General features: G+C 46.0%; 4 protein-coding genes across 4 annotated transcripts; 3 read left to right on the top strand and 1 right to left on the bottom strand.

Moving 5' to 3' along the window:
• The first annotated feature begins 38,583 nt into the window (after positions 1-38,583).
• Positions 38,584-46,343, top strand: CFAP126 (cilia and flagella associated protein 126). The gene is made up of 5 exons (XM_083477635.1): positions 38,584-38,680; positions 40,365-40,427; positions 41,505-41,585; positions 43,338-43,514; positions 45,213-46,343. Exons 1-5 carry the CDS (start codon positions 38,654-38,656, stop codon positions 45,852-45,854), a joined length of 990 nt encoding a protein of 329 aa, XP_083333761.1. The 5' UTR covers positions 38,584-38,653; the 3' UTR covers positions 45,855-46,343.
• A 5,070-nt stretch (positions 46,344-51,413) lies between these two features.
• On the bottom strand, positions 51,414-66,992 carry SDHC (succinate dehydrogenase complex subunit C). Its single transcript, XM_083477684.1, has 6 exons — positions 66,916-66,992; positions 62,164-62,220; positions 61,314-61,415; positions 59,051-59,112; positions 56,794-56,957; positions 51,414-52,963 (listed from the first exon to the last, which is right to left on the bottom strand). The coding sequence occupies exons 1-6, from the start codon at positions 66,933-66,935 to the stop codon at positions 52,859-52,861; spliced, it is 510 nt and encodes a 169-aa protein (XP_083333810.1). The 5' UTR covers positions 66,936-66,992; the 3' UTR covers positions 51,414-52,858.
• Positions 66,993-72,133: 5,141 nt separating this feature from the next.
• Positions 72,134-91,000, top strand: MPZ (myelin protein zero). Its single transcript, XM_083477667.1, has 6 exons — positions 72,134-72,469; positions 83,494-83,660; positions 85,181-85,394; positions 86,349-86,484; positions 87,734-87,791; positions 88,400-91,000. Exons 1-6 carry the CDS (start codon positions 72,400-72,402, stop codon positions 88,472-88,474), a joined length of 720 nt encoding a protein of 239 aa, XP_083333793.1. The 5' UTR covers positions 72,134-72,399; the 3' UTR covers positions 88,475-91,000.
• A 4,181-nt stretch (positions 91,001-95,181) lies between these two features.
• On the top strand, positions 95,182-96,940 carry LOC310694534 (mediator of RNA polymerase II transcription subunit 22-like). The gene has a single exon (XM_083477679.1). It carries the CDS (start codon positions 96,018-96,020, stop codon positions 96,567-96,569), a length of 552 nt encoding a protein of 183 aa, XP_083333805.1. The 5' UTR covers positions 95,182-96,017; the 3' UTR covers positions 96,570-96,940.
• Positions 96,941-143,544: the final 46,604 nt, after the last annotated feature.

The raw sequence follows: 143,544 nt of genomic DNA, 5'->3' as shown, positions 1-143,544 counted from the left end.
GACCTGTTTCATAGAATAATATAGAACTTGTTTTAGAAAATTGTACGTGTGTGTTTTATGGTGAAAGAAACCCTTTAAAAACAACAGCAGCTGTTTTTCATGTTTTCATTCAGCCGTTAAGCTTTTAGCAATAAATTAATCAATTAAAGTTTTATTATATTCATTTTATTTATTTTATTTTATTATTCATTTTATCTTATCTTATGTTACTTAAGTAAGTACCACCAGCAAATCATTTTCATGTAATTTTACTTCAATAAAGTATATAATTTTTTGCTGTTAGGCCACGGGGTCCTGGTGATTTTCCTACCTTTGCTTGTTTAATTGCGTCTGAAACCTGTAGAGCTTATCTTCTTGGCTTCCTTGGGCTGTTTTTCTGTTCTCAAAGGGAATGCTGAAGCCTGCCATTAGGATTTCCTAATGCGTGTAGGTTTAGGGTTAGGTTTAGAGTGAGATACAAGTTTAACTTTACAGTTAGGAATACAGTCAGGACTAGGGCTAAGTTTAGGGTTTGGGTGAGAGTGAGAGTGGGGTTTTCTATCCAGTGCGGTCTCCGTTGAAAAAATCCGTCAGTTTCCACACAATTGAAGAAATCCTGCAGTTTTCATTTTTTAAAGGCAGTTGTTCTAACGAGTCCGGTCGTGATTGACTCACCGGAAACCCAGCTTCCGTTTTGAGTTTTCAACTTTTCCCATGTTGCTGTTCTTGTAAACGGTCCGCGTGTAATAGCCCCAAGAGGCCACGGGGTGTCACTGTTCTTTTTACTTTGGGAAGAACATTCACCAGCACTTTATTGCCAGCCGCTCCTAAGAAACCCCTTTATGTGTGCAGTTCGGCCAGAATTTTAACCCAATACAAAGCCCTTTTGTTTCTCATTTTCACCACTATGTTCATTTCCACGCACACTTTCCTCTCAAATGCACAAACACTGGCTGCTTCCAGAAACTGCATGGCGCATTTTGGACCAGGGAGAATTTTTTAGAGCGGCTGTGTTTTGAATTGTTTTGGAAGGTGCGCATTTGGTAAACACAATTGAAAGGGGACCTGAACTGGATTCTTCCTGTCTCCTTGGGGGCGAGTCCTTGGCCGTGCGGGGGCTCCTGCGAGACGAAGGGGAAGAGCGCCAGGTTCCTGCAGTGCTGAAAGGAGAGAGAAAACATCACATTTTAGTGAAGCGGGTCTGTGGTTGGGAGGGACGCTTTTTTGGACTTCCCAACACCATGGTCTCTCAACCTCACCTGGTGGCAGGTTTCAGGTGCTTCCATCTGTCTTGTGGTGCCAGCAATATTTCCCCCCAGAGGAAAAAGCAGCGCCATTCCTGGAGACCCTGCAAGCCCCGGCCGATGTGGGGGGTGGAAAGGTCATGAGTTGGGCAGACTATCTGCCCACACCTCAAGCTCCGTAGTGGGGGAGGAGAGCTGGGCTGGGGGGAGGATGAACACCTGGCAATTCATGCACCTCTTTGGTTGCAGATAGTACACGGGTCTATTTGTCTAAAAAGCCTGGGACACAATTTCCTCCACCCTGTAGCACCTATGGCAGCTCATTTAGCCTGAAGCTGAGGCTCCAATACTTTGACCACCTCATGAGAAGAGAAGACCCCCTGGAATAGACCCTGTTGGTGGGAATGGGGACGACAGAGGACGAGATGGTTGGACAGTGTTCTCCAAGCTACCAGCATGAGTTTGACCAAACTGCGGGAGGCAGTGGAAGACAGGAGGGCCTGGCGTGCTCTGGTCCAGGGGGTCACGAAGAGGCGGACACGACTAAACGACTAAACAACAACAACAACAACAACAATGTATTTAGCATTAACTCTGGCAGTGTCTGCTTGATTCTGACCCAACTCAGCCTGATGTACACATTTTGCTCCAGGAGGCTTAGTTTGCTCACAATTGAGTCTCCACTTCCAGAGTTAATGCGAAATACATTCCTTCTGGTAAAAGAGCCACTGTAGCTGCTCGAGGGCTGTGAAAATGGGCGTCCCAGGCTTCTTAGACTCGCCTGTGCATGTACTATCTGAAACCAAAGGGGTGCATTGGTTGCCAGCCGTGAAATCCCCTGGCATTATATTCCACACTCTTTGAGTTTTCAACATTCCCCATGTCGCTGTTCTTGTAAATGGTCCACGTGGAATAACCCCAAGAGGCCACCGGTGTCATTGTAGCGCTGCTTCAGAATACACTCCTTGTTATTCTTGCATTTACATGAAAACCAATAGAATTATTTGGACAAGAAATGCTGTTTAGAAGAGGAGGTGCTGGTCTTAATTTCTGTGGCTTCCTGTGCCAATTCCCCTGCCTCCCCCCAAAAAAGTAAACTAAAATGACCTGTTTCATAGAATAATGTATAACTTGTTTTTGAAAATTGTGTGTGTTTTATTGGTGAAAGAAACCCTTTAAAAACAACAGCAGCTATTTCTCATGTTTTCTTTAAGCTTTTAGCAATAGATTAATCAACAAAAGTTTTATTATATTCATTTTATTTATTTTATTATTCGTTTTATTTAACATTGCGGGTCAAAATGACGGAGGCACAATCTAGTGTTACTGTCTGCGTCTCGAATAAATCCTTCGGTTTTCACTGTAAACGTGGCTTTTCTATCGAGTACGGTCTCTGTTGAAAAAATCCTTCAGTTTTCAATTTTTAAAGGCTGTTGTTGTAACGAGTACATCGTCGTTGACTCACCGGAAACCCAGCTTCTGTTTTGAGTTTTCAACTTTTCTCATGTCGCGGTTCTTGTAAATGGTCCTTGTTCTTGTAAATGGTCCGCGTGGAATAACCCCAAGTGGCCACTGGGTGTCACTGTAGCGCTGCTTAAGAAAACAATCCTTGTTCTGGCATTTATGTACATGAAAACCAGTAAACCTAAGAAATGCTGTTTAGAAGCGGAGGCGCTGGTCTAAATTTCTGTGGCTTCGTGTGTCATGGCTAAAAGTTGGCCGCTCTTTCTTTAATGCTTAAAAAGCCGCCTGAACCGCGTAGTATATATAATGTTAGTTTGGTGTTGGGTTGGTTGGTTGGTTGGTTAGTGAGAGCTGGTAGTGTGGATGTGTGTACAGTTGGTCAGTGGCTTTTGCAGAAAGGCTTTGAAGAAGAAAAGCAGAAAGGACTCTGCAAGGACACTTTTCTCGCGGACTCTTTTATGCCGACAAGGGTCCGAGGACCAGGCTGAGGCGACAAAGGGAGGTCAGAACCTTTGCTGTTGTTGTTTTACAAACCCTGACATCGTGTGCCAATTCCTCTGCCTCCCTCCAAAAAATAAACTAAAATGACCTGTTTCATAGAATAATGTATAACTTGTTTTAGAAGATTGTAAGTGTGTGTTTTAAGGGTGAAACAAGCCCTTTAAGAACAACAGCTGCTGCTTTTCATGTTTTCCTTCAGCCTTTAAGCTTTTAGCAATAGATTAATCAACTAACGTTTTATTATATTCATTTTATTTATTTTATTTTATTATTCATTTTATTTTATTTTACTTAAGTAAGTACCACGGGCACATCTTTTTCATGAAATTTTATTTCAATAAAGTACATGCTATAGATTTCAGATCTGTCTTCCAAAGCCTTTCCCAGTCTATCATTTGTAAGGGGTCTTGCCAGGTGGTTGTGGGAGGGAGAGATTTTTGTGTGTGCCCCCACTTTCACCTGAGTTTCAGACCGGGCCCCGGCAGGCTGATATTGTGTCCACATCTTTTGCCCATTTTATCATAACAGATTTGGCCTGTTCCTCTTTGGTGTCCCATTCCAGGAGCAGATGATACATTTTTGACAATGATTTAGTATTATCTTCTCCTATCACACTTTGAAATCTTGATGCTTCATGACTAAATCCTTTCTTTTTGTCACTTTTAAAAGTTTCATTTAGCTGAAAATATTGAAACCAGTCTGTAACCTTTTCTCTAACTTCTTCAAACTCCTTCAATTTTTATAATATTCTGCTGTTAGGCCACGGGGTCCTGGTGGTTTTCCTATCTTTGTTTGTTTAATTGCGTCCCAAACCTGCAGAGCTTATCTTCTTGGCTTCCTTGGGCCGTTTTTCTGTTCTCTTTTTTATTATATTTTTTTATTAATTTTCCAATAAACATAAATACACAATAAAACATCAAATTCTCATCACCTGTCCTATTTTCATTTAGACTTCCATCAACCTGTCTGATAATTTCCCGTTTTCCTGTTCTCAAAGGGAATGCTGAAGTCTGCCATTAGGATTTCCTTGCCGTAGAATGAGTGTAGGTTTAGGGCTAGGTTTCGGTATAGAGTTAGATTAGTGTGGATTAGGGACTGGATAAAACTGGAAAAGGAAGAAGCATTCGATTTGGACAGTCACTATACCAGATTTGGATGGCATGCATACTTATGGTACGGGGAAGGGGAAGTGCACAAAGGATTTTACAATCATATACGCAGGAGATCACTAGTGAGAGTGGGGAGAGATAGAAGGATCTAATAGAAGAAAAAACACCCTGGTGGTTAACTCCAACTGAAGCTTCGTTACTCAAACCGCTTGGCAAAAAGGGGAATTGGTCTAGATACAGAGATTTGCTGAAGGACGGAAGAATGAGGAAATCCCAACGAAAGACCAGTGGCAAGAAAAATGGATGAGCTATGCAGAGTTGTCTAAATTGACATACAAACTTCATGATAAGGACAACTGTTACTTCAAGGAAGAATGGAAACTTTTTACAAACTAAAAAAAACAGCACAAAATGAATTGGACTCCTTGACAGGTTTTGAATAAACCTCCACAAATTTATTAGTAGAGGATATGACAGATAAGCCAATGATATGTTAAATTTTTAACATGCAGAGAATAACATGTGCAGAGAAATCAGAGAGAGGCGCTGAGGGAAGTCCGGGGGGGGGGGGGAGGGATTGAAGGGGGTGGGAAAAAATGGGAGAGAAATAATGTATGTGATTAAATGGATTGATAATTTGGTATGTTGAAATTGTTTAATAAAACTATTTTTTTGAAAAAAGGTTTAGGTTTAGAGTTAGATTCAAGTTTAACTTTAAAGTTAGGATTGCAGTTAGGGCTAGGGCTAAATTTAGGGAGAGGGTGAGGGTGAGGATTAGGATGGGGGTTGGTGTTGGGGTGAGAGGGTGGGGTGGGGTGAGAGGGTGGGGTGGGGGTTGGGGTGCTGGCATCTGGGGGGGGGGGAGAGACCTTGCCTCCCCTTGTTCCTAGCAGCCAGGCACCCTCCGACTTCCCCTTGCAAGGTTCTGCTGGCCTCCCAGTATGTGCTGTATCAGATATTATTATAATAAGAGAGAAGATCAGAGCAACACAAAACAATAACATTGCGGGGAAAAGAGGATGGTTCAGAGACAAGCACAAGAGCTGCTGATATAGTGTTACTGTCTGTGTCTCGAATAAATCCCTCGGTTCTCACTGTAAACGCGGCTTTTCTGTCGAATACGGTCTCCGTTGAAAAAATCCGTCCGTTTCCACCTCGTTGAAGAAATCCTTCAGTTTTCAATTTTTAAAGGCTGTTGTTGTAACGAGTACATCGTCGTTGACTCACCGGAAACCCAGCTTCTGTTATGAGTTTTCAACTTTTCTCATGTCGCTGTTTCTTGTTCTTGTAAATGGTCCGCGTGGAATAACCCCAAGTGGCCACTGGGTGTCACTCTAGCGCTGCTTCAGAAAACAATCCTTTTGCTGGCATTTACATGAAAACCAATAGAATTATTTGGACAAAAGAAATGCTTTTTCGAAGAGGAGGTGCTGGTCCTAATTCCTGTGCCTTCCTGTGCTAATTCCTCTGCCTCCCTCCAAAAAATAAACTAAAATGACCTGTTTCATAGAATAATATAGAACTTGTTTTAGAAGATTGTAAGTGTGTGTTTTAAGGGTGAAACAAGCCCTTTAAAAACAACAGCAGCTGTTTTTCATGTTTTCATTCAGCCGTTAAGCTTTTAGCAATAAATTAATCAACTAAAGTTTTATTATATTCATTTTATTTATTTTATTTTATTATTCATTTTATCTTATCTTATGTTACTTAAGTAAGTACCACCAGCAAATCATTTTCATGTATTTTTACTTCAATAAAGTATATGATTTTTGCTGTTAGGCCACGGGGCCCTGGTGATTTTCCTACCTTTGCTTGTTTAATTGCGTCTGAAACCTGCAGAGCTTATCTTCCTGGCTTCCGTGGGCTGTTTTTCCGTTCTCCAAGGGAATGCCGAAGTCTGCCATTAGGATTTCCTAATGCGTGTAGGTTTAGGGTTAGGTTTAGAGTGAGATACAAGTTTAACTTTACAGTTAGGAATACAGTCAGGACTAGGGCTAAGTTTAGGGTTTGGGTGAGAGTGAGAGTGGGGTTTTCTATCCAGTGCGGTCTCCGTTGAAAAAATCCGTCAGTTTCCACACAATTGAAGAAATCCTGCAGTTTTCATTTTTTAAAGGCAGTTGTTCTAACGAGTCTGGTCGTGATTGACTCACCGGAAACCCAGCTTCCGTTTTGAGTTTTCAACTTTTCCCATGTTGCTGTTCTTGTAAACGGTCCGCGTGGAATAGCCCCAAGAGGCCACGGGGTGTCACTGTTCTTTTTACTATAGGAAGAAAATTCACCAGCACTTTATTGCCAGCCGCTCCTAAGAAACCCCTTTATGTATACAGTTCGGCCAGAATTTGATCCCAATACAAAGCCCTTTTGTTTCTCATTTTCACCACTATGTTCATTTCCACGCACACTTTCCTCTCAAATGCACAAACACTGGCTGCTTGGAGAAACTGCATGGCGCATTTCGGACCAGGGAGAATTTGTTAGAGCGGCTGTGTTTTGAATTGTTTTGGAAGGTGCGCATTTGAGACACACAATTGAAAGGGGACCTGAACTGGATTCTTCCTGTCTCCTTGGGGGCGAGTCCTTGGCCGTGCGGGGGCTCCTGCGAGACGAAGGGGAAGAGCGCCAGGTTCCTGCAGTGCTGAAAGGAGAGAGAAAACATCACATTTTAGTGAAGCGGGTCTGTGGTTGGGAGGGACGCTTTTTTGGACTTCCCAACACCATGGCCTCTAAAGCTCACCTGGTGTCAAGTTTCAGGTGCTTCCATCTGTCTTGTGGTGCCAGCAATATTTCCCCCCAGAGGAAAAAGCAGCACCATTCCTGGAGACCCTGCAACCCCAGGCCGATGTGGGGGGTGGAAAGGTCATGAGTTGGGCAGACTATCTGCCCACACCTCAAGCTCTGTAGTGGGGGAGGGGAGCTGGGCTGGGGGGGATGAACACCTGGCAATTCATGCACCTCTTTGGTTGCAGATAGTACACGGGTATATTTGTCTAAAAAGTCTGGGACACAATTTCCTCCACCCTGTAGCACCTATGGCAGCTCATTTTCCAGAAGTCATGTATTTAGCATTAACTCTGGCAGTGTCTGCTTGATTCTGACCCAACTCAGCCTGATGTACACATTTTGCTCTAGGAGGCTTAGTTTGCTCACAATTGAGAGTCCACTTCCAGAGTTAATGTGAAATACATTCTGTTAAGTTTTAGGTGAACATATCACACGACACAGCGATTCTTGAAACAGATCTTGTTTATTCAGAGGCCAGAACAGCACTGAACTGAAGGGTTCAGTCAGTCTGCTTATATAAAGCTCCAGTCAGTGGCGTAGCGTGGGTTGTCAGCACCCGGGGCAAGGCAAGTAATTTGCGCCCCCTAACCCGTGGATTTGCGCCCCTTAACCCTAACCCCCAGATGTTGCGCCCGGTGTGGCCGGCCCCCCCTGCACCCCCCACGCTACGCCACTGGCTCCAGTACACATAATTGTAACAACTTTCTAAAACTATCCAATCACTGAATGTCACTTTCGATCCCTTATTTGCATAACTATCTACAGTATTCCCCTGCTGGCCCAGGGTGAGAACTTCAGTACATAACAACCCTCCCCACCGAGATAAGGGGTTAGTTACAATCATAATGGTTTCCTTATATACAGCACTACACATAATGGTTCAATTAGGCACAAAAGCATATTGGTTACATTTCACATACTTCCATTAGACCAACAGTATTAAATGTCCAGCAACATAGTCCTTTAAATAAGTTGGGCGCTTGGAAACTGCCAGACTGCCGGGGAGTGGTATCCAGGTCCGGCGGACTGCCCGATTCTTGCTGAGGCTGTGGCGCGACCCTAGGTGGCGTTGAAACCAAGTCCCCTGGATCCGCTGCTGTGGGTGGAACATCCGCAAGTGGAGTTGGCGGAATGTCAGGCACGGCAGTGGTCTGATTCTATGGGAAGTCCGGCAGACCCTCTGAAGCGGCTTGGTTCAGCTCCATGCCTGCAGTTTGTGAGAGAGGTGTAGGTGGAGCCTCGCCATCTGTAACGTCTGTTCCGGAGCCATGAGCGCAGTTGGGGGCACTGCAGTAGTGTCCAAGTCCCCAACCCTGCGCCTAAGCTGGTCTATGTGCCGGCGCCACAAACATCCGTCTTCGAGTGCCAGCTGGTATGAGAGAGGTCCAGTGACTCCCACTACTGTGGCGGGCACCCAAGGAATGTCCCCTACAAAGTTCCGGGCAAAGACCTGGTTTCCTGGAACAAATGACCATGGTGCGTTGGCACAGCCTGGGGGTTCGGCCACGGCAAAGTCCGGGTGCAGCCGGTCGAGCGGAGACCTGAGGCGGCGGCCCATAAGCAGTTCGGCAGGACTCTGCCCTGTGGCCGCATGAGGGGTGATGTGTTGCACGAACAAGTATTCAGCTACCCGCTCGTGCCAGTCTCCCTGGTCCAGGCGCGCCAGTGCCTCTTTTGCCGAGCGCACCATTCTCTCCGCTTGCCCATTGCTGGATGGATGAAATGGTGCCATTAGGGCATGGCGGATGCCCAGTCCCAAAAGGTATTGCTCAAAAGTGCCTGACGTGAACTGTGGTCCGTTGTCGGAGACAAGGACATCAGGATACCCATGCGTCGCACAGAGGCCTCGCAGCACCCGGATGACGGCCTCGGTAGTGGTAGAGGGCATCAGGGCCACCTCCAGCCATTTGGAATAGGCGTCCACCACTACCATTAAGCTCTGGCCGCGAAAGGGGCCGGCCAGATTGATGTGCACCCTCGACTAGGGTGTCTTGGGTGTCTCCCAGGTGTGTCCCTTAGCTGCCGGTGGCACAGGCCTCGATTCTTGGCACGCTTGACAGGCGGAAACCCAGGCAGTAATGGCATCGTCCATGTTAGGCCACCAGACGTAACACCGAGCCAACGCCTTCATTTTGACGATTCCCGGGTGGCCAACGTGCAGAGCTTCAAGGATGGGGGTTTCCCACTTGGTGTGGTCAACCGGTTCCAAAACTCCTTGGGCGATCAGCTTGTCCAGTTGTTCGTCCACCTTAGCCTTGAGAGCAAAGGGAACCCGGCGTGGCTTTAGCTTGATGGGGGAAACTTGTGGATCAAGGCTAAAGGAGATGGGTGTACCTGTATATTGCCCCAAAGTGCCGTCAAAAACCTTGGCAAAGTCTTTGACCAGACCCTCAGTCTCTGCGTTAGAGATGCAGTTGATGCCGGTGACTTCCAGGCCGAGGGCATCAAACCAGTCTAGCCCTAAGAGGCTTGGCCGCTGACCTTCTACCACCACCAGTCGGAGCAGGCCCGAAAAATCCTTGAAGGCGATCCAGAACCGGCCAACGCCTACCACGGGAATGTTGTTTCCCTGGTAGTGTCTCAGGTGTATGCGGTGAGAGTCAAGTTGCCTTTAAGACACTCTGGGTACCAGTCTTTTGATGGTGCTCCAAGACACGATGGACAGGGCAGACCCGGTGTCGATCTCCATGTCACATGGAGCTCCTTCAATGAGCACCATGACATTCAGCTTGCGTCGTGTAGGTGAGTCGGTTTGGCCAATCGTGGTTCCAGATGGGCAGCGGCAGTTGGTAAGAGCAGTTGGCGGACTGGAGTGAAGACTTGGACTTGCGAGTCGGTGAAGGGGGGGGTGCCGGACGGAGCCGATCGGCAGACCTTAGCGATGTGGCCCCTTCTGGAACACTTCCTACAGATGGCGTCTCTGAATCGACACTTGGCACAGGAATAGTTGCCTCCGCAGCCGGCACATTCCGCTTGGCCCTTGGACTTCTTTTGGAACTTCCTGCGCTCCCGCTTTGTCTGGTGCACATCATCATCTTCACTGGAGGATGCCTCATCACTGCTGGCCTCTTCATGATGCACTGGAACTGGCTTCCTAGCAAGACGCGGGCTGCTGGCCTTGCGGATCTCCTGGGCGGAGCGTTCAGCAGCTTCCGAGGCCACGGCCTCCTCAATGGCTTTCTGCAGCGTGAGGTCTGGCTTGGTGAGGAGACGCCCTTGCAGATGGATGTCCCAGACCCCGCAGACGATTCAATCCATCAGGGCATCGTCTAAGTCTCGGAACTCGCAGTGCATTGCAGCCTGTCACAGGGCAGCTGTGTAGTTGTTCATTGACTCCCCCTCTGCCTGGTTCCGGTGGTTGAACGCATGGCGGGCAGCAATCTTGGATGGCTTTGGCGTGTAGTGGTTGCAGAGCTTCTCTTGAATCGTGTCTCACGGTGCTGCCTGGACTGCTTCAGGTGCAAGCAATGCTCGGGCCGCCTCAAACACCTCAGGCCCAGAGAGGAACAGGCTCTGCTTCCGCTCCTGTGATACTTCCGTCAGCTCGTTGGCTTGGAGGTAGCAGTCGAACCAAGCGAGGTAGGAGTCCCATGATTCAGAGGCTGGCGCAAATGGCGGTAGAGGCACAAGTGAAGCCATGTTTCCAATGCTGGCGTGGAGGGCGATGGATGGAACACAGTGCTCTAGCGAGAACAGTCAGCTCTGAATTTGTTCTGTTCAGTGATTTCGCTCATTGATTCAGCTCAGTTCAGAGGGTGGCCGCATCTGGCTGTTGTTCTAACTAGTCTGGTCGTGGTTGACTCTCCAGAAACCCGGTCTCTGTTCAATAAATCCTTCAGTTTTCACCAACTAAGTTTGTTAGTGGTATGAGCTTTCTTGTGCATGCACACTTCTTCAGATACATTGAAACAGAAGCCACCGGACCCTTCTATATATAGTGAGAGGATGGAGCCAGGTATTACTCAGAACGTGGCTTTTCTATCGAGTACGGTCTCCGTTGAAGAAATTCTTCAGTTTTCACTTTAACTATGTGGTTTTTGTAATATTTACGGTCTCCGTTGAAGAAATCCTTCAGTTTTCAATTTTTAAAGGCGGTTGTTCTAACAAGTCTGATCGTGGTTGACTCACCAGAAACCCAGTCTCCGTTGAAGAAATCCTTCAGTGTTCACTTTAAATATGAGGTTTTTGTAATATTTACGGTCTCCGTTGAAGAAATCCTTCAGTGTTCACTTTAAATATGAGGTTGTTGTAATATTTACAGTCTCCGTTGAAGAAATCCTTCAGTGTTCACTTTAAATATGAGGTTGTTGTAATATTTACAGTCTCCGTTGAATAAATCCATCGGTTTTCACTGTAAACACGGCTTTTGTATCGAGTTCGGTTTCTGTTGAAGAAATCCTTCCGTTTCCAATTTTTAAAGGCCGTTGTTCTAACAAGTCTGGTCGTGGTTGACTCACCAGACACTCGGTCTCCGTTGAAGGAATCCTTCAGTTTTCACCAACTAGGTTTGTTAGTGGTATGAGCTTTCTTGTGCATGCACACTTCTTCAGATACACTGAAACAGAAGTCACCAGACTCTTTCTTAGGGTGTGGTTATTTCAGAGAAGAAGCCAGGCCAAAAAGAGAGAAGTATCTTTATTGCCAAAGCACAGTCGAGAACAGTCGAGGAGCATGAGTCACTTCCTCAGTTGGGCACAGGGCCACCTCTAGTGGAAACGGCAGCATATCGGCAATGTGGACATTGCAGTCAGAACTCAGCCTCTTTCCCTGAGTGCATCTGCCGGCAAAGGACTTTTGCAGAGCTGGTCGTCTTTTTCATAATATATTTTTATTTGGTTTTCAACAAACATAAGATAAATGATAAAACGAAGGCAAAAAAAGAAAAAATATTTACACAAAAACAATATCAAATCCGTAAAATGGGGTTATCTGAATGCCTGGACTTCCCTCCACAGCCTCCCTGGGTCCCATCAATTTTCTTTTCAGCTGCATATCATTACTACTCCAAAACTTCTTTTCCTAAGTTATTTGTACAATCTCTAAAACTACAAGAGTTCTTAAAATCCTGCCAATGTTTCAATCTGCTTACAATACTTTGGTAAATACATGATGAACATTTTCCATTCTGCTTTAAACGTCTTGTCATCTTGACTTCTGAGCTTCCCGGTTGATTATGCCATTTCAGGATGGTCCATTAACTTGGTCTGCCAGTCTTCTTTGGTTAGAACTGTTTCTTCTTTCCATCTTTGGGCTAACCATATCTGGGCAGCCGTCGTACATAAACAAATTTCTCTGATCTTTGATATCTCTTTACCTACAATTCCTAGTAAAAAATCTTCTGATTTTTAGTAAAAGTTGCTTTAAACATTTTTTCCATTTCATTGTAAATCATTTGCCAGAATTTCTTTACCACCTTACATTTCCACCACACATGATAAAAAGTACCTTCTGTTTCTTTACATTTCCAACAATTATTTGTTCTTGTTCTGTACATTTTTGCTAATTTAACCGGGGTTAAGTACCACGACACATCATTTTCATGTAATATTATTTCAATAAAGTACATGCTGTAAATTTCAGATCTGTCTTCCAAAGCCTTTCCCAGTCTATCATTTGTAATGGGGTTTGCCAGGTGGTTGTGGGAGGGAGAGATTTTTTGTGCCCCCACTTTCACCTGAGTTTTAGAGCGGGCCCCGGCAGGCTGTTATTGTGTCCCACATCTTTTGCCCATTTTATCATAACAGATTTGACCTGTTCCTCTTTGGTGTCCCATTCCAGGAGCAGATGATACATTTTTGACAATAATTTAGTATTATCTTCTAATATCTCTCTCTGAAATCTTGATGCTTCATGACTTGGGCTGTCTTTCTGTTCTCAAAGGGAATGCTGAAATCTGCCATTAGGATTTCCTTACCTTAGAATGTGAGTAGGTTTAGGGCTAGGTATGGGTTTAGGTATAGCATTAGATAAACTTTATTCTGAGGATTACAGTTTGTTCTCGGGCTAAGTCTAGAGTTATTGTGGGGTTTAGGGTGAGAGTGGGGGTTGGAGTAAGGCTTAAGGTTGGGATAAGGGTTAGTGTTAGTGTTAGTGTTAGTGTTGGGGATAGAGTTAGGGTTCGGGATAGAGTTAGGGTTCGGAATAGGGTTGGGGTTGGGGCTCGGGCTAAGGCTCGGGGTAAGGCTTGGGCTAAGGCTTGAGCTAGGTCTAGGGCTAGGTCTAAGTTTAGGGTTAGGATGGCGGTTAGTGTGAGGATTGGGGTTGGCGTGCTGGCATCTGGAAGGGAGACGTTGCCTCCCCTTGTTCCTAGCAGCAAGGCCTCCTCCGACTTCCCATTGCAAGGTTCTGCTGGCCTCCTATTATGTGGTGTATCAGATAGTATAATAAGAGAGAACATCAGAGCAACATAAAACAATAACATTGAGGGTCCAAGAGGATGTATCAGAGACAAGTACAAGAGCCGCTGACCAAAATGACGGAGGCACAATATGGTGTTGCTGTCTGCGTTTCGAATGAAATCCTTCAGTTTTCACTGTAAACGGGGCTTTTGTATCGAGTTTGGTTTCCGTTGAAGAAATCCTTCAGTTTTCAATTTTTAAAGGCGGTTGTTCTAACTAGTCTGGTCGTGGTTGACTCTCCAGACACCCGGTCTCCGTTGAAGAAATCCTTCAAGCTTTCACCAACTAGGTTTGTTAGTGGTATGAGCTTTCTTGTGCATGCACACTTCTTCAGATACACTGAAACAGAAGTCACCGGACCCTTCTATATATAGTGAGAGGATGGAGCCGGGTATTACTCAGAACGTGGCTTTTCTATTGAGTACGGTCTCCGTTGAAGAAATTCTTCAGTTTTAACTTGAACAATGTGGTTTTTGTAATATTTACAGTCTCCGTTGAATAAATCCTTCAGTTTCCAATTTTTAAAGGCGGTTGTTCGAACAAGTCTGGTCGTGGTTGAATCACCAGACACCCGGTCTCCGTTGCATAAATCCTTCAGTTTCCAATTTTTAAAGGCGGTTGTTGTAACAAGTCTGGTCGTGGTTGAATCACCAGACACTCGGTCTCCGTTGAAGAAATCCTTCAGTTTTCACCAACTAGGTTTGTTAGTGGTATGAGCTTTCTTGTGCATGCACACTTCTTCAGATACACTGAAACAGAAGTCTCCGGACCCTTCTATATATAGTGAGAGGATGGGGCGGGGTATTCCTCAGAAGAGATGTGGGAATGGATGATTGGCTGTTTAGAAGGGGAGATGCTGGTCCTATTTTCTGTGGCTTTCTGTGCCAATTCCTCTGCCTCCCTCAAAAAAAACACTAAAATGACCTGTTCCATAGAATAATGTATCTATTCTACCAAGCGAGGTAGGAGTCCCATGATTCAGAGGCTGGCGCAAACGGCGGTAGAGGCACAAGTGAAGCCATGTTTCTGATGCTGGTGTGGAGGGCGATGGATGGAACACAGTGCTCTAGCGAGAACAGTCAGCTCTGAATTTGTTCTGTTCAGTGATTTCGCTCAGTGATTCAGCTCAGGGATTCAGCTCAGTTCAGAGGGTGGCCGCATCTGGCTGTGCTCTGTTGTCCATTGATCCCATCCTTGTCGCCAGTGTTAAGTTGTGGATGAACATATCAGATGACACAGTGATTCTTCAACAGCTCTTGTTTATTCACAGGCCAGGACAGAACTGAACTGAAGGGTTCAGTCAGCCTGCTTATATAGAGCTCCAGTACACATAATTGTAACAACTTTCTAAAACTATCCAATCACTGAACGTCACTTTTGATCCCTTATTTGCATAACTATCCACAATATTCCCCTGCTGCCCAGAGTGAGAACTTCAGTACATAACACATTCCTTCTGGTAAAAGAGCCACTGTAGCTGCTAGAGGGCTGTGAAAATGGGCGTCCCAGGCTTCTTAAACTCACCTGCGCATGTACTATCTGAAACCAAAGGGGTGCATTGGTTGCCAGATGTGAAATCCCCTGGCATTATATTCAGCACTCTTTCTTAGGGTGTGGTTATTTCAGAGAAGAAGCCAGGCCAAAAAGGGATGCTTAACAGAGAAGTATCTTTATTGCCAAAGCACAGTCGAGAACAGGAGCAGGAGTCACTTCCTCAGTTGGGCACAGGGCCACCCCTAGTGGAAACGGCAGCATATCGGCAATGTGGACATTGCAGTCAGAACTCAGCCTCTTTCCCTGAGTGCATCTGCCGGCAAAGGACTTTTGCAGAGCTGGTCGTCTTTTTCATAATATATTTTTATTTGGTTTTCAACAAACATAAGATAAATGATAAAACAAAAGCAAAAAAGAAAGAAAAAATATTTACACAAAAACAATATCAAATCCGTAAAAAGGGGATTATCTGAATGCCTGGACTTCCCTCCACAGCCTCCCTGGGTCCCATCAATTTTCTTTTCAGCTTAGAAATTTTCTTAGAATGTGAGTAGGTTTAGGGCTAGGTATGGGTTTAGGTATAGCATTAGATTAACTTTAATCTGAGGATTACAGCTTGTTCTCGGGCTAAGTCTAGAGTTATTGTGGGGTTTAGGGTGAGAGTGGGGGTTGGAGTAAGGCTTAAGGTTGGGATAAGGGTTAGTGTTAGTGTTAGTGTTAGTGTTGGGGATAGAGTTAGGGTTCGGGATAGAGTTAGGGTTCGGAATAGGGTTGGGGTTGGGGCTCGGGCTAAGGCTCGGGGTAAGGCTTGGGCTAAGGCTTGGGCTAAGGCTTGAGCTAGGGCTAGGGCTAGGTCTAAGTTTAGGGTTAGGATGGCGGTTAGTGTGAGGATTGGGGTTGGCATGCTGGCATCTGGAAGGGAGACGTTGCCTCCCCTTGTTCCTAGCAGCAAGGCATCCTCCGACTTCCCATTGCAAGGTTCTGCAGGCATCCCAATATGTGGTGTATCAGATAGTATAATAAGAGAGAACATCAGAGCAACATAAAAAAATAACATTGCGGGTCCAAGATGATGTATCAGAGACAAGTACAAGAGCCGCTGACCAAAATGACGGAGGCACAATATGGTGTTGCTGTCTGCGTTTCGATTAAATTCTTCGGTTTTCACTGTAAACGCGGCTTTTGTATTGCGTTCGGTTTCTGTTGAAGAAATCCTTCAGTTTCCAATTTTTAAAGGCCGTTGTTCTAACTAGTCTGGTCGTGGTTGACTCACCAGAAACCCTATCTCCGTTGAAGAAATACTTCAGTTCTCACTTTAAATATGTGGTTGTTGTAATATTTACAGTCTCCGTTGAAGAAATCCTTCAGTGTTCACTGTAAACACGGCTTTTGTATTGAGTTCGGTTTCTGTTGAATAAATCCTTCAGTTTCCAATTTTTACAGGCGGTTGTTCTAACAAGTCTGGTCGTGGTTGACGCACCAGACACCCGGTCTCCGTTGAAGAAATCCTTCAGTTTTCACCAACTAAGTTTGTTAGTGGTATGAGCTTTCTTGTGCATGCACACTTCTTCTGAAACAGAAGTCACCGAACCCTTCTATATATAGTGAGAGGATGGAGCCGGGTATTACTCAGAACGTGGCTTTTCTCTCGAGTACGGTCTCCGTTGAAGAAATCCTTCAGTTTCCAATTTTTAAAGGCGGTTGTTCGAACAAGTCTGGTCGTGGTTGACTCACCAGACACCCGGTCTCCGTTGAAGAAATCCTGCAGTTTTCATTTTAACTATGTCGTTTTTGTGATATTTACGGTCTCCGTTGAAGAAATCCTTCAGTTTCCAATTTTTAAAGGCGGTTGTTCGAACAAGTCTGGTCGTGGTTGACTCACCAGACACCCGGTCTCCGTTGAAGAAATCCTTCAGTTTTCATTTTAACTATGTCGTTTTTGTGATATTTACGGACTCCGTTGAAGAAATCCTTCAGTTTCCATTTTTTAAAGGCCGTTGTTCTAACAAGTGTGGTCGTGGTTGACTTTCCAGAAACCCGGTCTCCGTTGAAGAAATCCTTCAGTTTTCACCAACTAAGTTTGTTAGTGGTATGAGCTTTCTTGTGCATGCAGACTTCTTCAGATACACTGAAACAGAAGTCACCGGACCCTTCTATATATAGTGAGAGGATGGGGCGGGGTATTCCTCAGATGGGATGTGGGAATGGATGATTGGCTGTTTAGAAGGGGACGTGCTGGTCCTATTTTTTGTGGCTTCCTGTGCCAATTCCTCTGCCTCCCTCAAAAAAATAATATTTTATTCTATTTCATTCTCTTTTATTCTATTATAATTTTAATCTATTCTCTTCTCTTCTATAATTTACCGGTAATTTAATTTAATTCTATTCTATTCTATTCCATTCTATTTTATGTTCTTCTCTTCTCTTCTCTTCGGTTCTATTTTATTCTATTTTGATCACTTTTATTGTATTCTATTCTATTTTAATCTAGTCCATTCTATTTTGTTATCTTTTGTTCTATTCTATTCTATTTAATTTTAATCTGTTCTATTCTATTTTGTTCTCTTTTATTCTGCTCTATTTAATTTTTATCTATTCTATTCTGTTCTGCTCTATTCCTTTATTCTGTTTTATTTTGTTCTCTTCCATTCTATTTTGTTCTCTTTTATTCTATTCTATATAATTTCAATCTATTCTATTCTACTCTATTCTGTTCTTTAATTTAATTTAATTTAATTTAATTCTATTCTATCCTATCCTATCCTATAATTTAATTTAATTCAATTCAATTCAATTCAATTCAATTCAATTCAATTCAATTCAATTCTATTCTATTCTATTCCATTCTATTTTATGTTATTCTCTTCTCTTCTCTTCTCTTCTCTTCTATTTTGTTCTATTTTATTTAATTCTATTTAATTCTATTCAGTTCTGTTTTGTTATCGTTATTCTATTTTGTTATCGTTTGTTCTATTCAATTCAATTTTAATCTATTCTATTTTGTTCTCTTCTATTCGGTTCTATTTTATCTATTTTGGTCATGTTTATTCTATTTTAATCTAGTCTATTCTATTTTGTTCTCTTTTATTCTATTCTATTCTATTTTAATCTAGTCTATTGTATTTTATTCTAGTCTATTTGGTTCTATTTTATTCTCTTCTCTTTTATTTTGTTCTATTCTATTTTGTTTTCTTTTGTTCTATTCTATTCTATTTAATTTTAATCTGTTCTATTCTATTTTATCGTATTCTATTCCTAATCTATTTTATTCTCTTCTCTTCTATTTTGTTCTCTTTTATTCTCTTCTCTTCTCTTCTATTCAGTTCTATTATATTTTGTTCACTTTTATTCTATTCTATTCAATTTTAATCTATTCTATTGTGTTCTGTTCTAGTCTATTTAATTCTCTTCTCTTCTATTTTGTTCTATTTTCTTCTCTTTATTCTATTCTATTCTCTTTAATTTTAATCTATTCAATTCTACTCTACTCTATTCTATTCTGTTCTTTAATTATATTTACTTCTATTCAATTCTATTTTATTCTATCCTATCCTATCCTATTCTATAATTTAATTTAATTCTATTCTATTCTATTTCATGTTACTCTATTCTCTTCTATTCTATTCTCTACTATCCTATTCCCTTTTATTTTATTCTAATTTTAATATGTTTTATTTTACTTGATTTTATTATTCTATTTAATTTAATTTAAATTCTAATCTATTCTATTCTATTTAATTTTAATCTATTCTATTCTATTTTACCCTATCCTATCCTATTTTGTAATATTTTATTCTATTTCATTCTCTTTTATTCTATTATAATTTTAATCTATTCTCTTCTCTTCTATAATTTACCGGTAATTTAATTTAATTCTATTCTATTCTATTCCATTCTATTTTATGTTATTCTCTTCTCTTCTCTTCGGTTCTATTTTATTCTATTTTGATCACTTTTATTGTATTCTATTCTATTTTAATCTAGTCCATTCTATTTTGTTATCTTTTGTTCTATTCTATTCTATTTAATTTTAATCTGTTCTATTCTATTTTGTTCTCTTTTATTCTGCTCTATTTAATTTTTATCTATTCTATTCTGTTCTGCTCTATTCCTTTATTCTGTTTTATTTTGTTCTCTTCCATTCTATTTTGTTCTCTTTTATTCTATTCTATATAATTTCAATCTATTCTATTCTACTCTATTGTTCTTTAATTTAATTTAATTTAATTCTATTCTATCCTATCCTATCCTATCCTATAATTTAATTTAATTTAATTTAATTTAATTTAATTTAATTCAATTCAATTCAATTCTATTCTATTCTATTCTATTCTATTCTATCCTATCCTATTCTCTTTTATTTTATTCTAATTTAATCTGTTTTATTTTACTTTATTATATTATTCTATTTAATTTAATTTAAATTCTATTCTATTCTATTTAATTTTAATCTATTCTGTTCTATTTTATCCTATCCTATCCTATTTTGTAATATTTTATTCTGTTTCATTCTCTTTTATTCTATTATAATTTTAATCTATTCTATTCTATAATTTACCGGTAATTTAATTTAATTTAATTCTATTCTATTCTATTTTATGTTATTCTCTTCTCTTCCCTTATATTTTGTTCTATTTTATTTTATTCTATTTATTCGTTTCTATTCTATTTTGTTATCGTTTGTTCTATTCTATTCAATTTAATTTTAATTTATTTTGTTCTATTTTGCTCTCTTCTATTCTCTTCTATTCAGTTCTATTTTATTCTATTTTGTTCACTTTTATTCTATTCTACTCTATTTTGTTCTCTTTTATTTTATTCTATTCAATTTTAATCTATTCTATTGTATTCTATTCTTGTCTATTTTATTCTATTTTTTCTCTTTTAGTCTATTCTATTCTATTTAATTTTAATCTATTCTATTTACTCTATTCTGTTCTTTAATTTAATTTAATACTATTCAATTCTATTTCATCCTATCCTATCCTATCCTATTATTTGATTTGATTTAATTTAATTCTATTCTATCCCATTCTATTCTATTTTATGTTATTCTATTCTCTTTTATTCTATTCTATTTAATTTAAATCTATTCTATTCTATTCTATCCTATGCTCTTTTATTTTATTCTAATTTTAATCTGTTTTATTTTACTTTATTCTATTAGTCTATTTAATTTAATTTAAATTGTATTCTATTCTATTTAATTTTAATCTATTCTATTCTATTTTATCCTATCCTATTTTGTAATATTTTATTCTATTTCATTCTCTTTTATTCTATTATCTATTCTATTCTATTCTATTCTATTCTATTCTATTCTATAATTTACCGGTAATATAATTCTATTCTATTCTATTCTATTCTATTTTATTCTCTTCTATTTAATTTTAATCTGTTCTATTCCGTTTTATTCTATTCTATTTGGTTCTATTTCATTCTCTTCTCTTCTATTTTGTTCTCATTTATTCCATTCCATTCTATTCTATTATTTAATTTAATTCTATTCCATTCTATTCTATTCTACTCTATCCTATTCTCTTTTATTTTATTCTAATTTTAATCTGTTTTATTTTACTTGATTCTATTATTCTATTTAATTTAATTAAAATTCTATTCTATTTAATTTTAATCTATTCTATTCTATTTTATCCTATCCTATTTTGTAATATTGTATTCTATTTCATTCTCTTTTATTCTATTATAATTTTAATCTATTCTATTCTATAATTTACCAGTAATTTAATTTAATTTAATTCTGTTCTATTCTATTCTACTCTATCCTATTCTCTTTTATTTTATTCTAATTTTAAGCTGTTTTATTTTACTTTATTCTATTAGTCTATTTTATTTAATTTAAATTCTATTGTATTCTATTCTATTTAATTTTAATCTATTCTATTCTATCCTATCCTATTTTGTAATATTTTATTCTATTTCATTCTATTATAATTTTATCTATACTATTCTATTCTATAATTTACCAGTAATTTAATGTACGTAATTTAATTTAATTTAATTTAATTCTATTCTATTCTATTCTATTCTATTCTATTCTATTCTATTCTACTCCACTCCATTCTATTTTATGTTGTTCTCTTCTCTTCTATTTTGTTCTATTTCATTTTATTTCATTCTATTTATTTCTATTCTATTCGGTTCTATTCTATTTTGTTATCCTTTGTTCTATTTTATAGATTTAATTTTAGTTAAATTAAATTAAATTAGTTAAATTTAGTTAAAGTTAAAATTAAATCTAGAATAGATTTAATTTTAATCTATTCTATTCTATTTTGTTCTATTCTCTTCTATTTAGTTCTATTTTATTCTATTTTGTTCACTTTTATTCTATTCTACTCTATTTTGTTCTCTTTTATTCTATTCTTGTCTATTTTATTCTCTTCTCTTCTATTTTGTTCTATTTTTTCTCTTTTATTCTATTCTATTTAATTTTAATCTACTCTGCTCTATTCTGTTCTTTAATTTAATTTAATACTATTCAATTCTATTTGATCCTATCCTATCCTATCCTATCCTATCCTATTATTTGATTTGATTTAATTTAATTCTATTCTATCCCATTCTATTCTATTTTATGTTATTCTATTCTCTTTTATTCTATTCTATTCTATTCTGTTTAATTTTAATCTACTCTATCCTAGCCTATCCTATTCTCTTTTATTTTATTCTATTAGTCTATTTAATTTAATTTAAATTCTATTCTATTCTATTTAATTTTAATCTATTCTATTCTATTTTATCCTATCCTATTTTGTAATATTTTATTCTATTTCATTCTCTTTTATTCTGTTATAATTCTATTCTATTCTATTCTATTCTATTCTATTCTATTCTATTCTATTCTATTCTATTCTATAATTTACCAGTAATTTAATTCTATTCCATTCCATTCCATTCCATTCCATTCCATTCTATTTTATGTTAATCTCTTCTCTTCTATTTAATTTTAATCTGTTCTATTCCATTTTATTCTATTCTATTTGGTTCTATTTCATTCTCTTCTCTTCTATTTTGTTCTCATTTATTCTATTCTATTTAATTCTATTCTATTCAATTATTTAATTTAATTTAATTCTATTCCATTCTATATTATGTTATTCTCTTCTCTTCTCTTCTCTTCTCTTCTCTTCTCTTCTCTTCTCTTCTCTTCTCTCCTATCTATTCTATTCTATTCTATTTTATTCTATTCTATTTTGTTCATTATTCTACTCTATTTTGTTCTCTTTTATTCTATTCTATTTAATTTTAATCTATTCTATTCTATTCTACTCTATTCTATTCTATTCATTAATTTAATTTAATTTAATTTAATTCTATTCTATTCTATCCTATCCTATCCTATCCTATCCTATCCTATTCTATTATTAAATTCTATTCTATTCTATTCCATTCTATTCTATTTCATGCTATTCATTTTATTCTATTCTATTTAATTTAGTTTTAATCTATTCTATCATAACCTATTCTCTTTTATTTTATTCTAATTTTAATCTGTTTAATTTTACTTTATTCTATTATTCTATTTAATTTAATTTAATTTACATTCTATTCTGCTCTATCCAATTTTATCCTATCCTATCCTATTCTGTTCTATTCTATGCAATTTAACCTATCCTATCCTTTCCTTTCCTATTATTTAATTTAATTTAATTTAATTTAATTCTATTCTATTCTATTTATTCCATTCTATTTCATGTTATTCTATTCTGTTTTATTCTATTCTATTTAATTTTGATCTATTCCATTCTATAATTTACCGGTAATTTAATTTAATTCTATTCTATTCCCTTCCATTCTATTTTATGTTATTTTATTCTCTTCTCTTCTCTTCTATTCTATTCCTATTCTATTTAATTTTAATCTGTTTTATTCTATTTTATTCTATTCTATTTGGTTTTATTTCATTCTCCTCTTCTATTTTGTTCTCTTTTATCCTATTCTATTTATTTTTTTTTCTATTCTGTTCTATTTTGTTCTGTTTTGTTCTATTTTGTTCTCTTTTATTCTATTCTATTCTATTTTAATCTGTTCTATTCTATTATTTAATTTAATTTAATTTAATTCTATAATATTTCATTCCATTATATTCCATTCCATCTCTTTTATTCTCTTATCTTCTCTTTCATTCTATTCTATTTACTGTATTTTTCACTTTCCATTTTCCATAAGGCGCACTGGACCATAAGGCGCACCTAGTTTTCCATAAGGCGCACTGGACCATAAGGCGCACCTAGTTTTCCATAAGGCGCACTGGACCATAAGGCGCACCTAGTTTTTAGAGGGGGAAATCAAGGGAAAAAAATCTCCCCCCCCCCCAGCCCCAAAGAGCAAAGAAACCAAGACATCCATCCGTTGTCCCATAGCCGCTCGCTGTCTTGGCTTCTTTAGCCGCACACAGCCCCTACGGCCAGAGGGGCTGCGAGCGGCTATGGCAATTCCCCCACCTCCTGCAAAAGCCCACAGGAGCCGTGCACCCTTTAAGGAGTGCACAGCTCCTGCGGGCTTTTCTACGAGGAGGGAGAAGGGAATGACTGACCGCGTCAGTCCCTTCTCCCTCCTGGGGAAAAGCCCGCAAGAGCCACGCGGTGCTTGTGTGCGGCTCATGGGGGCTTTTCCTGCCTGCCTCCCCCCTGCATTCGCTTCATAAGACACACACACATTTCCCCTTACTTTTTAGGAGGGAAAAAGTGCGTCTTATGGAGCGAAAAATACGGTAATTTTAATATATCCTATCCTATCCTATTCTTTAATTTAATTGAATCTAATTCTATTCTATTCTATTTAATTTTAATCTATTCTACCCTATTCTATTCTATCATTTAATTTAATTTAATTTAATTCTCTTCTCTTCTTTTCTATCCTATTCTCTTTTGTTCCATTTTATTCTCTTTTATTCTAGTCTAATTTTAATCTATTTTATTTTACTTTATTCTATTATTCTATTTAATTTAATTTAATTCTATTCTATTCTATTTTATGTTATTCTATTCTATTTAATTTTAATCTATTCTATTCTATTTTATCTTATTCTATTCTATTCCTAATCTATTTTGTTATATTTTATTGTCTTCTCTTCTATTGTATTGTATTTAATTTTGATCTATTCTATTTTAGCCTATTTTAGCCTATCCTATCCTATCCTATCCTATTCTTTTATTCTCTTTTATTCTACTATAATTTTAATCAATTCTATTCTATTATTTAATCTAATCTAATTTAATTCTATTCTAATTTGTACTATTCTCTTTTATTCTATTCTATTTAATTTTAAGCTATTCTATTCTATTCTACCCTATTATTTGATTTGATTTGATTTAATATAATTCTGTTCTATTCTATTCTATCCTACTCTATTATAGTTTATTCAATGATTCTATTCTATTCTGTTCTGTTCTATTTTGTTCTATTCTGCTTGATTTTAATTTATTCTATTCTATTTAATTTTAATCTATTCTATTTTCTATTCTATTCTATTCTATTTTGTTCTATTTTATTCTATTATAATTTTAATCTATTCTATTACTTAATTTAAATCTATTCTATTCTATTCTGTTCTGTTCTATTTTGTTCTATTCTACTTAATTTTAATCTATTCTATTTAATTTTAATCTATTTAATTTTATTCTATTATTCTATTTAATGTAATGTAATTCAATTTAAATTCTGTTCTAATCTATTCTCTTTTAGTTTATTGAATTATTCTATTCTATTCTATTCTATTCTATTCTATTCTATTCTATATTGTTGTATTTTGTTCTCTTGTATTCTATTCTATTTAATAGCCTGGGACTATTGGGAAAGAAGGAATTGGCAACAGCAATCAGAACAGAATCTTACTATTGACTGATATGTGCAGCGCACAACCTTGTTATTACCAACACACTCTTTCGACAGAAAAATAACTTTAAAACTTCATGGAGGCACCCTTGATCAAACCTCTGGCACCTCTTGGACTATGTTAATGTCCGTGCTAAAGATGGCCGTGACGTGCTTCTTCCCAGAGCTATGACGACTGCTGGACAGATCACAGACTACCACGCTCCATGATGGCTATCAAGATTATACCTCAATGCAGGCTTCAAGGAAGGAAACCAAGGTGCAAAATGAACACACAAGCCCTTAAAGATCCCATTAAGCGGGATTGCTTCCAAACGACTCTAAAGGAGCATCTGCTTTCAGAATTCCCTGATAAAGGAACACTGGACCAAGCTAAAAACATCCATTATTGCAGCCTGTGAACAAACTATTGGATACCAAACCAAGAAACACCAGGACTGTTTTGATGACAAAGACAGAGGGATTGAACGCATGATTGACAAGAAAAGGAAGGCCTTTCAGATCTGGCAAAGAGACAGAAACTGTGCCACTAAGGAAAAAACCCTATGCCAACACTAAGGCTGAGGTTCAAAGAAGAACCAGAGAACTAAAAAACACCTGGTGGATAAAAAAAAGCTTAAGAGATCCAGCACTTAGCCGACACTCATGATGCACAGAGTTTCTTTAAAGCCACAAAGACCATCTATGGGCCAATAAATCATGACATATGCCCCCTAGGCTCAGCAGACGGTACCACACTTCTAAAAGATAATACAGTGGTACCTCGGGTTACAGACACTTCAGGTTACAGACTCCGCTAACCCAGAAATAGTACCTCAGGTTAAGAACTTTGCTGTGGAGGCAGTGGGAGGTTCATTAGCTAAAGTGGTACCTCACGTTGAGAACAGTTTCAGGTTAAGAACAGACCTCTGGAACGAATTAAGTTCTGAACCCAAGGTACCACTGTGATGATGATGATGATGATGATGATGATAATAATAATAATAATAATAATAATAATAATAATAATAATTCATTTATACCCTGCCCATCTAGCTGGGTTTCCCCAGCCACTCTGAGTGGCTTCTAACTGTGGGAAAATGATTGCTTGTACATGAGAGCATGAGCAAAGTTCTTATTGTTACAAGGTGATTTCATAGCTAGAAGCATCCTTGGAGCATGAACAGCGCGTGAACAGCTCGTGCTGTCCCATATGATTGGCTAACGTAGCATGGCCTGATCGCTCGCATGGTCTAGTACGAAGGTCTTTATCTGCTGGCTAGAACAAATTGCTTGGCTTGTATTTTTTGTATCTTTCTATTTCACACAATAAAAGCTGTGCTGCATTAGCCCTAGTGCAGCCATATTTCGGAACCTATCATGGTGTGAGACTGATTTTTCTTTGGATGCCGAGCTGTAACTCGACAAATACAGCAGTCCATCAAGCATTAAAAGCTTCCCTAAGCAGGGCTGCCTTCAGATGCCTTCTAAAAGTCTGATAGTTGTTCTCTTCGACATCTGGTGGGAGGGCGTTCCACAGGACGCTGCTACTACCGAGAAGGCCCTCTGCCTGGTTCCCTGTAACTTGGCTTCTCGCAGTGAGGGAACCGCCAGAAGGCCCTCGGCGCTGGACCTCAGTGTCCGGGCAGAACGATGAGGGTGGAGACGCTCCTTCAGGTATACTGGATCGAGGCTGTTTAGGGCTTTAAAGGTCAGTACCAACACTTTGAATTGTGCTCGGAAACATACTGGGAGCCAGTGTAGGTCTTTCAAGACCAGTGTTATGTGGTCTCGGCGGCCACTCCCAGTCACCAGTCTAGCTGCTGCATTCTGGATTAGTTGTAGTTTCCGGGTCACCTTCAAAGGTAGCCCCACGTAGAGCACATTGCAGTAGTCCAAGTGGGAGATAACCAGAGCATGCACCACTCTGGTGAGACAGTCTGCGGGCAGGTAGGGTCTCAGCCTGTGTACCAGGTGGAGCTGGTAGACAGCTGCCCTGGACACAAAATTGACCTGTGCCTCCATGGACAGCTGTGAGTCCAAAATGACTCCCAGGCTGTGCACCTGGTCCTTCAGGGGCACAGTTACCCCATTCAGGACCAGGGAGTCCCCCACACCCCACAAAACAGTACTTCTGTCTTGTCAGGATTCAACCTCAATAGATAAAGAAGCTATTGCACTGAGATGGAAAGAACATTACCAACATCTCCTTAACCGCAACTCCCCCATAGCTGCTGAGGTCCTCTCATAAATTCCACAAAAACAAGTTAGAGATGTGTCTCCAAATCTGGGAGAGTCGTGTACAGCTATTAACCAAATGAAAAACAACAAAGCCAGCAGACCTGATGGGATACCTGCCAAAGTCTTCAAAGTGGGTGAATTGAACTTACACAACTTCACAAGCTCATCAAAAAAATCTGGGAGAGAGAAGAGATCCCAGCAAATTTTAGGGATGCCAAAATTATCAATCTCTTTAGAAAAAGGTGACAGAACTGATTGTGGAAACTATCGAGGCATCTCTCTATTAACTGCGGCCGGCAAAATTCTTTCAAGGATCTTAGCAAACCGTCTCTTAACAATATCTGAGGTGTCCCTTCCTGAATCCCAAAATGGTTTTAGACCTTCTCGGGGGACAGGGGACATGATTTTCACCGCTCAACAGCGGTGCAGAGAGCAAAACCAACTCCTGTATATAGCATTTATTGACCTAAGGCTTTCGACACTTTAAATCATAATGCCCTGTGGACTGTCCTTCTGAAAATTGGCTGCCCAGGTAAATTTCTGAACATCATTCCGCTCCTCCATGATCAGATGACAGCAACAATCGCAAATAACAAGGGCTCTCAAAGTGAACCATTCCCGGTGGGACCAGGTGTTAAACAGGGCTGTGTTATATTGCCCCAACTCTATTCATTATTTTCATTGCCATGATTCTACACTTTGTCGAAGGGAAACTCCCCACAATCAGCTACGAGTGATAACCAAAGAAGAAGAAGAAGAGGAGGAGGAGGAGGAGGAGGAGGAAGAAGAATGCTTAGAGTTAGATTAAGGTTTATGTCTAAAGTTAGGGCTGGGGCTAGGGCTAAGTTTAGGGTAAGGCTTAGGTTTAGAGCACTGGCGGAGCATATGCCCGCGCTGCAGTGGCGTAGCGTGGGTTGTCAGCACCCGGGGCAAGGCAAGTAATTTGCGCCCCCTAACCCGTGGATTTGCGCCCCCTAACCCCCAGATGTTGCGCCCGGTGCAGCCGGCCCCCCTGCACCCCCCACGCTACGCCACTGCCGCGCTGCCCAAGGCGGGCGCGTTCCCGAGGGGCTCGGAGGGTGCCCTCCCGGGCGCGGGATAGCCCCCCCGCGCGCGCACCCACGATCCCTCTTCCTTGCTCTCCCCTGCCTGCCTGCCTGCCTGGCTGCCTCCTCCAGCCCGGAGCGCGGGGCAACGGCGCCCTGGACTCCCGCGCCTCCTGCCGGCCGCCAGGGGAAGCGGCTGCGCTGCGCTCCGGCTGGAGGAGGCAGGCAGGCAGGGGAGACGACGGGAAGGAGGCAGGCGAGCGGGAAGGGGAGAGGAAGGAACCGGCAAAGCAGCGCAGCAGCTCCACCCCCCCTCCCCCGACGGGTCGCGGGAAGCGAGGGAGTCCGAGTCGCGGGCGGGCGGGCGGCGCACCGACTGGCACCGCCGCTCAGGGATGCGTGTGGCCCCAGCACCCTCTTCCTCCGCCAGTGGGTTAGAGACTCTTGAGAGTCCCATGGACTGCAAGAAGATCCAACCTCTCCATTCTGAAGGGAATCAGCCCTGAGTGCTCACTGGAAGGACAGATCCTGAAGCTGAGGCTCCAATACTTTGGCCACCTCATGAGAAGAGAAGACCCCCTGGAAAAGACCCTGATGTTGGGAAAGATGGAGGGCACAAGGAGAAGGGGACGACAGAGGGTGAGATGGTTGGACAGTGTTCTCGAAGCTACAAACACGAGTCTGGCCAAACTGCGGGAGGCAGTGGAAGACAGGAGTGCCTGGCGTGCTCTGGTCCATGGGGTCACGAAGAGTCGGACACGACTAAACGACTAAACAAGGTTTATGTTTAAAGTTAGGGCTAGGACTAGGGCTAAGTTTAGGGCTAGGGTGAGGGTTGGGGTGCTGGCATCTGGGGGGGGGGGGAAGAGACCTTGCCTCGCCTTGTTCCTAGCAGCCAGGCACCCTCCGACTTCCCCTTGCAAGGTTCTGCTGGCCTCCCATTATGTGCTGTATCAGATATTATTATAATAACAGAGAAGATCAGAGCAACATAAAACAATAACATTGCAGGTCAAAGAGGATATATCAGAGACAAGTAGAACAGCTGCTTACCAAAACGACGGAGGCACAAAACAGTGGTACCTCAGGTTACAGGCGCTTCAGGTTACAGACTCCGCTAACCCAGAAATAGTACCTCGGGTTAAGAACTTTGCTTCAGGATGAGAACAGACATCGTGCTCTGGCGGCGCGGCAGCAGCGGGAGGCCCCATTAGCTAAAGTGGTGTCTCAGGTTAAGAACAGTTTCAGGTTAAGAATGGACCCCCAGAACGAATTAAGTTCTTAACCCGAGGTACCACTGTACTGTCTGTGTCTCCGTTGAGGAAATCCTTCGGTTTTCACTGTAAACGGGGCTTTTCTATTGAGCACCGCCTGTGCTGACTCACCGGAAACCCAGCTTCCGTTTTGAGTTTTCGGTTTTCCAACGTCATTGTTCTTGTAAATGGTCCGCAAGTGTCAACCGAGGGTCACTGTTGTGCTGCTTCAGAAAAAAACTAATAATTATTTGCACATCTGCTTCTCCCCGCGCAGAATTTGGATGCATTTTGAGCTGTTAGAGAGCACACGGATGCTGCAAAATGTTCAGGGCCCCTTTGGAATGAGCACCTTTTATAATTCCTCAAAATGTGCTCTGGCAACGTTTCTGCTTCTGTCCAGCTAAGCAGCCTCTTGATGCAGAGTTTATTCTCCAGAATTGTGGATCCTGCCCACCTTCCCAATTTCTCAGCCATCTACCCGGTTGCTCGATGACCTTTGGTGCGCAATCTGCATAAAGCTGCCCAATTGCCCGCTGTGCAACTGTGGGCCTGGAAAGTCCCCAAAGTTCTCCTGTCACAGCTTCCTGTTCTTTCAACGTCAGTCTGTGAAGACACAGCTGTGCAAGGCAAACATTCGTGCTGACATCGACGTTTGAGCATGTGAGCCAAGGCGTGTTTGCAGGAGAAATGTTTCCCATAAAACACTGAAATGCCGCAAAAATGAATTTATGGTATGTAATGCCTGTAGGAAAAAGGGACACGGGTGGCGCTGTGCGTTAAACCACAGAGCCTAGGACTTGCTTATCAGAAGGTCGGCGGTTCAAATCCCTGCGACGGGGTGAGTGTCTGTTGTTCGGTCCCTGCTCCTGCCAACCTAGCAGTTCGGAAGCACGTCAAAGTGCAAGTAGATAAATAGGTACCACTCTGGCGGGAAGGTAAACGGTGTTTCCGTGGCGCTGCTCTGGTTTGCCAGAAGCGGCTTAGTCATGCTGGCCACATGACCCAGAAGCTGTATGCCGGCTCCCTCGGCCAATAAAGCGAGATGAGCGCCGCAACCCCAGAGTCGGCCATGACTGGACCTAATGGTCAGGGGTCCCTTTACCTTTACCTTTAGTGCCTGTGGGAAATCTATCTTGTTTCGCCAGATAGATTTGAAACTTGGTTGGGGGCTGATCTATAATCTGGGCAAATGAATCAGGGGTCCACTTAACTCAGCCAGTCTCTGCCTGCTGTCTTTCTAACAATCCACTAGTGTAGGATACAGCACCTGCCTATATCAGCTTTGTTCTCCTGTCACAGAAGGGAGAAGGAGGATGGGGGCAAAACTAGAATTATTTGGCTCTGCCTGTCACTGGCTCTGGCGCCACCTACTGTTGAACTCCCTGCCTTCCATCCTACCAGTCCCTGACAAGCACCAACCAATCACTGAGTGCAGTCTTGTGTTGTCTTTTTCCTCCAGCAAGTCGATGAGATCAGGCTAAAGATTGTGAAGACTCCTGGGGACAAGAACGATATTGTGAGTTGACGTGTGAAGTGTTGGAATGGCATCATCATCATATTTTAATTTGTATATCGTCTTTCTATCTTACAATACTCAAGGCGTTTTACAAGCTGAAGAAACAAAAAAGGTACATCTTATAACAATCTAATGCAATACGAAAGTGTGAGAATAAAACGTAGCTTTAAAATAGGCAACCTACTTCAAAAAAGTAACATTCAACAATCATTAGAAAATATAAAATAATAATATCAACACATAAAAATTAAACAGAAATCCACTCAACAGTTACAAGAAATAATATCTAAACTATAATCAATAAAACAACGGCAAGCCACAGTACATGAAATAATACAATACACATTGAGAAGCAGAGACTAGAGGAGAGAGCAAGCCAGGTGGAAGGAGGCCTTGCCTGATGGAGTCTCTCCCCTGGGGGGCTGTCCCCAAACATGTCTCAGAGGCTGGGGGGGGGGGGGAGAGGCCCAGAGATGCCTGGGCTATTGTGAAGGAGGGGCTCCTCCTGAAGTATGAAGGCTGTGAACTGTATCCAAAGTAGACCCAGATGTAAATATATGTACAACCATCTATATTTTTCCAAATTACCGTAATTTTTATTAAATGATTTCTTGTGCTACAAAGTAAACAAATAATAAAAAAGGAAAAGTACATATAGCGTCTCCACATTCATTTCATAGAACCTTTTTCACAGTTCGTTTACATTCGGCAAAGGGCACTATTGTAATGGACATTGTGCAACTGGGGAAAAAGAGAGGGAGGGAGGGAGAGAGATGGGGATAATGATATTTTCTTCTCTTGCATTGCGTTTGCGAGAGATTGGAGGCCCCAGAGCTTGCTTCGTAGGAGTGTGGTTTGTCTGTAGTGTATAGGTGAGCTGGGCTGGGGGTGGGGAGGACCCTAGGGTCTCCTGTGCCTTGATTTCCCAAAGGAAGCACGACCCGGGGGGTGCATGGAGCTCGCTGGAATTTTGCTACCACTCGGCAGAGATTGAGGGAGACGCACCACCTTTGTAACAATATTGCAGAGAGATTACAATCACGTTTATGTGCTTTTCGAAGCAACAATATTCTCCCGCAGAGATACTCCAATCCCAGGCTGATGCAGGATATTTTGTACGCAGTCTTAAGAGTATCGCGCACATTTTTGCAAGCAAATTCTCCCAACAGAATGCACAGAGCTCTGAGGACTAAAAATAAGCAAAAACCTTCAATCTATTTTTTGCACCAGTGAAATTCTCCCCAAAGGGAGGTGCACCGTTCCTGGAGGTACTGCAATACCAGGTCGATGCATGGAGTGGACGGAGCAAGCCCCTATTCCATCTCCCAATTCCAAAAATCCATTTAATATATAGTCAGAGGACATATCAGATATTAAACTGATAAGAACAGATACTACACTTGATCTTAGCCAAAAGGCCGAGAAGCGATACCAAGGGAAACAAAAATTAAGCAGGTCTCCTTTCCCGATGCCTTTTCAGGTGTTGGTGGGAACCTGGGTGTTGCAAACCTCTCACCGCCGCCTCGGAATCAGCACCGTTTCCAATGCCACAAAATACACTCGGTCAACGTTTCTGCTTCTGTTGTCCAGCTAAGGAGCCTCTTGATGGACAGTTTAATCTTAAAAATAGTGGATTTTGTCGATCTTGTCCATTTCTCAGCCGTCTGCTAGTTGCTCTGATGGCCATTGGTGCTAAATCTGCATACTCCCGCCCATTTCCCCATCAGGGCTTCCGCTACTGTTAAGTCACTGCGCGGCGGCAGAGGTCGCAAATGTTTCCCTTTCTTGTTCACTCGAGAGCATCCTGCAAACGCACGTGTGCAAGGCGACCATTCGTGCTGACGTTAACATTAGTGCTCCTTAGCAAAGGGGTGTTTGCAAGAACAATATTTCCTGTAAAACCCTTAAAGGCTGCAAAAGGAATTGCCAGCATATAATGACTGCATATCTTCGTCTGCTTTTTCATAAACCATTTGAAGCTTTTTACCTATAAACCCAGATCCTTTTAACATCACCTTGCTTCTGCCATTTCAGCTTTGAGCCCGAAATGTACAGCCATGCCCTGAATTATTATGAACACAGTTTCATTTTTATTGGTTTTCTTTAAATAAATTTGAGGCAACTCTGCCTGCACATTAACTCTGCCTGCTTTAAGCACGTTCGTCCCAACCAGCAAATATATTTGAAATGGGGTGGAAGGATTTTGCTTGTGGGTGGTGCTAACATAATTTGACAGGTATTTACTTAGCAGTACCTGAGCAATCGGAAGAACATTTGCTTCCCGGGACAAGTTTTCCATGCGATCTATACAGCAATGTTTGTTCATAAGGATTTCCCTTGCTCGATAGCTTTCTGTTCTCTGGAAGCATAATATCTGTGCAGATATTTCCCCCTGGAAATAAGGGTTATCCGTGTTAATGGTGTGTTTGTTTTTTTTTTTTTGTTTTGTTTTTTGGCTAAGGGTTATCCGTGTTAATGGTGTTTTTATAGACTTGCTATAATTTCTATCGCACCAAAAGTCTGGCATTTATTACTGCCCCTGCTCTCCTTTCCTCTCTGCTTCAAGATTTCGCACCTGTTTTCTGTGATGACTTTGTTGCATGCTTGATTTTGTATCTTAATGATTAAAAATAATAACGGGCTATGGTTTATTCAGGATTATCCGGCGGGATCCTAAATCGCATCCGTTCTTGTAAATGTTACGCTTGGAATAACCCCAAGTGGCCACCGGGGGGCAGTGTTGCGCTGCTTAAGAAAACAATCCTTGCAGATCTATTTCCTCCTTTCTCTCTGCAGGAACTCAGCGTCCTTCCCTTTGGCCTTGCTGGGGTCCAGGAAAGCTGGAAACTCGCCAGATGATTTGATTGCAACCTCTGTAGCTCCTCACCACCCTTCTTCTTCTCTGCTGGGCATCACTGGCTGGTGGCTATACCAGCTGCAGTTGACAGGAAACACTGCTGTCAAAAAAATGCTGTAGTATTAGTACTGCAGTTCTTGTATTTACATGAAAACCAATAAAATTTTTGCGGGGGGATGCGGGATGCTGTTTAGAAGAGGAGGTGCTGGTCCTAATTTCTGTGGCCTTGTGTGCCAATTCCTCTGCCTCCCTCAAAAACAAAAACACAACAACTTAAAATGACCTGTTCCATAGAATGATGTATAACTTGTTTTAGAAAATTGTGTCTGTGTGTTTTAATGGTGAAACAAACACTTTAAAAAAGCTGTTTTTCATGTTTTCATTCAGCCCTTAAGCTTTCAGCAGTAGATTAATCAACTAAAGTTTCAAGTTGATTAATCTAAGGCAGGCATTTTCCCTCCCCACCCATAAGTGGGGCTGAGGCTTAATTTATTTATGACATTTTTTAAATCCTCACTCTTCTTGCAAGGAACTCATGGCAGTGTTAACGATCCTCCCCTTAATTTTAACCTCTTGCCAATCTTGTGAGGCAGGCTGTGTAACCTTCCAACCACTAAATAATATAATTTTTAAGATTTCAGTTATAACAATGATTTATAATTAAATAACTCTTGATAAAACCAGGCGTTGAGCAAGTGGATAGGGAGACGCATTTCTCCTTCTTTCATAACACCAGAACACGGGGACATCCAGTGAAGCTGAGTGGCAAAAAGAAGTCCTAATTCACGCAGCACAGAGCGGAACTATGGAACTGACTGCCTCAGGATGCAGGAACGGTCATCAACTCGGATGGCTTTAAAAGAGTATTAGACAAGTTCACGGAGGAGAGGGCTATCGATGGCTACTGTCCCCGAGGGTGATGCTCTGCCACCCAAGGTCTGAGGCAGCAATACTTCTGAACCCCCCTTTCTGAAAAACACAGGAGGGAAGAGTTCCTCTTGCACTCCGGTCTTGCTTGTCATGTACGGTTGACATATGTCTGGCTTGGGTGGCTCCGGGGATTGTGCAAAAAATACATAAGTATTTCAGCAGTTTCCTTAAAAAAAATAGCTCAGCAATTTGGGGGTTTTCCTGGTTTTTACATTTTTGGAATATGGCAACCCTGTCAGGAGTTCGGCCTACACTCGAGTAGGACCCTGGCAGAGACACTTGCTCGACTGGCATGTTCCCTCCCTCCTGGTCGATCGTTCGGGAGCTTCATAAGCTTTCTTCAGTCTGAACATCACAGCGACCGATGCCAACCGACGCCAGCACACTTAAGGATCCGCAGAGTTTGCGCAGTTGGGTAACAGAACCCCAGCAACTCAGCATTTTGGCTAATCTACTTTATTTACATATAAACACACATGGTGAAATATACTCAGAGTCGAGAGTGGATTTCATGCTCTTTATTCAGCTCATAGTGGGAGGAGGAAGGAAAGTTCCCCAATAGTGCCTGCTTTATATGCATTATTTACACAATGGGCTGCACGTGATTGGCTTATTCCGGAATTCTCCTGTAGGCCAATCAGGTTGTGGATTCTCTTCCATCTGGAGCTGGATTGGGTGGCTCCTGCAGACCAATCATACTGCTGCATTGTTCTAGGACCAATCAGACTGCTGCATTCTGAACCCTATTGTTCTAGGACCAATCAGACTGCTGCATTTTGGGTCCTGTTCAACTCAGTACATAACACACGGAGCACTGCAACATGGAAGGAACAAAGGACAACAGTCCTACTTCACGGAACACAGTAACACAGACGTCCTGTCTCCGTCACTTCCCACTCTGTGGAGTCAAAACATACACCGTCATGTGAAAGACAACAATCCCATGACTGCAATCACAGAGCAGGAATTCTAACAAACCTTGCCTGTGGGTTTTGGCTGCAGGGTGAACAGGGTGCTGGACTAGATGGGGCATGGGCCGGATCCTGCAGAGCTCTTCTAATGGATGGGTTGAGCCAGGTCCGGTCTAGCTATGCAGAGTTTTGCGGGCGCCTCTCCTGGCTTCCCAGCTCAGAGGATGCAAGGCTGGCAGCTTCACCGTCCAAGTCATTAGCAAGCGAAGCCTGTTTGCTTGACATGTCTTCCCATAAAACGCAGGCAGGGGGAGCGGAACCACACACACAAAAAACACAGGCCGCGTCTGGCCCGCTTTAATTATCCTTATAAATTAATCTGTCGCTCTCGTTCAGTGCATGCAAATGCAATTTAATTATTGGCAGCAGAAGCTCGCTGGGGCGGAGGGAATGCACACAGCTCCCGGCTCACCCTCGCTCCCTGCGAAAGAGAGGCCATCTCCCCAGAGAGCAAGGCTTCCAAGAAATATGGCGCAAACTGATTAGGGAAATCAGCAACAGGCGTCCCTGGGGAACGTGGGGAAGGAAAAGGAGAAGCTGATTTATACAGCACAGATCCGACTCTGTGTGCCGCTGCAGGCAGTGATTAATTAAATGCAATAATGAAATTAAGAGGTGATGTAGAGGCCGCAGTCTTTTGGAGAGCGTCGGCTGGGCTAGGTGACCTCCAGGAAAGCCTGGTTAGGTCCAAAGGAAGCTGCCTTATAGTGCGTCAGAAGCCATTGCTCCATCTAAGCTAGTACTGTCTGCACAGATTGGCAGCAGCTCGTCAGGCCTACCTGGCGGTGACGCTGGAGATTTAAACCCGAGGCCCTCCGCTGCTCTGTCACTGAGTTGTGTGTCGAGGTCCCCAGGGCCACCCCAATAACTCACACATCACACAGAATTTTTTGTTTAAGATTATTGGCATAATTTTGGCCACAACTTTATTAAAATACAAATTTGTGAGTGGTTGCTTAGGCATTGGTTGCGACTATCTGCCCCCACCGTGGGGGACAGACTGACATTCCGCACGATGCGAAAGTCAGAATAGGGGAATACACTTGGGGGTAACGACGGAGCAGGGAACCTGCCCTCACCCCAAATGCAACCAGGAGCTCATTGCTATGGCCCGAGCCCCCTTGACAGAGTGGACAAGCAGTAGTTAGCCCCCAATTCCTTTAACGGAATCCCTTGCAGCAGCAGCATTAGAGAGGCAGGCACTCAACCTACCAAGGGCAGGCACTCAACCACTGCCCCTCAACTAACCAAACCATAAACCAATGCCTAACCGCAACCTTACAAGTTGTGACGATTTGCTACGCAGTAGGCAAAAACCAAATGGCCCCAGCCAATCAGCCAGATGGACAAAATTCCTACCGGGCCCCTGCCCCAAGAGCAGACAACCCCATGACAGGCATAGCAAGGTCAAAGCGAACAACCCTAATTCTAGGGGGGGGGGGGGACGGGCAATCCGATGCACGGTCGAAAAGAGGAAGCCCTAGCTTCGTGCCCCCAACTTTGGAGTGTCCTGGCGGCCCCCACCGCAACATGAAGGAGAACACGCTTTACGGCCCTTCTTCTAACATTAAAGTGAGTTTCCAGTTCTGATTTTGAGTAGTGATCGGATTTAAACAGGAACATAAGATGCTGCTTTATAGTGAATCGGAGAATATTGGTCCACCTAGTATTGGCTACACTGACTGGCAGCAGCACTTCCAGGGCTTCAGGTATTGGTATTTCCCTGTCCTGCCTGGCTGTAGTTATTCAGTAGCAAGAAGTGACTACTCTGCCCATGCTCAGGAGACGCATTTCTTGGTCGTTTCTGCGTATCTCCTACGACAGACACAACTCACCCAGTGCTGTGGCAAGCCCTGGCTGGTAGAGAGGGCTGCTGCTTAGAAATCACAACTGCTTAGAAATCACGATAAGAATCTGACCCGCTGCTTCTTTCAGAGACTTGCATAGACTACAAAGACTTTCAGAGACTCATATGACTTTCATTTGGTTCTATGTTTTCAAGAGAATCCATCAAGAGTGTCTATTTTGTGACCTTCAGAGATTTATAAGATTTCTGTTTATTTGGTTTTGCAGAGAGTGCATTTCATATATTTCATACTGTTCAATGTTCTGTATAGATTATATAAAGAGTTTATATTGACATCGTATTGTTGTACTTGGTCATCGTGTTGCTTTGGGTATTACTGATAGAAATCACGACTGGCAGCGTTTGCAGGATTAAGTCAGGACCGGAGTTACAAATGCACCGAAATTCTACAGACATGCAGGAAAAGAAATACAGAATGTGGCATTCTTCTTCTTCTTCTTCTTCTTCTTCTTCTTCTTCTTCTTCTTCTTCTTCACACCAACCCATCTTTCTTCTAACGGGTGCTCCAGGGGGATTTTATCCCCGCAACAACCCTGTAGGGAAGGTCAGCCTGAGCAGGGATTTGAACCTTAGTCTCCTTGCAGTCCTTCCCCAATACACATTATGCCTCGACGATCTTTTTCCTTAAAAAGTAATAAGAAGTTTCTAGTCCTCAACACATACGGGTAGCCAAACTAAGGCACAGGGGCCAGATCCGGCCTAATCGCCTTCTCAATTCGGCCCGTGGATGGTCTGGGAATCAGCGTGTTTTTACATGAGTAGAATGTGTCCTTTTATTTAAAATGCATCTCTGGGTTATTTGTGGGGCATAGGAATACGTTCATATTTCCCCCCCCAAATATAGTCCGGCCCCCCACAAGGTCTGAGGGACAGTGGACGGGCCCCCTGCTGAAAAAGTTTGCTTAACACAAGTTTCTAGTTCCTAATGTGGATCCCAGCAGCGCAGGAAAGGCGGGGGGGGCGGAGTTTGACTAGAGAGGCGTGGCTTAGATCTCTGGTTTGAATGACGAAAATGGAGGAAAGGAAGGAGGGAGGAGATTGGGCGTGGCTTATGAGCCTGGTTTCCCATTGGCTGGCGAGCTTTTTTTCCTTCTCCTTCCGGCCACGCCCACATACCCCGTTGCTAGGATACTTCCCAAACAAAGGACGCAGAGCAGCCAGCATGGCAACGCACTACAGTTCTGGCCAGGTGAGGGCGGGCGGGGCGGGGGGAGAGAAGAGGGGCTGCCCCCCCCATTGAAACCACCCCTTATATTTCCAAAATAAGACGCTTGTATTAAAGGGGGAGGGGAGGATGGGATTGCTCAGGGCAAGGAGAAATTGTTTAGGGAAGCTTTTAATATTTCGCGAATTATTCTATTTTAATATTTTTAATATTGTATTTAATATTTTAATAAAGCCGCCCAGAGTGGCTGGGGAAACCCAGTCAGATAGGCGGGGTATAAATAAATAAATAAATAAATAATCCCCTTTCCTCCCTGCTGTGAGGAGTTCTATTCTTCACCCTCTTTAGTTCAGAGGCTATTTGCTATTCTTTGCTATTTGCGCCAAAACTCCTATGAAGAGGCAAACTTCTCCCCACTTTCAACGTGTCCCCCAAACAACCATCTGCAATAAAGCCCTCATGGAGGAATTCTTTGCCCCCTCCCTTGGAGTGAGACCCCCCCCCCCATCTCATTTTGGAGAGGACTCTGCAGCTCGCCCACCCCTTGCCCCATTTAAACTCTCCTCCAGGGTCTATTAGTCACAAGCTTTCCACTTCCTCACATCTGGGTACCTACCTACCTACCTACTCTCCCTCCTTCCCTCCCCCAGGAAGAAAAATCCTCTCACCCTCTTCTCAAAGTGGCCAACCAAATGCCCCCATGGGAAGCCTGCAAGCAAGACCTGGTTGCAGTGAGCCACCCCCTCCCCTCGTTTTCCAACTGCTCCTTCCCTTCTCTCTCCCCATAGCTGTCAACTTTCAGATTTGAAAATAAGGGATCAGCAGCCTCACCTGTCCCGGAGACAGTCTACGGGATATCTAATAATCCGGGATAGCAGCGGGAAGCAGCGGGAAACAGTGCTGGAATAAGGGAATTTCCTGCAAAAAAGGGAAGGTTGACAGCTATGTCTTTGCCCTGCCCCCGCTGCTTTTTTTTTAAAAAAAAGATATTTATTAATATTTCACAGACAATAAAAACCAATTCCAACATTTAAACTACAAAAGCAAAACAAACAATACACAGTGAAAAAACAGTTGATAGAGGAAAGAAAATAAAAATAAAAATAAAGAATAAAGACAAAGAAAAACCAAAGTTCAAAGCTAAAAACAAAAAGTAGATTAATATTTTCAAATCTTATATTTTCTTCACTAGTTTCTTGACCTCACACCTCCCATTTTGTGTTCCAATTCAAATATTAAATTCAGCAAATCCTTACCCTCTAACATTTATCCTTGCTCCGTATATTAACCTATTATTATAAATATCCATTTCCAATTATCAAACCCTATTTACATTTTCTTAAGCATCTCTTTACCAGTACCACTTATTTTCAACCAAACGTCATTTCAACATTCCTCTGCCCCCGCTGCTTTTGGCATAATATATTCTACTTCCTGGGGAGGGGTAATGCGCTCTACAGCAGCCCACCCCCTTTCCCCCAATGACATTTCTGCCCCATTTTGCTCATATATTTCATTTCATGACCATGAGGACTAGGAACTCACTGGATCTCTTTAAAAGTGAAAGACAAGGTTCCCTTCCACATACACATACTTCTTCTTTACCGCTCGGTATTCTGGGACCAGCACTAAACCTGCTACATCTCAGCCCTGCTGCCTTGAGGTTTTGTTGACCCATCTCAAATACCCCCCCCCCTTTGTTTTACAGTATGAAGATGCGTACAATCCTAAGAATTTGCAGAACTGGAACCTTCCCAGAGTTGCTAAGGAGGTGAGTTTCCTCTGGAAGCAAGTGTGGAATGAGCGGACTTTGGAGATAGGTTGAGGTCTGGTGCTCTCCTAACAACAGAATAAGCCTCACCCTTTTCCCAGTGTTGGGGAAACTCTTATGTTTGCTTTGATCGATTTATTGCATATTTTTATTATGGAGGCTGACCTTTTAATGTTTTCAGGAGATTGCTTTATTGTATCTTTTTTTATGGACGCTTATATATTTTATGGTTTGTGTTGTGGTTTTTATAACATGTTAACCTCTAAGAAGCCGATTTTGGCATTAAGTGCGATAAAAATTATAAATGAACATAGTAAAATCCAATTAAGGGCACATTTCTTGTCACCATCATCTTCTGCTGCATATTTATATAAATCGTGGGTTGTATCCAACATTGGTGATACTAATTGGTGTGGTGCAGTGGTTAGAGCATCAGGCTAGGACCTGGAAGAGACCAGGGTTCAAATCCCCTCTCAGCCATGAAACTCACTGGGTGACCTTAGGCCAATCCCTGCCCCTCAGCCTAACCTACCTCAAAAGGTTGTTGTGGGGATTAGGGGAGGAGGAGGAGAGCCTTGTATGCCACCTTGAGTTCATTGAAGGAAAAAAGGGGTATATATAAATGCAATCCATGCTCAGAATAAAATTAATGTACATGAATAACATGGGACCATTACGTTCAGTTAAATTCTCTGAGTAGAACTTTTTTTTAAAAAAATGCTGCTAAAGCATACAGAAAATATCAAAGCGGTTCCACAACAACTGTACATTAAACCATACAATAAAAGCCATATAAAAAATTAAAATTAGTTTACTATTGTGGAAAGTGGTATTCTTAGTTGCCTGCATAAGCCTGACAGAATGGAAACATTTTCAGCAGGTGCCTCCTGAATATCTAGTGGCGGAGAGTTCCACAAGACAGGCTGATGACATTAAAAGCTCGGTTCCTTGTTGTTGTCAAAGGAGCCTTGCCAACTCAGGGAAACTTGGTTGGATACAACCCTTAGTAAAGAGAGGGCTGCTCCTTCGCCATTTGGCTTTCCTCCTGCCTTCATTCTCCTCCCATCTTCTCTGCAGCACCCCTCTGCCCGGGAAGGTTACACACAGTTTATAGCCAATGACCGAGGACACCTGCTTCCGACAGTCCCACGCTCCAAGGTGAGGCTCTGCTCCAGGGACGGGGAAATCTCAAGCCTGGGGGCTGAATGCGGCCCTTCAGGACTTTTGTGTGGCTCTCAGGACTCTCCCTAGGCCACGCCCCTTACGGACTGCCTACCACACTCCTTAAACCCTGATAATTCCTCTGATTTGCCTGGATGGATGCCCTCCTAGTCAACCCCAGTTGGCAGACCAATGGGCAGGGATGGTGGGCGCTGGAGCTCTGCCACATAGGTAAAGGGACCCCTGACCATTAGGTCCAGTCGTGGCTGACTCTGGGGTTGTGGTGCTCATCTTGCTTTATTGGCCGAGGGAGCTGGCGTACAGCTTCCGGGTCATGTGGCCAGCATGACTAAGCCGCTTCTGGCGAACCAGAGCAGCGCATGGAAATGCCGTTTACCTTCCCGCCAGAGGGGTACCTATTTATCTACTTGCACTTTGATGTGCTTTTGAACTGCTAGGTTGGCAGGAGCAGGGACTGAGCAACAGGAGCTCACCCCATTGCGGGGATTAGAACCGCCGACCTTCTGATCAGCAAGTCCTAGGCTCTGTGGTTTAACCCACAGCGCCACCCGCATCCCACCCTGCCACATAGCGCATGGTTAAACAGTGGGATTTGTTCCCACAAGAGATAGCCACCCACTTAGATGGATTTAAAAAGGGGATTGGGTGAATTCCTGGAGGATTAGACTATCAACAGCTACAAGTTGTGATGGTGATGTTCACTCGCCAGTGTTCACCCTCTGAATACCAGTTTCTGGGTCTCACAAGTGGGCAGAGTTGCTGTGGCTCTCAAGTCCCGCTTGCTGGCTGCGCTTTGGAGCAGCTGGCTGTCCGCTGGGAGAAAAGGATGCTCAACTCCATCAACAGCTAGTAGCTACAATGGCTATGTTCTCCCTCTACTGTGGGAGGCAGCAGTGAGCCACTGAGTTTCTGGGAATCACAAACGCCGGAGATTTGCTATTGCACTTTTTTATTTTTTAAATATAATTTTATTAGTTTTTCACACAAAATTTGACGTTGCAGTGGTACCTCAGGTTACATACGCTTCAGGTTACAGACTCTGCTAACCCAGAAATAGTGCTTCAGGTTAAGAACTTTGCTTCAGGTTGAGAACAGAAATCATGCTCCGGCGGTGCGGCGGCAGCGGGAGGCCCCATTAGCTGAAATGGTGCTTCAGGTTAAGAACAGTTTCAGGTTAAGAATGGCCCTCCGGAACGAATTAAGTACTTAACCTGAGGTACCACTGTATTCCTTTGGACATAATTACATTTTGCCTTCCCATCCGTACATCCGTGATGCTCCTGTTGTTATTCCTTTATCTGCTGCCATAGCTGCTATTTATTTTCTACTTACTTTACCATCGTTCATTTATTCTCCTTCCCTCACCTGTTATTCGAATCCCCCTTGGATTTCACTTGGCTGTAGTGTTTTTGGTCAAATAGTCCGACTAGAACCTCCAATTCTTGGACCAAGTTCTCATCTTTTTGACCTCTTCTTTCTGCTGTCAACTTTGCCATCTCTGCCTAGTCCATTAACTTCAAAATCCATTCTTCTTCCATTGGGAAAGAAGGTCCCTTTGTGCTCAGGTCCTCCTTGGCGGCTTCCCCCGTGGTCACCTTGCTGGCCACAGCAAGAACAGGATTCTGGACCCGATGGGCCTCTTGGCCGGAGCCAGCCGCTGGGCTCTCGGCTTGCATCCTTGCGTCCCACCCGTGTGCTTGAGCCCTCTCCTTCCTCGCCCCCCTACAGGCCTCCCCTTGGGGAACATACATGGGCACATGGGATATGCCCCTGAAGATCCCCCCGGCCAAAGTCAACCTCACGTCCCGCTCGGTGAACGCAGCCGCCCATCTCACCGAGTGGATCAGCAAGTCCACGGCCTTGAACAACGCCTGTAACGGGTTCTGCCCGGAAATCACCGGCAAGGTAAAATGGGCTGGGCTGGGGGGTAGGGGTTGGTGTTTGGAATCCCCCTCTGGGACACACCTGTAGGCCAAGCCAGTGTGGTGTAGTGGTTAAGAGCGGTGGACTCGTAATCTGGTGAACTGGGTTCGCGTCTCCGCTCCTCCACATGCAGCTGCTGGGTGACCTTGGGCCAGTCACACTTCTCTGAAGTGTCTCAGCCCCACTCACCTCACAGAGTGTTTGTTGTGGGGGAGGAAGGGAAAGGAGAAGGTTAGCCGCTTTGAGACTCCCTAGGGTAGTGATAAAGCGGGATATCAAATCCAAACTCCTCTTCTTCAAGCGGGACAGCCAGGGAGGCTTTGCAGAATCCAAAGTCACCTCTGCTGCACCATTCATTTGAAGCACACTTAACGCACATGTGAATCACAGGCTGCACGCTGCAAAGAGCTGTTGTTCCCAGCATGGCGGCACTCTTAACAAAAGCAGACCAAGTGTCCCCATTTTCCAGGGACAGTCCTGGATTTACAGAAGCCTTCCCTATTTGTGTTTCGATCCTGGAATGTCCCGCTTTTCCTTAGGACATCCCTCTTTTCATTGGAGAAATCTTGGAGGGTATGAAACAGCAGCTGAATTCCTGGAGAGTGGCTGCCAGGCAGTTTAGATAATTCTGAACTGTAGTTTCCTGTATTTGTATCTTTGCTGAAGGGTTGCTCCCAGATTCAATCCCCAGGATCTCCAGGTAGTGAGCTGCTGCAAGTCAGTGTTGGCAGTGCTGCGATAGATGGAGCAATAGTTGAGTCATTGTGGAAATCCCCTTCCTATGCTCCCATCAGCTGCAGGCAGCGTAATCAATGGCCAGGCATGATGGGAGTTGTAGTCCCAACAAACAAACTGGAGGACGTGAGGTTAGGGAAGCTGGCCATAGACAGGCCTCTCTTTCTGGCAAGGCATGACTCCTCCCAAAGAATCCTGGGAACTGTAGTTTACTGCGCACAGTGCTACCGTTCCCAGCACCCTTAACACATGAGAGTTGCCAGGATTCTCTGGGGGGAGAGCCATGTGCTTTAAATGTTTGCCAAGTGTGCTTTAAATGTATACGGTGTGGATGCGACCCAAATCTCATGCTTGCCATACTGATAGCTGTGAGATCACAGAAAGGTTGACTGTAAAATGTTCCTTAAAACTGTTGAAAGGAAATGCTAGAGTGATGCAGTTTGAGTTATGCAGTTGTTTTGACATTTTCTTGAGTTGCCAGTCATTTTAATGATTGATCTGTACTGCTTTTAATGGGTTTTTTTCCTTTTTGTATATCGCTGTACTCTGCCCGGATACATGTATAAGGAAACTTTTTTAGATAGCTAAGGAGGATGGAGGGCACCAGAAATGTTTAGGAAACCAGGCAGCCTTTGGAGAATTGGGGAAGGGCTGTAGAGCATCTTCTTTCTATGCAGAAGGCTGGCGAAAGACTCTCTTTCTGAAAGAGCTGCTGCCAGACAGTGCAGACAATATTGAGATAGATGGACCAACAGTGATCCTCCACCGAATCCAATTGGCAGGAGATACAGTACAGACAGGTGGACTGCTTCACACCCAGTGTATTTAAACGATGGAACTCACTGTTGCAGGACGATGTGTTTCATTATTTTATTAGATTTTATTTATTAGTGATTTATGCAGTGATGGGCAACCCCCTATTCTCTCCCTCCCAAATCCCCACAGCCAAGCGACCCTCCACCACGCGTTTGCAAACCCGTCAAAGGCGGCCCATCGTCAAGAAAAGCCTCGGAGCGTCCCGGCTCGGTGGGGAAGATGCCTGCTCAGGAAGACGCCGCATCCAGAGGATCCGCCACCCCCAAGGGCCCCCTCTCCCGCCAGCCCGGTTGCATTGACGTCCGCATGAAAGACGACTTGCCAGATGCCCAGCAGATGGAGCCCAAGGAACCCAGACCTCCAGCCACCAGCGAAATCCCGGTCTCGCGCCAGCCCGGTTCCATGGATGTCCGCATGAAAGAAAACGGGAGCCCCAAAATCCCATCCCCCAGCCGCCCCAGCTCCAGGGAGCCTGCCGCCAGGAGGGCGGCCTCGGCAGAGGCCCCTGCTTCAGGCTGGCCCCGGTCGCTGGAAGGGAAGCCCAAAGTGGTCAGCACCCCTGAGCTCTTGGCTTCGTGTCGCCCGGGCTCCATGGAAGCCAATCCCCGGAGCCCGCCTTTGGCTGAAGCCCTGGCCTCCAGCCGGCCCACCACGAAGGGCAGCCTTGCAGCACCAGATGTCCGGAAGACCCCGCTAGACATGGGCGCGGATTGGCGGGAGAAGGGAGCCTCTCCTCGACCCCTCCACGGCCTGGAGGAGCCGTCCAGTTAGAACCAGTCCGCCTGGAAATGGAAAAATTCTATTACCAATGAGTTGAAAGTTGAAAACAAGCCATTCTGCTCAGTCTGGTCGAGACGTCCTGGGGTGCCTGCACGTGTTTCTTTCCCCTCTCCTACCCTCTCACCTCGCCCCACCTTGGGGCTTCTCTCCACCCCCCTGCCCTCTCCCCATTCCCCCCCAGCTCCCTTTCTCTGTTCCACCTACCAAGAAACACCTTCCATCCGGTCAGCCCAGACAAGTGAGACCCAGGCATTTCTCCACTCACCTGAACCTCAGGAAAAACGAACAAAGGAAGGGGGTTAAAGCCCTGCCGGAGAGACACTGCCCAGGAGATGACCTGCCCGAACAAGCAGGCAGCAAGACAACCAACCCGAGCTTTGCCAATCAGAAAATTAAATAATTACAACCACAGGGGCCGCTGATGATGGAATGGGTGTTTTCATGGTAATAGACACTAAATAAAGCTAACCCCAAAAACCACAGTTTCTCAGTAGGTCTTGATTGCCTGTTTGTGTGGTGTAGTGGTTAAGAGCGGTAGTCTCGTAATCTGGTGAACCGGGTTTGATTCCCCGCTCCTCCACATGCAGCTGCTGGGTGACCTTGGGCCAGTCACACTTCTCTGAAGTCTCTCAGCCCCACTCACCTCACAGAGTGTATGTTGTGGGGGAGGAAGGGAAAGGAGAAGGTTAGCCGCTTTGAGACTCCTTCGGGTAGTGATAAAGCGGGATATCAAATCCAAACTCTTCTTCTTGATTTTTATTTTTATTTAAAGGAAAACACGAGGGCTGCCGGCAGCTTGAAGGAATGTCAAATCAATTTGTCGTGTGCACTTTGATTTCATTAAGGCCGTCTTCCTCTGTACAGATTTATCCGGGCAGAAGCTCCATTGGGCTTTCTTCGGAGTCAACAAGGATAGGATAAGCTGCCCATTTGTGGACAAGCAAAGAAGTTATTGGTCTGAAGAGAAAAATATCTGTCTGTTTCCGGAGAGAGCCGGCAGTGTCTTGGATAAGAGGCCTTGCCCCCTGGGTGCGAGAGGAGATGAGGCCTCTTCCAGGATGGTATTTTAGCATCTCCTGCGAGAGAAGGAGTGTCTTTTCCAAGATGGAAGGAAAAGATGTCACATTCCCTTCACATGCAGGTGGGGGCGGGGCCAGAGGCAAAAGTGGGTGGAGCAATGGATGCAAAGTTTACCTTTCTACCTAGGCTAGGTGATTCCTCACCCCCCCACCCCTATCTTTGACCCAGGCAAGCGAGAGGCATCAGAGTTCAAGGACATAATTCCAGGCAGGCAAGGAGGTGCAAAGCAGGGCTAGAGAGGGGTGTTGCCTGGGGAGAGTCTTGAGGGCCAAACAGAGGCACCTTGGGGACCACATTCAGCTCCCAGAAATGTACCCTCACTTAAGATAAGCCCATGAAATCTTGCCCTGCCTTGTGAGAGCAAAGCCCTGATGCAGACTAAGAGCACCCCCTTGGAAGGTGTGTGAAAGGAGCCCCCTAAGCTATGCTCTGCCACAGACAGCGTTGCCAGCTCAGGAGCAGCATCCCAGACCCTGAAATTTCAGGACTCAAACCTGAGACTTATTGGAGGGATGCAGTGATGCCATGGGGGGGGGGGAGATTTGACCTTCCCTAGGGATGTGGGTGGTGCTGTGGGTTAAACCACAGAGCCTAGGACTTGCTGATCAGAAGGTCAGTGGTTTGAATCCCCGTGACGCGGTGAGCTCCCGTTGCTCGGTCCCTGCTCCTGCCAACCTAGCAGTTCGAAAGCACGTCAAAGTGCAAGTAGATAAATAGGTACCGCTCCAGCGGGAAAGTAAACGGCGTTTCCGTGCGCTGCTCTGGTTTGCCAGAAGCGGCTTAGTCATGCTGGCCACATGACCCGGAAGCTGTATGCTGGGTCCCTCGGCCAATAAAGCGAGATGAGCGCCGCAACCTCAGAGTCGGCCACGACTGGACCTAATGGTCAGGGGTCCCTATGACATCTTTAAGTCTATACAGTAATTTCAGATATGAAGATTAAATGGGAGAAGGGAGGGGGGAAGCACAGCTCCCCTTTCCCGAGTGTCCTGTCTATACAGTGGTGCCTCGCAAGACGAAATTAATTCGTTCCGCAAGTCTCTTCGTCTTGTGAGTTTTTCGTCTTGCGATGCACGGTTTCCCATAGGAATGCATTGAAAATCAATTAATGCGTTCCTAGGGAAACCGCCTTCAGACCAGGTCCGGGGACAGTCTGTCCCCTGACCTCTTCTGAAGGCTGGGGGGGGGGAGACAAGGGCTTTTCTTCCCACCCCCAGCATTTAAAAAAAAACCCGGGACAGCGGAGGACTTCTCCGCTGTCCGGGCGATCTTAAAATGCTGGCGGGCGGCATTTTAAAATCGCCCCGGGACAGCGGAGGACTTCTCCGCTGTCCGGGGCGATTTAAAAGCCCCTGGGAAGGCAGGCAGGGGGGACAAAGACTTTCACCCCCCGCCCGCCTTCAGAAGGTGTTCCCGCCCCCCGCCCCGCTTCGGAGCACCGGGAGAAGCGATCTCCCCGCAGACCCTTGCTTCAAAAGAGGTCTGGGGGCAGCGGGAAGCGCTTCCCGCTGTCCCCGGACCTGGGGCTGCGGGGAGAAGATCGCTTCTCCCCGCCGCCCCTTGCTTCAAAAGAGAAGACCCGCTGTCCCCGGGGCAAGCTTCGTTTTGCGAAGCAAGCCCATAGGGAAATTCGTCTTGCGAGGCAACTCGAAAACGAAAAAACCTTTCGTTTTGCGAGTTTTTCTTCTCGCGAGGCGTTCGTCTTGCGGGGTACCACTGTATATCCTATCTATACAGTCAACTTCTGTTGGGCTGAAGCTTGCTATACAGTTGTACCTCTGGTTACATACTTAATTCATTCTGGAGGTCCGTTCTTAACCTGAAACTGTTCTTAACCTGAGGCACCACTTTAGCTAATGGGGCCTCCCGCTGCTGCCAGCGCGCGATTTCTGTTCTCATCCTGAGGTAAAGTTCTTAACCCGAGGTACTACTTCCGGGTTAGTGGAGTCTGTAACCGGAAGTGTTTGTAACCCGAGGTGTTTGTAACCCGAGGTACCACTGTATATGGTGCTCTTGCTCACCTGGAGATTCAAGGCCCACCCTTGCCACCTCAGGGTGGTCAGAGAAACCTGGAGACTTCAAGTCACAGTCTGGCAACCACAGAAGATTGCTGTCCCTTCAGGAAATGCCTGCCATCATTAACCTTTCCCCATTGCGCAACTCCCCAATGAGCTTTTGAGGGATTTGTTTGGGAAATGCCAATTGGAGAAGGGGCACCCCCTGCAGCGTGGTCATGCCAGTCGTGTCACCCTGAAACCACCTCTGCAGAAAGCAACAGATAAACCCCACGACCTCATCTGTTAATGCCAAGCCCATTTTAAAAAGAGATGGGGGTGGGGTGGGGAGAGAGAGAAACCAAGCTAATTGGTTGACTTGAAAGCTGCTGGTTCTGGGACTCGAAAGGCTTCCACCCTCATTAACGCCCTGCACGTACAGAAGATTATTTCTTTTTTTTAAAAAGAGTATTTTTTGTGTGGGGGGCAAATTTAGACAGTAAAACTCTTCCCAGTAATAGATACGCACAGTTGATTTAACAGACGCAAAGCCGTCACAGCTCCTGTTCCTTAGGAAAGTCTTAGATCATCTTTTTTTGATCATCAAAGCAGCCAGGCTTTTAAGAGAAGGCTTTCAGAAAACACACGGGAGATCTGGGACTCGTCTCCCCTTTTTAATAGACTGTGAAGTGTGGAGAGAGAGAGACAGACAGACAGACAGGTTAGATCTTCTTTCCCACCACCCACCAGCAACCCGTTTTTTCAGAATCAGAAATTCAGGCACTGCCAGGCAGGTGGGGGGTTCTTCATCTATGCTCAGCATCAATGCTTTACTGCAGATTTAGTTTTGAAGCGTACCAGGATACAAGGCTGCAGGGAACACTCGGGAATAGGTATATTGTGTGCGTCTGAGGACGATGGACATAAACCGGATTGATGTGGCCTCCAGCAAGGGGGAGATAACAGCAGGCTTGTGGGGGCAGGAATCCCAAGGTTTGCAGAAGTACAAAACCATCTTGGGAAAGAACTTCTAAGGCTTGGAGGGGGGGCAACACACCCCAAAATGATCAGTGTGGGCCCATTTTGTTCAATCATGAAATGCAGAAAAGGGAGGGGAGACCCTGTGAAATAGGGAGTGTGTGTGTCTTTGTGTGGGAGAAACAAGTGGAACCGGGTGGAGGTAAAATGGAATACAGTACTGTATCCTGGAAGAAGGCACAGCCAGCTGGAACACTTTCTCAACATAATTTTTTTTTTTTCAGGTCCTCATTGTCACCAGCCCTTTTTTGGAGGTGGGTCATAGTTGAAAGCCATTTATGGGACCCACTTGTTCCGTTTTAATTTAACCAGGTACAGGTCCAGATGTGCTTTGGAGCAGGCTGCCAGCTGGTTTTGCACCCTGATCAACCAACCTCACCTGATATGGGCAAAAATCCCTATCATTGTGGGAGATCAGGACTGGGGAATCTTTGGCCAAGTCTTATTGAAGTACAACTCTCATCAGCCCCAGCAAGCATAGCTAGCAGCAACGGATGATGGGAATTGTAGTTCAGCCACGTCCAGAGGGCCAAAAATTCCACACACCTATGATAGATGGTAAGGGACACAGGTGGCACTGTGGGTTAAACCAGAGCCTAGGACTTGCTGATCAGAAGGTCGACGGTTCGAATCCCCACGACGCGGTGAGCTCCCGTTGCTCGGTCCCTGCTCCTGCCCACCTACCAGTTTGAAAGCATGTCAAAGTACAAGTAGATAAATAGGTACCACTCCGGCGGGAAGGTAAGTGGCGTTTCCGTGCGCTGCTCTGGTTCTCCAGAAGCGGCTTAGTCATGCTGGCCACATGACGCGGAAGCTGTATGCCGGCTCCCTCGGCCAATAAAGCGAGATGAGCGCCGCAACCCCAGAGTCGGCCACGACTGGACCTAGTGGTCAGGGGTCCCTTTACCTTTATGACAGATGGTCATGGAGGGGTTGAATTCAAAGAACCCAGGACAGGTGGGCTGCACACCCTTACAATTTATTAATATTACCTTTTAAACCCCAGCTTTCCTTCCAGGAGCTCAAGGATGTACATGATTCTCTGCTCCATTTTGTCCTCACAACAAGCCTGTGAGGTTGAGAAACAGTGACTAGCCCAAGGTTACGCAGTGAGCTTCATGGCAAAGTAATAATTTGAACCCTGGTCTCCCAGGTCCTAGTGCAACAGCTGAACCACACCACACCAGTTCTGCTCAGCAACAGAGAACATTTCTTGCATACAGAAGATCTGGGTTTGCGGATTCCACCTGAGGAAGAAGGGTTGGAAGCTACCAATCTCTTCCTGAAAACTTGGGCAGTAGGGGACCTTGGAACTGCCCATGTATTTTTAAACCAGGCCAGGTTCTGCACCCAAGACATACAACAGCCGAGTGAGATACGACCCACTGTGACATACCCTGATTATTCAGAAACATGTCGAATAAATAGCACCAGTAACTTCACGTGCCCCACGAAAGGCTGAAGACAATTTATTAGTAGTAGAAACAGGTGGAAACTTTACAAAACCCAAACAATGGTTCTGATCGCAGAGAAGTAAGTTGCTTCATTTGTGGAGAACAGAGGGTGGAGAGAGGCAACCCAGCTTCATTCATGGGGAGGGAAAGTTGTCTGGCTTTAACATTTAAGGAGGTGGTAGTACAGTATGGGCTTGTATTTACGGCATGCGAGAGGATAATTTGTCTGCGACAGGGTTGGAGAAACATGTGGCCTTTGCAGATGTGAAGCCTCCAATGCCCCTCGTTCCCAGTGAGCATGGCAAACGGTGATGGGAGTTGTAGTCCCACACCATCTGGAGCTTCCCCATTATCAGGACAGATCCATCTGCAAAGATGGCGAGCTGGATAAAGTGGTCTGAAATTACACCACCGGAGTTCTTCCACCGAAGCAGAGCCAGTGTGGGGAAGCTTTTTCGCTCCAGGCGTTGCCAAACTACAACTCCCATCATCCTTGGCCACTGGCCATGCTCGTTGGGGCTGATGGGAGCTGTAGTTTGGCAGAGTCTGGCCGGAGGGCCAAAGGCTCCCCTCACACCTGCGGCAATGAGGGCAGGCCTTGCCCAAGATGACATTGTTTTCTTTCCCCCTGGCCCATGTTGGCGGCCCACACCTACAAAGAGAGCAATGCAGCATTTCTGCACGTTGCCATAGCAACCTCAGCAGAGGCAGCCACAGGCCCAAAGCCTCACGACCGCTGCCATCATTCTGGGGATAAAGGGGTGAGGCGCAGGACAGCCACTGGAGGTGGCTTTGGCTGAATGTGCTGCTCTTGCCTGCGAGCCTCGCTTATCAATGGGCACCCTTGTCCTCGTGAAAAATATACCCACACGCTCGCTCACACAGTGTGCTAATGGAGCTCCCTCAGCCCCTAGGCGGGGGACAAAGGCTGGTATTGTCTCAAGCCTTTTTGGGGGGAAGACTGGGGGTGGGGAAGGGAGAAACGAAAAGAAGCATGCGGCCGAGGAAAGCAATGGCTCAAGCAGTGCATTGTGGGTATGCTAGCTTCTTAGCCAATCAGGACTCAGCTGCTGTTGGCCATCTTTGGAGTCTTGCGCATGCAGCCCTAGGCTTTACCTCAGGGGCAACGGGACGGGGGATTTCTGGTGATAATGTGGGACATTAAAATAAAAACAGAAAAAGAGTGGTTCTGCAATAATCTGGGAGGATCTGAGAAGGGAGGAAAGAATCATCTCATTACCATTTACTATTAAACTATGTGCTGATTTGTGAACCATTTGCCCCTACCCCAGACTGTTTCCCTAGCCAAAAAGCTGCCCCTCAACTTCTACTACTCCGGAGATTTTGACGAACTAAACCGTTCAAGAGATGGAAGAGAACAGGATTTCAGGAGTGGTAGAGGACAAGAGAAGGACTGCTCCGCCCAGCTTCACATTGCTGCAATCCCAATGGAGGACAATACTGTCAGGATAAGGACGAGGACTCCAGATTGGTAGACCTGGGGTATTTTGAATCCTTTGCCCAGGTCCCATACCTACAAGAGAGAGAGAGAGAGAGGGAAGCAAAAGTGTTGTTTTAAATAGCTGTTTTTAACTGATTATTTCACTTTAGCAAACCGTTATATACATTTTATGAAATAAATAATAAACTCCCATCTGTCTCAGCCAGCATGGCCAATGGTCAGGGATGATGGGAATTGTAGTCCCAACAGTATCTGGAGAGCCTAAGACTAGACACCCCTGTGTTATGAGTGTTGGGTTAGTACCAGGGAGACCCAGTTTCAAATCCCCACTCAGCCATGAAGCTCACAGGGTGACCTCGGCCTGGTCACTGCATCTCAAACTAGGCTACCTCACAAGGTTCTTTGGAGGATAATGTGGGGTGGGTGGGTAAGAAACCATGTATGCTAGCTTTCCTCAACCTGGACCCCTCTGGACACTGCTGCACTCCCACTTTCACCACCATGATGACAGCTGATGGAGTCGGAGGTTCCCTTGTTGTAACAATAATAATAATAATAATAATAATAATAATAATAATAATAATAATAATTTATTAGTTATACCCCGCCCATCTGGCTGGGTTTCCCCAGCCACTCTGGGCGGCTTCCAATAAAACACTAAAATACAATAACCTATTAAACATTAAAAGCTTCCCTAAACAGGGCTGCCTTCAGATGTCTTCTAAAAGTTTGGTAGTTATTTTTCTCTTTGACATCTGGTAGGAGGGCGTTCCACAGGGTGGGTGCCACCACCGAGAAGGCCCTCTGCCTGGTTTCCTGTAACTTGGCTTCTCGCAGCGAGGGAACTGCAAGGATTGCCTCTCAAGAATGCATCTGAAGCTCCGTGAACACTTGAAAGAGCTATGCGCAAGTCGTTATGCAAAGTAGGTGGTGTAATTTGCTTAATTTACACCAGACATACCATCAGCATACATCTATACATAAATGAATATGCACACCCATGTCTGCAGCCACCCCTAGCCTGTCTTGTCCAGTAATTTGCGGCCTCAAAGAGAAATACAAGTAATGTTTGTAGACCTCTCTTGCCTAGTCCCCTGGAAAGGGGTCCTACTCCCCAGAGGGGTCCAGGGAAGTGCTGTTACCTGCGACTCGGCTTTCAACACCACAAAGCATTTCCCAGCTCACAGATTAGTTACTCTGCATGCAAGCAGGTCCAAACTGCTGCACTAGAATTGACAGGTGTATGGTATTGGGGTGCAGTGTTGCAAGTTTGTGGGGTTTTCTCCCAGATCACTCTTGCTTTCTGCAACTGTATGCTGGTGTGTGTGTGTGTGTGTGTGTGTGTGTGTGTGTGTGCGCGCGTGTGTGTGTGGAGAGAGAGAGAGAGAGAGAGAGAGAGAGAGAGAGAGAAGTGCACACATCACTCTTTTCTTTCTCCTGGCAATATTCTTCTCTCTAGCTGTGGCAGCTTCTGATGACAGCCGTTTGTATCGAGTGACAGCAGCTTCTATGCCTCCCTAATAACGTACAAGGGCACACTTGATGCGCAGGGAGCAAAATCCATTTGTCAAGCCCAGCGCCCACCAATTGGCATCCCCTGCCCCAAGGGGCAGCCACTGATTGTGACTCTCAGTAAACCAGAATGCCCTCCAGATCTTATTTTCCAAAAGCAAAGGGAGGCGTGGGCAGGCAGAAGAATCCATGCATACTATCTGGAGTCAAGAGGAAGAGAAGATGCTCATTCGGAGAGGCATAAGATGCCCAGGAGCTGGGCAAGGGAGTCAGTGGGTTGGCCTTTATAAGGTTTTTTTCCCCCTCTAAAGAGAAAAACACACACACACAGAGCTCACACTTCTCCCAGAGAGAAAGAGAGAACCGTCTGTCCCAAATCTCAGCCCCGGGTAAGTACTGAAGAGTCAGTTGCTTTCAAGGGAATGTTGCAGAGTCCCAGAAGTGAGCAATCAGAGCAGTTGTTCTCTCCCCCCTCCCCTCCCAGAGAGAAAACACGCTGACAGATCTAATTGCTTTGAAAAGAAGTGCCACTTCGCAGCACTGCAAATGGCAGAGAAGGATGCAAACATGCAATATGACTGCTCCTTTCTCCGGGGGTGCAGGATGTGTAGTGTAGTGGTTAGAGTGCTGGACGAAGACCTGGGAGCCCACAGTTCAAATCCCCACTCAGCTTTGACCTCACTCGGTGACCCTGGGCCACTCCCTGCCCCCCAGCCTGACCCACCTCGCAAGGTTGTTGTGAGGATAAAATGAGGAGGGAGAACCTTGTGTGTCACCTTGAACTCTTCAAAGGATAGGTGGTTCATAAATACAGGAAGTAAATAAGTAAGGAAGTCAACTCTTTCCATCCCTTTGCTTTTAGGCAACTGGCTGGTTTTTTTTAAGCTGTTGGTCAGAGTTGCACGAGTTAATCCTGGCTCAGGCTGCTGCCCACACAGAGACATCCTGCCACTAGCCCAAACCTCCCCCTTTTGTCTGCTGAACGTGTGGGCAAGCAGTGTTCCTCTGGCAGAATCCCCAATGCAAAGCTTCCAGGTACAGAGACAGTACAGTGGTACCTCGGCTTAAGTACTTAATTCGTTCCGGAGGTCCATACTTAACCTGAAACTGTTCTTAACCTGAAGCACCACTTTAGCTAATGGGGCCTCCTGCTGCCGCCGCGCCGCCGGAGCATGATTTCTGTTCTCATCCTGAAGCAAAATTCTTAACCCGAGGTACTATTTCTGGGTTAGCGGAGGCTGTAACCTGAAGCATATGTAACCCAGGGTACCACTGTATACCACTGAATACCAGGACAGGCACCTTCTTATTTACATTTCTATCCTGCTTTTCCTACAAGGAGCTCCAGGTGGCATCTAAGGGTCTCCCCAATTTATCTTCACACTTTATGTCTTCAGCCTGGCAGCCCCCAGCTCTTTGGAACTCCCTCCCACAGCGCTTTCAGACAGGTGCTTTCTCTTCTGCCTTTCTGATACGCGCTTAAAAAGTTCTTTCAACAAGCCTTCTAAAATCTCTATCCCCATTGGCACCTGCTTTCGGTTTGAATTGATTTTGTGCATGTGCTGTTGCTTTAATCTGTTTTTTAAAAAATATTTATTATTATTATTTTTTAAAAAATATTGTGCTATTGTTGTAATTTCAGCAGCTCCTATGCCACGTAAATCACAGTCGCCTCTAAGCGGTGTACTGCAGACTCAGTAGAGTGAAAATAAAATTGAGCTGAAACTATAAAATCAGAATTTAGATAAAATGCCTGCTAGCAAAAAAACCCAAGTCTTTGGTAAGGGCTAGAATTTCAACTGGGGGGGCGGCTGTCTGACCTCAACTGGGAGGGAGCTCCATAAAAATGGGCCTGCAATCCTGAACACATAAACAGCGACTCCTCCCAAGACCTCAGTGAATACTTATGTCATTATATTGCAAATGGCTCTAGGATGCATCATGGGAAGAATATATATATATATATTTAGGCATCAGGCAAAAACATTTAGCCAGGCCTTTGGCTTATAATTCTCTGTGGGCTTCATGACTTGGTGGGTTGTTTTATTCCTGCCTTTTAAAAATAGAATTGCCCTTTAGAATTTTTTTTGTTTTATTTTATGCTGGCTTCAATCTGTTTGTTTGCATCCATATTGTAATGGTGGTAAAAAAAAGCAACGAATACATTAAATAAATAAAATAATGAATGAAATCAATGATTAATATTAACGACAGCAGCAACGGTGCAAGGAAGATTAGGACACAGTCAACCGGTGAGTTCCATGGCTCAGTTGGGATCTGAAACCCTGCTCTGTAGCTCCCAGTCTAGTGCTCTAACCGCTACATCACCACCGCCTTTTTTATGCTGAGAGGCTCCCCAGCTGCACTCCTATTCCAAAGGGGCTACTCACTAGATGCCTGATTCCGTTCCAGGTGTGGAAGGTCAAGGGGAAAGCCAGGGCAAACTTTGCAGAGTAGATGAGGGCAGGCCCCAGGCTAAGGGACCTGATCAGATCCAAGTAGTCAGCAAAGTGTCCTGGGAGGATCAGAGCGCTTAAGCCAAAGAGCGACACCCCTGGGGAGAAAAACACAAGAGAAATGGGCTCCTTTGGACAACCTGTTTATCGAGCAATCTTCTGCGCAAAGCTGATGCGGAGGCTGGACTAGGCCTGATTTTTGTCTGAGCATTCATTCTGATTTGTTCATAGGCAGTGCTTTTTTCTGGGGGTACTCAAAGATATGCAGTACTGGCACCTTAACCCCCCCCCCATGTGAAAAGTGTGGCACTTACTGTAACAACTTTATGGTTCATAGGGTAGTTATAAAGCAATGCGCATTTGCCCTACAGCCACCGTGAACTTTTTGCAGGGTGTTTAGCTGTTTTCCCATTAAATCATTCATTTGTCCCACTTTTCAATGTGTTGCCCACCTTTTCGCTTTGCAAACTGCAAACCGACTCTCACGGGAGGGAGTAACAGCAACCCACAAAGAGGATTAGACTGATTCCTGTAGGAAAAGGCCATTGATAGGCTATGCTCTGCCTCCACAGTTGGAGACAGAAATGCTTCTGAATATCAATTTCTGGAAGCCACAGGAGGGGAGAGTCCTCTTGTGAAGGGATCCAGCTCAAGGCCTGGCCACTGAAGCATCTGTTTAGCCCCTGGGAGAACAGGATGCTGGATTAGATGTGACAACGGCCTGAACCAACACGTTCTTTTAATGTTCATATGTAAAAAGACCTTATCTTAGGGGGGGGGAGTGGATTTGTTGTGCAATGGCACCAGAGCACTTTAATCTGCTTTATTTGCAAAAACCTCCAATTTCAGTTTGAGCTTGAGCCCCTCCTGTGAAATTCTGGCTGTCTGGGGGCACCCAGGGATGCTAAGGATATGGGAGGCAGGCGTACCACTCTCAGGCCCCTGAAAAACCTCTCACATTTGCTACCTGTGCTATGCAAGTTACATGCTGCAGGAGAACCTACGCCCAGAACACACCTCCAAGACAAGCTATACAGTATATGACATCTAGTGCGTGGCAGGTAAAGAGGCAGCTGAGCAAAAGGGGCGTTTTGCAGGCACCGATCAGCCCTGGACAGCCCTGGACAGAGCACTCTGCCAATGCCAACCGTCAGACACCACAATACAGTAAAATGGCGAATTCAATCCAAGTGGCTTAATACCATGGCTCTGCTCAGGTTATAAGGCCACCAACTAGAGTAAGGAGCATCCATCACGGCGAGACACAGAACAGCTAAAAGCAAGGCCGGATTAGCAGTGGCTTGAGCTTTGACAAAGCCCCTTGAAGCTTCTGGAGGAAAGTTTCCTTTCCAGGCAAATTACAGATCAGCTACCAATGCACAGGCAACCTCAGCTAGCTGAGCAAAGAGAGGCAAACCCCACGGGCGAGAGCTGGGGCGCAGAGCCGGACTGACATGCGCCGGGGACAGCTGCTACGCAATAAGGACAGCTTGATGAGAGCGCCTGAGTTGGCTGGAAGAGCAGCGGTGGCGGCTCCTTCCTTTTAAGCCTCAAGGCTTCTCCAGATGGCACTGCCAGAATGGATGGCAAGGGCAGTGGGGAAGGGCAGGCGGAGCCAGCAAGAGCGAAGACCACCAAGCTGCTCTTAGATCTGCTCTCTTCCTGCCCACCTGCCCGTCACTGGTCAGCAAAACCCTCCCAGGACACTTCACCCGCCACCCCGGCCAAAGGAGCATGCTGCAAAGCGCAGGACCAACGTGGTGCAAGCTGTCCTGCTGTTTCCCAGTGGTCATGCTTCTCATTTTGCTGCCTGCCCCGACTTGTCCAGGGCATTAAAAAAAATAAAATCTTCTTCTGCTCTCCAATCTCCCCTGGCTGCTTGAGATGAATCTGGCGAAGTGCCTCTTGGTTGACAGGCATGAGAGCGGGCTGTACCACTTGAGACTGCAAAGGGCGGGGGGTAGCACTTTTTAAATGCATGACACATACGCATGCCCCATGTTAAGGCAAAAAACACATTTCCTGAAATTCAGCAGCATTCTCCCATTGCTCCAGGCGCCTCTGGGAAGCCCAAGCACAGCAGAAAGGCTACAGGCCGTTCTGCAGTGAGGGAGCCGCAGCTGTAAGGAGGGTGCTGAAAAACAGGAGTGGGGTCCAGAGGAAGGTGACAAAGGACAGACCCCCAAAGTACCTAGGCTCATTGCAGCTCCTGTGCCACGGTGAGAAATGGACATCATCATGGGCAGGGACCAGCTGAAAGAAGAAGAAACAGAGGCCAGTGAGACGGGGCACAAAGCAAGGCACCAGAGTCTAGCCAGACTGCCACCAACATTCAGTTCACAACAGCTCTTTCTTCCCCCACCCCATCCCACCAAACTCTCTTAAAAAAGGGGTGGGGAACCTGCAGCCAATGGGCCCATTCTGGCCTGCCAGCGGGTTCTTATTTGGCCCACCAGTCCCTTTCCTCCAAACCACACCCACCTGGCTAATCAGCTGGTGTCGCTGGCTGATGTAAACTGATAGGTGGGTTAAGTCCTGCTGGCTGCAGATTCACCAGCATATTCCCCATGAGGAACACACTGGCGAAGAACACCCCTGCAGAGAGCAGGATTGAGCCCTCTGCTCATCAGCTGATGAACGGAGAGTTAAATCCTACTGGGTCCTGCTTCGCTAGCATGTTCCCTCGCAGGGAACCCCTCTCTCTGCCCTAGAACGTTGGCAGATGGAAGGGGGAGAAGCCACCCTTTGGTCACATGATAGCATCATAGCATCATAGTGACCCCACCCACCTGTCAAAGTTGGCCCACAGGGTGGAAGGAGATAACGAGGGGCCAAAATGGCTCCCCACTCTGGTCTTAAAGCCTTTGTTCAACTGATTATTCAACTACTCCGCTTCTAGATTGCCTATCAGCCGAAGTCCCTGGGCTTCAGAAACCAGTAAGACACACCAAAAAATAAATAAATCCCTATGTAAATGACATAAAACCTTCACAACCTAGCATTCAGACAGCACTAAAAACACAGATCAGCATAATATGAAACCCCCAAAAATAACATTTTGCACAGATCTAACTGCACTGGAAGAAAAAAATAAAAGAGGCTGAGAGAGGGAAGAGGTCTCTTAATGCTGACAATGTAGTCACCCAGTGCAAAAAACCATGCAGTTTGTTCCCATAAAAAGCAGCGATGGCCACCAACTAGGGTAGCTTTAACAGAGGGCTAAACAAATCCATGGACGAGGAGGCTACTAACGGCCACAACAGCTGGTAGCATATATGTACCGTACATCTCTCGGGTGTCAAAGACCAGGCTAAAGAGGTAAGTCTTCAGCATATGACAGAAACTGCAGAATGAAGGTGTGCCAAATGCACCTCTGTGGTGGGGACAGAATTCCTCTGTTTAGGGGCCACCACAGAGAAGGCCCTCTCCTCAGCTGCAATGCACAGTTGCAGTTAGTGGAATTGCTTGTACTTTTTATTTTATTTCCCCCTCACTATATGGAGTCAAATATTGAGTTTGGGATCTTGTTTGTGTATGTGGGCTATTAATAAACTCAAAACAGAACTGATTTGGAGAAGGAGGGGGAGAATCGGTGACTCTCCAAGTGTAAATCACCCAGGATGGAGAAACTGTTCCAGCTCATTCTGTGCCTGTACCCAGAATTATGCCAGGAATCCAGCCAGATGAGGCGAAGGGATGGAGGAATCTACGGAGGTGGCTGAGGAATGACTTTGCCACAATGGCAGGAATCCTGGAGGGGCGGTGGAGGAAAGAGAGACCGGCTTAAAGGGAAAGCAGCGGACCTTCCGAGCGCCCCTGTGAAGAAAGAAGGAACAGGATGCTGCAAGGGGAACAGGGTGCGAATTCCACATCCAGGGAGCCAATGGATTATAGGAAGCTGCTTTATAGTGAGCCAAGGTTTCAGGCAGGGAGACTTAGCCCTACCTGGGGAAGCCGGGGATTGAACTTGCATGCAAAACTGATGCTCTACCCACTGAAGGGCAACGCTTCCCCTGTAGTGTGCAACAGCATCAAATCCAAATGTCCACCCTTTTCCCTTTAAGTAAGCCGCTCTTTTGTCGACTGCCCTTTCAGGATTCCTGCCAACGTGGCAAAGGGTTCCTCTGGGTGATCTCAGTGATCCAGCTGGGATACGAAGGCTCAGGTGGTCCTTAAGGTATCCTGAGCCAAAGCTGCTTGGGGCTTTGTATATATAACACAGGAACTCTGAACCTGTAGCAGAAGATGGCAATAATGTGGTAAGCCTTGGGGAAGACTTGCAGAACATCTAATAAAGTGGAACGATGTCTGGTCGGCCCAGTATAAATTGTGTTGACGACGTGCTGCAAAAAACACCCACCAACTCCGTCCCCGTGCCAGTCCTAAATCTTGCTCTTCATCTCAATTAATTGGAAATGCGAGTGCCTCCCTTCTTAAACAAAACCAGCTCTTACTGGTAGATGGTGACATGAGGGGACAGAGGACGGTTGGACCGGGTGTTCTTCTCCCAAAACTGGGCCATCTCCTCCTTTGCCGTCGTTGCCATGGGGACCACGCTGGAAAAGAAAACACAGGAGAGGAGAATAGCGCTGGGGCCTGTGCCGTGCTTAGGAACATGGGAAGATACTGCATTGCAATCAAGAGAACAGGGCGGGCCCTAAAATGGGAGGAAAAGTCATGGTTCGATCATCTCATGGGTGACTCATGAGCGGCTCATGGTTTGTTAAATGAACAATGCCTCAAACTGGAGGTGCATAACTTTTGCTGTTGTTGTTGTTATTCCTCCTTCCTCCCCTCCCCTTTTCCTTTTATTGTCATCTAAAATAGGACACTGTAAGTCTGAGGATGGGATCGATCTCATTTGTTTTCAGCAAGGGGTTTTGTGGAGGTGAAGAGCAGGGTTATTTTTTAAAAAAGAGGAAAATTATTTAAATAATATAATAAAATTGATGCACCAACTTCCTCTCCTGTAGGGCTCTGAATGGAAGTTTGTTTAGGGACAACTTTTGTTTGCAATAAATAAGGGTGTGGTGGAGGGGCACAGAGACAGAGGGTGAATGGAAAGGACCATCTGAAGCCAAGTCGTTGGCAAGTAAACCAGCGAACGCCCTTTGATTTATATTTCCTGAGAGCAGCACCTGCAGATTCTATAAAGTGCCAATCACAGCATTAACAGCTAGCCAGCCGTTTTAATGGCCCATGAATTATGGGAGAACAAACTGGCAGAGGAGTGAATCTTGCAAGGATCCAAACAGCAGGAGGAGAATTAACAAAAGCCCATTTTTTTTACTGTCATAAACTCACTGCCGCGTGGAGAGTCCCGGTCCGAGACGAACACAGAGGCATCGCCGGCTGGCTAATCTGAAAGACAAAAGTGCTCTTTGAATTTACAACTGAAGCCTTATTCTTCCCACCAAGACACAGTGCAAGGCAGGAAACATGAAAACACAACACGTTTTGCTCGATAATCACACAGAAACCATTATTGTTATTATACTGGGGTGTGTATGTGTCTAGAACCTTCCGACACAATAACGAAATAAAATGTTGGCACTGCAACCAAGGCTGTGTACACAGCATATATTTAAAGCACAGGCCCGCCTGCCCCCCTGAGTTCTGTGAGCTGTAGTTTCCCAAGGGTGCTGGGAACTATAGTTCTTTAAGGGGTAAAAAAATTGGGAGGGGAAGAATGTACTTTAAATATATGGTGTGTACTACACAGCCAGAGAAATATATCGCCAGCTTCCCATTGGTTTAAGTAAATCACAATCCAATATTGCCAAAAGCATTTTGACCAGGCAGTCTTCTTCAGTGGCAAACAATAACAGCTATTAGATGGATGAGTCTGAAATGGATTATATTTCAGGTCTGATTACATCTAGGTTCAGGCTGCCCAGGCTTTTAAATAAAATGTGAAACCACCCATTCAAACCATTAAGGGACAGAAATGGAGTTGGTTGCAATTCCCCAACTTCCGCTGCAAAACTCTCACAGATCCATCCGAAGAGACGCTACATATGGATTTCATAAAAGGTTTTAAATATTTATTGATCTAACAGTGACTTATTACAGATTTAATATAAATCTATGTATATCGAGCTGAAGGAATGTGTGTACATAATTTTGAAAGATGAATGCTTGCTATGTATTTGTCGATCAGTACGTTAAATCTTCTTTTAAAAATTAATGAACGGGGGAATATATTTGTGTGCATCTGTGCACCACACACACAAAATCAAACGTACAGTCCTTCACATCTTCATCCTTGAAATGTAGCTCATTTTAATTTGCTCACTAAACACAAAATATCCAAGATGGGCAAGAAAAACCAGCCCTGCCAATAACAAAAAGCAGTTATTTCATGCCTGAACCCCTAAAGGGTAAAGGTTTGCAGGCTTCTGGTGGGGCGAAAGCAAGAAAGAAAACAAACTTTCATTTCGTTCTGCAGATGTCATTTGTCACACCTGAAGCGCTAGCAAAATAGCAGGTCATTGTTTCAGTGCAGTGAGCATCACATTTCAGTCGCAAACTGACACCATGAGCAAGAGGTAAATTAAGGGTTTCAATTTCTTTTTTTTATTACAGGCACACACACACACCTGCAAGCTACAGGAGCTATTCTAGACAGATTCCGTCAAGATGTTGACAGGCTGACATTCCAAGGTGACACACCAGCAAAAAAACCAGCGATTCACAAGGTAGCCGGTCATAGCTCAAAGAGTTTAGAGATGGGGACTGGAGTGGACTTTGTCTAAAGGACACACTAGTGTTGGAGATAATTGACACATAAAAAAGGAAACTTGCTTCTAAGCAGAGGACTGCTGGATCAGGCCAAAGGCCCACCTAGCCCAGAATCCTGTTCTTACAGTGGTATTCCAGATTATTGTGAGAAGCCTACAAGCAGGACCTGGGTGCAATATGTACTCTCTTCTCTTGAGATTCCTTGCAACTGCCTCTGTGGCTGCCTCTGTCAGTGGAGAAAGAATATACTTAGCCACTGCAGCTGGTAGCCTTCTCTCCTCCATGAATTTGTCTATTCCTCTTCTAAAGCCATCCAAGTTGGTGGCTATTCTGACCTCCTGTGGGAGCACACCCTATAATTTAACAATGCACTGTGTGAAGGACTTTCTCTCCGGTTTCCAGCTACCCCACTTTGCCGGATCAGGTTCCTTCCAAGAATTCTGGGAAGTTTGGGTAAAATTAGGGTTGCCATATGTCCGGAATTTCCCAGACATATCCAGAATCCTGCATTTGTCAGCAGCGTCTGGGCGGAAATCCAGACATATGGCAGCCTGTGTCAACAGTGCCAATTTTGCCGATTTCCCCTAGAAATTAGATACAGGCATGTCAAAATGAGGCAGGAAAGAGGGGCAAAGAAATAAGAATTGAGACCAGCTGAAAGCCTGGTGATGAACACGTTTCGTAGGAAGCGAGTGGCAAAGTGTGATGGTTATTTTTCTGAAACTAGGACGTTTCCCGTTATTATTTTCTGCAGGGCGGTTGAGAATGTGAAGTGGTTCCATGGAAAAGCATTGCTTCTGAACTGGCACTGGGTGAAACGAAAACTCTTGAGCATGGTGCCAGAACCGTGACAGCTCATTCACACATAAGTTGCCACTTGATAAGTGATACACATACATGTGGGAACCAACTCACACATACAAGCACATGTGTTCAATGTTGCACATGTATGCACACCTTTCATATTGTATGCACATATGCACACAGACAGGTGCTCTTACAGATATCTGCAATTTCACAAACTTACAAATGTTAAATTTAGATGTGCGCGTCTAAACCCACATCGATAAAGCATGGGCATATATGACTACAATAACATAAACCTGCACATGCATTTAAGCTCAGGTGTTCAGAGATGCATGTACACAGCCTGTGCATAGTTCCACAAAATTGTTACATATGCTTTACGGCTACTGCACACTTCCATACAATAAAGCATGCATACACTAATATGTATTCACAATGTCACAAGCCAGCATATGTATTTAAACTTATGGACACACAGAGATGTACAACTGCACACATGTGCCACAAATATATTATTCGTGCATTTCAGCTTATGCACATCTGACTGCAATGAAGCACACACGTAAGCGTACGCATGCAAGGCAAACACTCTCACAAACTCATGCATGCATTTCAGCTTATGCACAAACAGAGACCCATGTTTGCAGTGCAACAAGCACATGTACACAAAAGAATAGATGAACACACACCAGGCTTCAGAAAGGGCAACATTTAGAAACTAGTTGGAGAATATTTCAGCCTCACTGGACACTTGCCTACTGAACTTACAAGTAGCCATTCTGAAACAAAGAGCTTTCAGGGGAAAACTCCAGTGTGAAATTAAATCACAACTGATGAAGAAATACAATCAAACAAAAACCTGTGACTGAATCAAGATAATGGGTTTTTAATCACACTACATGGTATTAATTAGGTTACCAGTGCCAGGATATTTGTGTTTGCACCAACATTGCCTTGGTGACAGTAATAGTAACTATTCTGCTTTTATCGGCGTCTGTTTTTCACGGATTTCCTTTCCATTTGGCCTCACTCCTCTTCATCCCTGCCCATCAAAGCACATATACGCAGCTGCCATAATTTAAGACTATGCTTCATGCATCGGAGGAAACAGACAACCAAAGCATGCTCCCTAATAGTTTGCTGGTTGTCTTTAAGGCTTCACATGTACTTTACATGTAGAAGCTTTGCCCACATGGAGAAGAGGCTGGTGGGGCTGCACTGCTGATATCATGCACAGCACCGGCCCTATGCCTTGAACACTGGCACATTGACACTGGTATCTATACTGGGAAAACCAACAGGCAAATGACAGGTCATGCATAGGCTTGCATGTGATCTGAACCCATGCATGATCAGGGGTTCTGATCATGGGAACACTAATGGGTGAAAAGTTGTTCACACATAGGCTTTCCTGGTGCAGGTACCTATAACAGCACACAAATGTCCATGGGGCAGGGCTGACACAGAATAGGACATTAGAGGCAGGGTCAGGGGTGCAGTCTCAATGCCTCCTTCTGTGTCCATGGCTTCTGTGTGTGGAGAAGGCCCACCAGCATGTCTGCTTGTGTGCAAACACATGTGTCTCAGTTTGTGGAAATGCCTATGGACGTGTACTGAATGCATAAGCATAACACAGCTGTGGGGGTTTATGGGTGGGTGTGTCACAAATAAATGCATTTGCAGAAACGTGCATAGGCACATAACACTGACATGCAATCATAGAATTGTGGAGCTGGAAGGGACCCTGAGGGTCATCTAGTCCAACCCCCTGCAATGCAGGAATCTTTCACCTCATGTGGGGCTCGAACCCACGACCCTGAGATTAAGAGCCTCATGCTACACCAACTGAACTTTGTCGTTAACTATGTTTGAAACTACCTAAGCAGTATCAAACTGTTTTAACGTGGTGTTGCAATTTTGTGTTCTAATGCTGTAATGCACCCTGAGACCTTAAGGTGAAGGGTGGGTAATCAATTAAATAATAATATGAACAACAGCATATATTTATATACTTAGCTATGCACATAATGCTGAAATGCGTGCATCTTACATCTGTGGGGCTTGTGAGTGAGTGCATACGGACACAGATTACATCTCTCTGCAAATACAAGTTTACATGCGCACAAAGATATGTGGCACCGCAAAAACATTATGTACCCACGTGCTGACAGGTGTGGGGCGTGTGCATGCAAGCAGAAAGGCAGGCACAGCCTGCTGGTGCACGTGAAAACGCACTTTGTACATGCAACAGGATAACAAAACTCTTTAGGTTTGCATTTCAGCTTCTGCAAGAGGATAACGGAACGGCGCTTAAAAAAACCACACCTTCAGGGTAAAAACCAATGTCACCCAGTCACACCCAAGGGCACAAGTGTCCCCCCCCCGACAAACGGCCCCTCACAGAACACACCCCATTTCCCAGACAGCCAGGAATGACCCCCACCCCACCTCCCACTCCTTCTCTTCCCTCCCAGCGCTTCGCTCCCGTCTTCTCTCCCCCGCAGTCACCTTAATAGAGACACCGCCATCTTGCCGAGGCGCCACTCGCTCCCGTGTCCCCCCGCCCAACCCCAAGCAGGAAGAAGGCGCAGGGTGACGTCACTGCCCTACTTCCGTCGTCAAAGGCAAGCAAGGGCGGAAGGGCGCTTTTCAGCAGGCGGTGGAGGAGGGGGGCAACGCGTGTCTGCTTAAGACCTTAAGGGTTTCCCGTCCTCTCCCGGTTCTCGCAGGCTGAGATCCTGTGCTCTTTTTGTTTATTTATTCGGGAGCAAGGACTGTTGATTTGCATGGGGCTCCTTACTTCAAATGAGGACTGGGAATTTGATATATTTATAATATGCGCACATTTATATTACACCCCGCCTTTTTTCTCAAGGCGGCTTACAGATAAAAATAAGAACAGCTAGAAAAAGACAATCGTTGTTTTTTTTAAATTAAACATTGATAGAATTAAAACTATGTACATATACAGTGGTACCTCGGGTTAAGTACTTAATTCGTTCCGGAGGTCCGTACTTAACCTGAAACTGTTCTTAACCTGAAGCACCTCTTTAGCTAATGGGGCCTCCTGCTGCCGCTGTGCCGCTGGAGCACGATTTCTGTTCTCATCCTGAAGCAAAGTTCTTAACCTGACGCACTATTTCAGGGTTAGTGGAGTCTGTAACCTGAAGCGTATGTAACCTGGAGCATATGTAACCTGAGGTACCCCTGTATACAATTTATCAGAGCCACACCAGTAAATTAGAGTTGTTCAGGGTAGACCCATTGAAATGAATGGGCACGGCTTAACTCAGGTTCATTCATTTCAACGGGTCTCTGGATATTTATTTATTAGATTTTTATCCCATATTTCCTCCAAGGAGCTCAAAAGTGCTGTTCATGGTTACCTTAACCCTAATGAGCTTCATGGCCGAGAGGATTAGAGCTCTGGCCCATCCACACACCCCCCCCCAAATCCTAGTCCAACACTCTAACCGCTACAACACACTGGCTCTCATTTCAAGTAGAATTTAGTTAGGTATAGCTGATCTTCCACTGTAGTAGCCCAGAGAGAAAAATCACATCCTGTGCAGCCGTTTGTGAGTGAGCAGGCTGGCAACACTTGAATTTTAAACCAAATGTTCAAGGGTTGGCACCTACAAATTTAGAGATTGCACACTTTGTTTTTCTGAGCATGTGTTGAACTCTTTCAAATTCAGGCACCTCATACTGCCGCCCTGCTGGCATTCAACGTCTGCTGGGTTATTTCCATTTATTTTACAGTATTTTATTTATTATTTCAAACATTTATTGTGCTATTTTCCCGCATCTATGAAGGAGTTTCTCAAAGCAACTTCCGAAATACAAGGGCAACAGGGATTCAAATGCTGAAAGGCAGATCGTCGAAGTAAAATGATGAAACGATATATCCTTGCTTCTTCCTCAAGGGGCCTGAGGCAGAGTAAATCGTTCGCTGCCACTAGATCTTCACAACAACCCTGTGAGGTAAGTTAGACTGAGAATGAGAGAAGTGAGTGATCAAGTCAAGGTCAGTAAGCGAGCTTTGTGCTTGAGTAGAATTATGCTAACTGCACTACTCTGAGTACCTCTGAGAAAGTGCAGAGTGTGTTCTGTTCTGGCATCTCCTACTGTGTGCCTCAGATTATGACGTGAGAAGCTTCTGTTCATGTATTATGTATTACATTTATATCCCACCTTTCTTCCAAGGAGCCCAGGGCGGAGTACATGGTCCTCCAGTTTTATTTACCGTATTTTTCGCCCTATAAGACGCACTTTTTCCCCTCCAAAAATAAAGGGGAAATGTGGGTGCGCCCTATGGGGCGGATGCAGGCTTTCACTGAAGCCTGGAGAGCGAGAGGGGTTGGTGCGCACCGACCCCTCTCGCTCTCCAGGCTTCAGGAGAGCCCCAGCGCCAGCCCCACAAGGTCGGGGGACAGAGGGAGGCGGAACGCCGCCATCCCGCTGTCTCCCGAAGTGGTTTGGAGGCTGACGGCGGGGAGAAGAGCGCTTCTCCCCGCTGCCTGCCCCACCACTCCGGGGACAGCAGGGAGACGCAGCGCGTCTTCCTGCTGTCCCCGGACCTAATCTCAAGGCGGGCGGCGGGGAGAAGAGCGCTTCTCCCCGCTGCCTGCCCCACAAGCGCCTGGGAGGGGGGGAATAATTTTTTTTTCTTTATTTCCCCCCAAAAAAACTTGATGCGTCCTATGGGCCGGTGCGTCCTATGGGGCGAAAAATACGGTATTCACACAACAACCCTGTGAGGTAGGTTGGGTTGAAAGATAAGGACTGGCCCAAAGTCACCCTGTGAGCTTCATGGCCGAGTGGGATTTGAACCCTGGTCTCCCAGATCCCAATCCAACACTTTCACCACTACAGTGGTACCTCAGGTTAAGAACTTAATTCGTTCTGGAGGTCCGTTCTTAACCTGAAACTATTCTTAACCTGAAGCACCACTTTAGCTAATGGGGCCTCCCGCCGGAGCACGATTTCTGTTCTCATCCTGAAGCAAAGTTCTTAACCTGAGGTACTATTTCTGGGTTAGCGGAGTCTGTAACCTGAAGCGTCTGTAACCCGAGGTACCACTGTATTGCTATGCTGGCACCCCAGGTTGAATAATTCCACTGTTTCACCAAATAGGGAATGCTGCATCTTTAGTCAATTTTTACACCTTTCATCCCAGTTTTCTCCATCAAGGGGGAGAAGTGACAAGCCCCCACCTGCCCTCCAAGATCATGGACATTCTGAGGCTAAACGCTCTAAGCAAGAATCCAGGGAACTGTGGTTTGCCGTAAACACCCCCTGCAGGCTGGGATACCATTGTTCTTGTAGCCAGGGCTTAGTGGAGCATGCAGAAGGTCCCAGGTTCAATCCCCAGCAACTCTGGGTAGAGTTGGGAGAGATCTCTAATGGAAATCCTGGAAAACCACAGCCTGTGACAAGCCCCCATACTGAGCTAAATGGAGCAATGGTTTGACAGCTTCCTAGCCTGTCTCGTTCCCTTGCCTTTCTGGTGTCGTGCCTTGGACCCAGCAGTCCTCGTTGCAGCACCGAGCCTCCAAACCGCCCACTTTGGACTGCTTAGCCCAGCTGGGGAAAAAATCAAAGTTTCCTTTGTCAGCCCAAACTCAGTCGCCCCAGCTTTGTGGAATGTTGTGCCTACAAGCACCGGCAAGGGATCCAGATCACACAGAAAGCACGGCTCAGGATCAAGGCTTTGAGGGATCTGGAAGGAGGGAGTGATCATGCGCCTCAGGGTTGAGCCTGTCCTGGTGAGCCCCGACCCATCTATCTTCCCCACAATAAAAGTCTAAAAGCTTCCAGGACCGCTGTGAACACCATATATTTAAAGCATATTCTGCCTCCCCCCAAAATATTGGGAACTGTAGTTTGTTATGGGTGCTGGAAATTGTAGCTCTCTTTGGGGGTATACTCCAGATCTCAGGATTTTTGTGGGATGTATTTTAAACGTGTCTTAAAAGGGTCCTAGGAAAGTAGGTGGGCGGGTGAGCATGTGCCAAAACTAGCCGAATTTTGTGGGATTAATTTTGAAGTAACTGCTGAACAAATGTCAAACAGATCAATGTCAAGCAGATATCAATCAGATGAACAACCGCACAACTTTCCGAAGACATCTGAAGGCAGCCCTGTATAACGAAGTTTTTAGTGTTTGACTTTTTGCTGTGGTATTATTATGTTGCAAGCTAGACTGCATAAATTATTGTTATTACAGTATATTTAATGTAATTTTTGCATTTGCCGCTCCACCTAGTTCTGCCTCTAGCTCCACCCACCAGTGACATGTGGCCCCGCACAAGGGAATGTGGCCCTCGGGGTGAATAATCCAAACCCTCACTGCTGCTCTCCCCAGCAAACTGGGTTGTAGAATCGGCACCATTCATGGCCTGGCTGCACTGGCTGCCAGTTTCCAGGCCCAGTTCAAAGGGCTGGTTTTGACCTATGTGGCTCAGGTCTCCCAATACCTCAGAGACCGCCCCATCCCATATGAACTGACCTGGACCTCATCACCTGAGGCCCTTTTTTGTGTGCTTCCTCTGTGAGAGGTCTGGAGGGTGACAACATGAGAACGGGCCTTTTCTGTGGTGGCTCCCTGCCTATGCAATCTCTCCTGGGAGGTTTGCCTGGTGCCGTCATTAGACGCCTTTCGGTGTGCAGCAAAAACATTTATTTCAGACCCTCCAAGTGTCCCTATTTTCCCAGGACTGTCCCGTATTTACAGAAGCCATCCCAGTTTCTGTTTTGATAGCGGAATGCCCTGCTTTCCCTTAGGATGTCACTATTTTAATCGGAGAAATGCTGGAGGGGATGTTGTTTTGTGCCAGGCCTTCGGTTTGTAATCGTCTGTGGCCTCTTTGAGTGGGTGGGCATGTTTTAAACTTGTCGTTTAAAAATAGGGTTGTCTTTTTCGTCTGAACGCATGTGCTCATTTGTTTTACACATTGTACAGTGGTACCTCGGGTTACAGATGCTTCAGGTTACAGACTCCGCTAACCCAGAAATAGTACCTCGGGTTCAGAACTTACTTCAGGATGAGAACAGAAATCGCGCAGCAGCGGCGCAGCGGCAGCAGAAGGCCCCATTAGCTAAAGTGGTACCTCAGGTTAAGAACAGTTTCAGGTTAAGAACGGACCTCCAGAACGAATTATAGTGGTACCTCGGGTTAAGAACTTACTTCGTTTTGGAGGTCTGTTTTTAACCTGAAGCACCAACTTAGCTAATGGGGCTTCCTGCTGCTGCCATGGCGCCACGCCGCCAGAGCACGATTTCTGTTCTCATCCTGAAGTCAAGTTCTTAACCCGAGGTATTATTTCTGGCTTAGTGGAGTCTGTAACCTGAAGCGTATGTAACCTGAAGCGTATGTAACCCGAGGTACAACTGTACAGTAAGTTCTTAACCCGAGGTACCAATGTAAGCTGCTTCAGCTAAAAAGGTGACCAATAAATTTAATCCGTATTAAGGAGAATAATAAGAACGACCCGTTGGGAGGCTGAAGAGAGGGATTCAGGCCTTGGACCAGGCTGTTCCACCGCTCTTGCCCTGAGGCCTCATCTCCTCTGGCATTCCTTCTGGAGGCCGTGACATCGCCTACACCTCAGCCGAGAATGCGGCTTGACAATGGCCGCTCTTTTGCCCAGCTATGTCGCCGGAGCGTGTGGAGCAACATTTAACGAGCCAGCGGGCATAAATGCCCCCTTTTCACTTTTGTTCCGCTCTGGCTTGTTCTTCCCCCTTCTTGGCTCCAAAGCACCCCACCCCACCCCACGAAACCGAATGCCAGGCTCCCATTGGCTCGGCGTTTCTGCCGAGACGGCATCCTTCCCGGGCCGGCCAGGTTCTTAAACCAAGGGTGCCACCCTCTGAGGCACCCATCGCCAAGGAACCGCCGTCTCCGCCATCGCCAACTCTTCCCCTCCATGTGGCTGTAGGGATTGTATAGTAACAAAAAAGAAAAAGAAAGAAGAGGGGGGAAAAGCCATGGGGACCCCAGGCAGCTCAGGGAGGGAGAGAGCCCTTCTTCTGCTCACGGTGCTGGTTTCGACAATGGGTAAGTCGGTGTTTCGATGGGAAGGGGTCCTGGGGGTCATCTAGTCTGACCCCAGCAGATCGGTGCAGGGGTGAAGTGTCTCTGGCAGGTGGCCGCCGGACCACTGCTTCTGTACCTCCAGCGAAGGAGCGTTTGCCGCTTTTTAGGAAACATAGGAAGGCGGTTGCCTTATAGCGAGCCAAAACAGTGTTCCATCTAGCTCAGTGCGGTCTGCACTGGCTGGCAGAGTCTTTCCAGGGCAGCAGGCATTGGGACACTCCCAGGGACTGAGCAACGGACAACAAGTCTTTTACATATTTAGAGATATTGGACAGTCCCCTTCAGAACTCCTCTTAATACCCATGGGAAAAGGAGGGAGAAGGTGGTGGTCATCAGGAGAACTCAAATGACGAGGCGTTCAGAGGTAGACTGCTTGTGAGTGAGGAGGCTCCATTTTGCTATCGCAAGGCTCCCGCCCCCTGTGATTGTGATTTAATTTAGTGTGGGCTGCTGGACTTGCGTTCAAATTCCACCATGGCTATTGTGCAGAATATGAACATACGGGCTGCCTTGTCAGTTCACGCAGCTCAGAAATGGGGAGCCTGGGGCTCTGCAGATGTTGTTGGAGTACAACACCCATCATTCCTGACCATCAGCCATGCTTGCTGGGGCTGATGAGAGCTGCTGATAACAACATCTGGATGCTCACAGCTTCTGCACACTAGAACTGTGCTCCCAAGAACAGCCAGCCAGATGTGACCATGGAAGGGCATTGAGGCAATGGGTTTCCCTTCTCCCCCCCCCCCCACATGCTATTCAGAGGTAGACTGCCCCTGATTCTGGAGGTTTCACCATTAGCTATAATTGTTCCTGCTAATTCTGATTCTGTACATGGAGCACCTATTTATCAGGCTAAGTAGATCTGTGTATTCTCTGTGATTTTCTCTAATCCTTTTCATTTATTTTTTTTCTGTTGTTGAAAATGTTTGCGGCACTTGGGGGGGAAATATTTAAGTGATTTTAAGCTTATATTTTTATCTTGATGTAATTGGTAACCAAAACAGTAATGTGTGTAACAGCAAAAGTAATAGGTTTCATCCAATGCTAGTCCTTAGAGTAGACTCATTGAAGTGAACTGACTAACTAAAACTCATTCATTTCAGTGGGGTTGCTCTGAGCAGGACTTAGATACAGCCCAATGATAATAACTAAACCCAACTCAGAGTAGACCCATTGAAATCAATGGCCATGACTAACGTAATTGGTTTTAATAGGTCTAATCTGAGTAGGAACTTAGCTGGATACCAACCAATAATCATAATCATGTCGCAAAGAGTTCCACAAGCGAATTATGTATTATATCTAACCTGAAACTACTGTTCATCTTTTCTTTTTTGGGGGGGGGGAAGGGGGTGGAATCCTGTTCTGGGTGCCCCATATTTATTGTTATTTGTGCCTCATAGTGGTAGTCTATAGTGTGGTTTGATGTGGGCAGCAAAGGTGGGGTGCTGGAGTGATCTAGAGATGATCTCGTTATCTAGGAAAGGAGTTGCCAATAGTGGCTTTCTGGAACCCACCCAGACCTGTGATTTTGGGTCTTCCAGGGATGCCAAAGTTGCAGCCCTGGAAGTCCAGGATGGTGACTCAGTATTAGCATGAGATATAATAATAATAATAATAATAATAATAATAATAATAATAATAATAATAATAATAAATATTTTATTTATATCCTGCCCTCCCCGGCCAAAGTCGGGCTCAGGGTGGCTAACATCAGATATATGACATTAGTATAAAATCAAACAATAATTAAATTACCTCCTAAAACAGGTCAAAATCAAATTAAAGTCTAATTAGATGGCTTTCCGCAGGGTTAGGGTTATATGTTTTGTAACTATTTCTACTTAGAAGCCTAAAATCCCAGGATGCTTTCAGATTACCTGTTCATTGAACAAACACCCTGATTTGTTTTCAGGGTGGATAGACGAGGTGGCATATTCCTGCGTTGCAGTGGGTTGGCCTGGATGACCCTCGTGGTCTCTTCCAATTTTACAATTCTACAATTCTTTGATTTGGCACAGGGACAAAAAATGCCCAAATACCAATCGTTTTCCTTTTTTTAAAACAGCCACAAAGACCTATTGCAGTCGTAACTTAAATTGCTTCCATCTCAACTGAGAGGTGTGTTAGAAGAACAAAGCGATGCATTTTATATTGCTCTGGGACCTCTTTCCATTCTCTTTTGGAAAATCGATAGTGTGTGTGAGAGAGAGTGAGTGCAAGCAAAGCGAGCCATTAGGAAATACCGTACATTGTCCTTTAACTGTCCCCGACCTCCTGACAAGGAGGATGGCCAGACTTCCGTGTCTGACCTGAAGTCTCCAGGGTTGCCTGGCCTCCTTCATGTGGCAGGTGGAGAGACTGAATCTCCAGGTGTTTAATAAGAAAACATGTTTGCGCTGTGCATGCGGCTTGCAAGCTTCAGCCCAGAAGGAGCTGGCTGCAAATTATAGCAGAGACTCTGTTGGGGGGGGGGGTTCTGCCCTCTTTTGCTCCCCTTTCCCAATTAACCTCCGTCTCCAGGGCCAGCCCCTGTGACATCACCAGAAGCCCTCCCTAGGTCTCAGGACTGGACCCTGAAACCACCAGGTACTCCTAACCTGGCAAGTTCAATTTATACGTGATCGTGGCCTCCCATGCTCTCTCGTTTTTCCCCCAGTCTCCAGTTGGATGGAGCTCTAAGAATGCCCCTCTTTTTTTTGCTGCCTGAGCAAGACTTTGCAGGGTGATGAGGGTGTGCAGAAGGCCTCTAGGACTTTTTATTTAATAAAATGCAATATCCTGCCCTTCGGTTCATTGGGAATGTGACTCTCCTACCACCCCAACCCCCAATGTGGTTTACAGTTATGAAAATTTTAAAAATAAGGAAATTAGAAAAACATACGGCACAATGCAGTCAAAACACAGCAGTGGAATCAAGAAACAGAAAATGTGAGAGAGGAGTCATAATCCTGGGAATTGTAGTTTACCCCTCGCAGAGTTTCAATTCCCAGCACCCTTAACAAACTAGTTCCCAGAATTCTTGCATATGTGTGTATGTGCGTGTTTTAAATGTAGGGGGTACGCAGACATTAACAGAAATATAGGAAGCTGGCTTGTCCCTCTCCATTTTGCTCCTTACAGTGGTACCTCAGGTTACATATGCTTCAGGTTACCTACGCTTCAGGTTACAGACTCTGCTAAGCCAGAAATAGTGCTTCAGGTTAAGAACTCTGCTTTAGGATGAGAACAGAAATCGTGCTCCGGCGGCACGGCAGCAGGAGGAGGCCCCATTAGCTAAAGTGGTGCTTCAGGTTAAGAACAGTTTCAGGTTAAGAAGGGACCTCCGGAATGAATTAAGTACTTAACCTGAGGTACCACTGTACCGTCTGCACTGACTGGCAACAGCTTTCATGCAGGGAGTCTGAGGATTGGGACCTCCTCCACGTCAAGCGGTAGCCTTGCCACCCAGCTACATGGCTGTTCCTTCAGAATGGGGATGTGAGAGATCAAGGGGACATAAGAAGCTTGCCTTTTCCCAAGTTGGTTTCTTTCTCCATCTATCCCCATATTGTCTACTCTGACTGGCAGCTGCACTGCAAGGACTCAGGCAGCTGCTTGGCAGGGAAAAAGGTTTGAGAGGGGAAACGCATCAAGCGACAGCACTTCCCGGGAAACAACAGGCTCGATATGGATTTGTGGCAAACGGCATATGTCAGCAGCTTCGGAAGGCTAGGAGTGTGAGTGCGCTGGAAATGGGATTAAGTGGCAATGTGTAGACTGCCTAGAATTAGCATTCTCTGCCTGCCATTGGCTCTGGCGCCACCTACTGTTGGGCTCCCTGTTTTCTGCTCTGAAAGTCCCAAAGGTTAAGTAGCTACCATTGAGGGCATCCAATCTACAATAGCTATTGGTTACAATAGAACACTTTCCCCCCAGTCTAATTTCGAGGTGGGAAGAGGCAGGGAAGGACTCTGGAGGGACCATCTTGGAGGCTGCAGCTATAAGCAGTCCCTGCATTGAGCCAGACAGGAGGGGTCTTAGGCTGGTCTCCAAAATTCCATGTCCTGAGTTCTGATTGTGTTGCTGGATGTAAAGATCAGGTTGCATAATGGCAGACTTTCCCTTGACTCCCAGCTTGGAAGAAATGTGGGATATAAAGACTAACAACAACTGGGAAATAATTATCTGCTTACATATAGATTGCATAGTTCTGCAAACTTAATTACATTTTATTGTTATTTCGTTATAGTTGTTTTCCTCGGCTTTCTTTAGTTTTTTATGTATTTTCCCCCCTTTTCATTTTCCCCCTCTTTTGTTTTTCTTTTCCTTATTCACTTTCACTCACTGTAAAAATTTCAATAAAAATTTCAGGTAGGTAGACATATATAGGATGGTGCTGTTACCCATTCTACAAAGAAACATAAAATACCTCCTTTTTCAGATTGCACATGGCTGTTGACACCCTGCCCATATAAAGCACGTGACTTCCCCCAAAGAATCCTGGGAACTGAAATTTAGCTTTTACAGAGCTACAGTTCCCAGCAGCCTTAGCAAACCACAGTTTCCAGGACACTTTGTCAGAAAGACATGTGCTTTAAATTGACATAGCGCCCCCCCCAGTAGGAAAGTGTGTCTTGGGCCACAGGTATACTAGTTTCCATCTAGTATATGCCATGTAACAGTTTTGGACTACTGTATTTTCCATATCCCCTGTACAGGGTGAGAAATCTGCAAATGTCTCCACTAGCAACTTTAAAAATATAGTAGTTAAGATGCACTAGACAATTTTGTAAAGTTCATCTTTCCTTACCAAGGAGAAATACCGGTAAGAATGTTAATACCTGAGGGAGGGAGTGTATTTATTTAATATATTTCTGTTCTGCACCTTCTGCATAAGTTTCCCAAGACAATAAGAACATGAGAACATAGTGCGTGGGTGTGTCATTGTACGAACTGTGCATTTAAAGGACATTTAAAGGACACTTCTCCTGACAAAGAACCCTGGGAATCGCAGTTTGTTAAGGATGCTGGGAATTGTAGTTCTGTGAGGGGTAAACTACAGTACCCAAGAAGCTTTGAGTGGCGGCGCTTTTATTCATAGCAGTACCGTGGTACCTTGGGTTAAGTACTTAATTTGTTCCGGAGGTCCATACTTAACCTGAAACTGTTCTTAACCTGAAGCACCACTTTATCTAATGGGGCTTCCTGCTGCTGCCACACTGCCGGAGCACGACTTCTGTTCTCATTCTGAAGCAAAGTTCTTAACCTGAAGCACTATTTCTGAGTTAGCGGAGTCTGTAACCTGAAGCATATGTAACCCGAGGTACCACTGTATCGGAAAAGTTAAAGCACTGTCTAAAGGCAGAGAGAAAAGAGACTGACCCATAAGACTTTGAGGCTCTCTGCTGGTCATTCTAACCCATTTGATGAATGAATCTTACAAATCGCATATCCCAAAACGTTATGAACATAAGCAGAGCCTGGTGGATCAGACCCATGGCCCAACAAGTCCAGCATCCTGATTTCACAGTGACCAACCAGATGCCTGTGGGAAACTCGCAGGCAGGACCCGAGCGCAAGAGCAACTCTCCCCTCCTGTAGTTCAGCAATTCAGAAGCATTGCTGCCTCCAACTGTGGAAGCAGCAACTGTGCAAGAAGGTAAAAGGTAAAGGACCCCTGGACGTTTAAGTCCCGTCAAAGGCGACTATGGGGTTGTGGCGCTCATTTCGCTTTCAGGCCGAGGCATCTGGCGTTTGTCCACAGACAGCTTTCCGGGTCATGTGGCCAGCATGACTAAACCGCTTCTGGTGCAACGGGACACCGTGACGGAAGCCAGAGCGCATGGAAACGCCGTTTACCTTCCCGCCAGAGCGGTACCTATTTACAGTGGTACCTCGCAAGACGAAAAGAATCCGTTCTGTGATTCTCTTCGTCTAGCGGTTTTTTCGTCTTGCGAAGCAAGCCCATTGACGGATTAGCAGATTAGCGCTATTAGCGGCTTTTAGCGGCTTATCTGCTGATCGGATCAGCTGTTAAGCGGCTTAGCAGCTTAGAAAAAGGGGGGGGAAAGGAAAAAAACCAGCAGGAACTCGCAAGACATTGTCCGTCTTGCGAAGCAAGCCCATAGGAAATTCGTTTTGCGAAGCACCTCCAAAACGGAAAACTCTTTCGTCTAGCGAGTTTTCCGTCTTGCGAGGCATTCGTCTTGTGGGGCACCACTGTATGTACTTGCACTTTGTCATGCTTTTGAACTGCTAGGTTGGCAGGAGCTGGGACAGAGTAACAAGAAATGCATAATGCAACTGTGGAACTGTGCATTATGCATTTCTGTGGAAATACTGGGAACCTGCTCCTCAATTTACCTACTAATACCATGCAAGTTTCAATTTCTACCCTAGCCCTTTTGCATGTTTTGCTTTTTTCTTCTTTAGTGGATATGCTTCATACAACTTTTGTATTTATTTATTTACGTACTTACTTACTTACTATATGGAAACACTAGATATGGCTAGCTTCTGCTTTTGCAATCCCATTCTGTTAAAAAGCCGTAAAAAATAAATTGGGAAATAAAGCTTATTTGGGAGGGAGGTGGGTATGCTTTCAATGTATGGTGTGTATGCAGCCCAGGACTATTTTGGAGAAATACCCTTATCTTTCTAGATTCAGTATTCTAAGCATAGCAATTACAGGTTTCTTAATGATACCATCTGGGATGTGCCAATTGAGACATGTTGTGCAAATAATTTCAAAATGTAGAATTAGGGGCTTTAATTCACTTTACTTCTTGTTGGTTTTTTTACAGTGAGAATTTATTGTGCATTTTAAAGCAAGGCCATTTGGAAAGGTACCACAACAATCCAAACAAGTTTCCACCAAAATTATAGTTGCTGAGTCATTAAGCTTTGCCAAATTTATGGGTTCCCCAGCCCATGCCAGTTTAATGCAGTATTTGTAAAGAGACAGAGTTTTATGGCCCGTACCCAATGAAATTTGGAGTCAGCCATTTCCAGCTTGGTTTTAGGAAATAAGCAACCACGTTTTCCTCGCATACAAGTAGCAGGAAAGTTTTGCTTTTAGTAAAATCCTGAGCAGCAGTAAGCTCAGTACAAAGGAAGGTACAGTTGTACCTTGGCTCTCAAATTTAATCCATTCCGGGAGTCCATTCGACTCCCAAAACGGTTCAAGGCCTGGCTTCCGGAAGCTGCGTCGGACATTTGGCTTCCAAAAAAATCTGCAAACCAGAACACTCACTTCCAGGTTTACAACGTTCGGGAGCTGATTTGTTCGACAACTAAGGTGTTCAACCACCAAGGTACCACTGTATTTCTCTACACAGTGTAAGGTAAAGGTAAAGGGACCCCTGACCACTAGGTCCAGTCGTGGCCGACTCTTGGGTTGCGGCACTCATCTCGCTTTATTAGTCATCTGGCCAGCATGACTAAGCCGCTTCTGGTGAACCAGAGCAGCGCACGGAAACACCGTTTACCTTCCTGCCAGAGCAGTACCTATTTATCTACTTGCACTTTGATGTGCTTTCAAACTGCTAGGTTAGCAGGAGCAGGGACCGAGCAACGGGAGCTCACCCCGTTGCGGGGATTCAAACCGCCGACCTTCTGATCGGCAAGTCCTAGGCTCTGTGGTTTAACCCACAGCGCCACCTGCATCCCTTACACAGTGTAAAGTTAACCCCAAATTACAGGCCTCCAAGGAAATTGCAGCAAACACACAAGCTGTGTACAGTGGTCTGCTAGGCTCTCTTGATAATTATTTCTATGCTGCCTGCCTGGGACTGCAAAAACAAAACAGAACACAAAACCCACCAGGAAGCCTGTCAGGCCATAATACTTGAGGCTGACAGCCTGTGTTTGGTTTGGTGTGTTGCAAGGATGGCTCCACGACCAGGTGGAGTCAGATGGCCACCTCAGGAAGTAAGTAAGAATTTCCTGAATTTCCCCAACTGCCCTGAGGGGGTGGCAGGTCTGGTGGAAAACATTGTGCCACCACCTCTGTCAAAACATAGGCTCTTCTGGACGACCTGTCCATCGAGCATCTGTCCTGAGTTGTTTGTGGGGGATGTTGTGCCAAAAACAAGTGTTGTCCCGCCTTTTCCTGCTCACTTTCCTTATGGCAGAAAGTCCAATTTCTTAGGGAAGCAAGTCAGCGGCGCAAGGCCTGCCAGTCAACGATAACTGCGTGACTTGAACTTGCTGGTCTGTGATTGAAATCCCACTCCTAAAATAGCGACAGTCAGAAAGTGCCCTAAGATTGAACTCCCCTTCCAGCCAGGATCAGTACATGGAAAGAGAGAGAGAGGAGCCATCTCGCCCCTTTGCCTCAGGCAGCAAAATGTCTTGGCCCAAATCGGATGCGTTCGCACAATATGCAGGCCTGTTTTATTGGCCATGCGGGAGAGAAGAAAAAGAACGGGGACAAAATCTCCTGGCTCAGGGAAATTGCCCGACATGTTGGAATTTGTACCCGGGGGTGGAACGACAAAAAGACGGGATTGTGTGGCGTACAATGCCCTCTTTGATTCCAAATGTCGCCCTGGAGGCTTCTGGGTAGATCAGCAATGTTCCCCAGCCCCTTTCAGTGGCGATGGTGGACCACAGCAAGGTTCTGCAGAAGGAACCTCCTACACTACAGATGGATGGGCGAGGGGGTGTGGAGACAGGAACAAAGTCTTACAGAGAGCGGTCACACTGGGCCAGTCTCATGAGTCAGAGCCTTGCATATTCTACCTTCCAAACAAGGGAGCTGTGTACACCTCCACTACCCCACGTAGGTCTGCCTCTCACACTCCAGGCCAAAGGAAGCATATGACATGCCTGGGCATCTCTCCAGGTCACCTTTTTTTAAAAAAAGTGATTTAAGAGGGCCGGTCCTACCATTAGGGAGAGTGAACTCACTGGTGACGGCTGATTTCGAATGTCATGAAAAGATGGCAAAATATTAGTGGGTATTGTATTCATTATTATTGGTGTGTGGTTGTTGTTTTTTACTGCCAGGGTGGGGGACAAGTCCCTTACTGGCTCTGATACAAAAATAATTTGACTGGTCTTGGGTAGAAAATGACTTTCCTTACAGGAAGGGAAAATATCAGTTGCTAGGAAAAGTTTTGATGAAACCAGGCTCTCTCTGTCCTCACATCTGCACCACACATTTAAACCACACAACTGCAGTTTGTCAAGGAATCACTCACTCTGAAATATAGCTATAATGGAGAAAAGTATGCATAACTTGAGATTTCAACCCCAGACAACTTTTATATGCTTTGGCATTCTTTTATGGCATTCTATATAGCGAAACCCCAGAGTCGGCCACAACTGGACCTAATAGTCAGGGGTCCCTTTACCTTTTATATAGCGAAACACAAACAACACAACCCACAAGCCTGGCAAATCTGGAGCAACACTTGATAATCATAAAGGTAAAGGTAAAGATTGATAATCATATCAATCATATGATTGATAATCATATGATCAATCCATCATAGGATTGATAATCATAGAGCTGCCATATGTCAAAAAGTAAAAAAGTAAGATTCAGGACAAGCCGCTGCCTTCTGGAAATTCTCCCCGGACATCACTTCTGACTTTGAAATCCCAGTAATGTCCAGGAAAATCTGGTTATATGGCAGCTCTAATAATCTGATAACGCTGATAGTCTTTACTTGGACCTTAACCCATATGCTACTACACTCAGTCTATGTACGTATTTTATAGTTTTGTTTTTTATTTTACTTTTACTCTGTTCTTATAATTGTTCTCGTTGCTTTATATAGTTGTACAACAGGGTTTTGTTTTGTTTTTGCTCAATGAATGAGTAGAGGACCACAGTCAAAGATATTCAAGAATGTTTTCAGAAATATAAATTAACTTACTCTTTAATTTGTTATTTAGCTGGCAGTGAAGTTCCCTGGTTGTTTAATTTAATTTATATTTATTTAAAGCATTTTTATATTGCTCTTAAGGCCAAAACAAAGGATCTCAGTGTGTTTTAAACAGCTATGTCTCCTGCCCTTTCCACCTAAAAATCTACGGCATGAAAGGAAGATAATACAGTGGTACTTCGGGTTACATACGCTTCAGGTTACATAAGCTTCAGGTTACAGACTTTGCTAACCCAGAAATAATACCTCGGGTTAAGAACTTTGCTTCAGGATGAGAACAGAAATTGTGCTCCGGCGGTGCGGCGGCAGCAGGAGGCCCCATTAGCTAAAGAGGTGCTTCAGGTTAAGAACGGTTTCAGGTTAAGAACGGACCTCCGGAACGAATTAAGTACTTAACCCGAGGTACCACTGTAGTCTATTCTCTCAGCTACCATCATCCCTGACCCTTGGCTATGCTTGCTAGGACTGTAAGGAGTTGTACTTCAGCAACACCTGGATGGCCAAATGTTCCCCATACCTAGTGTGTACATAGCTAATAATAATAATAATAATAATAATAATAATAATAATTACCTGTGGTGTAGTGGTTAAGAGCGGTAGTCACGTAATCTGGGAAACCGGGTTTGTGTCTCCGCTCCTCCACATGCAGCTGCTGGGTGACCTTGGGCCAGTCACACTTCTGTGAAGTCTCTCAGCCCCACTCACCTCACAGAGTGTTTTTTGTGGGGGAGGAAGGGAAAGGAGAATGTGAGCCGCTTTGAGACTCCTGAAGGGGAGTGAAAGGCGGGATATCAAATCCAAACTCTTCTTCTTCTTCTTCTTCTTCTTCTTCTTCTTCTTCTTCTTCTTCTTCTTCTTCTTCTTCTTCAGGTCCCAGGGTGGGTTACAAAATGAAAACACAATTAAAAATAATTTAAAACAACTAAAACACTTAGCTGAAATGAAGAGGAGAGGCTCCCAAAGCAGCTTACAAATGTCAGTGGTAAAGCAGTCCCTGCCATTGTGTTTACAATCTAAAAGACATGGCACAAAAGGAAAAAGGGGTGGGAAGGGAGGACTAATGACGGGGGAAGCACACAATACATGTCTCTCATTTTCTCTCCTTTGCAGTGCTAACTCCAACTTTGGCCATCCACGTTTACACAGACCGAGAAGTCCATGGCACGGTGGGCTCCAAAGTTACGCTTTCCTGCTCCTTTTGGTCTAGGGAATGGATCTCTGATGACATCTCCATCACTTGGCATTTTCAGCCAGAAAATGGCAGAGACTCTGTTTCGGTAAGCATTTGAAGCATTTATCTAGAGCATTTTTAGCTCATTCATTTTGCTCTTCAGTTTAAGAGGGAGAAGCCCCCTGGAACAGCATGCAAATATCAGTGATAGCTTAAAAATGGAAACGGACAAATCTGGTAAGGATCCAAGAAGGAATACAACACAACAATCAATTGGGAGAGAGAGAGAGAGAGAGAGAGAGAGAGAGAGAGAGAGAGAAGTGCCTTTTTATTAATTATTGTTGCAACAAAGTACAAGATAATGTTGTCCTATACATTTTGTTAGGGACTTTAAGAGAGAAGCTCTTTTCCCTTATGCCTTTTGATTATATATACAATATACTCAACAAATTAGATTATTACGGCATTATATACATGCATATATTCCCATGTTGTGCATTGCTGAACATTTCCAATAAAAATAAAAGGTGGGGAAGGGAGAACCAAAATATTGGTGTAAGACTGTCACTGCCCATAGATCTACGAAGAAAAAGGGAATGAGAAGGAGGAGGGGAAAAGAGCAAATCCAGGCACTAAATCCTAAATACAGAATTATTGTAATGGCCAGATGGAATAGGAAGATGAAGAAGAGGAGCTAAACATTTGTGGTCTGACAGGGGCCCTGAAATCCCATCTTCCTCTCCCTCCTGTGTCATCATGTTTAGAGATGAGCAAAGCTCTCTTTTTCAGTTTTTCTGTTTCTTATTTTCCCACTCTTAACATACACGCTTGTCCACAATTTCCCCAGCACATTTTTGCACTGCAATTTTCATTAATATATTGCAATTTTTTGTATGTTAGGTTTACCAGTACTGCATCTTATGCACAATTTACTGTTCTTCTTATTAATGTTATGAATTGCTTCCAATGAAGCACCCTGATGCAATTTATGACATGTAGTTTGCCATGGGTGCTGAGAGTAGCCATCAAGCGTCCCTTATTTGGCGGGACAGTCCCTTATCCCAGTGCCATGTTCCGCTGCTGTCCCTTATTGATGATGTCCCTTAAATAAGCTACTGAAGGTAGTGGGGCCCTTTCTATGTCCAGCTGTCCTTTGTCAATAACAAATTGTTGCTGTTTTTTTGTGTTGAATATGTGCTATATGGTAATTTATGGACCTAATAAGTATCTAAAGCCATTTGCACGCAACAAAATATGTATTTTATCAAAGTAATTGTTGATCCCTTATTTTTGAGGCTGCTGGTCCCTTATTTTCAAATCTGTAAATTGACAGCTATAAGACACCCCCCCTCACAGAGCTACAGTTCCCAGCACCCTTAAAAAAATGACAGTTCCCGGGATTCTTTTGGAGGTGGGGAGCCATAACTGTTAAAGCAGCATCAGAGCGTTTTAAATATATGCTGTAGCTATGATCTAACTGGCAGGGCTCCAAGCTTCAGGAGTCCTTCCCAGCCTTACCTGGAGAGCTGGGACCTTCCGAATGCAAAGCAGCCATTCTATCACTGAGCTGCATCTGTTACTCAAGGGCACATCCACACCTCCTGACTGTATCTCATCCCACCTTAGATATTCCACTATGCCAAAGGCCAACCTTACATAGATGACATTGGACGCTTCAAGGAGCGCATTGAGTGGATTGGCAACCCTCGCTGGAAAGATGGTTCCATCGTCATCCATAACCTGGATTACATAGACAACGGCACCTATACATGTGATGTCAAGAACCCCCCTGACATCGTGGGGAAGTCGTCTCAGGTCTTGCTCTACGTCTTTGAAAATGGTAAGCTTTCCCTTCCAGGTGAAAGGTCTGCTCATATTGGCATGCAGAGCACAGCTTGTGAATCTGGTTAAGAGAGCAGACTTTACCTGCTGCGCTCACACACAGATGCTTGTAGGGTAAGAAAACAACACAGCTGCTTATGATAAGAAGTACAAAGCTTCTTATTAAAGCTTGGATAGAAAAGTTTCTAGTTCCAAAATGACTAATCTAGAGAATGCAAGGGCAACCATGCTTGCCTGTTCTCTCTCAGATGGTAGATCCAAGGTGACCCCGTCATCTTTAAGTCCGAGAGAAGTGTGAGGAGGAAGACGTTGTAAGCAGGATGCAAGCTAAGAGGCACCAGTCGTAGCTGGACTACAACTCCCATAATTCCTTACCATGGTGGCTGGGGCTGATGGGCGTTGGAGTACTGCAACATAAGTTCCCCACTTTTAAGTTAGGAGGTGGCCCAGGGTTGGGATAGCGTTAGGGGGCATCCAGGAGAGATATGAATGCATATAAAAGAGTCTGAATACTTGCTAAGGAATTAAAACACAGTATATGAAGTCAGAGTCTTATAACTAGAGTTATAAGAACACCACATGGATGCTAGGAATTGAACCTGCAAAGCAGATGCAAAAGCCCTTCTCCTCAGCAGCTTAGGCAGCAGCAGAAACTTAAGCAAAGACCTTATGCTAAAGACACATTGCTCTGTCTGAAAAGAAAACCCTGCGGCCAGGGCTTTATAGGGCCTGGAGGACAGCGATTGGCTCTTGTGAGGTCAGCTGACTGATGACTCAGGTGACCCCTAGAGAACCAAAGAACTCAGCCCAAGAGAGGCCAGGAGGACCAGGTTTGGCCCCGGTGTTTGGAGGCTCCTTATCCCAGGTGCAGGTGGTGCTTGTGGGCTGGAAGCTCCTGTGCAAGGTCTTTTTAATTTTTAACAGCAAAGTTCTCCCTTCTTCTGCTTTGTAGTACCTACCAGGTATGGTGTTGTGTTGGGAGCTGTCATTGGAGGTGTTCTGCTCGTGGTCTTTGTTGTGTTGGTGATCGCCTATCTCATCCGGTATTGCTGGCTGAGGAGACAAGCCACTCTGCAGCGGAGACTCAGGTGAAGCGCCCAGGAGGATGGACACGTCATAGAAGGGCAGAAACCATGAGTGTCGCCCTAGCTGCTATATACACACACTCCTTACTTGTTAGATTTTTAAGGGCATGGAGAATGCTTCGTTCCCTACACTACAGTGTCAGGAGCTGTAGTCACAGGGATCTATGACATTTGCTACGCCCATTTATTTAAATACTTATAGAGCGCATTATAAAATATTGTGAGGCAGTAGGCAACCTAGAAGCACATAATGCTACAGTAAAAACAATTTTAAAAGTGAAACATCACAGGGAAATCTGGTTGGCAGAGAATCTCAGGTTCAAAAGTCCTGTCCAAATAGTACAGTTTCCAGAAGATATCTGAGAGAGAGGAGGGATGACTCCTGAACAAATTTCTATTGGCAAGGAGTTCCACAGGGCAAGGTCTGCCACACTAAAGTCTTGGGATGGGCGGGGTATAAATAATAAATTATTATTATTATTATTGTTATTATTATTATTATTATTATTATTAGCCATTGGTAAAGGCCAGCCGAACCTCAGGGGCATGGGGGACGGCCAAAATTGCCCTCAGGGCAAGACCTCAGCAGTTGAGATTGAGAGCAGCTGTGTGCCCTCATTCATAGAGGAAGTCTGGCACATGTCCATTCTAAACATGAAGTCTGATGCTGCCCATCAACCCTTGAGCAGCAAACTGAGCAAGCAGACAAGCACACAAGTCACCTGAGCCACATTTGCACCATACATTTAAATCACTATAAGACCACTTAAACAGTCATGGCTTCCCTCTCAAAATCCTGAGAGCTTTTAGGACCCTTGCAGAGATACAATTCCCAGAATGGTTTAACAATCGTTCCCTCTTACCATGGAACTATGGGAATTCTATATCTGCAGGGGGAATAAGGGGTCTGCTAACAACTCCCTTAATGAACTACAGCTCCCAGAATTCTTTGGGGGAAGCCATGAATGTTAGAAGTGGTGTCATAGCACTTTATATGTTTGGTGTGAATGTGGCCCTGATCACACAGGCTTGCGCCTTTCCGGGGAGATGTATTTCTAATTAGATAACATTAATTATTTCTAAAGCTGCATCTGTGCATATAAATAAGCATGTGAAAATTTTAGGCAAACCTGTATTCTCCTTTTTTCCCTTTGGCAACGTGTAGCCCTTTCCTTGCTTGCACAGAAACATATCCAATGTGAGGGACCATTCATGCAGTCCATGACTTGTTTCTGTTTCCATTTCATTTCAGCGCTATGGAGAAAGGGAAGTTGAGGCTGGGCAAGGATTCTTCAAAAAGAGGCCGTCAGGTGAGTGGGGGGGGGGAGGAAATGTGTCTGGGGGGGAGTGGGAGGGATAATATATTATGCTGGTTTAAGAAACCTGTGCCACAACCACACCAAACATTTAAAGGGCATGGCTTCCTCAAAACAATCCTGGGAACCTTAGTTTGTTAAGGGTGCTGGGAATTGTAGTTCCAAGAGGGGTAAGCTACAGTTCACAGGTTTTTTGTGGGAAACCATGTGCTTTAAATATATGTTTCAATGTAACACGAATGATAAGAATGTAAGACCTTCATGGATCAGGCCAGTGGCCCATTGAGTCCAGCATCCTGTTCTCACAGTGGCCAGCCAGATACCTGAAGGAAACTCAAAAACAAGAACTATCTCCTGCCCTGTGGCTTCCACCTGCAGAAGTATTACTGCCTCTGACAGTGGATGCAGAGCATAGCGCTCTTGGCTAGTAGCCACTGATATCCTCCAGCTGGTTGGCTTCTCAAAGGCACCCGGCCTCTGCGGAAAACGATGCAGGGCTAGACAAGCAGGCCCACATTTTTTGGCTTCCTTTTTGGTGACAAGACTCTCTTTTCCCTCCCTGTTTCCCCTCTCCTCCTGAATTCTTCCCTTTGCTCCTGTAGCAGCCCGTCCTGTACGCCATGCTGGACCACAGCCGCCTCACCAAGTCGGCAAGCGATAAGAGGTCCAAGAAATAGCGGTTAGCCGGCAGGGAAGGTACCCAGAAGAAGGTGGGCGAGAAGAAGGTCGTCATGACCATCGAGATGGAACTGAAGAGGGACCAACTCGAGGCCGGAGGCCTCAAGCCCGCCGTCAAGTCCCCAAGCAAGAACAGCCTCAAAAACGCCCTCATGAACATCATCAAAAGCGATTCGGAAAAGTGATTGGATACTGAAAAGGTGGCGATGATCCCAGCCCTCCGTCCTGAGGAGAGAGGCCTGGGATAGTCTCCCCTACATCCAACCCTCTTGGTTTTGTATCCCGCCATGTTCTTACACACTTCATTATAGCCCATCTAGTCCGGGGCTGATGGGATTTGGGCATATTCCTGCCCAGTCTCTGTCCCTATTAAGATACTGATGGAGAGCCTTTCGCATCATATATGTATATCCAAAGCATAGGGAATTTGCACCCACCTAAGTGACTTAACATTATTAATAACTCCTAGGACGTTGTGTGCACATTAAAACCATGAGGCAAACTGAGGCAGGGTAATCCTAGGGAACAAACTATGCCCCCTCCCCATTATGAGGTGCCTCTTCTTCTCTTTTAAGTCTAGAAACAGGCTGATTCAGCATCTTGGAACACCATCACACCCATGCTTTGCTACTCAGAGTAGACCCACTGAAATTAATGACCCTGGATAAGTTAGGTTCATTCATTCCAACAGATTTACTCTGAGTTGAATACCATGCAGATACTTTTTTTTCTGAGGCACAGGCGACTCCTGAGTGACCCAGTCTCGCCACTGTCAACTTCAAGACCTCCATGCGAAAGCTGTAGATAGACAACAGACCGGGCTTATTTTCTGGTTTTCTAATGGGAACCTGGCCTTCTGGTTAGGGTGAACCTTCACCCTGAACTACAGAGCTCCACCTCCCATCAGTCACTAGGCCCGATACGATGCCTTGAGGCCTGGATAGACAGGTGTCCTCCTACTTCTAGTTTTCCTCAAAATCCCCCCAAACATTGGCAAGAAAGACATGCAACCTCCCCAGACAGGGGTACCTTCTACTGCCCAAACGGCTGTGACACAACCCTCTTCCGCTCGGTGTTTTTCGAGCACAGGTGTATTTTTTTTCCTATTCCCCACCCCCTTTTAATCCAAGGATCAAATATATATATATATACACACGTGTCTCTGAGATTCAGAAGGATGGTTTAACCCCCACCCCAATTGCAGGTCACCCAACCCCACCATTGTCTGTTTACTTCAGCCCCTGTGTGGCTGCATATAGGTGAAAATGCTAATTTTCCGGAAGGCAAGATAGTATTTTGCTGGTGCTCCATCTCTGCCTAACCTTCAAGCTCTCTTTTGCCCCAATTTTTTGGGGGGGCAAAAAAGCAAAAGCACACCACAGGGGGTTATCAACGGAATAAGGCACAATGCATTTGCCACAGAATTTCGCTTTAGACACAGTCAAGGGCTCCTACTATGAGCGAAGCATCTGAGGAATTTCTGGAGAAGTGAGAAAAACAAAGCACCCCCGAATTTCCTCAGGGAGGGGGTTTCGCCCATCTTCAGGTTGTCCCCAGATTTTGCCCAAAGCTGAATTCTAGGCAAAGGGTGAAGGTTTGAGGGAGGGGGGGAAAACGATGAGGGGTTTTGATAAGAAAAATGCCTCAGGCGGATTCCCATGCATCCTTATGCCGAATCCCCTGCCTTTCATCATTGATATTCTGGTTCATTCTGCATCTTCACTAATCCCCTTGAGGGGAATTAAGCCATCCTGAAAACAAGCCTTCTCAACAGTGGTTCAACCTTACAGTGTGATCCCCAACCCACAGGAAGGTTGTTATTAGTTATTATTAACCACTGATATATTTCTGTTAGTCTCTCTTTCCTCTTCTCTTTCCCCGGTGACCGAACGCCACATGACGTCACACGGTTAATACCTCTTCATATTGAGGCCTCAGTCTTTCACCTTCTATGTCCTCATTTCTTTTTTAGGATGTGTCCTCCTCTGTTTTCAGATTAACTCTTGTTACCCATGACAACACGCTCCGTAACTTAGTAGGCCCAATGGCCACCAAGTGAACAACAACAGCAGAAAAGATCTGGAGGCCAATCGTTCTGCTAGGCCAGGAAAACGCCATACCAAACTCGTACTTGCATTTGGACATATTATTGCGTCCTCTGCTATATCATATATGCACACTTTCCCCCCACAATGCTTCAGAATCTTCCTTTTCAGTTGTGAGCAAGGAATCTAGCAACACTGGCGTGTGGTAGGGCCTAGCAAATAGATTCGTCTCCATAGATATGTATATAGCCAACCACAAACACACACATACTTTCTGCGTAGCAGTCAACCACCTTTGTGTTTTGGTTTTCTTGTTTTCAAATGTTATGTAAAATGGTGTATTTCATTTCCTTTTTTGGGGGGTTAGTGGGGCTTTCTCAACTTTGTGTACATTCTCTCAAAATCAGCAGCAACAACCAAAAACGATACATGACACAATTAAAAAAAAAGAAGGGAAGTTAATAAAAAGACTGACATTTCTATACAGAGATGGTCTCCTTTCTGTTCTAGGATCCATATCAGCAGCGGAAATGTGTTTAAAGCAGGACTTGACCACAATAACAACTCTCCCTGCTTGCATTTCAGGGATATTCAGAGGCACATTGCTACCTCTGACAGTGGAGGGAGGATATAGCTATTGCGGCAAGTGTTATGCTCCATGAATTTGTTTATTCCCCCTGTTTTAAAGCCCTCTAATCTGACGGCCACCACTCTATTTTCTGGGAGCCAGTTTCATAGTTCAACTATGCATTGTGTTCCTTTTGTCTGTCCTGAATCTTTCAACATTCAGCTCCATTGGTTTTGGCCCAGAGTTCTGGTTTTATGAGAGATGAGTCCCAGTATTAAAGGCAGCAGCTAGCAAGCAGGCTTGAGCCTTGCTCCTCGCCACCCTTAATTGCTCATCCAATTAGCTCAAACTAGTTAGTTAACACAGGACGCGGGTGGTGCTGTGGGTAAAACCTCAGCGCCTAGGACTTGCCGATCGCATGGTCGGCGGTTCGAATCCCCGCAGCAGGGTGCGCTCCTGTTGCTCGGTCCCAGCGCCTGCCAACCTAGCAGTTCGAAAGCACCCTTAAGTGCAAGTAGATAAATAGGTACCGCTTTATAGCGGGAAGGTAAACGGCGTTCCGTGTGCTGCTCTGGTGCCGGTTCACCGGAGCAGCTTCGTCACGCTGGCCACGTGACCCGGAAGTGTCTGTGGACAGCGTTGGCCCCCGGCCTCTTAAGTGAGATGGGCGCACAACCCTAGAGTCTGTCAAGACTGGCCCGTACGGGCAGGGGTACCTTTACCTTTTAGTTAGTTAACACAATTATGGGCACTGACTTGATTACATTGAAACCCCCAGGAGAGTCCGATTAGCACATCTAAATGCATTTGCTAGGTAGCGTCAATTAGGAGGCAATTAGCAGAAAACAAGCTCCAAGAGAATCAGTTCCAACTAAGGTTGCCAACTGCCTGGGGTGACCGCCTCACTTTGCCTAATGGTAGGGCTCATTAAGAGACAAGATGGCTTCAGGATTGCTCTCCTGTACTGTTTCAGGCATGTGGTTTTTGTGTGCACTTCTGAACATTCGTTTTATTTATGGCCCCTTGGAATTATTATAACATAGTCCAGTCACGCTAAATCATTCAAGGTGTGGCGGAGAGCTGGTGAGGGGGTGTGGTCTGGGGAGAGCTGAAAAGGGTTAAGGCTATAGTCTTCCAAGAAAGCAATTTTTATCTCTCCACTTTAAAAGTCAGAGTGGTAAAGGGCTATATCAGATGTTGGCTGAAGCCCATCATTGGGACAGCTGTCCCTCCCTCTCCCAGCAAATACTGCACTCAGTGTTGCCTGGTAAGCATAATCTTGACACAAGGGCTAGAAAATAGCAGTTAAGCTTGTGTGATTGACCCGCAGCAGACTGTCAAACGTTGTATAGGGAAGGGGCAACAGGCTGAAACAAGACCCAGGAAGAACTGACAGGTGAAATAAGAGGACTTAAGGGAGGGCTGTCAGAACATTTTGATCATTGACACAAAAACGTAAAGATTTTCTACAGGGGACTGGAAACAGTCGGTGCTGTTCTACACTCTCCTAGCTACAGTGCAAGCTCTCCGCTTAAGAAATGGAAACCCGGGTTGAGTCACTCCTACATCATCACCAACTAGGGGCCTGTCCAATTAGCTCAGGCTAGTTAATGCAATTACGGACACCAACTTGATTACATTGCAACCCCCAAGAGCGTCCTATTAGCACATCTAAATGCGTTTGCTAGCTGGCTTCAGTCGGAAGGCAGTCACCGGAAAACAAGCTCAGCAAGAAGGGGAGATCCTCTTGCTCCTGGGAGCTGGAACATTTCCAACCAGAGACACCAACTTTTCTTTTAACAAGCCATGAAGCTATGCATGGAAAGCTGCCTTATAGCAAGCCAGAGGATTGGTCCTCTCAGCTTGGTATTAGACTTGAATGGCAACCTGAAACTGTTCTTAACCTGAGGTACCACTTTAGCTAATGGGGCCTCCTGCTGCGCGATTTCTGTTCTCATCCTGAAGTAAAGTTCTTAACCCGAGGTAGTATTTCTGGGTTAGCGGAGTCTGTAACCTGAAGCATCTGTAACTTGAAGCGTCTGTAACACGAGGTACCACTGTATAGGAAGCTGGCCCATGTACCCTTGTGAGGAACGCTTGAAGGAGCTGGGTATGTTTAGCCTGGAAAAGAGGAGACTGAGAGGAGATACGATAGCCATTTACAAATATTTTAAGGGCTGTCACATGGAAGTTGGAGCAAACTTCTTTTCTCCTGCTCTGGAGGGTAGGAACTCAAGCCAATGGCTTCAAGTTGCAAGAAAGGAGACTTCGACTAAGCATCAGAAAGAACTTTCAGACCGCAAGAGCTGTTCAGCAGTGGAACAGACTTCCTTAGAAGGTGGTGGACTCTCCTTCCTTGGAGGTTCTTAAGCAGAGGTTAGATGGCCATCTGTCATGGATGCTTTAGCTGAGATTCCTGCATTGCAGGGGGTTGGACTAGATGACCCTTGGGGTCCCTTCCAACTCTACGATTCTAGCTCAGTACTGTCCACACTGACTGGCAGTGGCTTCTCCACGGCTTCAGGCAGGCGACATTCCCAGATCTACCTGGAGATGGTGGGGATTGAAACTGGGACATCCTGCATGCAAAAAGGGGGGAAACTGGAAGGTTTGTTGCATACCAGCGAAAAATCCACTTTAATTAACTAACTGGTCTGTATGTGATTAATCTGCAGAATAGCAACAATCTGAAACATCCTTCATTCAGTGTATCTGAAGAAGTGTGCATGCACATGAAAGCTTATACCCAGAACCAACCAACTAAGTCTCTAAGGTGCTACTGGACAATTTTCTTATTTTATTTATCCTTCATTTTGACTCACTTAAGATCAGGGCATAACATCTACAGAGGCTGATAGGTGATTTTTTTTTTTTTTTTTTTTTTGCTCTCTCCTAGCTGGAAATGTAAAGTGGTCAAAAGAGCCTGTCTGGCTCTCTCCATTTGTGTTTTTTTTACTTTTCATTTCAAAGGAACCAGGAGATAAGAGGCACTGCACTCTTACTATCTCAGCAGTCTGTCAGGAGAAAGCAGGGAGATAAAAGGTATTCAGTCATGTTCTCCTGACCTTAGTCTACTACTAATTGGTGATGCTTCAGGCAACACCTGGTCTTAGTGGAACCCCAAAATTTAGATTATAATGTGTATAACTTTACTTGTGGTACTTCAGCCCTGCGATGTCTGGGGGCCACTCCTGCTTGCTCTCCTGCAAGGGGGTTTAGACTTCTGCCCTAAAGTCTGCTCCTGATGATGTCATTACTTCTTATGTGCCAGAATCCAACTTACTGGAAAGAAGTACAGATTATCAAAATTCTGACACACCCCACCAGGTATGTAAACCAGTAAACCCAACCTCAAAACCCAGGCAGCATTTCCTTGGGGTTCTGACAGTACCAACACCCAAGGGGAAAACCAATCCTTTAAAGTAGTAAACTGCTCCCACTTTGTCCACCCAGCCTGAAGCAGGAGATCTCAGTCTGCACTCTGGATGTGCCCAGAATCCCAAGTATGAAGAGCTAAAGGACCAGTCTCTGCTTCTGGGGTCTCACACACTAAAAATGAATTACCGTATTTTTTGCCCTATAGGACGCACTTTTTCCCCTCCAAAAATGAAGGGGAAATGTGTGTGCGTCCTATGGGGCGAATGCAGGCTTTCGCTGAATCCTGGAGAGTGAGAGGGGTTGGTGCGCACTGACCCCTCTCGCTCTCCAGGCTTCAGGAAGCTATCCCCCCAGCCCGGCAAGCTCCCAGAGCGATGCCAAAGCTGCGCGCAGCTTCGCCATCGCTCTGGGACCCGTTCTGGGGGCTGGGATCGGGGGAAGCTTGGGCTTCCCCCACCCCCAGCCCCGCAAGCTCCCGAAGCCACTCTGGCTCCCATTCTGGGGGCTGGGGTCGGGGGAAGCTCGGGCTGGGGAGCCTGGGGGGGGGAATAAATCTTTTTCCCTTTATTTCCCCCCCCCCAAATCTAGGTGCATCCTATGGGCCGGTGCGTCCTATAGGGCGAAAAATACGGTATTGTTTTTTGAGCAGCATAAGACTAGCTGGCTAAGATAGCTTAGCTGGCCAGAGCATGGTGCTGATAAATGCCAAGGTTGCAGGTTCAATCCTTGTATGGGACAGCTGCATATTCTTGCATTGCAGGGCTTGGGCTAGATGATCCTCAGGGTCCCTTTCAATTCTACAATTCTAACACCTGCATGGTGTTCCCATTCCTTTTCACTCCTGTTTACTGGCCATCTTTCTTTTTTCCCCTTTTCCTTTTCCCCGCCCCATGGATTGGACGTAGCCAATGAAGGAGGACTTATTCGCAAGAGTCAAAGGAAAAATGGCCGCCTGTCTTCAAGAGGATTACATGTATTGAGTAAGCGAATGTTATAAGAATTCTAGGGTCCCAAATATAAAATAAACATTCATAAATGTACAAGGCAAACACTTAAGTATATAAACCATGTGTCTGTAATAGTACAGGAGAGCAATCCTGAAGCCATTTTGACTCTCCCAGTGAGCTCAAATATTCCTCTGCAGTGAGGAAGGAAATGAGAAAGCCTCCTTATTGTCTCTTTACTCAAATCCTGTCTTGAGGGAGTATTTGTGTATGAATAGGGTGAGCCTGTGACCTGCATTCAGGAAATAAACATTTAGCATCTCAAAAGGCATGGCCGGGCTGCCCAGGTGGAGCAGTCAGTGACGATTGTCAGCTATCTTGATAAACAGGATTTCTGTTGGGGACCACCTCCGCCTGTGATGTATGTATGATGTTTGGGGTGGTGGTCTTGAGCTACAGGATGGGCAATTTCAAAAGTCTATATAAGGGCTTGCACACCATTGTTCAGGGACCCTACTCAAGGACTCTATACAGGCTCTTGGATACCCTATAAGGGGAAAGGAGCGTTTTTTTCTTTAACACTTAAGATTGTCTCCTTGCCACCACAATGTCGCAGCAGCGCGTGCTCCCCCAGAGCAAGGAAACCTTCCTTCAGTCTTACAACAAGAGGCTGAAAGATGACATCAAGTCGGTCATGGATAACTTCAGAGAGATAATCAAAACTGCAAAGATTGAGGAAGAAACCCAAGTTTCTCGGGCAACCCAAGGCGAGCAGGACAACTGCGAGATGCATGTCAGAGCTGCAAATATTGTTCGGGCTGGCGAGTCTCTTATGAAGCTTGTCTCTGACCTAAAACAGTTCCTGATCCTCAATGACTTCCCTGCCATCAACGAAGCCATCAACCAGCAGAACCAGCAGTTGCGCAGCCTTCAGGAGGAATGCGACAAGAAGCTGATTGCCCTGCGTGATCAGATCTCCATAGACCTCTATGTGCTGGAGGAAGAATATTACTCTTCCGGCTACAGTCTGTGTAACACCAACAACCTCCTGTTGTGTGAAGCATATTGGAGACAGGAGCCAACCACGTCCTCTCCAGAAGGCCTAGCCATGCCTCTGGTGGCTGCCATGCGTGGAGCAGGCCTGATGGAGCAGGCCTGAAAAGGGAGCCTGCAATTCTCCCCAGCTTTGTGGCATTTTAACAGTTGAATGGTCTGGTGGTGCCAGTTCACCTGAACGCTTGATTGCAACATGTATGTGGCGTTGTTAAAAGTAGGATTTTGTGGGGGGTGTTAATTGTAAAAATGTATATTCCTCTAATTGTTTACAAATTGTTTGAATAAAGTCAATTTTTATATACACAAAAAACCCCCATACAATTTCCAACACAGCTGCAAACTGAGGAAGACCCCAGCTTTAAAAGGGTGGATCACGTTTAGCCTTTGGGGCTTCCTCCGCTCGCTGATCACCGTGCCAACTCAGATCCCACCCTGCTCCGCCTTGCAAAGCTGCCCAGGCGAGGCCCCCTTCACCTCCACATCCGGCCTTCGCCCTTATTTCTTGTTCCGGATAGTCCTTGCTACCGATCGATGGGGTTTTTTTAGTGCAGGGGGATTTTGGAGAGGTCGCTTGTGCCCACTCTGCGCTCTCTGCTTGGCTAGAAGAGCCATGCAAAGTAAACTGGTTTTCCCCACCCCCTGCTGACACCCCAGTGCAATATATATGAGCTTTGTTTGGGGGGGGTGTCTTTCTTCCCCGAATTGTGCGCCACGGGACGCAGCTGAGCACATCGTGCGCCGTGTGGATTAGGAAAGTGGATTTGTACCGAGTCAGACTGTTGCTGCATCTGGTCCAGTATTGTCCACACTGACTGGCAGCAGCAGCGTTCCCCGGGGTTCCAGGCGGGGGTCTTCTCCCTGCCCTACCCGGAGATGTCGGCGATTTCTGCATGCCAAGCAAGCGATCTAGTGCTCTGGGTGCTCGGTTTGGAGACGGGAAGTTTGAAAAAGCGCACCAGGCTTGTACAGTAGAGGGCGGAGGCAGGCAAGGGCATCGGATGAAGAGGATCTTGGATTTACCGAGCCTGCAAGTCGCGGTTTTGCGGCTGGATCCAGGCCCTGTTTACTCCTGCCTATCGATCCCGGCGGGATTTATCACTCCTCCGGAATAGGGCGCCATCGATCGGGTTGGGATATTTGTAAGACGCGTCAGAGCGCGTGATCGATTTCGCTCCTGGAGAAATTGCTGTCTAGAATTGCGCTGCAGCCTCCTGGGGATTTGGGGCTGCCTAGGGTTGTGGCAGCCGCCTTTGGAAGAGCTGTACATGGTGGCGATATTTATTACGTGTTTTTTTAGGGAGGCCTGTATGCCGTTTAATAAAAATAACATAGATGATATAAAATAGCCATTAAAAAGCATTAAAAAAAGATTTTTGAGAACTGTGTATCATAATTATCGAATTATAGATCAAATAGATTTGAGAAACAAATGTGCACAATGCAAGCACCGTAAGCTATAAAGGCATTGGGGTTATTATGATCCGCACAAGATCGAGGGCTACTTTCATTTAAGCTTGTCTGGAAGTTACTGTACAGTAACTGCCTATTTCCATTGAAGGATAAACACTGTATTTGCTCAGATACACTCATTTCCTATGCTGCAGGGCTGACTATTGCTGGTACCCAAAATAGTTCCCAGGATTTAGCCTCCGTTAGTTCAGATAAAACCTCCTGGCTGCCCTGCGCAGGGCATTTTCTTTCCCCAGTACCGTACAGTAGCTAGGCAGCTAATTGATTCACCGCCACCCAGGACGGAAATTCCATAAGGACTAGAGACGTCCGGCGTCGTTTTTAAAGTCACGTAGTTTAATCAGAGTATTAATCAACAAACAATTGTTTACAAGCCAGCACATTGACGCTACAATACAAGACCTGTGGGGGTGCCCCTGCAGAGGTAGAGATTATTTGGTTTGCTTGAGAGAATGCAGGGAGGAGGGAGGGGCTGGTTGTCTTCAAAGTTGTGATAATATTATTAGTAATATTAGCCAAGGTGATTGCAAATGATTAGTGGCCAGTTATGGGTTAGTCAACGGCTACTTTGAGTAGAACCAACACTGAACACCCCTTATAGTTTTTGTTAACCCACACTGTTTCTGTGAGGTGGGGGCACGCATATGCTTCTGTATTATTCCTTGACTCTGGGCCTCTGGAGGGAGATTCTCCTCGCAGTATCAAGATGGCTGGCATCCTGCTGAATGCGCCAGGCGGGCCTTGACAATATTTTGATGTTTTCTCCTTCCCGAGTAAAAATACCCATCTGCGTGAGCAGATTGGCAAAGGGGGTTTGGGGTTTCGCAGAGCATGTGTTCTGGAGCAGGGCTGTGTCCCAGAGGAGGCCGCAGAAAAGATGGCTTGCCTTAATTTTCTCTGTCACATGAAGTGCTTCTTCAGAAGAGCTGCGGATCGGCACGCAACGAACCAGCCGGCTACTTGTGTCGTTCCTGAACTGTGGAGGGTATTGTTGCGACAACCAAATTTCAGTCTTTCCTTTGGAATAACTGAAGAAGTGTGCATGCACACAAAAGCTCATACCAAGAACTAACTTAGTTGGTCTTTAAGTGTGTATCTGAAGAAGTGTGCATGCACATGAAAGCTCATACCAAGAACTAACTTAGTTGGTCTTTAAGGTGCTACTGGAAGGAATTTTTTTATTTTGTCACAGCCAAAGTTGTTCATATCAGTTGCTCTGATGTTGCATACAGTGGTACCTCGGGTTACATGTGTTTCAGGTTACATACGCTTCAGGTTACAGACTCTGCTAACTCAGACATAGTGCTTCAGGTTAAGAACTTTGCTTCAGGATGAGAACAGAAATCGTGCTCCCACGGCGCGGCGGCAGCAGGAGGCCCCATTAGCTAAAGTGGTGCTTCAGGTTAAGAACAGTTTCAGGTTAAGTACAGACCTCTGGAATGAATTAAGTACTTAACCCGAGGTACCACTGTATTTAAATTAGCACGCTTGTGGAGAGGAGGACTGTATTTTGGGGTGGGGGCCAAAGAAAGAGAAGAAAAGACAGTGAAAAAATGCATTTTCATTGGAGCCTGGTACAAATCTGTGTGCATTGCTGTTTCAGTAGCATTTCTGCCAATGATAATTTTAATGTCTCACTTGCTTTATGAGCGCTCTGTATTGAGCACTGCAGTCTCACATGATTAGGAAGCTGCCTTGTGTGGAGTCGGGACTGTTGGCCCATCATGCTCAGTATTGTCGACTCTGACTGGCAGCAGCTTCCCAAGGTTGCAGGCAAGCATAATTCCTGGTCCTAGCAATTATTGCATGCAGAAGGTCCCAGGTTCAAAGCAGGTGCTTTGCCACTGAGTTAGCAGCCCTTGAAACAGGAAGCTTTTTTATACTGAATCAGACTATTGGTTCACCTGGCACAGTGTTACTACACTGGCTGGCAGCAGCTGCCACAGGTTTCAAATCGGATATTCTCTGCCCTACCTGGAGGGAGACACTGGAGATTGAATCTGGAACCTTCTGCCTGCCTGTGCTCTGCCACTGAGTTACGCCTAGTTCCCGATTATAGCACAGCGCACCATGTATCTTTATACATCAGCAGTGTAGAATTTTTTTGGCTCCATGTGTCAGGACTTCAAAGCTCACAGCAGGCAGCAAGATGCTGATAATGGGAAGAGATATATATTTTTTTGCTTCCTTTCAAAGGAAAGAGCCTCTTCATTATCAGCTTTTTGCTGTCTGCCCTGTGTGGTTGAACTGAGCAGTTTCAGATGCGCAGGAGAGCGCTCTTGCACACCCAGAACCAGCAGGATCACCGGCCTGTCACATCAGCCAGTAGGGGTGGGAGACAGTGCTGGGTTTCAGCCTCAAACAAGAGCACAGGGGTTGCTTTAAAGTCCTTTGCCCAAAGCATGCTGCGAAGCAGGTTGTGCTAATCCTTTCAGCGACTGGTCAGCAGGTAGGGGAGCAGAGGTTGTGAATGGGCACAGCTCATGAAATACAATGGTACCTCGGGTTACATACGCTTCAGGTTACACACGCTTCAGGTTACAGACTCCGCTAACCCAGAAATAGTGCTTCAGGTTAAGAACTTTGCTTCAGGATGAGAACAGAAATCTTGCTCCAGCGGCACAGCGGTAGCAGGAGGCCCCATTAGCTAAAGTGGTGCTTCAGGTTAAGAACAGTTTCAGGTTAAGAACAGACCTCCGGAACGAATTAAGTACTTAACCCGAGGTACCACTGTACTCAGATCCTGTTTTTCAATTATATTAGCATTGCTTCTTCCAGTTTCTCATATTGCACCGGATCATTTGTTTATTGTGTCTCAGGTTGTTTTCTTTGGGATTCGAATGTTTATGCCACAAAATGCAGTGTAGGAAAGGAAGCGATACAGATGCAATTAAAAACTACATGGCGTCTAGCGCAGTAAATCAGAGGCTACAACAGGGAGAGGAAAACCATTAAGTGACTTGCATTAAGGCCCTCAGGAATTTTAAAGCGGCGGGGAAGATTGGGAATCACTGATGGAGGGCTTTAAGTTCTGGGCCTCTACAGTCCATAGCTGTCAACTTACAGATTTGAAAATAAGGGACCAGTAGCCTCGAAAATAAGGGATCAGCAGCCAAAATAAGGGATCTTCAGAGCAAAGGTATATTCAACTTCTGAGCCCCTCCAAGCCAAAGGCAGAAAGCCCAGCCAGCAGCCAATCGAAGCCTCAAGCGGTGGTTCCCACAGCGCAGCAACCCGGCAGAGGGGATGCAGCAAGGAAAACCACCGTCACCTCTCCGCTGGGAAGCGCTGAGCAAAGGCCAGTCCCCAGGCAATGCAGCCAATTTGATCGGCACAAGGCATGCAAGCTCCACCCCTCAGCTGTTCTTAGACTCCTTATTGGGTGAGCAACGCAGCCAAGCAACACAGTTGGAGCCTCCCTCCTCCCCCCTGGCCGGCAGGGAGGGAGGGAGAGGGGCTGCTTCCTTTGAAACCCGGGAAATTTAAGGGACATCATCAATAAGGGACAGCAGCGGGACACGGCGCTGGGATAAGGGACTTTCCCACCAAATAAGGGATGGTTGACAGCTATGCTACAGTCAAACCTTGGTTCCTGAACGCTGAAAGTAACTGCTCCGGTTTTTGAACGTCTTTCGGAAGCCGAACGTGCTGTGCGCCTTCCGTTTTGAGTCTCTCTATTGTATCAAGGCTTCCGCTTTTGGTTGTCGGAACGTTTCGGAAGTCGAACGGTCTTCCGAAATGGATTACGTTTGACAACCGAGGTTTGACTGTACTACTGTTTGGCCCAGTATAGGGCAGAGGTGGGGAACCTCAGGCTGGGGGTCAAATATGTTTGGAGTCTGGCCAACACCAGGCCAGAGCAGGTCATGTGATAACTGCCTGGCTTCTTCAAAAGCTTATGAGATCATCTGTGGACCTCAGAAGGTTTTGGGGTGCTCCACATAGCAGCCCATCTTTGGACTCAAATGGACTCCACAAATGAGTGTGTGTGTGTGTAAAATTGTGTGTGTGTGTGTGTGTGTGTGTAAAGGATAAAAACCAGGCACAAACATTTCCCCCCTGATTATTTTATTAACATGCTAAAAGTCAGTCCACAAAGCAGCTTCTGTCAGTGCCCCGTGGTGACGCTGATTGCCATTTGCAGAGGGGCCCGTTGGAGGTTTTCCGCAACCAGAGTAGGGGTGGTGGAGCGGCTTGCCAGTGCACAAGAGTTATGTGGCGGCCATCTTTGTAGCGGGTTCTGGCCCAACAGCAGGCTGGCCCTGGAGCAGAGGGCGCGTGGATCTCGCGAAGGCCAGTCCTTTCCCGTCGGTGGGATTGTGGGGCCCTTGTCATTGGGCTGTAGGTTTAGCTCAGGGCTTGGTAATAGGGAAATGAGACCCGCTGGAATTTAAAACTGGTGATGGTCTAAGGATTTGCCCCTTCCCTCTCCCCGTCTTGTGGGAGCCGATCTGTTTCAGTTTTCTGTAGCCCAGGCTGCGTTATGCACCATAGATTTAAAGCACATTGCTTTCCTCAAATAATCCTGGGAACTGTAGTTTGCTGTCCCCATCCCGAGCTACAATTCCCAGCACCCTTAAACTACAGTTCCCAGGATTCTTGGGGTGTGTGGCGTGTGCGTTTAAATGTATGGTGAATATGCAGCCCCAGTTTTAATCCAACTATCTGGACCAGTAAATTTCCATTCTTAGTTCAGATCTTTTACTCCCTTCTCACTACTTCTGAGTCTTAGCAACTGGCTCTGAATTAGTAGCTGTTGTGGTAATGGTTTAAGGAATCCATGAAGGGGTTTTTTTTGTCACGTCTGCAGGAATTGAGTATATTCTGGGGGGGAAAGATATAGTATGCAAGAGATCAGATGCCTATTAAATGGAATTTGCTCTCTTGGCAGATTCTTTCACCGGCTTGCAGCTGACCTCTGGCAGATCATATCTTAATTGCGTATGTTAAAATTCTCTGGGTTTTTGTGAGGATAATATGGAGAAGGGGAGAGCCATGTTAAGCCACCTTGAGCTCTCTGGAGGAGCAGGTGGGATAAATATGCAATAATATTTTAAAAATGAGAGATTTAAAACCTGGCAAGTTTGGCTATCTCAGTATTGATGATTTTGAAATCTAAACATTTGCTCTTAAGGATTTCACATGAGGTGTGTTTTGCACACTGGGACTGGCGGCGGGGGGGGGGGGGAGAGACTTGTGGACTCAATGGTGGCGTTCATGCCATTAATGTTTGGATCTAATACTATGGTGTTCAGTTTCGGAGCACAAAACCTATAAATAACTTATCTATGAATGTTCTCAAAATGGCTTTTTAATCTGCCATTTCTAATAAGAATTTCTTTCCTGATCCCAAATATATGTGGAACGCCCTCTCATCAGATGCCAAACATACATGACTTTTAGAAGACATCTGAAGGCAGCCCTGTATATGGAAGTTTTTAATGTTTTATGGTGTTTTTATATTTTGCTGGAAGCCACCCAGAGTCAGATGGGTAGCATATAAATAAAAAACTATTATTATAATTATATATCTATATATCTCTATATATTGGAGGGGGTGGGGGAAGAGCAGCTATAAGGCTTTTCATTTTGTTTACTAGCAAACAAACCCTGAATTGGGCAGTGGGCAAGTCTGACCTGACCCGCCAAACCACAGTGGGGGGTAGCAGCAGGCTAATTTTTCAAAGTGCAGACATTTTTTTAAAAACGCATTAAAATATTACAAGTCTAGCAATGGCTATCTTCTCTGAATCTGTCCCAAGGCTGGCTTGCCCCCTTCTCTTCCCTGCCTCTCCCCACCCTGCCCACTGCAATCTAGCGCCTTCTCAATGGCTTTCAGTGAAGGGACGTTGGCTACGCGGCTATCATCATGGCTATTGGAAAGTGGGAGCGCCCTCCCGTGGGTGAGTGGCACGTGAGCTTGAGGGTAGCCCCTGTTTTGTTTGTTACCCCCCTCCCCAAACTCCGGAGAGGGTCCGAGCCCCACCCTTGCTTTGAATATATTACAGTACGTGCAAAAATTAAATACCACTAGCCCCACCTAATATGGGTAGGATAAGGGGACGTTAGGGTAAGGCAGGCTGTGTGTCGTGGCGGAGGGCTGGGGGGTGGCATGGGAGACGGGAGAGGTGGGTTTGGTGCCGCTGCAGCTGCTGCCATTCAGGGACTGGGGTCCTTTTTCCGTTTCTGGAAGCGCCGGAACTTCCCCTGGATGGCGAGGGCGGCCTTCTCCGTCTCGGGTGCATTCAGGTCAATGTCTACTTCCTCTTCTTCTGCTTCTACCACCTTCTTGGCACTCCCCGCTTTGTCTGTGTGGAGAATCAACAGGTGCACGCATTGAACACAGAGTAGGGAATGGCACCGTAGCGGACATTTGCACAAAAGTGATCGAGAGGGTGGAGCGACTCTGCTGCAAGGGAAGGTTGCAGCGTTTCGAACTTCTTAGCTCAGAGAAAAGGCAAAAAAGAGGCAACATGATAGAAGTTTATACAGTTATGCCAGGCAAGGAGAAAGTGGATATAGAGTTTTTCTCCCTCATAATTCTAGAATTTGTGGACATCCAAGAAAACGGATGGTTCAGGCAGATAAAAGAATAAACCAGGTGAGGGGAGCCAATGGGTCTCAAACCCTCAATGAGTTAGGGGCTTCCTCTGCACGCAAAGACAGGCTCTGGAGGGTTGAGTGGACAAGACCAATACAGTGGTACCTTGGGTTACAAACACTTCAGATTACAAACGCTTCAGGTTACAGACTCTGCTAACCCGGAAGTAGTACCTCGAGTTAGGAACTTTGCTTCAGGATGAGAACAGAAATAGCGCGGCGGCATTAGGTAAAGTGGTACCTCAGGTTAAGAACAGTTTCAGGTTAAGAACAGACCTCCGGAATGAATTAAGTTCTTAACCAGAGGTACCACTGTAGTGGGTCCAATGGTCAGGAAGGCAGTTTCTGCATGTGTTGTACAGGAAAGTGAGGGGCAGGTGGGACTCGTCACCTGGGAAGGTAGCTCATCTAGGAGGAGGAAAACTCTCACCCTAAACCTTCACTGCCTTGTGGCTGTACTAATCCGCGAGGAAGGCTTCAGGAGTAAACACTGAGGAAAAATCCATACCCGCTGTCTTGCGGGACATCTTTGGGAAAAGAAAAGGAGTAAACACTAGACAAAAAGAGAGTGGAGTCCTTAAGATGGTTGGCTGGTGCCTTGTACACCTCCTTCCAGCAACTCCTGCAGCCACGCTGGTGCCAAATGTCTTGCTCTGCTTTCCTTTGGACCACATCAGTGATGCTAAGAAGGGGGTCTTGTCATCTGGGCAGCCCAGGACCTCCATACACACTGCCCCAGACATGCGCCCCAGAGAGGTCATTTCTAATGCAGCAAAAAACATGCAGAAGGCAGCAGTTATGAGTTATCGTCACATCTGGCACTGTAGTTATCAAGCGGTTTTGTTGTAAGCCAAAAATCTCAGGGGATAAGCTATTTTTGGCTGACAACAGTTTGACTTGGCCCCCAGAGGTGTGCTCCATTGTCTTTCAAGACAAATGGACGCTAACAACCTTCTCACTGGACTACAACTCCCATCAACGCTGAACATTGGTCACGCTGGCTGAGGCTGATGGGGATCGGAGTCCAACAACCACATTGGCGACCCCTGACATGACTGAAATGACCCTGTTCAGCACGGTATAACTCAGCAACTGTTCTTTGAAGGAGACAGAGGACCACGGCTTCTGTTTCTACCAGCAGCGGACACCACTATAAAGAGGAGTACAGATCCCTCTCAGCCAATCAGCCATTGGTTAGGAAAGTGTGTCAGACTGCAGCTCCCATTAACCCAACAAGTATGGCCCATTGGCTAGGGATGGAGGGAGCTGCAGTCCTACAGAGTCTGAAGGACCACAGGTTATCCTGCCCCTGTTTCACAGGCCCGAACAATACAACAGTCATTTGCCAGCAACTAGGTAGTTGTGGTTCTTAAGAGCCAATAAATTCGGGATGCTGCCAGCCTTCACCCACATAAGCTGTCATGTTCAGTCTTCACTCTGCCCCCATTTTTGATGATCCGTCCCAACCACCCAAATCCTGCCCTGAATCTGCTCCTCCTCCCACTCCACAGGGTCAGTATATTTAAATCAAATCGACAGAGTGTGCTGGATTACCCAATAAACAGGCTCAGCACGTGCTTAGGGTGTCAGCCAAGAGCAGCAGCGAAAGAAAAAAATTATTGAAGAATTTGACATTTGATATTTAAAAAAGCATCAAAGGTGTCATCTAGAAGTAGCTGCTTTAATTTCAGCATGCATCTCAGTTTTGTGTGATTTTGAAAAACAATTTTTTATTGTATGGTTTAGCATTGCTTTCATTTTGAATTACATATGGGGGGAACTATATCTTTTCAGTGCTTAGGGTCTTAATCTGGCCCTGAATAGGCAGCTGCTGGTAGGCAGAAACTTGGATGAGGGTATTAAATGTGATGCCCTCAGATAAGGAAACGATGTGTTATGAGGAACGGCTAAGGGAGCTGGGCATGTTTAGCCTGGAGAAGAGGAGGTTAAGGGGTGATATGATAGCCATGTTCAAATATATAAAAGGATGTCACATAGAGGAGGGAGAAAGGTTGTTTTCTGCTGCTCCAGAGAAGCGGACACGGAGCAATGGATCCAAACTACAAGAAAGAAGATTCCACCTAAACATTAAGAAGAACTTCCTGACAGTAAGAGCTGTTCGACAGTGGAATTTGCTGCCAAGGAGTGTGGTGGAGTCTCCTACTTTGGAGGTCTTTAAGCAGAGGCTTGACAACCATATGTCAGGAGTGCTCTGATGGTGTTTCCTGCTTGGCAGGGGGTTGGACTCGGTGGCCCTTGTGGTCTCTTCCAACTCTATGATTCTATGATTGGTGGACTACAATTCCCATCATCCCTGACCACTGGCCATGCTGGCTGGGGTAATAGGAGTAAGCGTCCAGGAGGGCACCACATTGGTGTCCCCTGATTTAGGAGAACATGTACACGTGCCAATTGTCAGTTGTAAAAAATAAAATAACAATTTTATTATTTATATCCCGCCTATCTGGGTTTCCTCAGCCATTCTGGGTGGCTTCCAGCACATAAAAAATAAAATAAAAAAGCACTTTTTAAAAAAGCATCCAAATGGGAAGCCAAAAAAAGGATCAAGACACTTCAGGACATTTGAAGTAGCCATTTATGCCTGCCCTCCACCAGGGGTGCGGCCTGCGTGCGTTTTGAACTCGGGACATCAGTGCCAGAGCACAGTCTACTCTTTGAGTAGGCCCTGTGAGGGCGCTGACCTTCACAGCCTAGCCCTGCCCTGCCCTAGAGGTGGTCAGGGCAGCATGGATATTGGGTTGCCTAGCAACCACAGGCAGAGAGCTGCAAGGGCAGAAAGCATCGCAGCCTCCAGGTTGCCTAGCAACCGTTAGCTGACGGGGCCTAAGTACCACTGCCTCTATTCCTCCCACCCTTTCTTCCTTTGGCGTTCTGTGAATGACAGCCCGCCTTACTCAGGCCACAATCACTTTCTAGAACGGGGACAAAGTGTGTGGAGGGTGGGTGTGGAAGTTGGAAGGGAGGTGTGTGCTCACACATTAACTTCCCCACGTTTTTTCTATCCCATTAGCTCCAAGTGGCATGGCCAGTTGTTCGGGAGGATAGGAGTCTTAAGTCCAGCAACATCTAGAGGGTCACAGGTTCTTCTCCCTTCTAGTTGAACATAATTCCACCCCCGCTATCAGTTGATAGAACCTTTTTTTTAAAAAAAATAATAATCTTATATTCACAAATATAACTAAGTGGGGGGAGGGTAAGGACAATATATATAACATTTTTTTAAAAAAAGAAATGAAATGGAGCTAATATATGAATAACAAAAACCCCACCATCATTTCATATTAAGAATTTTAGTATTATTATTAATTATAATAATAATAGATATTCACACTTTGGGCTGCTGTCAACTCTCAAGTAGAAAATGGTCCCTGGTTCAATCCTCAGAATCTGCAGGCAGGACTGAGAGAACCATCTCTGAAACCCAGTCAGTTGCTGCCAGTCAGTGTGGACAATACAAAGCCAGGTGGGCTGATGTTTTCACTTCGTATAAAGCGTCTCCCTGTGTTCCTGAGGTAATCCATGTTTGATTCTGACTCTTAAAAAGAGTGTGTGTGCATGTAGGAAAAACATTCTTTTGATTATGTTACCTGACCCAAAGCAAAGGCATGCGGTCAAGTTTAATAATGAAAAAATCAGTTGTAAGTTCTTAAGTTCTTATGGGCTGCTTAGTCATTAACTCTCTTGCCCTTAATTAAGTCTGAGAACATATTACAGGCTTAGCATGCATCTGGGTTGTTCTTTTTCTCAATTTGGATCAAAGCCAGTCTGGGCGGAAAAACACCAGTATGCAATATTTCATTTTTTAAAAATGACAGGATCGATATGGATTTTGGCTCATGTTTTCTGTGCACTACTTCCAAACCAGCGATGGGAGAGCACTGAATTCAAAGTAAATGGAAGTGTGATGGAAAGGAAGACAACCCACTCTACCTGGAAAAGGTGAGATCACTGAACACACTCTTGGGCTGGGGCATTGTTTATGTGGTTTTGTGTTACTGATTTTAATTTTTTGCATCTTTATTTTTAGATCTTACTACGCTATACACATGATTTCTGTTGAAATTATTCAGTTTGGTTGTGCGCTTCCTGATGTGCTTTATTTATTGTTCATGACTACTTTTGTTATGTCTGTAAATATGTAAACTTTTTTTACATGTTGTAAGCCGCCTAGATTTCCCAGTAGTGATGTATGGAAGTGAGAGCTGGACCATAAAGAAGGCTGATCGCCGAAGAATTGACGCTTTTGAATTATGGTGCTGGAGGAGACTCTTGAGAGTCTCATGGACCGCAAGAAGATCAAACCTCTCCATTCTGAAGGAAATCAGCCCTGAGTGCTCACTGGAAGGACAGATCGTGAAGCTGAGGCTCCAATACTTTGGCCACCTCATGAGAAGAGAAGACTCCCTGGAAAAGACCCTGATGTTGGGAAAGACTGAGGGCACAAGGAGACGACAGAGGACAAGATGGTCGGACAGTGTTCTCGAAGCTACCAGCATGAGTTTGACCAAACTGCGGGAGGCGGTGGAAGACAGGAGTGCCTGGCGTGCTCTGGTCCATGGGGTCACAAAGAGTCAGACACGACTAAACGACTAAACAACAACAAAGCCGCCTAGATCATAGTTTTAGCTATGGAAAGGTGGAAACAAATAAGATGATGATGATGATATACACAGGCCTCTAATGCAAATGAATTTCAAAAGGAAGCTGGATCTCTGTGGAAAGTTGGAGGGAAGATTTTTTTGGGGTGCAAATTTTGCCAGCATTCCTTACTGCTATTCTTGTTGCCAAGTCGTAATTCCCCATCATGCAGGGAAGAAGACGACCGACGAGTTTCACACATACTCCTCCGACTCCTGTTCCCCACTTGAAATAAAATACAAAAGAGGGGTGCTTTCTCCCCCTCCTTGTAACCCCCACCTCTCAAATTTTTGCAGAACATTCAGAATTTCAAACGTTGGAGCAACAATGTCCCAAACTTCCTGCTTCTCAGTACTGAGCCTCTTTCTGCATCTGGTCCACAAAGGAAATCTCCATGGTCCTGATGACATTTGCTCTACATTTTGCCAGACCTGACTGCCGGCCTGGAGCAAAAGATGGAGACCAGGATTCAAATGCCACACTCAGCAATGAAGCACCTTGCAGGATTGTTGTGCGGATGACATGGGAAGAGGGAGAGCCACACGCAGCACCTTGAGTGCCCCGGAGAAAAGGTAGGAGCTAACAGAACTAACTCTCAAGCAACAAGCCAGTAGAGAAGGAGAGGGAGAGTTAATGGCAGCTCCTTCTTGGTCCTTTATACCAAGACAGACGATTGCTCCACCTAGCTCAGCACTGACTGGCAGCAGCTCTCTAAGGTTTCAGAAAGGAGCCTTCTCCCGGGTCTACCTGATGATACGGGTGGTGTTTTGGGTTAAAACACAGAGCCCAGGACTTGCCGATCAGAAGGTCGGTGGCTCGAATCCCCACGACGGGGTGAGCTCCCGTTGCTCGGTCCCTGCTCCTGCCAACCTAGCAGTTCGAAAGCACGTCAAAGTGCAAGGAGATAAATAGGTGCCGTTCCGGCGGGAAGGTAAACGGCGTTTCCGTGCGCTGCTCTGGTTCGCCATGGCTTAGTCATGCTGGCCACATGACCCGGAAGCTGTACACCGGTTCCCTCGGCCAATAAAGCGAGATGAGCACTGCAACCCAAGTCAGCCACGACTGGACCTAATGGTCAGGGGTCCCTTTACCTTTACTAAAGCAGATGATCAGTTGCGGAACTGTGACCCTTCCCCAACAGGAGAAGCTGCCTTATACTGAATCTAGGTAGCTCAGTATTGTCTCCTCTGACTGGCAACAGCTCTCTAGGGTTTCAAACAGGGGGCAATGATAAACTCTACACAGTGATGCCTGGGATTGATCCTGCGACCTTCTGCAAAGCAGATGTTCTGCCCCCAAGCGATCAAGGCCCTTCTCCTTTGCAGTTGAGTGTCTGGCAAGAGCATCCTGGAGGAATAAGCTGTCATGCTCAGCAAAGGGGATCTGCTAGCAGCTGCAGAGTGTCATTCTCCTCTGAGCCTTCCCTTCCTCTCCAGCACTCCGGGATGCCATTGCCTGCCCTTTTTTGTCCGCTCTCTCGTTACAGCAATTTGCCCAAGTGGCATTGAGTGCCCTCGGTCAGACCTTGTCGAGTCGCATTTCCATGGGAGCAGCAGCAGCAGCTCCCTTTAATGAAGGCTTAATGGAGACTCATCAGAACAGAGGAAGCTGCCTTCTACGGAGTCTGTCTTATGGGTTGTCTCCTGTTATACACAGAGTAGACCCATTCATAATAATGAGGCTAAGGCCACATTCGCACCATACATTTAAAGCATTATAGTGCCACTTGAAGCAGCCATGGCTTCTCCCCAAAATGCTGGGAGCTGCAGTTTGTTAGGGATGCAGAGAAGTGTTAGGAGATCCCAACTCTCCTCACAGAACTACTATTCCCAAAATTATCTGGGAGTGGGTGTTAACCACTCTGGGAATTGTAGCCCTGTGAGCAGAATGGTGTGTGTGTGTGTGTGCCTAATGACTCTCAGCACCGTTAACTAATTCTACAGCTGTTTAAATGTTTGGGGAGGCTTTTGTTTTTTGTTGTTTTAACTATTTACTTGTGTTTTCACCTTGTATTTTTATCCTGTGAACCGCCTTGAGATCTTGTGATGAAGGGCACTATATAAATCTAAACAACAACAACAACAACAACAACAACAACATTATTCGTGGGAAGCCATGACTGCTTTAAATGGATAAAGAAACAAACAAACGTATAAAAGGATGTCACATAGAGGAGGGAGAAAGGTTGTTTTCTGCTGCTCCAGAGAAGCGGACACGGAGCAATGGATCCAAACTACAAGAAAGAAGATTCCACCTAAACATTAGTAAGAACTTCCTGACAGTAAGAGCTGTTCGACAGTGGAATTTGCTGCCAAGGAGTGTGGTGGAGTCTCCTTCTTCGGAGGACTTTAAGCAGAGGCTTGACAACCATATGTCAGGAGTACTCTGATGGTGTTTCCTGCTTGGCAGGGGGTTGGACTCGATGGCCCTTGTGGTCTATTCCAACTCTATGATTCTATGATTCTATTCTATGAAACCCCCGTGTTGCAAAATATGACTCAGCAAAATAGAAAGCAACACGATGGCCAGAAACAATTACAGTATAGAAAACTTTATGGAATAATGCAAAATATCAAAACCAGCAAACTGAAGTCTCTGAAAGTCCTTGAATAAGTCACAGTGCCAGACTTTACCTGACGGAGACTACATAATCGCATGAGCACTGTTCCAGAGTACTTTTCATTTTCATGTATATTATATCAATTCGAAAAAAGATTGGTTAATGAAGAAATTACACATCTTTCTACTTACGAGTGTTTGTTGAACTAATTTGCTGATGAAGAACTGAACGAAACAGTAGTTGCTATCCGGAAACACTGTTCAGCAGAGTTCAGAGTTGGACATCAAAATTGGACATTTGCCGATTATACAAACCTTTACAAGCTTGATCTCCGCAGGGTAAAGTCTGGCACCGTGACTTATTCAAGGACTTTCAGAGACTTCAGTTTGATAGTTTTTATGTTTTGCTGTATTGATTTTAACTTTTGTTTGGAAGCCGCCCAGAGTGACTGGGGAAGCTCAGCCAGATGGGTGGGGTATAAATAAATTATTATTATTATTATTATTATTATTATTATTCCATAAAGTTTTCTTTACTGTAATTGTTTCTGGCCATCGTGTTGCTTTCGATTTTGCTGCTTTAAATGTATGACATGAATGTGGCCTAAGTGAGTCATGTCCATTATTTTCAGTTGCTCTGCTCGAAATAGGACTAATGTTTGATACCCAAGGGGCTGCGGGACAACGTCGCCTTCGAGACCCAAATATCTCAGAAGCCCACCCTATACTAAACTACAATGGGACTCCCTCCCCCTGTACCGTAGAACACCATTCCTGTCCAGATACCATAAGTGCCCCACTATCTGTGCTCTCCGGAAACAACAGAAGACATTTTTTGTTCCTATAAACTTTCCCAGCTGGAGGTCTAGTCTCTTCCATGGATTTCTACTTGCTATTGTTTTCAGATTTATCTGCTGTTATTTTCTGCATCATTAAAAAAACCAAAACTATTTTCCAGCTGTTTTTAATTGCATGTTTTGCATTGCCTTGAAACGTGTGTGGAAGGCGACATAAATACTGTATTTTTTGCACCATAACACTCACTTTTTTCCTCCTAGAAAGTAAGGGGAGATGTCTGTGCATGTTATGGAGGAAATGCCTACGGGTGGCATGCCTATGGATTTTCCTCCTCTAAAAACTACGTGCGTGTTATGGTCAGGTGCGTGTTATAGAGCGAAAAATACGGTAAATAGCCTTGGTTTTTCCCAGGATGGGGCTGCGTGGGGATGATGCCCCTGAGACTGGCAGAGAAGTTGGCAGCCTGGAACAAAGAGGAGGAGATGATGAAGAGTGTGTGTGTGTGTGTGTGTGCGCGCGCGCCAGCTGCTTTCACTCACCTTTTTCTTCCTGGCCTGGAATCTCACTGGGGGACGGTGACTCATTGGAGCTGAGCTGCAGAGAGACAGAGACAGACAGAGAGAGAGAGAGAGAGAGAGAAAAGGGCACTCCATTAGAACGTACTGTATTTTCGGGCACATGGCCTCATTTGCCTCCAAGCTCCCTTGTCATTCAGACATCCCTGTGTGCGTGTTTGCCTGTCAACGTCATGCAAGGAGAAGCTTCCGGAATAGCTACCAGGGAAAGAGAGGAACTTTATATAGGGTGGGTGTCTCACAGGCACCGCTAGGGATGTGCTGACCTCTCTCTGCACATCTTTTGTTCCTCTTCGAAATGATTTAACCCTGAAACACTTTTCTGTCGTGCGCCAAGTTTGTCCCAATGAAAAATCCCAAACCTTTCTTCCTTGTATGGGATTTGCTTCAGCCCCTTGATCATTTTGGATTTGATATCCCGCTTTATCACTACCCAAAGGAGTCTCAAAGCAGCCAACATTCTCCTTTCCCTTCCTCCCCCACAACAAACACTCTGTGAGGTGAGTGGGGCTGAGAGACTTCAGAGAAGTGTGACTGGCCCAAGGTCACCCAGCAGCTGCATGTGGAGGAGCGGAGATGCGAACCCGGTTCACCAGATTACGAGTCTACCGCTTTTAACCACTACACCACACTGGCTCTGCTGCGGCCTGTTCCGCAAATGTGTGTAATATCAAAGTCCAGCAGGTGATCTACACCCGGCAAAGTCTCTTTGGGTGGTTTCGAAAGATGAGAATGTGAGAAGAGCTTGCTGGATCCAGCCCATGCCCCCCCCCCCAGTCCAGCATCCTGTATTCACAGGGGCCAACCAGAAGCCTGTGGGAAATTCGCAAGCAGGACCTGAGAACAAGAGCATTTTCTCATCCTGTGGTTTCAGCAACTGGTATTCAGAAGCATTATTGCATCCAAAGCATAGCCAGCATGGCTAGTAGCCACGGAAAGCCTTCGTGAATTTACCCAATCCTTTTCTAAAGCAAACCATGTTGGCAGCCCTTACTGCTTCCTGCAGGAGCGAGGTCCATAGTTTAACTATTCACTCTGTGAAGAAGGACCTTCTCTTATTGGTCCCAAATTTTCCAATGTTCAGTTTCATTAGATGAAGCTGGAACAAGGAAGGTGCCCTCCGTGCTTTCGCTTCCTGCCATCACCCCATTCCAAATCCTCTCCACACTCCACAGACAACTAGATAAAAAATATTTTAAGTGAAATTAAATTAAATGCTCAAAATAGTTTTCAATTAAATCAGTGTTTTTTTTTAAAAAAACAGTTATATTAAATGCCACTTTAAAAAATGTGATGTAGCTTAAATACAGGCAGCCCCGTATCTGGAAGTTTTTAATGTTTTATTATGTTTTGATATAACAACAACAGCAACAAATTTATTATTTATACCCCACCCATCTGACTGGGTTTCCCCAGCCACTCTGGGCGGCTCCCAACAGAATTATAATAAATAAATAAAGTGATAAAACATCAAACATTAAAAACTTCCCTAAACAGGGCTGCCTTCAGATGATTTCTAAAAGTCAGATAGTTGTTTATTTCCTTGACATCTGATGGGTGGGAGCCACTACTGAGAAGGCCCTATGCCTGGTTCCCAGTAACCTCACTTCTTGCAGGAAAGGAACCACCAGAAGGCCCTCGGAGCTGGACCTCAGTGTCTGGGCTGAACGATGGGGATGGAGACGCTCCAGGTATATTGCGCCAAGCCTGTAAGCTGCCCAGAATGGTTAGGGAAACACAGCCAGATGGGCAGGGAATAATAATTGTCAGGGGTTTAGGAGCAGAAGCACGGGCAAGGGAGGAAACAGAGAGCGAAGGGGAGGAGGCAGAAGAAAAGATGAGTGACGACGACGACCCGAGATCTCCTAGTCTTTCCAGTGAATCAGAGGATTCACAGAAAGGAGCACCAGTGGCGAGGGCAAGGGGGGAGTCTAGGGGGGCACCCCAGGAAGACAGAGCCAGAGAGGACTCAGGGGGGAGCAGCTGGAAATCGGGACCAGCGTCACCGCCAGGAAGCAGGGAAGAGGAAGGGAGCCAGGGGGGAAGCGCTGGCAGCTCACCACAGGAGGGAGGACATGAGTCAGGAGTGGCCACACCTCCACAGGAGGGAGGACATGAGTCGGGGATGGCCACACCTCCATCGGGGAGCGAAGAAACGGTTGAGAGGAAAGTGGAAGGTTGGGCGCGCGCGCCAAGTTCAAATGCAGAGGAAGGCGGCGCAGTAAGCAGCCCCGAAAGAGAGCCAGGTCCTAAAGCCCGGCGCAAGGAGGCAGGAGGGTCTGGGTCAGCGTCAGAAGAATCCCGGAAGGAAGAAGCCCCGGGGGGTAGAGGGACCCAGAGGAGGACAGTCAGGAGGAAAAGGTGGAGCAAGGCTAGGATATTAAGTTGGTGCACACAGGGCGGAGACTCAGACGGAGCTTCGCCGACCTAGCTACTAGGCGTAGAGTTGCGCGCAGCAGCGTGAGAATGGAAACTGTAATTCAATAAAGACTTTTACTTAATGACCGCTGGCTAGCGTGATCCTCTGTGAGCTAGGATTTTCAAGCAGCTCTGACAGTAAGCTCCGTCTCTAGGGCAGGACTTTGTCGACAGGCACGCTGTGCAGTTGCTGCCGGCCACACTGCCCCTGCAGGTTGTCACGGTGGATGGCAGGGAGCTGCTCGGGGGGGCAAGTGGTGAAGCAGACGCCACCAATGGTGATGCGACTTGGGAATCACAGAGAGATCATCAGCTTCAACGTCACTCGACTATCTGACACGCCCATTGTATTGGGCATGAGTTGGCTGGACAAGCACAGCCCAGCGATGGCTTGGTACCAGAGGCAGCTGACCTTCGGCTCTTCCTTTTGTGCTGAACACTGCATCGTGCCCAGGCAGGAAGGAGAGGAAGAGGAGTCACAGCTGCTGCTAGGCACGCTGCAAGCGATTCCACACAAGTACGCTGAATTTTTGGAAGTTTTCTGCGAGAAGGAGGCAGACAGGCTACCCCCTCACAGACCATATGACTGCAAAATTGACCTGCTGCCGGGGGCGGCGCTGCCTAAAGGGAAACTGTATTCCATGTCAGAGGACGAACTGCAGGAACTCAAAGAGTTCATTGACCATAATTTGCAACGCGGCTTCATCCGGGAGTCCAGGGCAGTGGGGGGCAGTCCCGTATTCTTTGTTAAGAAGCGGGACACGCCCCAGAAAAGACTGGTAGTGGATTACAGGATTTTGAACAGTCTGACTAGGCCATCGGACTTCCCCATGCCCCGTATTGACGACCTCCTCGCAAAGGTACGGAAGGGCAGAGTGTTCACCAAGTTGGACCTGCGGGGGGCGTACAACCTCATTCGCATGCGGGAAGGAGATGAGTGGAAGACAGCCATGTTCACGCCACTGGGGACCTACGAATATAGAGTTATGCCTTTTGGATTGCAAAATGGCTCCCACGTTTTTCAAGCGTTTATGCATCACGTGTTGGCGGGACTTCTCTACAAGACGTGCGTCTGTTTCTTAGATGACATCCTGATCTTTTCGGAGTCGCAGCAGGAGCATGACGGACACGTCATGGAAGTGCTGAGCAGGCTAAAGCAACATAGGCTCTACGCCAAGCTGGAGAAGTGCCAATTTGACGTGCCGGAGGTGGATTTTCTGGGCTACAAGCTGTCTGACAAGGGGCTCGCCATGGACAGCGCCAAGGTTCGAGCGGTGTTGGATTGGAAGAGTCCGCGCAACCGGAAGGAGGTCCAACGGTTTGTCGGCTTTGCGAACTTCTATCGCAAGTTTATCAAGGGCTTCGCGATGCAGACAGCGGCCATCACTGACACGCTTAGCTCCAAGAAGAAGAAGTTCGTTTGGACAGCGCAGGCGGAGCAGTCCTTTCAGGCACTCAAGCGTCTCTTCGCGTCGGAAGAGCAGCTGCTTCATGTCAACCCCAGCAAGCCGATGAGGGTGGAGACAGACGCCTCGGACAGAGCCGTGGGGGCGGTCCTGTTGCAGAAAGACCCGCAGGGGGTGTGGCGACCGGGAGCGTTTTACTCCAGGAAGCTCAGCAAGTCCGAACAGAACTACACCATCTGGGACAGGGAGTTGCTGGCCATTCACGCAGCGTTCAAGGCGTGGAGGCACTTTCTGATCGGCGCCAAGCACACGGTGCAGGTTTGCACGGACCACAAGAATCTAGAGCACTGGCGCACGGCACAGTTCCTGAACCAGAGGCAGATACGTTGGGCTGAGTTCTTTGCAAACTTCGACTTCCGAATAGAGTATGTCCCGGGGGACACCAACATCATGGCAGACGCTCTCTCCCGTAAGCCACAGTATCTGGAGGACGCAACGCCAGCGGCCGCCATGCACATCTTCGCACCAGCAGTGTGGGCGTGCGCCGCGGCGACAGTGGACCTAGAGGCGGTGCGACGTGCGTTGCAGGAGGACTCCTTCGCACAAGCAAAGATGGCAGAGGTGCAAAGGGGCAAGGCAGCGGCCGACGGTTTCCGGCTACGAGATGGATTGCTCATCCGAAAAGGGGCCATCTACGTGCCGGGAGACGAACTTCGAGCCAAGGTGCTGCAGCAGCTGCACGACGCGCCCACGGCCGGGCACTTTGGCAAGGAGAAGACGGTGGAATTAGTAGCCAGGGATTTCTGGTGGCCTGGAATGAGAGGGGAGGTCGCAGACTACGTGGCGAGGTGCGACACCTGCCAGAGGGCCAAACCAGTGCACAAACCGCCGGCCGGACTGTTGGAACCGCTGCAAACTCCGGTCGAACCTTGGGAAAGGGTGGCTCTGGACTTTGTCACGGATCTGCCCAGCTCAAGGGGCAAGACGGCAGTGCTGGTGGTGGTGGACCTGTTTTCCAAGATGGCGCATTTCATTCCGTGTGCGAAGGTGGCCACGGCGGAGCAAACCGCCAAACTGTTCATAGACCACGTGTTCAAGGTTCATGGTCTGCCACGGTCTATTCTGTCCGACCGGGGGCGGCAGTTCATCTCGAATTTCTGGCAGAAGCTGATGGGCTTCCTGAACGTCAAGATCAACCTGGCGTCGGCGAGACACCCGCAGACCAACGGGCAAGCGGAGCGGGTCAATGCCATCATGCAGCAGTACCTGAGATGTTATGCAAATCAACAGCCTGCGACGTGGGTGGATTACCTACCGCTTGCCGAGTTCGCCTACAACAACACGAAGCACGTGTCCACGGGGGTCACGCCGTTCTTCGCCAACAACGGGAGGCACCCCAGAACCTTCCCGGGACTGGAAAGAATGGGGGAGGGGGAGCCGCAGACAGCAGATGCGTTCGCGTCGGAGCTGCAGGAGGTCCACGATCAGCTGAGGCGCCACCTGGAGCTGGCCAAGCACGCATACAAGGTACAAGCAGACAAGCACAGAAGGGTTGGAGAAGAGCTCCATGTGGGAGACTGGGTTTGGTTAGCAGCCCACGCAGTGCCGGCCAGGTCGTTGGCCAAGAAGAAACTAGGGCATAAGCAACTGGGGCCCTACCAAGTCGAAGAGCAGGTCAACCCGGTAGCTTTCAGACTGGCACTTCCGGAGGGTTCCAGAATGCATCCGGTATTCCACAGATCGGTGCTCACTCCCTACAAGGCACCGCACAGGTTCCAGGAACCCGGAACAGCGCCGAGTCCGGTCAGAGACAGAACAGGGCACGCGGAAGTGGCACAGAAGGAGCGCATCAACGAAGTCACTGAGATTTTGGACTCCAGATGGGGGGAAGAGGGGGTAGAATACTTTCTCGCCAAGGAGGGCACCCCGGCCAGTGCGAACAGCTGGGTGCCGGGCTACGCCTTGGACGAACCTCTCCTCAAAGACGAGTTTCATGCCCTCTTTCCCCATAGACCTATGCCAGCAGAATATTTTGACGACTGGCTTTTCACGCCCACACTTTCGGCCAGCACTTTCCGGGGGTTCGACTCGGACGAGGACCCGACACAAGACGTCCGTTCCCCGGAGGGGTCACCCTCGGGATCTGCATCAGAACCCTCGTATTGGTGGGACGATAGGCCAGAGGAGCAGTGGCGCAGACGGTGGCTGGAAGGCCCAGGACGAGCAACACCGACAGGAGGAAGTGAGGGCGAGACGGACATGGACGTTTTCGGGGACGACCCTGGTTTCGAGCACGGCGGCACAGAGATGGAAGCGGAGGTGACTGTCGTCGACGAGAGCGGGGAGGAAGACCCGGGAGACTTCAGATGGAGGCCTGCCACGGGAAGCGACCGATACCCGACGTTCGTCCCTTTGCAACAGCAGCCCCCAGCTCCAGCACCGGAAGGAGGGGAGGGGGGAATGGGGGGCTTCGAGGGGGGGATGGATGTCAGGGGTTTAGGAGCAGAAGCACGGGCAAGGGAGGAAACAGAGAGCGAAGGGGAGGAGGCAGAAGAAAAGATGAGTGACGACGACGACCCGAGATCTCCTAGTCTTTCCAGTGAATCAGAGGATTCACAGAAAGGAGCACCAGTGGCGAGGGCAAGGGGGGAGTCTAGGGGGGCACCCCAGGAAGACAGAGCCAGAGAGGACTCAGGGGGGAGCAGCTGGAAATCGGGACCAGCGTCACCGCCAGGAAGCAGGGAAGAGGAAGGGAGCCAGGGGGGAAGCGCTGGCAGCTCACCACAGGAGGGAGGACATGAGTCAGGAGTGGCCACACCTCCACAGGAGGGAGGACATGAGTCGGGGATGGCCACACCTCCATCGGGGAGCGAAGAAACGGTTGAGAGGAAAGTGGAAGGTTGGGCGCGCGCGCCAAGTTCAAATGCAGAGGAAGGCGGCGCAGTAAGCAGCCCCGAAAGAGAGCCAGGTCCTAAAGCCCGGCGCAAGGAGGCAGGAGGGTCTGGGTCAGCGTCAGAAGAATCCCGGAAGGAAGAAGCCCCGGGGGGTAGAGGGACCCAGAGGAGGACAGTCAGGAGGAAAAGGTGGAGCAAGGCTAGGATATTAAGTTGGTGCACACAGGGCGGAGACTCAGACGGAGCTTCGCCGACCTAGCTACTAGGCGTAGAGTTGCGCGCAGCAGCGTGAGAATGGAAACTGTAATTCAATAAAGACTTTTACTTAATGACCGCTGGCTAGCGTGATCCTCTGTGAGCTAGGATTTTCAAGCAGCTCTGACAATAATAATAATAATTTTTTTTTTTTTAAAAAGTCTGAATTTGAATACTGATAAGCAAGTTAAATTATAAACCAAGGATCCAACTAAGTCCTACACAGAGCTGACTCGTTGAAATTAATGCGTCTAGGTTAGGCTCTGTAATCACTCCTGTTTACTGTGCATCCAGTGTGTTCCCACCACCACTGCTTCGGGTAGCACCATTCTCACAATATTAGCCAAAATCCACATCTATCCTGTGTTTTTTCTTAAGAAATGCAATGTTTTGATGCATTATCCCCAAGCCAGCTTCAGTCTGAATTGATAAAAATAACAACTTAGCTGTGTTTTAGGTAGATAATGTGTTCACAGCCTTAGTCATGTTCCCTAATTCCAATGGGTCTGAGTATGTCTAACACTGGAAACAGCCCCACGTGTTGAGAGCTGTAGCTGTGGCTCCGTAAACCACGTGGTTATTTACATTTCATCTCCTGGAGAAAAGTTGTTTTTCTCCACCAATTACCAGCTTTGCCTCTGAGAAAATCGGTCTGTACAGTACAGTCTGTTATTGATTATGGCCCTTGTCTTTAGGAAAATATATCTGTTAGTCTTTAAGACAGGGCTGGAGAACCTCCATAAATTATTGGACCTTAACTCCCTTCATTCCTGATCATTGGTCATGCTGGCTGGGGCTGATGGGAACTGGAGTCCCATAATGTCTGGAGGCCCACAGGCCCCCACTGCTGCTTTGAGGTGATGTAATACTTTGCTCGGATGCGGGTGGCGCTGTGGGTAAAAACCACAGTGCCTAGGACTTGCCGATCGTATGGTTGGCGGTTCAAATCCCCGCGGCGGGGTGAGCTCCCGTCTTTCGGTCCCAGCTCCTGCCCACCTAGCAGTTCGAAAGCACCCTTAAAAAGTGCAAGTAGATAAATAGGTACCGCTTTATAGCGGGAAGGTAAACGGCATTCCGTGTGCTGCGCTAGTGCTGGCTCGCCAGAGCAGCGATGTCACACTGGCCATGTGACCCGGAAGTGTCTGCGGATGACGCCGGCTCCCGGCCTCTAGAGTGAGATGAGCGCACAACCCTAGAGTCTGTCAAGACTGGCCCGTACGGGCAGGGGTACCTTTACCTTTAATACTTTGCTGTTTTTTGTCTTCACAAAAGAAACAAATTCCTTCCAGTAGCACCTTTAGAGACCAGCTAAGTTTGTTATTGGTATGAGCTTTCGTGTGCATGCACACTTCTTCAGATTCTTTTGTCTTCACGTAAGTGATCTTGCTCACTGTCCTTGCATTTGTACAATGAAATTGCACAGATCTGTTAATCTCACAATGGCCTCGGGTATCTCAAAACAGAAGGCTGACCACTGAAGAATGGATGCTTTTGAATTATGGTGCTGGAGGAGACTTTTGAGAGTCCCATGGACTGCAAGAAGATCAAACCTATCCATTCTGAAGGAAATCAGCCTGAGTGCTCACTGGAAGGACAGATCCTGAAGCTGAGACTCCAGTATTTTGGCCACCTCATGAGAAGAGAAGACTCCCTGGAAAAGACCCTGATGTTGGGAAAGATGGAGGGCACAAGGAGAAGGGGACGACAGAGGACGAGATGGTTGGACAGTGTTCTCAAAGCTACAAACATGAGTTTGACCAAACTGTGGGAGGCAGTGGAAGACAGAAGTGCCTGGCGTGCTCTGGTCCATGGGGTCACGAAGAGTCGGACACGACTAAATGACTAAACAACAACAATATCTCAAACCAGACAAAATTGGGTTGCTCAACAGACTTGTGAGCTGCATTCATTGGAGTGGTTTTGCATTTGGCTCCAGGAAAGTCCAGCTACTTAATCTGGTTGCAAACCATTATCTCTTGAATTTGTCATCGCAGCCGACGGGTATGCAGTCTTTATTTCAGAAAACGCATGGTTTACAAAATACGGAACCTGATTTAATCATTGGTTTCCCTCCCCTCTGGTGTTCTAAATTATTAGTTCAATTGCCTCAACTTAAATTAATCCTCCCTGACGGGGATGCTTTCAAATCTTCACAGTGGGAGGACAAGAGAAAGTCACTTGGGGGGGGGGTGATTTTGAGCTGGAAAATAGCAGAAAGGGCAAGGTTTAAGTGCCTCCTCCTGCTGCATCTTCTCCACATTTGATTGCCCCAAGCGAAAGCAGATCTGAATGGGCTGTTGGGCAGCTCTTGCACACATTGGCATGTAATGTGTAGTTTGGGCCTTGAAATACCAAGACTTGCCCAAGCCAGATGATGGGCAATTGAGCTGGCGTGGGTGAAAAGCCAGTGGTTCTTCATTCCATGCGTCACTTAGCCTGTGGAGCTTACTGCCACAAGATGTGGCCACAGGTGACACCTGCACATTTAACACACTTTTAAAGCACATAGCTTCCCCCACCAAGAATCCTGGGAGCACTAGTTCACCAAGCGAGGCTGAGAATTGTAGCTTTGTGAGGGGTAGACCGCAGCTTCCAAGGATGCTTTGGAGAAAATTCATGTCCTTTGAACACACAGCATGGCTGTGAGCCTGTAACCCTAATTTAGGCAGCTTTTAGTAATAATAATAATAATAATAATAATAATAATAATAAAGCACATTCATAGAAGATGGGAAAGAAGTGGGACTCTCAATGATGTGTTGGTGTGTGGAGCGTTCCCCTTCAGTCACGTCCCATTCATCTCTCTGCTTCCTCTCCTCCAAAAGACCCCCAGTAAATCTGCATTCTGTGGGTAACTGTTCATGCTCAGTCCTCACTGGGCTGTTTTGGGGTCCCCCCTTCCCCCCTGGGGATTTTATTTGTGCTTTTGGAAACCCAGGGATCCCACCTCTGAGTCTGCTGATAATGTCCCTCCTGAACGCAGATGGTGCGGTTTTGGCTATGTAAAACACCGGCGCTCGCCAACCGAACATCAGCGATAGACAGAATTGTAACTAACAAAGGAAATGAATGAGAAGACGAGGCGTTTGAGCCCGAGGGTGCAGCTTTGGGGAGGGGGAAGAGGAACAGTCCGTGTCCCAGGCTGGGCAGCTCTTTGGCTGGGGCTGAGCATCACAATGCAAGCTGGCAACTCTTTTTCACCCCCCCCTTTTTTGCATGGCTTGTGGAGGGATTGCGGTTGTGCGTGCGGGGAGGTTGCAGCATTGCAGCATCTGCTTCTTTATTACACCCTAGTGGGTGATTAAACTCTCAAGCAGCAATTAAGCCCCTGCTATGCAAACCTCAGCAGTCCTGGGGAGAAGCGCAGCAGGGAGATGAACTGGGGGTGGAGGGGTGGAGAAGCTAGAAGGCTGCAGGACAAGGGACAACTAGTAAGGGGGGCCGAGAGAGGGGGAAATGGTTCACGGAAGGGCAGCAGTCGGGTTTCCAGGACCCTGCAAGTCTTCTGCTCTTCAGGGACATCCTCACAGAGCAAGCTTTGCCAACCTGGGGCCCTCTAGAGGTTTCCAGTCCATCTCAGCATCCTGTTTCCAAAGGCAAGGCCAGGAAAGCAACAACTCTCCCCTGTGGCTGCCACCCCATTGACTGGTATAGACCGGGGTCAGCAAAGTTTTTCAGCAGGGGGCCGGTCTAGTGTCCCTCAGACCTTGTGGGGGCCGGACTATATTTTGAAAAAAAATATGAATGAATTCCTGTGCCCCACAAATAACCCCGAGATGCATTTTAAATAAAAGCACACATTCTACTCATGTAAAAACACCAGGCAGGCCCCACAAATAACCCAGAGATCCATTTTAAACAAAAGCACACATTCTACTCATGTACAAACACGCTGATTCCTGGACCATCCGCGGACCAGATTGAGAAGGCGATTGGGCCGGATCCGGCCCCAGGCCCTTAGTTTGCCTTCCCATGGTGTACTATAGACTGTCCCTGACCACGCAGGATCCATTTCACAACCTTGGCTGCTAACTCTCGATTTCTCTCCCTCCTCCACAAACATCCAGTCCCATTTTGAGAGCCGTCTAATAAAGCCTGTGACAGTCACAGTTGCGCGGCATCAAATCCCGCACATTATTATGTCGGTGTGAAAAAGTCCAATTTGTTGCATGTTCCTGAATCTGCCGCCGACCAGTTACTTATAATTGGCAGGCCCACACTGCAGTGTAACGTGAGAGGGAATTGATCTCTATCTGCTCTCTATCCACCATCCATAATTTTACAAACCTCCCTCTTCCCAAAACCCACTCTAGACAAATAGCCACAAGAAAAAAACACTATCCTTTCCTCGCAAGGAAGAGACTTTCCTCCACCCCTTGATGGTTATGGATGTCCTCGCCTGCCCCTTTCCGAGCTCTGCGGTGTCTTCTTTTAAAGATGGGGTCAAAACCGGTCTCCGCATGCTGTAATCTAGGTTATGGCCGCAACTTGTTGGATTTATATAATGGCATTATTCTTCCAACTGCTCTGCCTTAAGCCTCTGCTCTGTGGCTGATATAATGAGGCCTCCCCTAATGAAACAAGCCATTGGTGGCTATTCCAGGGGTGAGGCCAGATCCCTATCTCCCTGCACCCTGTGGGGAAACTGTGACAGGTGGAAGGACCCGGGGAGGGGTGGGGTCAGCTTTCACAGGTGGGTGTAGGGAGGTGGTCACCAAGCCAGACTGAGCTCCCCCACGCAGGTGCGTGGCCTGTTCAGTCTGGCTCCTGCAAGGCAGTGGTGTTGCGTAGGTTGCCAGAGCCCATGGCGCAGAGAGAGGGAAATGGCCGGAGTATGCATGTGCATTCAGCTGCCTAACCCAGGAGATCGCAGCCTCCGAAATAAGAAAATAAGAATTGTTCCATTGTCTGGAGAGGTCACTTCCTGGTTTGCAAGCTTTCAACAGTGCCCAGTGATGGAAGCATGCAGCTGTTTTGAGATAGCACCGGGTGCAGAAATTCTGCGCCTCTAACAATTTTGTGCCCGGGGCAACCGCCCCTGTGCTATGCCACTGCTGTAGGGTTTGGGAATATGAACTGAGCTCTCCCCACAGAACCGAATCCTCCGCTTATCAGCTGATGCACAGAGAGATCAGCCCTGCTTTCTGTGGAGAAAGTGGCTACATGTCTCCTCCTGCCCCAGATCTGATGTCACGTATGACGGCTGGCAGGCCAAATGCAGAGGTCTGGTAGACCAAATATAACCCCATGGGCAGGAAGTCCCCCACCCCTGGGATATACCATTGAGCACAGTGCTGCCTGCTCTAACCACTCAGCCCTCTTTGGAGTGTTATCCAACTCTTAACCGGAAATGCAAAAGATTGAAAGCTGGACCATGTGCCTTTGCAACCCGTGTCCTGCCTCTGAGCAACGTTCCTTCCTAAGCAAATCCTTTGCAATGTGCGTATGCAAACATGCTGGGAACGTGGCCTGTGTTGGAAACTCTGTCCTGCCATGTGACCCCCAAAATCTTCCTGACGCAGTCTATGTGGCGTTGCTCCTGATGGTTGTCAGTTGCCCATGACTCGCTTCCGTAACGCAGCATGCTCAACACAGAAGCATGGCAGCCCTTCATCTTGGGATCGGACGTTAGCATTGCATTCTCCCATGGCCTTTTGGAGAGGTGAGCCATTACCCCAGTGGCCTTGCCAATAAGCTTGTCAATGGAGAGGCTGCTGGTCATGGTGGAACCCAGGAAGACAAACTCAAGCGTGTGGTCGTCAAAGCTGATCTGATGCTGCAACCTTCCAACAGTTTGACTTCACCCTCAAAGGTCCACTCCTCCATTGTCTCCAGCAATGATACAAACACACAATGGACAGTTTATTTTTTTTTTAGTGGCTCTTTTGTTAATAGTGTTTAAGAATCATAGAATCATAGAGTTGGAAAGGGACCCCAAGGGTCATCTAGTTCAACGCAGGAATCTCAGCTAAAGCGTCTTGCCCATAGAGGTAAGTGGTACAGGGTGCCAGGGCGCCAAGTTCTGGACAGCGCCAGGGAAGAAGTGGAAGCTGGACGTGGCACCTTCCAGCATTAGCTCACTGCTCTCGCCCGCCTCCGCCATCCCACACCAAATCAGTGTGGCACAGTGGCCAGTGCCATGGCCACTGCGGCACAGGCACCAGGGAAGAGGCGGAGGCTGGATGCAGCACCTCCCGGCATCAGCTTGCCGCCCTTGCCCGCTTCGCTGAAGCAGCACCACGCCTGGAGCCTCTGCCTCTTCCCCACCGGAGGAGCTGCCCTCCAGCTGCTGCCCCCGCCTCCTCCAGCTCTGCAAAGCTACCGGCAGCGCCGCAAAAAGGTCAGCAACTCTGGGAAATGGGGAGCGGGGTACCGGAGGGATCTTTGCACCACAGCACCAGATATACTTAAGACGGCCCTGTCCAAGATGGCCACCCAACCTCTGCTTGGAAACCTCCAAGGAAAGTTCCACTGTTGAACAGCTCTTGCTGCCTGAAAGTCCTTCCAGATGTTTAGTTGGAATCTCCTTTCTTGCAACTAGAAGCCATTGGTTCGTGTCCTGCCCTCCAGAGCAGGAGAAAACAAGCTGGCTACATCGTCCATGTGGCAGCCCTTCAAATATTTGACGATGTCTATCATATCTCCTCTCAGTCTCTTCTTTTCCTGGCCAAACATAACCAGCTGTTTCAGCCGTTCCTCATAAGGCTTGGTTTCCAGACCTTCTTGATCATCTTGGTTGCCTTCCTCTGCACAGCTTCCAGCTTGGCAACATCCTTCTTAAACTGTGGTGCCCAGAACTGGACACAATATTCCAGGTGATTTTTCTGACCAAGGCAGAATAGAGTGGTACCATGACTTCCCTTGATCTGGACACTAGGCTTCTGTTTGTGTCATGTCTTCCGGCTCGTAAGCTTGCTGGCAGAGACTGTCATATTTTGCAAGCTGCTCTGGAAGCCTTTTTGGCTCCAGAGCAGGGCAAAAAAATAAATAAAGTGCTTTAATAAGTAAAGGCATATATGCACATGTAATTCAAAGCTGCATATTTATAACTGCAGGACTGACTCTCTACATCTAAGCAGCCACCCGCACTGACCCCAGGGAGCTCAGTCAAAGAGGCTTCCAAGGGGCTGGGCCCGTCTGCTGACCACAGATCTGGACCACGGCTCTACGAGAAGAGCTGCAAAAAAGCATTCCTGTACCTGGGGCTGTTATGTAGTCCACAACCACAGGTTCCTCCATCGCCTGCCACTCCGAGAACTACTTTCCGAGGTCATGTGGACACGCAGAAACTCTCCATTATTCCAAGGCAGATCAGCAATCTCTTAATCTGCTTAACTTTGCCTTGCTATTGCTCAGCCGAACCGCCCAAATCTCATTATCTGCCCAGGATCCCGTCTTCTCGTTCCAGCTGGCACCCAAACGCTATGCCTGGCCAAGCCTCCTCACAGCACCCTTAGGAGTCAGGCCAGTGGTCCATCGAGCGCCGCATCAGCTGCGCCAGAACCTCAGGAACAGGAGCTGAATGGATTAGATGACACTCAAGTTCCCTTACAACTCTACAATTCGCTAAATTCTAACTGCAGAGGAGGCGGAATGGAATGGTGTAAGTGAGGAGTTGGCGTGGCCGGCTGGCTGTCACAAATCCAGAAGAGGAGCACTTTGCGCTGCAACATTTTGTTGCAGGCCCAGCTTGTTTTGAAAAATAAGCACAAAGCCCAACCAACTGCCTACCCAAGGCTCTGCGATGGCAGCTTCCAAACTTCCACCCTTCAGAGGCCACGCTCCCTGTTGAGCTATATGCTGATAAGCCTCCCAAATTCTGCTGCAAAGCCCCTGAGCCTCGCAGGGGATTTCCCCGGCTGCACCGCCGTTCTGTGTACAGAGGTACCTCAGGTTAAGTACTTAATTCCTTTCCGGAGGTCCATTCTTAACCTGAAACTGTTCTTAACCTGAAGCACCACTTTAGCTAATGGGGCCTCTTGCTGCTGCCGCGCCGCCGGAGCACGATTTTTGTTCTCATCCTGAAGCAAAGTACTTAACCCGAGGTAATATTTCTGGGTTAGCAGAGTCTATAACCTGAAGCGTCTGTACCCTGAAGCGTATGTAAGCTGAGGTAACACTGTAATTAGCATGTGGGCCCCAAGAACACGCCTGCTGCTTCCCCTGTGGCTCTGTGTGGCGAGGGAGACGACTGGGAGTGGCAAGAAAGCACACAGAGCGAGAAAGGAAGAAGAAATGTAGATGGAAGGAGCTGTCCATTTCTTTCTCTCCTTTCCCCAGTCTTAAATTCAGTTTTCCACATCGGGGCACCAATTTGCAATTTTGCATCTTTAAATCTTCACGAAAAATCACCAGCATTTTAGTGCAAATTTCACATTTCACATTTTTCAATGTGAGTTTGTTTTATGGGCACTTCTCTCTTTTTTGCAAATAGAAGGCATTTCTGAGCATTGTTTGTATTATATCCCTTTTCCTGCATAGTTGACTGTATTGTGTGCACTTGACGTGGCTGGACAACTGCGATGCCAAATCTGGAGAACGGGGAATTCCAAACGACAAGTTTCAGTCTTTGTATTGTATTGGAAAGTGGGAAATAGGCTGGTTGGTCTTTAAATGTGAATGAAATCAAATTCTCCACACACACACACACCCATCCTTCTCTGAGTATAACTTCGCTGGGGAGAAACCCTCCATATCACCTCAGGTAATTTATAAAACAAAAGCCTTGCATTCTAGCCACATAGCAGGAGGGGTGGGTTGATTTGACACCCCCCGCCCATTAAAGGAAGGGTGAGGACTAGGGCTGGGCAATACTGTGGTACCTTGGCTCTCAAATGCCTTGGTACTCAAACAACTTTGAACCCAAACGCTGAGAACCTGGAAGTAAATATTCCGGTTTGTGAACTTTTTTTGGAAGCCGAACGTGCTCCGTTTTGAGTGCTACCCTTGTGATATGAGTGTTATGCTTCTGATTTGAGGGTTACGCTGAGGTCTGTCTGTTTTTGCTATTTATTTTGCGTTTTTGTTTTTACGGCTCTTTTCGTTTTGTTTTGGGTACTGTGTGGAACCCAGTTCAGCTACTGATTGATTGATTGTGTGACTGCAGTACATTGTTTATTGCTTTCATTTTATGGATCAGTGGTCTCGTTAGATAGTAAAATTCATGTTAAATTGCTGTTTTAAGGGTTGTTTTTAAAAGTCTGGAAAGGACTACTCCATTTTGCATTACTTTCTATGGGAAAGCGTGCCTTGGTTTTGGAACGCTTTGGTTTTGGAACGGACTTCTGGAACTGACTAAGTTTGAGAACCAAGGTACCATTGTATCAGGTTTTCAACATTGTGGTATATCACCAGGTAAACATTGTGATATACCAATACATCACAATGTCTGAATTCAGGAAGGAGCCACGTAGAGGGGCATTGGCTGACATCATGGTTTTTCCCACGTTGTCATTTTGTATAGCGCGCGCGCGCACACACACACACACAGACACCATGATTAACAATATATTTCCAGGTCAAAAATTATGAAACCAAGATCACGATATGGATTTCAAACTGGTTTTAGACAATATATCGCTCAGTCCTAGTGAGGGCCTAATTCATATTTCTCCATGTCAGGAGTGTTCCTGAACACTTAAGAAAGTCAGAAGAGTTTGTTGGGCTAGCCCTGAGGCGTGGCTGGAGGACTGCATTGCCAAAGTTTGGAGAAGTTCAAATTTAGAAGGATGGCTGAGGGGAAATGGAAGAGCAGCTGGGATCCTTAGCAGCAGTCCTCCATGCTGCGTCCTTTCTGTTGCATTCCCACTTTTTAATTTTTAAATTTTATTTCTTACACTCATCATTCTCACTGCACTTTGTGTCTGCTTATGTCAGTAACCATTCTGTAGGGGAAACGACAATGAAAAGAAGTTTTTTTTACACAACAAATGAATGCAAAGTTTCAGTGCTAAGATGCCAAAGGACATCTTACCTGTTCAGCATTCAGGCCCAGACTGTCTTTCCAGTCTTAACAAAAAGGAAGCTCAGGCTATCTGTCACTCCAACAGAAGGACTGGGAGCGTGTGGTTCTCTGGACACTCCAGCTTCCAGCATCCCCAGCCAGTCTGGTGAAGGGACAAGGATGATGGGAGTTGTAGTCCAATTACGGTGGTACCTCAGGTTACAAACTTAATTCATTCTGGAGGTCCGTTCTTAACCTGAAACTGTTCTTAACCTGAGGTACCACTTTAGCTAATGGGGCCTCCTGCTGCTGTGAATGCGCAATTTCTGTTCTCATCCTGAGGTAAAGTTCTTAACCCGAGGTACTACTTCCGGGTTAGCGGAGTCTGTAACCCGAGGTGTTTGTAGCTCGAGGTACCACTGTACTGCCACAGGGCCACAGGCTCTGCTGCCGACTGCTTGTGTAGGAATCCCTGGCAGCACTACTAATTGTGGAACCCCTTGACATGCTAGCAAGGAACCCCAATAATTCCTCAGCACGCAGCTGTGGGAGGGAGCGAAACCACAGCCCCACAGGAAAGAGTTTTCCTGCTTTTCTCTGTTGAGCAAAGGGTCTCCCTTTTGTTTTCCAAACACGTCTTGTTTTCCATGCCTGCTCCTTTCCAGAAATAGCTCGTATTATCATCTTAGTTTTCATTCTGCCACAATGTGTTTCCTCCCCACTGGGTCACCCATGGGCTGTACGCAGCACTGAGAACCAGCTGTTTTCTCTTCACTTTTTTTTGTGTGTCTGTTTGACTGTTGCAGAGGCTGGACCCCTGCTGCGATAACATCACCCATCATCCTGTAGCCGTCAGTCAAGGACAGGCGAGCCGTGGGCTGAGGGGAAGGAGAGGGCTTAGCAATGGAGAGGGAGGAGGAAACATGGGCGATTGCCTCCATCTCCGCACCCTGCAGATAGTAGCTGGAACTTCTCTTAATTTCTGAGTGACTTGCTGCAGCCATAGGCAGCCAACATTGCTGCCTATATTATTGTTGTTGTTGTTGTTGTTGTTTAGTCATTTAGTCTTTTTCGACTCTTGGTGACCCCATGGACCAAAGCACGCCAGGCACTTCTGTCTTCCACTGCCTCCCGCAGTTTGGTCAAACTCATGCTGGTAGCTTCGAGAACACAGTCCAACCATCTCGTCCTCTGTCGTCCCCTTCTCCTTGTGCCCTCCATCTTTCCCAACACCAGGGTCTTTCCCAGGGAGTCTTCTCTTCTTATGAGGTGGCCAAAGTATTGGAGCCTCCGCTTCACGATCTGTTCTTCCATTGAGCACTCAGGGCTGATTTCCTTCAGAATGGAGAGGTTTGATCTTCTTGCAGTCCATGGGACTCTCAAGAGTCTCCTCCAGCACCAGAATTCAAAAGCATCAATTCTTCGACGATCAGCCTTCTTTATGGTCCAGCTCTCATACATCACTACTGGGAAAACCATAGCTTTTACTATACGGACCTTTGTTGGCAAGGTGATGTCTCTAATTATTATTATTATTATTATTAATTGCTTCTAGGCTGCCTTGAGAGGGTGAAGAACTCTCAGGGTGGCCTATAAATTAAATAGAATAGAATACAGCAGAGATGGGGCCTTCCAGATGTTCTGAATTTCTAACTCACATCAGTGTCAGCTTGGACAGCCTACTGCTGGGGGTCGATGGGAAATGTAGTCCAACAATGGATGGAGGGCCGCAGATTCCCCAACCCTGTAATGCAACTACAGCCATGAAATCACAACTGGCCAGAACCAAACAGTGCTAAATATTTCATTATATCACTATGACTGTCCACCGGCAGAAGAATAAAATAGGACATGAGCATAGCTTTGTAAAGTTGGAAGGGACCCCTAGGGTTCCAAGGGTCATCTAGTCCAACCCCCTGCAATGCAAGAATCTTGTCAATAGCCTTCTTAAATTGTGGCCCCCAGAACTGGACACAGTATTCCATGTGCGGTCTGACCAAGGCAGAATAGAGCGATACTATTACCTCCCTTGATTTGGACACTGTACTTCTGAATAGTCTTACTTCTGAAAGCCTGGACACTGTACTTCTGAAAGCCTAGAATAGCCTTAGCTTTTTTGTTGTTGTTGCTGCATCATACTATTGACTTGTGTTAAGCTTGTGGTCAATTAAGACCCCTAGACCCTTTTCACATGTGCCACTGGCAAGCCAGGTGTCCCCCGTCTTATATTTGTGCAGCTGGTTTATCCTTCCTAAGTGCAGACCCTTACACCTGTCACTACTGAAATTCATTTTGTTGGTTTTGGCACCTTTCTCCAATCTGATTCTGTCTCCTTCTGCATTACAGTGGTACCTCGGGTTACAAACGCCTCAGGTTACAAACACTTCAGGTTACAGACTCCGCTAACCCGGAAGTAGTACCTCAGGTTAAGAACTTTACCTCAGGATGAGAACAGAAATTGCGTGGCAGCTGTGCGGTGGCAGCAGAAGGCCCCATTAGCTAAAGTGGTGCCTCAGGTTAAGAACGGTTTCAGGTTAAGAACGGACCTCTGGAATGAATTAAGTTCGTAACCAGAGGTACCACTGTACCTACCCTTCCCAGTTTGCTGTAATCTGCAAATATGATGAGCATCACCTCAATTCCTTCATCCAAGTTGTTTATAAAGACGTTGAACGACAACGGGCCCAGGACAGAACCCTGTGGCTCTCCATTTGTCACTTTTCTTCAGGATGGCGAGGTACTAGGAGGGAGCACACTTTGGGTTCGTGGGAAGCTCCCATTTCCACAGGAGAGCAATGCTAGCAGGGAAACATTTTTAAGAACAACCCCCCCAGACTTGTGTGTGTTTGTTTAACAGGTGTATCCTGTCGCTGATGCAATAGTACCATTGATGCAATAATAGTGCATAAGTGGTGCCTTTATAATAGACAGTTTACTTTATTCATTGCTCTGCGATGTGTCCTCAAGATTTACTGCAGCTGGAGGAGGCACTTGCCGCAAAGACAGGACAACACCCACCCATCCTACCAGAACATGTGTGGTAGAAAAAGTCACAGGACTGCAGCACGAAGTTACAGGACACACATCGATTGGAAACAAACCCTAACCCTGATCTCAAACAGTTACACCAATACCACCATGAGTGCAAATTCAGATTATAGGTACGTTTGTGCTGACTGAATCAATCGGGCAACTAAAACACATGCAGTTAGCTGTTCTCACTTTTGCCTCTGGCCCTGCCCTCCAATGACCTGCGGCCCCCGGGAGGGAATGTGGCCCTTGGGCTGAAATAGCTGTATGATGGAGCAAATCACACCAGTGTGCAATGGCTGTGGTCTTCCGGCTGAGCTCCGTGGGATAAGACCCCCTGTATTCAATGGGATTTCCTTTCACCAGGGAAGTGTGGGTCAGATTGCAGCCTTTGGAGGAGCAAAGGGGGAGAAATATGATTCAGTCTGCACTTTTTGGAACAATGTGCAATTTGAAAACCAGGCATATGCTTCGGAATTCGCACTACTCCGAATTTTGCCACGCAAGATCTCCAAGTCAAGTATTGTGGACAAAAATGCATCTACTAGAGTTAAAGAACGAATTAAAAAACACCCATGCATTTGTGAAAAATAGCATAACAAGAATGCATGATTTCGGGGGAAACTGCATTGCAAAAATGGATATTTCTGGCAACACAGCACACGAACATTTGAATACTAAGTAAAATTTGCACTAAAATTCTAGTCAATACTTCCAAGGACTTAAAAAAAATAAATCGCAAACTGATGCAATAATGTGGAAGAATAGTCTTAAGACTCGGGAAAATTTAGAAACTGGTGAAAACTGAAATTGAGAGATTAGCACATCCCTACTTAGGAGATAAGCAGCAAAGGGGAAAAGAAAACAGGTGGAGAAAAGGCTTGGGTGTGGGGGGTTGACCTCCCCATCTTGATACCGTCCTTCCACTATGCTCAGGAGAACGAAGATGAACTCAAAGTGGGAAATGCCAGAAAGGAAAGAGGGGGTTGAGAGGCTGCTACGATGTGCTCCTGTGTGTGTGGCTTTTGTGTGTGTGAGAGAGAGAGAGAGAGAGAGAGAGAGAGAGAGAGCGCGCAGTGTACAACTGGAGCACTCCATCTTGCGGAAAAATAAATTATCTTCCGCTTGACAGGCAGCAGTGCCTGGGGGGCCCTGCGCAGCCAAAGAGTGCTGGAGCCTGTGCAGAGAAACGGAAAGCAGAGAGGGAAGCGGTTTTGCTAAAACTCCCTCGCTCCGCTTTTCTGCACCAGGCTTGAGGGAGACGCACTCAAGGAATAGTTTGGGTCATGCGCTTGCTTCGGCAGCACATACACTAAGAGTTGGGGCTCCAAAGATGCGATGTGACATCAGATGTGTGACATCACACATGCAATGTGACATCAGACGTGCAATGTGGCATCACTCATGCCATGTGACATCATATGTGTAATGTGATGTCATGTGTATTCGACAAGACCCCCCCCCATGCCACACAGACTGATCCAGGCCCATAAATTGTCCCAGGCACAAGGGAGGATACTAGTAGTATGCGGGTATTTCTCTCTGCAACCCCACTGCAGTAATACAGTAAAGTGACCGCTTTGCGCAGGGCCCCCACACTCGTTGGCGGAGTGCGCATAAGCCCGCCATGCCCCACTACTCCCCTGTTTTGCCCTCTTCCAGGTCCAAAAGGAGCAGGACATCAGCGGCCATGCGTCAGTTGAACGCACACAAAATGGCCGCCACCTGAACTAAAAACTCCCAGAGGGGTCAGCCAATGAAATCTGGAAGATCCGGGTCAGACAGGAGGGAAGACTCCTTCACACTGCGCACAAAGGGCTTTCTTCCCAGGCAGAATTTGCCAGAACTCAGTTCCGCACCTCTCAGGTGGGCGCCATTGCCACTCTAAGAGAATGAGGGAGGTGTTCGTGGTGAGTTCAGGCCCCTCTATTTCTAGAAAAACAGCACTGGGGAGAAGTTTGTATGCCATATTGAGCTCTTTGGAGAAAAGGTGGAATATAAATGTAATAATAAACTTTTTTTAAAAAAAGAACCCAAGTCCATGAACTCCTTCAAGTGACACTTTAACAAGGTCTCCCCAAACTCTGTTATCACCAGGAACTGAGAGCAGAGGTGGGGAACCTGCGACCTTCCAGATGTTGGGATTCCCACTAGTGATAGGGGAGAAAATCAATTTAAGTTTGCATTTAAAGGCAAACCTGACAAATTCTCATTCTCTGAATCAATGTGAGAACTGAAATGCAGTTTCATTCTTAGCAATCTGTACATCTCCGGATTCTGCAATGCAGTTTTCCAGTCAAGTAACATGGACAAAAATATATATACTAGAATAAACTGTGCATAGAAGCATACGATGGAGAAAATAACAGGCAAAAAAATGTATCGTGTGAGGGAAAGTAGCTTTGCAGAAAATGTATCTAATGGGCAAAATTGCAAACAAAATGTGTGGAAAAACACATCTAGTAGTGAAAACGACACTCAAAAATGCATTATGTTAGGGGAAATATAAGAATCACAGAGAAAACATGCTTTGCAAAAATGTCTATATTAGGCAAAACTGCATCCCCAAAATGTGTATTTTAGAAGTTTACACTTAAATGCCGATGAATTTCTATGAGGATTAGATCTCACAAACTGTGGAAATGTGGATAACAGACCTTAAGACTGGAAGAATGAGAAAAGGAACGGAAACACAATGGACCTGTTCGCTCATCCCTACCTGGAAATGATCACAGCCAAAACTCCTCCTTTGCCACCCTCCTGCTTGCTCTCTGTAGCGCCCCCAGGTGGCGAGACCGCAGTTGTGCCACGCTCCCTCTCTCCTCCCCACCCGCACCAATTGTCTTGGAAGCTGTGCTGTTTTGAATATTTCTGCTTGGGGCTGTGGGTCTTCTGCATTTGCCGTTGCCGAGGCAACTGCAGCCCATCCCATAATGATCTCAATTGCATGCAGACACACACGAAGATGAAGAAGAAAAGAAGAGGCATATGCTCTGGGTAATCTCCCAAGGAAGAAACAGCAGGCTGCGGGGGGAGATAATATAATAGAAAGCTATTAGGGGGCTGAGAAGCTTTTTCCCGTTTTTGTTCACAAGGATTGGATCAGCACAGCAATATATATATATATAAAACTCAGAGAATTCAATAGGAATCAGAGCTCATGGAACCAAAAAAATAAAAAATAAAGGAGGTGCAGACAAAAAGGGGGCAGCAAAAAGGAGAGTACACAAAGGTCCTATACAATTTAGGAGTCGTTGCCCAACTTGACTTTTCCCCACCCAGAGTAAGGATCTTGTGCTCTGAGCTGCTGAATAACAGAAATTCAACAGGTGCCGGCACATTTCTTCCCCTCTAGCGCGGAGAAGTGGTGATAAGGGAACTGCACCTGGTGGATTTCTACCTGTTAAAAGCAAAGGAGTCTGTCGGGTGACTGCATTTGCCATTCAAACTGACAGACACCCTGGTTCTGCCCAAATGGTTTAGGAGGTAAAGCTAATTTAGGGCCGGCACCAAGCCCTGGCACCCATGGGCAACAGACGGGGCCTTGGCAGTGCCTACCACTAATCTAGGCCCTCTGAGCAGCTGGTTCCAGGTTCCCATGGCGCTGTGGGTTAAACCACAGAGGCTAGGACTTGCCGATCAGAAGGTCAGTGGTTCGAATCCCCATGACGGGGTGAGCTCCTGTTGCTCGGTTCCTGCTCCTATCAACCTAGCAGTTCTAAAGCACGTCAAAGTGCAAGTAGATAAATAGGTACCACTCCGGCAGGAAGGTAAACGGTGTTTCTGTGTGCTGTTCTGGTTCTCCAGAAGCGGCTTAGTTATACTGGCCACATGTACGCCAGCTCCCTCGGCCAATAATGCGAATTGAGCACCGCAACCCCAGAGTCGGCCACGACTGGACTTAATGGTCAGGTGTCCCTTTACCTTTAATTTACCACTAATCCAGGCCCTCCGAGCAGCTGGTTCCATGATCTCTTTTGTTTTCCCACAATGCCCCCAAGCGACAGCACCACCAGGGGCATTCTGGGAATTTGCTATGTTTGCACACACAGGGGTGAAGACAAAAAGGCGTAATAACAAGGTGGGAACTGACAATGGCACAGAAACTCAGTAACTCATGAATTATGGCTACTTCTCAGCCAGCCCCCCCCCCCAGCAGAGGGCACTTTGCCTAAGCCCCTCACCCCCAGCCTGGCACTGTCCCAGGTCCCATTGACTTCACTGGGGCTTAGACTCCCAGATAAATATGCATGATCTTGCAGTCTCGGAGGGCTGGCAGCCAAAAATGCGGCTGGTTATTCCTGATCAATATATGGAACTTAAGTCGTCTGCAGCTGTCGACTCTGTGCGCTTCCATTCATTCATCCCGGCTGCGTACATACTGTACTTTTACAGCACATTTAAAGCATATGCCGTCCAAAACAATCCCGGGAACAGTAATTCAATTCTCACAGAGCTACAGTTCTCAGCACCCTTAAAAAAACAACACAAAACTACAGTTCTCAATATTATTGGGGTGGGAGGCGGTGGACTTTAAATGTATGGTGTGTATGCATCCATCCTCACCCTCTCATTTTCTCTCTCATTTGTCCTTGGAGGTCTCTCCTCTGCTTCTATCTTAGGACTATTACAGAGAGCCAGTGCAGTGAGGTCTCTGGCCTTGAATTAAGAACCGCGGAGACCCAGACTGACATTTGGCCATCAATGTTCACTGGACAGCTTTCTCCCTCCTTCTTTAACCCACCTTGCAGGCTTGTTGAGAAGACTGAGCATTGCAGGGGGGCTACAGCTCTGAGCTTCTTGGAGGAAAGTCAAAATATAACTATCATAAATACCGGTAACATCTTTCTTCCAGACTCCGCTGCCCGGCGTCGCGACCCTCGCCAGCCCTGACCACCTCCTCCTCCTCCTCCTCCTCAAGTGATTTTGCTTGACTGCAAAGTGTCCTTGAACTGTGACAATGCCTCATGCTTGTCTGGATGGAGGACGGAGAGGGTCAGGAGTGGATGTCAGGAATAAACCACTTCCTTCTTAGAAGAAACAAGGCCTGCTCAGGGAAGCCAGGCCTAATGAGCACAGCGACTCTTCTCGGTAGGTCTTGCCCCTATGTTATGTACTGAGTTGAATAATAGGATTCAGAATGCAGCAGTCTGATTGGTCCTAGAACAATAGGATGCAGAATGTAGCAGTCTGATTGGTCCTAGAACAATAGGATTCAGAATGCAGCAGTCTGATTGGTCCTAGAACAGTAGGATCCAAAATTCAGCCGTTGATTGGTCCACAGGAGCCACCCAATCCACCTCCAGGTGGAAGGGAATCAGCAACCTGATTGGCCTACAGGAGAATCCCGGAATTAGCCAATCACGTGGGGCCCATTGTGTAAATAATGTATATAAGGTAGACATTCTGGGGGGAATTCCATTCCTCCTCACCACCATGAGCTGAATAAAGAGCATGAAATCCACTCATGACTCCGAGTATATTTCACCCTATGAGGCAGTTGCAGAGGCTGAAGATCGCCTTCCCACAGCTGCCTAAATCTCCCCTGCAATCTGACACTCAGCCTACTTGCTTGTCTCTGCTCCTTTCTCTTCATACCGCTTCTGGTCCTGGGAGCTCGTTGTGGCAGGAGAGGGAGAGACCTGGCTTCCTCGTCAGCCTGGCTTATCTCTGCCTCCTGGCCTCCCTCCTCTCTTGCTTCAGCTTCTGATTCTGGACTTTGCCACAGCCTCTTCCTGCTCACTAAACCCTGTTGCCTCTTCCTCTCCTGACACCTTCTCCCAATCTTCTCCCTCTGCCCACTCTTTGTTGTCCCACCACCAATCATGGGCTCTGAGCCTTCTTCCCTTTGGGATTCCCCAGCTGGTGCCTCACACCCTCTGCATCCAACACGTCCCTGACAGAAGGGTGTGTGTGTGTGTGTGTGTGTGTGTGTGTGTGTGTGTGTGCCGGATTTACATATAAGCTAAACAAACTATAGCTTAGGGCTCCACTCTCTTGGGGGGACCCCCAAAAAATTAAAGGGGGAAAAACTGGATGTCCATTTCCAAAATATAGAATAAAAAACAAATAAAATAAAACCTACATACAGTGGTACCTCGGGTTACATACGCTTCAGGTTACAGACTCCACTAACCCAGAAATAGTACCTGAGGTTAAGAACTTTGCTTCAGGATGAGAACAGAAATCGTGTTCCGACAGCAGGAGGCCCCATTAGCTAAAGTGGTGCTTCAGGTTAAGAACAGTTTCAGGTTAAGAACGGACCTCCGGAACGAATTAAGTACTTAACCCGAGGTACCACTGTACAGCAACAGTGTTTTGTGTTGTGTAGGCTCCTATGATGTAAGTAATGGGCCCCGCCTGCTGGCCTGCTCCCTAAAACATCACTGGTTTCCTCATTTCTATATATAGGGTGCCTACATTCTGCATGGACTGGTTGCAGGGCAACATGTGCAAATGGCTTTAGATACCTATTAGGTCCATAAATTACCATATAGCACATATTCAACACAAAATACAGCGACAATTTGTTGTTGACAAAGGACAGCTGGACATATAAAGGGCCCCATTACCTTCAGTAGCTTAGGGCCTCATCAAACCTGAATCCGGCCCTGGTGTGTGTAGACACCTCTGACTTCTGTGTGGCTGGATTGTCCAAATGAATGTTACATTTGTTGCTCCACAACTTTAACTTCTGGCCCCAACCCCAGTTGACATGGGGCTCCTGGAAGGTCCCCATGAGAGAATACAGCCCTTGAGCTGAAAAAAGTTCTCATAGCCCTGCTCCTCCACATCTCCTTCCTCCCCTTCTTCTTCCCTTGTTTCCGCAGGCTGCTCCTCCGTCACCCTCTCTTGCATCACAGCAGCCCAGCCAATGGCAGCCAGAGGCTCACCTGCTTCTTTTCTCATGGCCCTCTGGCATAAACAAGACTCTTTGACCCTTTCACTTCGCAGGGTGCACCTCTACCGCAAGGGAGAAAACCAACACCTCTCTCTTTCCTTTGTGTTCCAGAATAGCTGCCAATCTTTCTGCCTCACACAAGATGCGGTCCTTTCCCTCTCAAAACGATCCAGCACCAGAGCCTTCAAGCAAAGTGGCGCAGATTCCTCCCTCCCCGCTCCCTCTGGGCCGTGGGAAATTCCAGCCCAGCCGCTTACAGTGTCGTCTTCGTTTTGGATGACGGAGCACTGCAGAGTGTTGATTTTGGGGAAGGCTAGGGTTTTGGTTTTTAAAAAAATCTATTTATTTACAGCTGCGCAATTTAGCTGATTTTACAAGGGGGATATCGCACAGCAACAAGTAAACAGTAGAAATGATTGTTAACCAGGTCAGCAACACCCAAACAGCTTCTGCTAGGCAGTTCCAAAAAAGATAGATAAATGAGATAGATAGATAGATAGATAGATAGATAGATAGATAGATAGATAGATAGATAGATAGACAGACAGACAGACAGACAGGTAGATAGACAGGCAGGCAGGCAGGCAGGCAGATAGATAGATAGATAGATAGATAGATAGATAGATAGATAGATAGATAGATAGATAATAGATAGATAATAGGAAAATTAAGCTTTCAATACCTTGAACAGACCTGACACCAGGGCAAAAGAAATAAGGATATATACAGGAAACACAAGCTTTGCCACAAGACCTCCTAACTTCCAACTAAGAAAACAGACTCATATATTTTTTTTACCTTTCCTTCCCTCAGCTGTGCAATTTTAGAGCAGCGCAGGAACAGGCACACAGGAGATCAGGTTGGATTTCTAGTGCTATCAGTATTTTTAAAAATAAGGCCAGCACCTTCCAGGAGGCAGCTTTGAAAATGTAGAACTAAATTTGCCCTGGCCCTGAAATCCACTGGGTTTCAGTGAGATGTCCCGCAAATGTTGTCAGAGGAGGAGGAAGTCTCCAGATCTCAGGGCTTTTTGCGGGTGGGTTGCAGGCGTATGCTGCAACATGTCACTGATGTAATAGCAGCACATTTGGGGGATGGATTGATGCTGGACTGTCCACACATCATTCCTCTGTATTCGTGGTTCTGTAAGGCTACCTCAGTGTTGCTGCATTATTTCCATCGGGTGGGGGGCACTTTTGAACTTATAGCACAGCAAAACCAGAATAATCTCTCCCTCCCCAGAGAACATTGAGGATATAGAAAGTTACAAGACTTCAGCAAGAAGTTACAGAAACATGCAATGACATAAAACAAAGCAGTATAACCACCCCAAAACTATGGCAGACGCAAGCAAGTATTGAAAAATTTGCATACAATTGCCTTTGTACCATCATGAGCACAAATAATCACAAATGCCCAATAAAAAGGATGTCTCCAGAGTGAGGAGCCAGGAGCAATCCATACATCATCCAAGCTTGTTTCCTCAATGGTCCTACCACTTGAGAAGGGCCAAACCATAACACCATCTCCTTAAATTCTCTGCAACTTTGCATGAGGAGTGGATCTCTGCTAGTCATGTGATGCTGCTCAAGGTATAAAAGGGGCTCAGTTGAGCCAGAGGCCGCCTTGGAGCAACATCTGCCTTTCTTGGGAGCTCTCCATGGTCCTGCAATGCCCGAGGTAAGAACCCAGTTCGTAAACCAAGGATGGGGAAACTATGGTCCTCCAGATGTTGCTGAACCCCCTGGCCATTGGCCATGCTAGCTGAGACTGATGGGAGTTGTAGTCCACCATCATCTGGAGCTTAACCACCCCTGTTTTACACACACACTCCTTTGCAGGCCCAGATAACTCCTGTTCAAGGTCAGGCCCCTCCAGGCCTTGATTAAAACAGAAGCAGCACTGTGTCCAAATCTTTTTTAAAAGCCTTTAAAAAGGAATGAAAGGAAGCTTTAAATAATAGGGCCACATAAACAAGTCTATTAATATTCAACCAGTCAGCCTGAGGGGCAGAGATGGAAAAGGGTTGTAAAATACTAAGATGGCTACAAGATTAGCCACTGAGAACAAAACAGGCACTGCATGAATTTGCAGGTCGCTAACAGGAGGCCAAGTGTGAACCCAATGGAAACTCCTAAACCAGGGACTCTGTGGTCCTCTGGACATTTTGACTCCATTTCCCATCAGCCCCAGTCAGCACAGCCAGTGGTCAGGAATGATGGGAGTTGTAGTCAATCAACACTGGGAGGGTCACGGGTTCCTCACCCCATACCAGACTTTACAAAACTTGGATCTCTGGCTGTTTTTTGACTACAAATCCCATCATCCCTAGCAAGCAGTTTGGGAAACTGTGCTGTAACCAAAGTGCTTAGGGGATCCTCTCCAGGTAACTCAGGCAAGTAAGCCAAGCTGCGTGTTCCAGTTGGAATGGAGATGGAGCCAAGGCAGAGATCATTCTTTCTCAACACCTAATAAGGCAAAAGCATAACAATAACCAACATCTACCCCCCAAATGAAAGTCTTGCTTGGACACAATCTCACACCGACCCAATACCTACGGGACTGCCTCTCCCGGTCTGCCCCACGGAGAGCCTCAAGGTCCATAAATAGCAACACACTAGTGGTCCCAGGCCCTAAAGAAGTTAGATTAGCTTCAACCAGAGCCAGGGCCTTTTCAACACTGGCTCCGGCCTGGTGGAATGCTCTGCCTCATGAGACCAGGGCCCTGCAGGATCTGATTTCTTTCCACAGGGCCAGTAAGACAGAGTTGTTCCGCCTGGCCTTTGGCTTGGAGCCAATTTGATTCCCTCCCCCTCTTTCTTTTTTCTTTTCCTTTCTCCTGTGATGAGGCTGCATTTTAATATTTTAATATTTCAATATTTTAATTGTTTTATTTTAATTTTGTTTTTAAGTTGTAATCATTCAACTTGTTTTTATTATTGCTTGTTAGCCGCCCTGAGCCCGGCCTTGGCTGGGGAGGGCGGGGTATAAATTATTATTATTATTATTATTATTATTATTATTATTACCCCTATAGACAACTCTGACTTGAAATGACTGAAGTTCTTTGCCTGGTGGAAATATGAAGACCTCGGTTCAGATTTTGTTGTGAGGCTATATTGAAACATTATATGTACATGAATACTTTAGAAAGATAAAGAAAATAGCTGCATAAATGCTGCGAAAATCATTGGTATTATCATCTCTACCCTGTTCTAATAAGAGTTTCTGGGAATCAAAAGTGGAGAGAGCTGTACACAGGTACCACCTGGCAGGTTTTAGTAGGATTGACATTTCCCAAAACCACCATGTGATACATCCTAGTTTGTGCTCAGTCCCCGGACAGTCTTCCCCAAATGGCTCCCCAACTGCTAGGTGTTGTTGGACTCCAATTCCCATCAGCCCCAGCCTGCCTGGCCAATGGTTAGGGGTGATGAGAATTGTAGCCGAAAACATCTGGAGTGGCACCAAGACTGGAGAAAGCTGTCCTTGTGCAAAATCTGAGAAGTCATTCAAAAGATATGAGCTTTCTATTCTGGTCTGAAAAGAGATTTCTCATTGTCCCTCTTC

Source organism: Podarcis liolepis (assembly GCF_965112155.1).
Source record: "Podarcis liolepis genome assembly, chromosome: 15".
NCBI lineage: Eukaryota > Metazoa > Chordata > Lepidosauria > Squamata > Lacertidae > Podarcis > Podarcis liolepis.
Note: the sequence above shows the minus strand (reverse complement) of the source record. Positions and strands in the feature narration are given on the sequence as shown.

Coding starts and splice junctions, on each gene's coding strand:
- SDHC (XM_083477684.1), bottom strand. CDS start 66,935: ATGGCGGTGTCTCTATTAAG. Junction 62,221..66,915: donor ATGGCGGTGTCTCTATTAAG/GTGACTGCGGGG, acceptor TTTGTCTTTCAG/ATTAGCCAGCCGGCGATGCC. Junction 56,958..59,050: donor AGGAGCTGCAATGAGCCTAG/GTACTTTGGGGG, acceptor TTTTCTCCCCAG/GGGTGTCGCTCTTTGGCTTA.
- LOC310694534 (XM_083477679.1), top strand. CDS start 96,018: ATGTCGCAGCAGCGCGTGCTCCCCCAGAGCAAGGAAACCTTCCTTCAG.
- CFAP126 (XM_083477635.1), top strand. CDS start 38,654: ATGGCAACGCACTACAGTTCTGGCCAG. Junction 40,428..41,504: donor TTCCCAGAGTTGCTAAGGAG/GTGAGTTTCCTC, acceptor TCTTCTCTGCAG/CACCCCTCTGCCCGGGAAGG. Junction 41,586..43,337: donor CGACAGTCCCACGCTCCAAG/GTGAGGCTCTGC, acceptor GCCCCCCTACAG/GCCTCCCCTTGGGGAACATA.
- MPZ (XM_083477667.1), top strand. CDS start 72,400: ATGGGGACCCCAGGCAGCTCAGGGAGGGAGAGAGCCCTTCTTCTGCTC. Junction 72,470..83,493: donor GGTGCTGGTTTCGACAATGG/GTAAGTCGGTGT, acceptor TCTCCTTTGCAG/TGCTAACTCCAACTTTGGCC. Junction 87,792..88,399: donor CTTCAAAAAGAGGCCGTCAG/GTGAGTGGGGGG, acceptor TTGCTCCTGTAG/CAGCCCGTCCTGTACGCCAT.